Consider the following 144,179-nt stretch of genomic DNA (forward strand, 5'->3'; position numbering starts at 1 on the left):
ATAAAACACCAGTTTTAGATTACAAGTAAAATCTACATCTACTAGCCACTGTGAAGTACATGGCAGAGTGTATGTTCCACTGTACCAGACTACCAGTTATCAGGGCTTTTTCCGTTCCCTCCATGTACAGAATGCAGCAAGAATGATTACTTCAGCTCCTCTGTGCATATTGTAAACAGTTTTACCTTGTTTTCAGGATCCCTATGTGACTGACCGTAGCTGGTAGTAATACACTCATAGATTCATTGCTCAAAACTGGTTTTAAAGATTTACTAAATAGGCTTTCACAGGTACAGCTATGTTCATGCATCTGCCATTTCAGTTTTTTCAGCATCCTCGTGGCCATCTCCCATGGGTAAAACAAACCTGCAATAACTTGTGGTGCCTTTTTTTTTTATATCCCAGTAACCCCCATCAGGGCCACACACTTTAGCAAAATTCTGGGATGGGTTGCATGAATGTTGGGAGTGCAATTTACTTTGCATTTCCGTAGTATTCTATCAATGCCTATGACTGAGATTGAATGTTTCCCCCTCAAATTGTTACACACAGGCAGTGCTTGATTTGTAAAGAAAAAGATGTTCTGGTACTGCGATATTCCAGGTGTTGTTTTCTAAATTTAGACCACTTAAAATATTTTTAACGCTTTTCTCGGCATTTAAAAAGTATGAAAACATTATCTTACATTGCTACAACAGCAGCAAAAGTTATATCAAACCATATCTCAAAATCTGCAGTTCAGATTTTTTCTCATCGCATATCAAGTACAGCACCAAGGTATCTGTGCAAGTTGACAGATTCCAACTGTGACTCACCAACATTGTAGTCATAGATTACAACTTTTTTTTTGTTTTGTAAAATACACAATTTTACATTTCTGAACACTTAAAGCGAGTTGTCTATCTCTGCACCGTTTTGAAGCATTATAAAGATTTGGCTAAACATCTGCACAGTTTTTTTCAGTACTTCACTACAGATAATGGCATCACCTGCAAAAATCTGATGTTGGTAATGTCTGCAAGGTCATTAATATACAGCACTTCCCTGAGGCATGTCTGAAGTTAATTCTACATCTGTTGATGACTCTCCATCTAGGAAACACGCTGTGTCCTCCTTGCAAGAGAAAGCCCCAATTACAAATCGTACCCGATACCCCATATGATGTCTTACAATTTAGAACCTGGTTCCTAAATCTCTGACTTACCATTATATAATCTATCTGAAGCCTTCCAGTGTCTCCCGGCCTCTTCCATGTATACAGCCTTCTTTCATGATTCTTAAACCAAGTGTTAGCTACAATTAAGTTGTGCTCTGTGCAAAATTCTACCAGGTGGCTTCCTCTTTCATTTCTTACCCCCAGTCCATATTCGCCTACTACTTTTCCTTCTCTTCCTTTCCTACTATCGAATTCCAGTCTCCCATGACTCTTAAATTTTCATCTCCCGTAACTATCTGAATAATTTCTTTTATCTCATCATTTATTTCATCAAACTCTTCATCATATGCATAGATAGTTGGCATATAAACTTGTACTACAGTGGTAGGCATGGGCTTTGTGTCTATCTTGGCTACAATAATGCGTTCACTATGCTGTTCACTTTGGCTTATCTATGTTCTTATTTTTTTTATTAATTATTAAACCTACTCCTGCATTACCATTGTTTGATTTTGCATTTATAATCCTGTATTCACCTAATCAGAAGTCTTGTTCCTCCTGCCACCAAACTTCACCAATGCCCACTATATCTAACTTTAACCTATTCATTTCTCTTTTTCAATTTTCTAACCTGTCTGCACAATTAAGGGATCTGACATTACACACTCCAGTTTTGTTTCTCCTGATAACATCATCATCCTGAGTAGTCCCCGCCCAGAGACCGGAATGGGGGGCTATTTTACCTCATGAACTTTTTATCCAAGAGAACGCCATCATCAATTAACTATACAGTAAAGCAACATGCCCTCAGGAAAAATTATGGCTGTAGTTTCCCCTTCCTTTTAGCAGTTTGCAGTACCAGCATAGTAAGGCCATTTTGGTTGATGTTACATGACCAGGTCAGTCAATCATCCAGACTGTTGCCCCTGCAACTACTAAAGAGGTTGCCGCCCTTCCTCAGGAACCACATGTTTGCCTGGCCTCTCAACAGATACCCCTGCATTGTGGTTGCACCTATGGTGTGGCTATCTGTATTGCAGAGACATGCAAGCCTCCCCACCAACAGCAAGGTCCATGGTTCATGGGGACAGAGATTTAGGTATGAGGTTCTAAACTGTAAGACATTTCCAGGGCCAGATATGAGCTCTGACCACAATTGACTGGTTATGAACTGTAGATTAAAACTGAAGAAATTGCAAAAAGGTAGGAATTTAAGGCGATGAGATGTGGATAAACTGAAAGAACCAGAGGTTGTAGAGTGTTTCAGAGAGACCGTTAGGGAATGCTCGACAAGAACAGGGGAAAGAAATACAGTAGAAGAATGGGTAACTTTGGGAGATGAAATAGTGAAGGTAGCAGAGGACTGAGTAGGTAAAAAAGATGAGGGCTAGTAGAAATCCTTGGGTAACAGAAGAGATATTGAATTTAATTGATGAAAGAAGAAAATAGAAAAATATAAAAATGCGCTAAATGAAGCAGGCGCAAATGAATACAAACATCTCAAAAATGAGACTAACAGGAAGAGCAAAATAGATAAGCAGGGATGGCTAGAGGACAAATGTAAGTCTGTAGAAGCATAATCACTAGGGGGAAGATAGAAACTGCCTACAGGAATATTAAAGAGACCTTTGGAGAAAAGATAACAACCTGTATGAATATCAAGAGATCAGATGGAAAACCAATCCTAAGCAAAGAAGGAAAGCAGAAAGGTGGAAGGAGTATACAGAGGGTCTTCAAAATGGTTCAAATGGCTCTGAGCTCTATGGGACTTAACATCTGAGGTCATCAGTCCCCTAGAAATTAGAACAAATTAACCTAAGGTCATCACACACATCCTTGCCTGAAGCAGGATTCGAACCTGCAACCGTTGTGGTCGCGTGGTTCCAGACTGAAGCGCCTAGAACCACTCGGCCACAGCGACCGGCTACAGAGAGTCTATACAAGGGCAATGTACACGAGAGCAATATTACGGAAATGGAAGAGGACATAGATGAAGATGAAATGGGAAATACAATGCTGCATAAAGAATTTGACAAAACACTGAAAGACCTAAGTCGAAACAAAGCCCTTGGAGTAGACAACATTCTGTTAGATCTGCTGATAGCCTTGGGAGAGCCAGCCATAAGAAACTCTTACATCTGGTGAGCAAGATCTATGAGACAGGCGAAATACCTTCAGACTTCAACAAGAATATAATAATTCCAATCCAAAGGAAAGCAAGTGTTGAAAGGTGTGAAAATTACTGAACTACCAGTTTAATAAGTCATGGCTGCAAAATATTGACATGAATTCTTTACTGACGAACGGAAAAAATGGTAGAAGCCAACCTCAGGGGAGATCAGTTTGGATTCCGTAGAAGCTGAATGGGTTGAAAATAAATAAATTGCCAGGTCCTGATGAGATTCCAGTTTGGTTTTACAAAGAGTACTCTACTGCACTGGCTCCTTACTTAGCTTGCATTTATCGCGAATCTCTTGCCCAACGTAAAGTTCTGAGCGACTGGAAAAAGCGCAGGTGACGCCTGTATATAACAAGAGTAGAAGGACGGATCGTCAAAGTTACAGACCAATACCCTTAATGTCGGTTTGTTGCAGGATTCTCGAACATATTCTCAGTTCAAATATAATGAATTTCCTTGAGACAGAGAAGTTGCTGTCCATGCATCAGCACGGCTTTAGAAAGCATCGCTCCTGCGAAACTCAACTCGCCCTTTTTTCACAAGATATCTTGCGAACCATGGATGAAGGGTATCAGACGGATGCCATATTCCTTGACTTCCGGAAAGCATTTGACTCGGTGCCCCACTGCAGTCTCCTAAGGTAAGAGCATAAGGGATTGTTTCCCAAATATGTGAGTGGCTCGAAGACTTCTTAAGTAATAGATCCCAGTACATTGTCCTCGATAGTAAGTGTTCATCGGAGGTGAGGGTATCACCTGGAGTGCCCCAGGGAAGTGTGGTAGGTCCGCTGTTGTTTTCTATCTATATAAATGATCTTTGGGATAGGGTGGATAGCAATGTGCGGCTGTTTGCTGATGATGCTGTGGTGTACGGGAAGGTGTCGTCGTTGAGTGACTGTAGGAGGATACAAGATGACTTGGAAAGGATTTCTGATTGGTGTAAAGAATGGCAGCTAACTCTAAATATAGATAAATGTAAATTAATGCAGATGAATAGGAAAAAGAATCCCGTAATGTTTGAATACTCCATTAGTAGTGTAGTGCTTGACACAGTCATGTCGATTAAATATTTGGGCATAACATTGCAGAGCGATATGAAGTGGGACAAGCATGTAACAGCAGTTGTGGGGAAGGCGGATAGTTGTCTTCAGTTCATTGGTAGAATTTTGGGAAGATGTGGTTCATCTGTAAAGGAGACCGCTTGTAAAACACCAATACGACCTATTCTTGAGTACTGCTCGAGCGTTTGGGATCCCTATCAGGTCGGATTGAGGGAGGACATAGAAGCAATTCAGAGGCGGGCTGCTAGATTTGTTACTGGTAGGTTTGATCATCATGCGAGTGTCACGGAAATGCTTCAGGAACTTGGGTGGGAGTCTCTAGAGGAAAGGAGGCATTCTTTTCGTGAATCGCTACTGAGGAAATTTAGAGAACCAGCATTTGATGCTGACTGCAGTACAATTTTACTGCCGCCAACTTATAATTCACGGAAAGACCACAAAGATAAGATAAGAGAGATTAGGGCTCGTACAGAGGCATATAGGCAGTCATTTTTCCCTCGTTCTGTTTGGGAGTGGAACAGGGAGAGAAGATGCTAGTTGTGGTACGAGGTACCCTCTGCCACGCACCGTATGGTGGATTGCAGCGTATGTATGTAGATGTAGATATGTTGGAACACGAGAGGTAATACTGACCCTATGACTTATCTTAGAAGATAGGTTATGGAAAGACAAACCTACACATCTATCATTTGTAGACTTAGAAAAAGCTTTTGACAGTGTTGACTGATATACTCTCTTTCAAAGTCTGAAGATGGCAAGAGTAAAATACAGGGACTGAAAGGCTATTTAAAATTTGTACAGAAACCAGATGGCAGCTGTAAAAGTTGAGGGGCATGAAAGGAAATCAGTGGTTGACAAGGGAGTGAGACAGGGTTATAGCCTATCCCAGATATTATTCAATCTGTATTGAGCAAGTAGAAAAAGGAAACAAAAGAAAAATTTGGAGTAGGAATTAAAATCCATGGAGAAGAAATGAAAACTTTGAGGTTTCTGTCAGAGACAACAAAGGACCTGGAAGAGCAGCTGAACGGAATGGAGAGTGTCTTGAAAGGAGAATATAAGATGATCATCAGCGAAAGCAAAACAAGGATAATGGAATGTAGTCAAATTAAATGAGGTGATGCTGAGAGAATTAGATAAGGAAATTAGACACTGAAAGTAGTAAATGAGTTTTGCTATTTGGGGAGCAAAATAGCTGATGATGGTCAAAGTAGAGAGGATAAAAAAAGTAGAGTGGCTATGGCAAGGAAAGCATTTCTGAAGAAGAGAAATTTGTTAACATCGAGTATAAATTCAAGTGTCAGGAAGCCTTTTCTAAAAGTATTTGTATGGAGTGTAGCCATGTATGGAAGTGAATCATGGATGATAAACAATGTAGACAAGAAGAGAATAGAAAGTTTTGAAATGTGGTGCTACAAAAAGAGTGCTGCAGATTAGATGGTTAGATCACTTAACTAATGAAGAGGTACTGAATAGAGTCGGGGAGAAGAGGAATTTGTAGCACAACTTGACTAGAAGAAGGGATTGGTTGTTAGGACATGTTCTGAGGCATCAAGGGATCACCAATTTAGTATTGGAAGGAAGCGTGGAGGGTAAAAATCATAGATACAGATCATGAGATGAATACACTAAGCAGATTCAGAGGGCTGTAAGTTGCAGTAGTTATTCAGAGATGAAGACGCTTGCACAGGATAGAGTAGCATGGAGAGCTGCATCAAACCAGTCAGTGGACTGAAGACCGCAACAACATCAACCCCATATCATCATACTTTCAGTAATAAGCTTTGTTGCAGGGCCTATTGAGTCAGATGCCTTTTGGAAGCTAAGGAACACTGCATCTACCTGACTACCTTGATCCTTATAATTATATTACCTACAATAAGCATGTGTATGGTACTGAGCCAATTGCCTTTTGAAAGCTAAGAAATAATGCACCTATCTGATGGCCTTGACCCTTTGCTTTTACAATGTTATGTGAGAAAAGTGTGAATTTTCAGAATGCATGCCAGTTGGCATGGAGTAGGTCATTCTCTAGAGATACCTCAATACATTCCAGAGGATTTTTTCTAAGATTCTACAGCAAATGGATGTCATGTATATGGGATGATAGTTTTGTGGATCATTTATGTTTTTCTCCTTGTAGATGTGTGTGATCTATGCTTTTTTCCAACTACTGCACACATTTTTTTTAATCAAAGGATTTTAGGTATATTACTATTAAAAAAGAGGGCAAACTTATCTCAAAATTCGGTATAGAATCTGATAGGCGATCCATATGGTGCAAGAGCTTTGTCTGATTTCAAATATTTAAGTTCTCTCTCACTATTCCAGAGGATTTTCTGATGCCTTTTGTTACACTGTTCTTTCAAACACATTCTCCAGCAGAATGTACGTTTCAGGAAGCGTCTTCTCAATTTTTAGTTTGAAAATAGTCAGGAAATCATTGAATTTTTCATTTACATCCATTCCTGGCAATACTTTGGGCCATGTCTAGCTGGTGATCTGTATTGCAAATTTGCTCCCTTTTGATATTCACTGACTGAAAAAAAAGGTGGCGCAACCAGAAGTGGGGAGGGGGGGGGGGGGGGGGGAACCAAAATTAAACACTTCGTGGATTGAAAGGGCAAGGGCATATGTTATTGCAGTGGTTACAAAATCAAGTCAAATTTACACAGAACTTTGTAGTATTTTACATAGAATTTTGCAGTATGAGCTCAGTTGTCGGAACACATTGCACTCACTGTGCCCCAAACACATCCACTGATTAGCGATAGGCGATTATAAGGAAGACTCAATTAATTGGCTTTCACTATGTTTCTTAATTGTATCCCAATAATCAACTAATTATAATATTTTATAATGTAATGGGAAATAGGCTGTCAGAGTACTTACACAGTTGTGTTTTGGACATGAATGCTTAATTTCAAGTGATTCATCATGTCTTTTGTATTACCCATACATTTCATGGTGTTGGAAAAACAACTCACATTTATTTACAGAAACTTGGAATTAGTATTTTATTCATCTCATAACATACATTTTACAGATCATCTGATTGTGTTGTACAGGAGACATCAATTTTTGGTTTCATATACACACGAGTATGTAATTTTCTAAAACTTATTTTAGTAGCACAGGTTTATGTCAAACGCAATAATATTATTAAATTGTTTTTCTCATAATTGACTTATGCTTAGTGCGTAAAATTTGCAGAGATTATTTTATACATACAATGTTATACACAATAATGTTCAAACAATCATCTCAACATACATAAATTCTTCAACTGAGTAGTAGCATTTTTCCACTTTAGTGAACCTAGTTCCATACTCGGTACATCTCTACCTTTGAGTTTATTGTAGAATTTCATTCCATGTACTTGCTTATCTGTTGTTTTAATGAATGTGTTGGAAGCACGACATTTGGCCTGTTGTACATAAGTTTCAAGTGGTTTTCTTCAGTTAGCTTAGGGATACTGTGTAAAAAGATGATAGTCTCAAATATGTACAATGCATGGATAGGTAATATTTTTTTATTCTTGAACAGCGGGCAACAGGATTTTCTTGGAGGGGTGGTACACATTTTTATAATAATTCTTTTTTGAACTAGCAGGATTCGTGGCACGTAGCTTCAGTTCTCCCCAAAAATTGAACCATATCTAATTATGGATTCAAAGTAACTGTTGTACATCATTTTCCTGCCGTTTTTGTCTGTTATACCCAATAGCTAGGCTGTTTAATTTAGTTGCTAAAAATCTGCAGGGGCTGCCAGCTTAGATGTTTGTTCAAATTTAGTCCCACGAATTTGGTGACTAAACTTCTTTCATAACTTGATTTTTATGTACAATGGTGATGTCACTGAATTTTGATTGTTTGGTTTTAAACTGAGTAAACAGGGTCTTTGAAATATTAAGTTTACGACCATTTTGCTGAAATCGTGTATCTAGGTTGTTTAGAGTGTTTATTAAAGCATGTGGGATTTCCTACACATTTTCCTTTTCCATAAGTACTGATGTATCATCGGCAGACGTGACTGTTTGGGCAGTGATATTGAGAGGTAAACGAATTTATGTAAAAGAGAAACAAAATTGTCCCCAAGACTGAGCATTGAGGGACTCCTTGCAAAATTGTCTCCCACTGAGATGAATAATTTATGGTATTGGATGTTATAATTTCCCTTTGCATCCTGTTTGTCTGGTAAGACCTGAGCCACTGTAGAGCATTTTGTCTGATGCTGTAATTGTCTAGTTTGTGAAGCAGCATGGAGTGATTCATAGAATCGAACATCTTTTTAAGGTAGCAGAAGATACCTGCCACTTCATTGCTTTTGTCCAGTGATGTTCTTCAATGAACTCATTAATAGCATTCTTGGTGCTTTTACCTTTTTGGAACCCATGTTGATTTTTGAGAATAACACCATGTATCATGATAAAATTTGCTATCTGTACTGCAGCTATTTTTTTCATATCTGTTGGATAACACTGGGAGGATAAAGATAAGACAGTAACTTCCCATATCCTGCCTTGATCCTTTTTTTGTGTATTGGTTTCACCTCAGCGTACTTGACTGATTGATTAAAGATAGCCGGATGGTGTGGCCGTGCGGTTCTAGGCGCTTCAGTCTGGAACCGCGTGACCACTACGGTTGCAGGTTCGAATCCTGCCTCAGGCATGGATGTGCGTGATGCCCTTAGGTTAGTTAGGTTTAATTAGTTCTAAGTTCTAGGCGACTGATGACCCCAGAAGTTAAGTCGCACAGTGCTCAAAGCCATTTTTTTTTAAATTAAAGATAGTGGGTGTGCTCCTTTTATCATACACATATTTAATTACTTTGGTGGATACTTGATCCCACCCTACAGTGTTTTTGTTTTTTAAGGACAAAATAGCATTTTTTTTCATCTTTGATTAATACTTTAATAAATGTCACACGGGGGTCACTATACTGGTCAAGGCCTAAGAAATGTGCATGTTTTGATCAGTAATCACATCAACATTAGATTGTGCTATATTTACGACAAATTTATTACAGCATTGAGATATTTGAACAAGGTTCAAAATAGTGTTGTTTAATTTTTGAAATTTCCTGGTGATTAATTGTGGTATTTGGATTTAATAACAGACCATATTGCATTTTCTTGTGACCTAAAATGAATTTATCATTTGACATTCTTTTGGCAGTTTTGACAACACTTTTAAATACAACTTTGTAATGTCTCACATAGTTAATGAAGCCAGAATTTTTATTGTAGTTCACCTCTATGCAGCTCTTACTTTTTGGTGGCAGGTTCTTGGTAGGAATGATTCACTGAATACTTCTAGAAGACTTCTACGAAATTTATCAGACTGTTCAGTACTTGACACAATATCTGTGGCCATTTTACTACATTCATCTTGTAGCATTACAGGTTCAAGCAATTTATAAAATGTTTATTTTCAAGAAACCTTTCTCGACATTTGGTTGAGTTATTCCTTGTAGCTGAATACACAATGCAAAATGATCGGAAATTCCTAAGTCTAAACAGAACTTGTTTTCACTGTCAAACACGTAATTTGTTAAGATATTGTCTGTACAAGTAGCTGAATGGGCATTTTCCCTAGTGAATTCACAAAAATTTAGTTTAAAATGTGAGTTCCAAAGTAAGTCAATAAACTGGTTTGAGCTATGGTCATGACATCACATTTACATAAAAATCAGTTGCTATGATTATTTTTATTCCTTTCCTTTTTAAGTTTATCAACACTACACTAGAGTTTGGACAGGGAAGGTTTAGTTGTTGCAGTTCTTGGAATTCTGTAAACTGATTTGACTATTCTGTTCATCTGTTTTAGTTGAACACAACAGCTTTCAAAAGAGCACTCCTCATTTAAGTAATCAAACTGCCTTTATTTCACATGTTAGGCAGATATCTGGAAGTACACACCACCCTCCATGGGATCTCTCTCTCTTCTGCAAAAGCTGCATTGACATATGCAAGTTTAAAATTTTTATAGAGTCACTAGTTAATCAATGCTCATTTAAGCAGACAACTTTGATATTCTTGCTTTCTTTGAGGATGATTTGTAGTTGTTCTACTTCAGTACTACCTGTCTACAAACCATTTATATTCCAATGCATTAATTAACTTTTGTCAATGGTTTTTACCTGTCTATGTAGAACTTCTCATAGATTTCTTATCTCAGCATTTCCTCTGAACCAATTTCTATTAATCTTGCCTTCTTTCAGATGGCATGGTGGTGAAATTCTTCTCTTGTCAAGAGGAGATGCTCCCATTAGTTCTGCTGTTGTTGATGTTGCGTTTTCTGTTGTTACCTATGTTTCTGATGACGATGATTCTGATTCTGGGGATGCTGCTGTCACTGACTGCTGTCATCAGTGATGGCAGTTGTGGTTTTGCTTTTAGCTAGGATGATATTGCTTTTTTTGTTGTGCTGCTGCTTCTGATGGTATTAGTTATGTTTCAGTTGATGCTAATTTCACTGCCACTGGTGATGGTTCTGCTGAAATAGCTGATGCTCATGGGTCTACTGCTACAGTTGGCGATGGCTGCTGTGCTATTGTTTATGGTAAGCATGCTACAGTTGGCTCTGCAATCATTTAGATAAACGGTGGACTGCACATCACATAGATGTAAACTGGCCAAAAAATAGTCTCCTTTAGGAGATATCACACTAACATTGTGTAACATCACCTCTAGTCTTGATAATGGTCTCATTTGGTGAGGAAGATTGTCCCCAAGTTTCATAAGGTAGGCCATATCCAGCTGAAGTCAGTCATTTATGATTAGATCCTATGGAGATACAGGGTGACCTACAGGAAACAGACGTTTTTATATTGACAAATACACTGCTGTGAGTGGTGGAAGGGAAATAGTGCACAAGTCAATTCATTTCAGGCTGTTCCTCACAATAGTAGTAATGGAATGTAGTCTTTTCGTGTACAGTACCTTTGTCCTAAACGCCAATTTTTTTATTTTTTTTTATTTTTTTTATTTTTTTTTGTGGTTTTAGGGCGTACAACTTCAATGGTCATTAGCGCCCTGATGATTTTAAGAATGCACCGCGAGGCACAAGTTTAAAACAACAACTAAAAGGGAAAACACGATAAAAGACAGACTGACAGCCATAGGATTAAAAACAGCATCATCAAATGTCCTTAGTGAGGTTTGTCAAATTGATAAAACGAAGAACACGAGCAGCTGCTCGTGGGTCATCCGCTAAAACGGCATCTAAAGTACATGGCAGGTTAAGATCGAGACGCAGTGCGTTAAAATCCGGACACGACATTAAAATGTGGCGGACCGTCAGCAATTGCCCACATGGGCAGAACGGCGCCGGCGCCGGCGCAGCCGACAGCAGATGGCGATGGCTGAACCGGCAGTGTCCAATTCTTAACCGGGCCAAAACTACCTCCTCCCGCCGAGAAGGGCGTGAGGAGGACGTCCAAGCCACGGGAAGAGGTTTTAAGGCCCGAAGCTTGTTGGCTGTAAGGGCAGCCCAATCGGCATGACACAGCGATAAAATGCGCCGACAAATAACCCTGCTAAAATCTGACGAAGGGACACAACAAGAAGGTGTCCGAGGCTGGAGGACCGCAGCCTTGGCCGCGGCATCTGCAGCTTCGTTCCCAGGGATACCGACATGGCCAGGGACCCACATAAAGCTAACCGGAGAACCGACGTCCACCATCTGCCGAAGAGAGCGTTGGATCCGGTGCACGAAAGGGTGAACCGGATACGGATCACTGAGGCTCTGGATGGCGCTCAGGGAGTCGGAGCAGATGACATAAGCAGAATGTCGGTGGCGGCCTGTGTAAAGAACAGCCTGGTAGAGGGCAAAGAGCTCAGCTGTGAAGACCGAACAATGGCCATGGAGCCGGTATTTGAAACTTTGTGCCCCGACAATAAAGGAACACCCAACCCCGTCATTGGTCTTAGAGCCATCTGTATAAATGATAGTCATGTTGAAGAACTTCGAACGAAGTTCCAAAAAACGGGAGTGGTAGACCGAACCGGGGTAACTTCTTTTGGGAGCGAGCTGAGGTCAAGGTGAACGCGGACCTGAGCCTGGAGCCAAGGTGGCGTGTGGCTCTCGCCCACTCGAAAGGTTGCAGGGAGTGAAAAATTAAGGTAATGAAGGAGGCGACGAAAGCGAACTCCAGGGGGTAGCAGGGCAGAGACATACAACCCGTATTGACGGTCGAGAGAGTCGTCAAAAAAGGAACGATAAGACGGATGGTCGGGCATTGACAGTAGCCGACAGGCATACCGACAGCAGTATATCGCGCCGGTAGGTGAGTGGCAATTCGCCAGCGTCAGCATGAAGACTCTCCACGGGACTAGTATAAAATGCTCCGATCGCAAGTCGTAAACCCCGATGTTGTATGGAGTTGAGGCGGAGTAAGATGGATGGCCGTGCAGAGGAGTATACGAAGCTCCCATAATCCAGCTTGGAGCGGACGATTGACCGATATAGACGAAGTAGGACGGTTCGATCCGCTCCCCACGACATACCACTGAGAACACGGAGGACATTTAAAGAACGGGTACAACGGACGGCCAAATATGACACATGTGGAGACCAGCTAAGTTTCCTGTCAAATGTAAGGCCTAAAAATTTGGTTGTCTCCACGATTGGGAGAGCAACGGGACCGAGTCGTAAGGACGGTGGGAGAAACTCGTTGTAGCGCCAGAAGTTAATACAGACCATCTTCTCGGCAGAAAAACGGAAGCCATTGGCGACACTCCAGGAGTAAAGACGGTCAAGAGAACACTGAAGACAGCGCTCCAGGACACGTGTACACTGCGCGCTGCAATAGATGGTAAAATCGTCCACGAAAAGGGAGCCTGATACATCAGCTGGGAGGCAATCCATTATTGGATTGATCGCGATGGCGAAGAGAGCGACGCTCCTGGTGAAAGGTGTCGGACAGGACAGAACCCACATGTACCGTGAACTGTCGATCCATTAAAAAGGAACGAATAAAAAGAGGGAGGCGACCGCGAAGGCCCCATGTATGCGTGGTGTGGAGAATGCCCGCCCTCCAACAGGTGTCGTAAGCCTTCTCCAAATCAAAGAACACAGCCGCGGTCGAGCGCTTCCGCAAGAAGTTATTCATAATGAAGGTCGACAAGGTAACCAGATGGTCAACAGCAGAGCGGCGCCTACGAAATCCACATTGTACATTGGTAAGTAGGCGTCGAGACTCGAGCAGCCAAACCAATCGAGAGTTAACCATTCGCTCCATCACTTTACAGACACAGCTGGTAAGCGAGATAGGTCGATAACTGGAAGGCAAGTGCTTGTCCTTCCCCGGCTTAGGAATCGGGACAACAATAGACTTGCGCCAGCATGCGGGAACATGTCCCTCAATCCAGATGCGATTGTATGTACGAAGAAGAAAACCTTTACCCGCAGGAGAAAGGTTCTTCAGCATCTGAATATGAATAGAATCAGGCCCTGGAGCGGAGGACCATGATCGGCCAAGTGCGTTTTCGAGTTCCCGCATGGTGAATGGGGCATTATAACTTTCACAATTCGAGGAGCGGAAGTTAGGTGGCCTAGCCTCCTCTGCCTGTTTGCGGGGGAGGAAGGCAGGGTGGTAATGAGAGGAGCTCGAAACCTCTGCGAAAAAGCGGCCGAAGGCATTGGAGACAGCCTCAGGGGCCACAAGGACGTCATTCGCGACCTTCAAGCCAGAAACTGGTGAGTGGACCTTAGTGCCAGATAGCCGGCGCAGGCTACCCCAGACAACAGAAGAAGGAGTAAAACTGTTGAAGGTGCTTGTGAAAGCAGCCCAGCTGGCTTTCTTGCTTTCTTTAATAATACGACGACACTGAGCACGTAATTGTTTATAATTGATACAATTCGCCACTGTAGGGTGGCGTTTAAAGGTGCGTAAAGCACGTCGACGAGCACGTAAAGCGTCTCGACATGCTGTGGTCCACCAGGGGACCGGTACGCGACGTGGAGAAGAAGTAGTGTGAGGGATGGAATATTCAGCAGCAGCGAGAATGACTTCCGTGAGGTGTGCGACCTGACGATCGCAGCTTGGGAAGGTTTGATCCTGAAAGGTCACCCTGGAAGAGAAGAGCCCCCAGTCTGCCTTGGAGATAGTCCAACTAGAGGAGCACGGAGAGGGGGTATGCTGCAGGAGATGGATAACACACGGGAAGTGGTCGCTCGAATATGTATCAGAAAGCGCATACCACTCAAACCGGCGTGCAAGTTAGGGAGTACATATAGAGAGGTCTAAATGGGAATAGGTGTGAGATGTGTCCGAAAGAAAAGTAGGGGCGCCAGTATTGAGGCAGACAAGATTGAGCTGGTTGAAAAGGTCTGCTAACAAGGAGCCCCTCGGGTAGGATGCTGGAGAGCCCCAAAGGGGATGGTGGGCATTGAAGTCTCCAGTTAACAAAAATGGTGCAGGTAGCTGAGCAATAAGTTGCATCATGTCTGCCCCGGTAACGGCAGATGATGATGGAGTGTAAACGGTACAAATGGAAAACGTAAAAGTGGGGAGAGTAATGCGGATGGCAACTGCCTGCAGGCCGGTGTGCAACGTGATGGGATCGTAGTAAATATCATCCCGGACCAGCAACATAACCCCTCCATGAGCTGGGATACCTACCACAGAGGGTAGGTCAAAACGCACAGAGGTGTAGTGTGCCAAGGCAATTTGATCGCATGGGCGGAGCTTCGTTTCCTGGAGGGCTACGACGAGCGGACGGTGCCAGCGGAGCAGCAACTTCAAGTCCTCTCGGTTGGAGCGAATGCTGCGAATATTCCAGTGAATAAGTGCCATCGTAAGAAAAGGAAGATGAAAGAAGGGGTCACCTCGAAGGCCGCTGAGGGCCTGGCTTCGAGCGAGCACTGCCGCCGCTATCAGTAGGCGGACAGTCATCGTCCATTGGGTCCATAGGTTCATCAGCCATCTTGGGAGGATGGCCGGGAGGGGGAGCTTCCTCCGCCAGTGAACGGCCAGATGTTCGGCTACCAGCGGTGCGGCCAGGTGAAACGGATGACGGCCTGGGGCGGCAACCGCTGGGTGGCGCAGGAGAAGAAATGCGCCGTGGCGGAGAAGGAGAACTGTGCTTCCTATGAGCCTTTTTGGAAGGACGTTTGGTGGAAGTACCGGTCGAAGGCTGGGAGGTCGAGGTACGTAGGAAGTCTGCACGGGATGGTTCCTTCTTGAAGGCCCGTGCATCTGACTTCGGGGTCTTCGTCTTAGCAGAAGCTGATGAAGGGGCTGGTGTCTGTGGGGTGATGGGAGGAAGAGGAGACGTCGACCGCGCGATCTTAGCACTGGCCGAACGGACGACCGTGGTGCTGAAGGTCAGATCGCATGTCTGGGTTGCCACCTCCCTGGTAGTCCGAGGAGAGGCGAGGACAGTACTGTATTTCCCCACTGGGAGCAGCGCGGGCTTCCTACTAGCCAATAGCTTGCGAGCAGCCGAGGTGGACACTTTCTCTTTGACCCGAATTTCTTGGATACAGCGTTCTTCCTTATAGACAGGACAGTCGCGGGAGGATGCGGCATCGTCACCCTGACAGTTCACACAACGAGGAGACGGAGGTGGACAGTCACCCTCATGGGCATCCCTGCCACAAGTGACACATTTAGCCGCATTGGAACAAGACTGTCGAGTGTGATTGAAACGCTGACACTGGTAGCAGCGCGTAGGTGTCGGGACATAGGGGGGAACAGAAATAACCTCGTAGCCCGCCTTGATGCGCGATGGCAGCTTAACACTATCAAAGGTCAAGAAAAGTGTCCGGGTCGGTACAAGGTCATTGTTGACCTTTTTCATGACCCTATGGACAGCCGTCACGCCCTGCTCAGCGAGGAAAGATTGAATCTCCTCGTCAGTCAATCCGTCGAGGGAGCTAGTATAGACTACACCACGAGACGAATTCAAAGTTCGGTGGGCCTCCACCCGGACAGGGAACGTGTACAGGAGTGTGGCCCGAAGCAGTTTTTGTGCCTGAAAGGCACTCTCAGTTTCTAGTAATAAGGTACCGTTATGCAACCTGGTACAAGATGTGACAGATCCGGCTATGGCATCTACGCCCTTCTGGATAACGAAAGGGTTGACAGAGGAAAAATCATTTCCGTCCTCAGATCGAGAAATGACGAGGAACTGTGGGGCAGGCGGTAGTACTTTTGTCACTGATGGCTGGTCACGTTTCCGTTTTTGGGCAGAAGTCGAGAGAGATGGAGTGGAATCCATTGCGGAGGAATCCCCCATGATTGCCAGCGTCTCCGATAGCGCGCTCCTTCCTTGTGGGGACCCTCTCAGAGGGCACTCCGGCCTTAGGTGAATGTTTACACCTCAGGTCACACCTCCCGAGAAACAGACGGAGGGACCAATCGGCATGGTCAGAAGGTATCAGCTCAGGCAATCACCCCTCCCCGGGCCTTGCCTTTACCAGGGGGTACGCGCGTGCCTTACATGTCTACCCAGGGCGGGGAATTACGCGTTACCCCGTCACCGGCTACGCGTGCGAACGCGTGGGTCGGCCTTCAGGCACGCACAGGGAGGAAGGAAGAAGAGGAAAAAGAAGAGAGAGAGGGAGAAAGAGGACAGACTGTCTCAAACGCCGAGGCGGAGACCAGAGAAGGCAAGGAGAAGAAGGCAATGAGAAGGCAAGGAGAAGAAGGCAATGAGAAGGCAAGGAGAAGAAGGCAATGAGAAGGCAAGGAGAAGTCTAGGGAAAGAGTAAGGAAGACTAAGGTGGAGAAGAGCAAAGAAAGGAACCAACCAAAGGAAGGAAGAAACGAGAAGTGAAAAACCAAAAAGACCACAATTATAGGTCGTGGAACCGTCCGTCTCCGGACGCAGGCGCTAACTACCCCCGTGAGGGGGATGGACTCCTTTTAGTCGCCTCTTACGACAGGCAGGAATACCTCGGGCCTATTCTAATCCCCAGACCCGCAGGGGGGACGCCAAATCCGTTACTGCAACAGGGTGAATACTCTGTCACCATTTTAATCGTCTAGTACCAAGTTACCATACGGTCCTATGATGGATTACAATTTTCAGAACAATAGCAAATATTCTTAGGAACAAGCCACCACATCCAGATAAAAAAGTGATGACAACTGAAAACTTCCCATTGTGAGAGGCAATCAGACGTCTGAGGCAATTCATACATCAGTATAAATACTGTTTACAAATGAGCCACAGGTCAATGAGGAACCATTATCTCAGTTCTTACAATGAACAAACACTGCCTGGATCACTAATATTTTTATTATTGACTATCGTTTCTGATCTGTCCAGCAGATCATCTACAGATCTAAGCCGGGAAAAAGAAAAATAAGATAACAAAATAAATATTACACTTGCATAATTTTTTTCCTTTTGCCAAACCTGGATGTGAAAACGATGTGCTGGTCACATCGAAACCAATAATCATTAATAAAAGAAATAGTGACCTAGACAGTATTTATGTGAAAAAAAGGTTACATTTGGTTTTAAAATTAAATCTGTGTATAATGCTTGTAGTTCAGCAGATCAGAGATACATACATCCATTTCCCGTGGATCACCCAGTACAAAATTGCAAGGATGTTGGTTACTATGTTTCACCAACTGTTCCCAACAGTACCCAATTTTTTTGTCTATGGGGTTGAAATAAGGTTATTTAGCAGGCCATTCAAGCTGCAATAGGATGATCGAGTGTTGAGTAACACATTAATGTAAACTTGCAGCCATGGGAGAGTCCAAGCATACTTATTGTGAAGATGTAGAAGAAAGGGCAATACTTAGTCAACAGGAAGGTTGAAATAAATGTACTGATTTATTTTCAAGGTAACTTGAATCAGTGGGCCCAAGTATTTGTAAGAGAAACAAACCCAAAACACCAGAGGATCACAACCTTCCCTTACACCTCATTTTATGACACACCAGACATTTCTTCTTCCACTGTGTCAGCAGTGATAAGTAGTTTTTCTGTTGTACCCAGACACAGATCCTTTTAATGCATAAATTTGTTTTATTGTTTGCAACAGTTTCACGGGTATTTGCAAGGACAGTGGTCATTACTGCATACAAGGTAATGTGCGCTATCAGGTAGAGAGAATAATTGTTCATGGACGCAAAAATTACCTTCAGGTGGAATTGAGGCCTCACCTTCTGCCACTGCCTGAAGTGCTGTTCTTTACTTTCTGTTACCATTTATTTTGCTGAATGTATTTGTGGCACTCAGAAAACTGAGCATTACAGCAAGAAACACTACTGGTGACCCATTTGAACTTGTACTAAATTATGGCACTTGAGAGAACACTTGAGGTGTTGAAATATCTGAGTCCATCATTGGGACTTCAGGATAGTGAACTGTTGCAAAAGGACTTTCTTGTCACCAGCAAATGGATATTGATAAATGGAATGCTGGTGAAAGCAAAGAAGAGTCAACTAGTAACATTCACCAATAGCAGGAATACTTATCACATAGAGTTCAAGGATAACAACACAGCAGGACAACAGTGCTCAATACCTTGGGTATGCACGTAGGTGAGATAGTAAACAAAGCACTTATGTGTCTGCCCTTGATAATGAAGGTACTGAAAGGTGAAAGAGAGGGAACAGGTGTACTACTTCCTAATAAGAACGGATGTTAGTTGCCACCACAGAGATACATGCCAAAGCAGTTAAGAGTGCAACAGAAGGCAGTGAAGTATGTAATGGAAAACTACATGAAAACAAGTAGTGTCATAGAAATTATAAGGAAACTGGTCACAGAGGGGGCATATAAGGGAAGGTACAACTCATTATAAAGTATTGTTAAAGTCTGGAACAACAATGGGGTTGGGGGTGAAACACTCATGTGTTGTTAGTGGATTAAAAAAGACAAGACTATTTTATCAGGGGATATCCTCACACACTTCCAAGAAAGCATCACCTGAACTAATTACCTTCTCCACAAATGTCAAAATGACGAAGACTATTGAAATTAAATTAATTTTTAATTTAGTGAAAGTAATAAAATTAGTTATACAGTATTATTGTGAGGTGTAAAATAATACAAAGGGTACCCTTAAGTTACACTATGGATATCTTGGCAATAACCATATTTGTTAACTAACACAAAATCAATCAAAAATTTTGGAGCCAAATGTTACACACATACTATAGCCACCGTCTACTGCATTTTCTGGAGTGTCACATAGGCAAGTCAGCAAAACTGACTCATCTGAACATCCATCACGAGGGACTTAACACTGGTTCACCTACAAAGACCATGAAAGGGGTTACATGAAATTTGGCGTAATACATTAGGCAGGCCACAAATAAGCGAGTGTGCAGTTTCTTAAATCACACAATGTGCTGTCCCCTGTATGTCCTGTTGTCCTTGTTGAGACAAAGGCTGTGATGGCAGGAAGCTAAGGACTAGAAGCTCTGGTCAGTGACACAGCTTCTTCCAGGCAACAAAGAGCAGCTAATTTGTCTTCAGGTAGAGTACTGTTCTCTGTTGCATAAGCAGCCAAAGGCAAAAGATGCCTTAGTGTAAGACTATCTGTCCACCATGGTTTGAAAACTACATAGTTTTCTAATGAGAGGCAACATAAAGTAACAAATATTCCATAAGTTCATATTCATTCATTTACAGTGTTCAAAAGAAAGACTTAGCTTGGTCATCAAGTTGCTTGACCCACCAACCCTTTCCTTTTCAACCATCTTTAGACTTCTTTTTTCCTTCTACAGAATTTTCAGTAAGCCATTAATTTTATCGCTCTTTCTACATCTACTTGGATACTCTGCAAATCACACTTAAGTGGCTGGCAGCGGGTTCATCAAATGACCTTCATGATAATTCTCTACTGTTCCACTATCAAATACCACGCAGAAAAAAGGAACACCTATATCGTTTCATGCAAGCTCCGATTTCCTTTATTTTATGACGATGATCATTTCTCCCTATGTAGACCGGCATCAACAAAATATTTTTACATTCAAAGGAGAATGTTGGTGATCAAAACTTTGTGAGAAGATCTTGCCACAATGAGAAACACCATTGTTTTAGTGATGTCCACCCCCAAATCCTGTATCATGACCACGACACTTTCTCCCCTATTTCTAGATAATACAAAACATGATGCCCTTCTTTGAACTTTTTTGATGTTCTCCATTTATCATATCTGATAAGGATCCCAAACTGTGCAGCATTACTCTTACCAGTTCCCCTTTCCCACAACATTCGAATTTAAGTTGTTTGTAACTGTAATTCCTAGGTGTTTAGTTGAATTTATAACCTTTACATTTGATTGATTTACCACGTAACTGAGGTTTAACGAAATCATTTTAGCACTCATGGGCATGACCTCAGACTTTTCATTATTTAGGGTCAATTACCAATTTGCGCCCCATACAGATATTTTTTCTAAATCATTTTACAATTTGTTTTGATCTTCTGATGATTTTACTAGATGATAAACTACAGCATCATCTGCAAACGACTTAAGATGGCTGCTTAGACTGTCTCCTAAATCGTTTATATGTGTAAGGAATAACAGATGGCCTAAAACACCACCTTGGGGAACACCAGAAATCACATCTGTTTTACTTGATGCCTTTCCATCAATTACTACGAAATTAGAGCTCTCTGACAGGAAATCATGAATCCATTCACATAACCAAGACAATATTCCATAAGCACACAATTTGATTACAGGCTGCTTGTGAGATACAGTGTGGAAATCTAGAAATATGGCATCAATTTGAAATCCCTCGTTGATAGCACTCAACACTTTTTGTGAGTAAAGAGCTATTTGTGTTTCACAAGAATGATGTTATCTAAATCAGTGTCGACCATGTGCCAGTAGACCATTTTCTTATTTCATAATATTCAAACACAATATATGTTCGAAAATACTGCTGCATATTGAATTGTAATTTTGTGGATTACTCCTATTGCCTTTCTTGAATATTGGTATGACGTGTGCAACTTTGTGGTCTTTGGTGGGTCAAGAGCAAATGTCTGCACTTCCTTGCATCCGATTAAACACAACTACTCAAAACAACAAATAATGCAATGAAAGCCAGAGCTTGGACAATATTAGCTGACAAAACAAAGACATGTCACAGTACATGTCCCACCAGAAAGTTTTGAAATATTCTCTGCACCCAGATCTACAAAGCACTAGCTGCCAATTAGATTTAGTCCTCTCCAGACACCTTGTCACAAGTTATGCTGGATGGTCATAACCACTGTGCTACAAACTGCAACATCTTCACAGAATTTTATTAGGTGTTGTCTGCAGCAACACATTTTACAACTTGGCACTGCTACCACATATAGGTAGATGTCACTTCCTCTACACTTCACTTCATTATCAGTTACCCTCTCTGCAAGAGATACGTTACAATGTGCAACTGACAGCAGGGGAAGAGCACCCATCTAACAGCTCGCTTTTGCAGATGAACACCGCAGGAAAATACATTAAGAATTCTCAAGTTTTGTGGCATTCAGAGAAGAAAATGTTGCATCAATCCCCAATGCAACTGAGAATATTTTAGTTGACAACAATGTTTCATCAAAAACTGTGCAAGATGCATTCTGTAATGGTAGGCTAAAAGAAACACATCAAATCGACTGATAAAGTCTACTCTACTGGCATTTTCTACTGCTAGAAAAAGAAAGAAAATAAATTTTGTTTTTGACTATGCAAGTAAAACTATTCACGTGACTTCCCAAAGCTTGTGAAAACTCTGGCAAGACAAAAGCAAATTGTACAAACCACAACTGTACTGTCAGTGACAAGCACTAGATACTTTGTGAATATATAATCCTCACAACTGCGTCAGTGTTGTAGGTACAGCAATTACTTTAGATTGTTGCAGAACACACTGGTCAGGCTGTATCAGTAATGGGTCAGAAACTTATTTCTTGTGGCCATAATCACATAAGAAGGTACATTACATGCAGAACATGGTCACAGCCAGATGACTGGCTCTTTTGCACTGCTGCAGATACATGTCCCATTGTACTAAGATCACCATATATGTGGCTCACGATATACTGGCATTGAGCAGTTGAAACTCAGATTTGCAACAGTACTCCAATCCTGTGTATTCGTTTCTTTTGTACACTGTAAGATGGCTGCTCCAGGAAAAGGGGGAAGGGCTCGTCTCATCAGCCAATGTGCCATGAGCTGATTACAAGCTTCCATTCCCAGCATCCTCTGCTGTGTGATCAGTAGGTAGTGCTTTGACAACAGCAATTGAGCATACTGATGAAGAATTTCTTTGGTTTTCCAAGCAAAATTATCTGCTGTAAATTAAATATGTTTGTTGAGAGTTCCATTTCAGAAACGTTGCTATCTGTCAATTCACTTACTGTTTATGAAGTGAGTATTTCAATTGTGTCCACATGGACATGCTGGGCAGTAACATGGTAGAAAATGATTTTGTTTCTTTTTCAATTTTTATTTCATAAGAGGTCTCGTGGAGTCTTTACAGCCAGGTTTGACTCTGCAGGTTGTCTTAATCCTCTGAGGAAACAAATACTGCTCAGGCTAATGGAATTTACATTCCGCCCCCTGATCCAGCAGTTTCAGGGATGATGATTCAGGTGATGAAGATAGATGGGGTTACAGGGACCAAACTATGAAGTCATTGGTCCCTTAATCCTTTGTATGTCAAGCCAGGAATAGTCCAAAGAGAGGAAGGACACAAAAGACAAATCCCAATTGACTTGATTGCACCTGAGTCTGAGAACCAAGAAAACCAAGAGATGGAATCAAGCGGAAGTGAGAGGGGTTTAAAAGGGTGAAGGTGGGAGAGAGGCCCCATCAAGAAAGCATCTGGAGGCCCCCAGGGCACATAATGTGATTGGAGACACACCTCCTGCATCCGACCAGTGCTTTCATGCTCTTTCTTTACCACAAGAAAACTAGCTACATGGACAAGATAAAACCTCCGGAGAGAGAACAATGGTGACAAGTCTGAACCCCCAACAGATGTAAAAGACTAACAAGTTTTAAAAAGGTAGGAAGGGCAGGAGCCAGGCCTGACCACTGAGCAATGGCAGTTTTTGCTCGGTCAGAGCAAGTGAAAGGCCTCCCTCATGCATCCAATGAGGCTAATGTGCCCTGTGCAACGGAGAGGACTATAAACCACAAGTAAAATGTAAAATCAAATCACTTTGGCATAGTCTACCAGCACCAGAGGTGCTGTTCCAGCAAGTTTAAGGTTTCAACTTAAGTTGGCCAAATTAGGGCAGTCAAGTACGATATGGGCCACCATGAAGCAGGCACCACATCAACAATAGGTTAGACCTTCATATCAGAGGATGTGGCAATGCAAAGCTGACAGAGGACATGGATTCCCGTGAGAAGCACAAAGGGAAGAATGCTACATGGCTGTGGTCTCCTTTATGGTTCACAGTTTATTTGGAGAAACCAGAGCACACCAATACACATTCCAAGCCTCAAACAATTGTCGGCACAGAGCCAACCAAAGATCCGGTTCTGGTACCCCCATCTCCAAAGTCAGCATCCTGGCAGCCAACTTGGCTAACCAGTCAGCATGTTCATTCCCTTGGATCCCAAAGTAACTAGGGGTCCATACAAAGACAACTGATTGTCCAGCATGGTGGGCGTCATTCAGATCTTGGATAGTCACAAGCTATGGGTGTAGAGGGTAGCACTGGCCAACAGCCTGAAAACTACTCCAGGAGTCACTGCTGATTAAGGACTTACTAGTGCAAGAACGAAGGTGGCCAAGAACTCAGGCAATGGGCACAAATTCTGCAGTGAATATACTGCATCCATTTGGCAGGGAGAGTAGTTCACTATATCTTGCGTATATGTAGGCAACACCAGTTCATCAGTTGACAATAGAGTCATCATTGTATACCACGTCTGAGACTAGAAATGCATCAAGGACAACCAGGAACAGGCAGTGAAAAAATGTAGGGTCTATACACTCTCAGTCCAAAGGTAAGGTCGAGGCAGGTCTGAGGCCGAGGCACACACCACATGGGGGTGCATGCAATGTCTCCCTGACAATAGATGACATTGGGGAAGAGAGAGTTCAATGTGGAGACTCCTTATGCAAACTGCGAACATGATTCCAGCTGTTGGCCTCTGTTGGGGGGAGGTAGATTTCCCTACTAAAAAAAAAAAAAAGGACATCGTAGTTCAGATGCTCATGGGAGCAGCAAAAGTGTAGCATGGTTGAGCAGCAGTTGTTGTCATATGGTCTATATTGGAGAGACATCAACATCCGCGAGTAGTCTGTTCACAGACTGGTCCGAAAGGCACCTGTCGCAAGTCAGATCCCACAATGGTGTATAGGGTCCAGCATCTGTATTGCTGAAGGTGATGCTGAGCCATATGCCAGGCTCCCATTCAAGATGTGACCAGATCAGAGCTTTGCAGCACTGCAAAAGTGTAGAGCGGTCTACACCCCAGGTTGCGTTACTGAGACAGCATAGTGTTAAGCTGTGACCAGCATGTTTGCTTAAGTTGGCGAAGATTGGGACCAAACCCACAAAATGATAAGACTCCACCACACTGAGCATTTCATCCTCAAGGTAGAGTTCTGGTTGGGGATGGACGACATAACAGCAACAGATGTATATGACACGTATAGGCGGCAGATAACTGGAAGCCATGGGTGAGAGCCCAGGACTGCACCTGTTATGTGACACCCTGCAGTCGGCGTTCAACACCACCCACAGTTGAGAAATAGTAGATGCAAAATTCGTCAGTATACAGGGAAGGTGAAACCGTAACCCCCCCCGGCTGAAGCTAGACCATTGACAGTCACTAGAAAAAGGGGCACATTCAATACAGAGCTCTGTGGGCCCTCATTCTCTCGTACATGATAAGTACTGTGGGACGCACCCATCTGAACTTGTAAAGCATAGTGAGACAAGAAGTTCTGGACAAAAACTGGGAGTTGGTTTCAGGGACCCCACTCAAGGACGGTAGCAAGGACGTGATGATTCCTTGTTGTGTCTTAAGCCCAAGCAAGTCAAAAAAAGACAGCAATAAGATGTTGATGCCGGGCTAAAGCTGACCAAATCGCAGACTACAGGCAGACCAAATTTTCAGCAGCAGAACGGCCTCAGCAAAACTCTTCTTGGACGGAGCAAAAAGACATCAAGACCCAATGTACCAACACAGCTGTCAGCTCACTGTACATTGCAGAAAACATTAATAAGGCTAATTCGGCAATAGCTGTCCATCTTAAGGGGGTATTTATCTAGTTTCAGTACTGAGACACTCTTGCTTTCTAGCCACTGAGACGGGAACTAACCCTCACTCCACATATGGTTGAAAATAGCAAGGATGTGATGTTGACAATCCACTGATAAGTGTTTGAGCAGTGGATGCTGTCTGGCCCTGGAGCTGTGTCAGAGCCAAGGGGAAGCGCACTGAGGAATTTGCACTCACTGAATGGTGCATTGCAAGGTTCCAGGTGACGTGTAGTAAATGGTAAAGGGAGTCGCTCTGCCCGCTGTTTGAGGACATGAAATGTAGACTGATAATTTTCATGTGCAGAGGCTCGAGCGTAATGAAATCAAAATATTTGGCAAGAGTGTCTGGATTAGTGCAGACATCTCCATTCACAGAGCTACCAGGTACACCCAAATGGTACTGGTATCCACAGAGGTGTCAAACCTGCGAAGGTGCGGCACATGGTTAAGTGGTAGCATCAAATCGCTCCCAGCATTCTCATTTCTGTTGTTTTATGAGGTGGTTGACCTGGGCAAAGAGTCATTTAAAGGCAATGATGTGCTCCACTGTAGGAAGTTGCTTATGGCATTGGACAGCTTTCCTATTGTCTCTAATGGCTATAGTTTTTTGGGGGTCCACCAAGGTACTATCTTCCAGTTGGGGAGGGGGGGGGGGGTATTCAAGGACAACAGAATCACTGAGTCAATTGCTGAAAGAATGGCTGCAGATGTGCCCTGGACAACCACATCGATACCTCCATGTAGTGGGGTGTGAAGGACAACAGCAGTCATGCAAGCATCCCAATCAGCTTTGGAAAGGCAAGAGACACTGAGGGAGGGTTGAAATAATTGGAAAATGATCACTGTCACACAGGTTATTATGGAATCTCCAATGGAGGGACGGGAGAAGATACGGCGTGCAAATGGCAAGGTCAATCGCCAAATAAGACCTACATGCCAAAAGTGTTTGGGAACATCAGTATTCAAGAGGCAAAGATCAAGCTGGTGAGCAAGTTTTCGACAGCTTTACTGTAACCAGTGGTCGTTGTTGCACCCCACAAAGTGTTGCGGGCATTGAAGTCAATATTAGGAAGAGTGGAGGGAGCTGAGGAAATGGTCATTGGGAGGGAGATGCATCTTACAGATGGTAACTTCCAGAGATGTCTTCACATGAACAGCTGCAGCCTTCAAAGCTGTGTTGAGTGGCATGTGTTTGCTGTAGAAAGAACCCAGAATGTAGACCCAAACACTACCCAATGCTCTTTCATAGACACTGTGATTCTTAAGACAGCTCCAATAGCCTGGTGGGTAGGGGTACACACTGCTGGGAAAGAAATTTCCTAGAGGGCAATGCTAAAAAGGGAAAGCACACAAGAGGTGTCATAGCACAGCTATGTGGCAGAAGAAACTGCTGCAACTCCACTGGCGGATCACACTGTCTTGGATACAGAGGCATGTGGGATCTGATGGCGTAAGTCTCCCTCTTTTTGGAGGACTACTACTACTACCACCACCACCACCACCACCACCACCACCACCACCACCTATCCTCCTTGTCCTTAAATGATTTAGACTTAAGTACGGACTTGTCTGCCCCAGAGTCTGGGGCAGAGGAAGAGCATAGCCGTATAACATGCAACCTGTGGCTCATTCAGCAACCGGCTGGCACCTGATTGCAGATCAGCAGTCGTGGAAAGAGAATATCTGGAAAGGCCCCCTTCTTGGTAAGGGATGCCGGAGGAGGGCAATGATTCTTCTGGTGGGGTTGGGGGCTGACATCCCTATCAGACAGGGAGTCGACACTCTCGAAGGGGCTGTGGAGGAAGCAGGAGTAGGACCCTCCACCACCAAGGGAGTGGGTGTAATCATGCGGCCCTGAGGGTGTGATGATGATGTTGATGTTTTAGTTTGTGGGGCGCTCAACTGCGTGGTTATCAGCGCCCGTACAATTTCCCAACCTTTGCTCAGTCCAATTTCGCCACTTTCCTGGATGATGATGAAATGATGAGGACAACACAAACACCCAGTCATCTCGAGGCAGGTGAAAATCCCTGACCCCGCCGGGAATCGAACCCGGGACCCCGTGCTCGGGAAGCAAGAACGCTACCGCGAGACCACGAGCGGCGGACAGCCCTGAGGGTGAGGCATAAAAGACATGGAGGGCAGTGGAACAGTCACTACAGACAATATTGTTGTAGCAGTAGCATACGTCATTGTCATATATGTAGGATGCAAGCCATCATATTTCTTCTTGGCCTCTTGATATGTGAGGTGGTCAAGGGATTTGTAGTCCTAGATTTTCTTTCCTTGTTTGACAATGATGCAGTCTGGCGAACAAGGAGAATGGTGCTCACCACAGTTGACAGATGGGGAGAAGGGCAAAAGGAACATTCATGTGTAGCTGATGGCCACAATCCCTACAAATGGGGCTGTCGTTGCAATGTGAACGTACGTCCAAATTGCACAAATTTGTAGCACGCATAGGAGGAAGAATACACGGCTTGACATCACAGTGATACACCACCACCTTGAAACTATCAGGCACTGAGTCACCTTCAGAGGCCAAAATGAAGGCTCCAGTATCAACTCTCTTTTCTTTCAGTCACCACTGGACACAACGGTTAAACTGCACACCTCGTCACTCCAAATTAGCATACAACTTGTCATCATCTGTAAAAAGAGATCTTGGTGGAAAATGCTACCTTGTACCATATTCAGACTTTTATGGAGCATTATAGTGACAGGAGTATCACCACCTTGTCGCAAGTGAGCAGCAGCCCCCCACCACTATTGCAGTTTATAATACACACATTTGAAACAAGAAATGGTAATGGTCTTTACTTTGTCTGATTGACTTACCTGTACATAATGGAACATGAGCTAGGACTACCTCAGCTTGAATTCAGCATAGAATTTGTACAAGCTTACCTCAAGAGAAATGTATGAATCCTGTAAAAGGAGCAGGGAGGCCTTCTACCAGTCCTATATGCACTTACAAATCACATGTTCCAAGTGATGCAAGATTCAATGATCATCAAGAAAACTGAGAAAAAGATAAGGTGTGCAGGTTTGTACAGCAAATAGAAGTCTTCAGCAGTTCACACAAAATGTGGGAAATGTGACGTAGAATTGTGTCGAGAATGTTTTGAAGTATACCCTCAAAGTCAAATAATTGCAAATTAATTTGTGTTTGTTTGTTATAAATGGGTTTATAAAAATGATTTTGCCCAAATTTTCCTTATATATATTAAAATCTGCTCAACAACAACACCTGTAATTGAATTACAATGTCAGAGACAAAAATTTAAAATATGCAGGTAAATGCCCAGTACATCCACTTGGAAACATTTTACAGACCCACAAGACAGAGAAAAGTCAAATAATAGTTTGCATGCGTTATTGAGATGTATAAAATGTCAATAAACTAAAAAAAAGTAAAATATCAAATTCTGAAAAATACAGGAAATTAAGGGATAAAGGCTATCATGTATAAGTTCTGTACTTGATATTACAGAACTGTTGGTTTTAAGTATCAAAAGAATTTTTAGTTATTTACATTTTATTGTAAAGAACAACAGGACTGAATTACATAGTTTCAAATGCTCATTAAGATGAAATTCTGCTATATGTTTGGTAATATCTTTTTAGCAAATTCGTGAGGTTCCCACCATCGTCTCAGACGTGTGTGAAACACTCGTGCTTCATATTTGGAGCAGAGTATATTGTGAAAATTGGATTTTTCGATTAAGAAACATGGTGGGTTGCTAAATGCAGTATCATGAGACTGTGCTGAAGTTCTCAGGTGAACTCTCCTTGCAACATATCCTTCATTCCTGTAACACACCCTTTGTTATTCCTGTCCTCCACATGCCTCTATGTCCCTACCTATTCCCACTCCTGCCTCACGGGTGCCTTCTACCACCACCCCCTCCCATCCCCTCCCCTCCTTGCACACCTGCATAGTCCTTTCCTTTCTCTGCTTCTCTTTCCCCAGCACACCAACCCTATTCTACTCCTGGCACCAGCCCTTTCCCCAACATGTCCCTGTTCATACAACTCTTCCATGGGTAGCACTACACACCTTCCCCAATTGTGATCCACTATGCCTTACCTCCCTCCCCAACCCATGTGCGCTCAGGTTTTGCTTGTCTGAATGTGTGCATCTGCTACTCAAGAGCCTACTATGTGTGGTGAATACCAATCTTATCTTATTTCATACTGTTGTCTAAAAAAAGTTTTCATAATGGCATTATGTCATAAAACATAAAAACCGATTTCATCACTTTAATGAATGCTTAATTTGCTTTGATGTGTTCAGATAACCTGCTGTCAAGTTGGCAAAGAAGTCCACAACAATACACAAGTTTTTACAATGCATTTTCACTGCACTCTCAGGTGTTCTGTCACAATCAGGTTAACTGATTATCTCGTGCTTTTATCTGGCTGGCCTATATAGCAAGAGAAGGTGTCTGACATTTGATACAACTGTGTACCAGATTTCCTGTAGAGAAAGTCACTAATGAGTGTGCATTTAAGTTTTTTTTTTTTTTTTTTTTTTTCAAGCAACTTCACTGTAATATAAAATAAGCTATGTTAAAAAGTCAAAACAATGTACATTATTTAAACTTCCTGGCAGATCAAAACTTTTTTTGAGCTGGATCAGGTCTTGAACCTGGGACCTTTGTCTTTTGTGGGCTTGTGCTTTATCGATTGAACTACTCAAGCACGTCTCAAAACACCTGTCCTCACAGTTACACTTTCCCCATTACCTAATCTTCTACCTTCCAAACTTCTGTGAAGTTCTCCAGCAAAACCTACAGATTAGCACTCTTGGAAGGAAGGACACGAAATACAGGTGAAAGGAAAGCTGTGACAATAGGTTCTGAATCGTGCTTGGGTACAACAGTCAGTAGAACATTTACCTGCCAAAGGCAAACATCCTTGTCTCACACAGGTAGTTTCATATCAGTGCACGCTCCACTGCAGAGTGGGGGGAGAGGGGGGAACCATTCTGGAAATGCGTATTATTGCACTTTTTATAGTGATGGGTGTTAGCTACATGGGTATGTGGTGTGGAATTACAACGCGAGTGCCAATTTTGATTTATTTTCCGCAAAATTTTATGAGGGTTGTTCAATAAGTACCTGTTTACAAAGACAAATCTCATTATGAACACAAATTGGCATTACCATGTGACAATCTATAATATGATGCTAGGACATAATTAACAGTGATTCATATGTAAGTTCGGATTTGGCAGCCCCTGCTGTACTATCAGTGAGCATGCTGTCCTTGTGTAGAATGGGGAAGGTGCACGATTTATCTGAATTTGCCGAGGGCAGATTTTGATGGCCTGGAGGCTCAGCATGAGCATTTCTGAAACTGCACAACTTGTCAGATGTTTGAGGAGAGGTGTGGTGACTGTGTTCAACTGTGGCAAAACCACATCCGGGCATCATGAGGATGGGTGGCCACCCCTCATTACAGATGTTGGATGTCATAGGCTGGGCAAACTGGTAAAAGTGGACAGGTGTTGAACTGTGGGGAAACTATCATCATCAGACTTTAATGCTGGGCAGAATGCAAGTATGTGTGAACACACAGAGCACCAAACACTCCTAGCGACGGGCCTCCGCAGTGGATGACCCACGCATGTGCCAACATTAACACCAAGACATCGTCATCTATGACTGAAATGGCCACGTGACCAATGGCACTTGATGTTGGCACAGTCACAGAGTGTTGCATGGTCTGATTAATCCCGAAACCTCCATCATGCTGATGGGAGGGCCTGAATCCATCACCTTCCAGGGGGCAGCTCCTTGACACCTGTACTGTGTGATGGAGACAAGGTGATGGCAGCTCCTTTATGCTCTGGGGAGCATTCACATGGGTATCAATGGTTCCATTGGAGCTTCTGCAAGCCACCATGATGGCCAAGGAGTATCGTACACTGGTTTCAGACCACATACACCTCTTCATGACAACCATGTTTCCAGATGGCAGCGATATTTTTCAACAAGATAATGCACCATGTCGCTAGCCAGGTGTGTGATGGAGTGGTCCGAGAAACACAGTGGCAAGTTCCAATTGATGTGTTACCCCCTCTCCCTTGCCCCCTCCCAACTCAGCAGAATCTGAACCCAATCAAACACATCTGCAATGTGATTGAACATTGTGTCAGCTTGTCGACCCCCTCCTTGGAATTTATGGGAATTACGTGACTTGGGTGTGCAGATGTGGTGCCAACTCCCTCCAGCGACCTACAAAGGCCACATTTCTTCCATGCCATGATGTGCTGCCACTGTCATCTGTGCCAAAGATGGACATACCATATATTAGGCAGATGGCAACAGTGTTATGGCTGCTCAGTGTATGATTTCTGCAGAGATGGAAAAGTCACTGTCATTCCATGACTCAGTTTTTGCTGTTGGATAGGAAAACATATGCTCAGATAAAAGCAATACTGGATGCTATTTATGATTACTCTTCACTGTCTATGACAAAAATTACATATTGATTCAAAAATTTTGAAGTGACCAGCACCTGTTTTCTTTACAAGGACTGGCCAAGAAGATTTGCTTACCAAAGAAATAAGTAAAAAAGGCCACAACATGATTCTTGCTAATTTTCAAACAAAGTACCACAAGCCATAGGTAAGTTGATGCAAATGTGAATTAGAATTTTAAAGGATAAGTAGGTGATGAAAATACTTACTACGCAATGGATATCATGACTTGGAACTGGGCAAGCAAGTGCTGTACTCACATTTGAAGCTGAGCTTGGAGCAATTTAAGCAAGATATAAATGAATTTTTTTGTCGTGCTGTCATTGTTGGTGAGACCAGCAGCAACAATCCAAACAATGGAATGCTTCTGGGGAACCTACTTCAAAGAATGTGAAGACTGGCACTGGAAAAATTATAGTACCCCCATTTTGCCAAGCGCAAATGTCATTTCACGACAGAATTCACTGTCACATTCATTTAGAGTTATTGCTGCAGAATTGCACAAATTACATTACAAATTGTTGGCGTACTCCTGTGTTCACCCAACTGAATCCAGACTTGGCAGGAACAACGTGATTGTCAAGTGTCATGGTCCCTTGCTCAGATTCTGCTGGAGGATGATTGGGAGTCATGCTGGTGATCTTGGCTGTGGTAGATGAATAATTCCGCCACCATGATAAAAGCACATTACAGTTAGAAACAGTTTTCATTAGACTTGATAACTAGTGTGGAAACGGTTATTGTTGCGTAATTGATGAAATAATTTGTTTTCGTTAAGTTTTGGGAGCTTTCAGCCTTTTTTAAAGTAGAAAAAATGTTGAATGATACAATTGTGAGAGCCATGGCACTAAACCTTTCTTTATTAGGCACCCATACAGTTGACTGAGCAAATGGAACCTAAATACCATAGAGTGGCACGTAAAAATCTGCAAACATGGCCTTCTAGTCAGACAAACTGATCTGTGTGGCTAATTCAGGTGTGAGTGTGTTCAATTTTAGAGCCCTTGAAACTGCCTCTTGATCAAATCTGCCACAAATGTTGCTATAAAACTGGAGGGCATTTCTTCTCATTTCATGAACCTGGTGTTCATATAAGACCTTTATTTGCTAAATGGAACACATGTTGATCAGTTAGGCAGTAAATTTGTAAGCCACCTGTGATTCTGTAGTAAGAAACCTCTCAGTCAATTACCATACTTAGTTGAGTGGCTGTTTGGTTTTCTTAAAAAAAGAACTCCCTAATTATTCATATTACCAGGGGATTCTTACAAGGGTATCATTTCACCATATTGCTTCTTTGTAGAAACTGTGGTGGATAGTATCAATCTCATTTATGAAATGGTCTATACACAGTGTTTTGAAGTTTTATAGACGTATCCTTTCTACCAGCCTAATTTGAAAGGAAGGAAGGTTACAGTAATGTCATACTGTTGGTCTATGTCATTACAGATGAAATAAGTTCAGACTAGACAAGAATGAAGAAAAAATGAGCTATGGGCTTTTCAGGAAATATCCCAGCATTAGCTGGGAGTGAGATAGGAAGGTGAGAAAATTAACTTGGGATGGCCAAGCAGGAATCTGAACCTCACTTCTTATACTGACAAGCTGAGCCTCTCAGTCACTGTACCACACTGCTCAGTCTCAGACTGTCGTTGTACTTGTCCTGCAGTCGCCTTTATGAAAATAAAGGACACTGGAAGATTAAGGTTTCACATCCCTTAAAAAAGAAAACTGTTGAGATGTGAAGCTGAAGCTTAGATCATGGAAGGAATTCCAGTGTCCTATTCAACAGTAATGACCAGAATTCACCTTAAGCAATTTACGAAAACTATGGAAAACCTGAATCTGTGGCCAGGCATGTAGCTGAACAGCTGCCCTCCCAAATGAGGGACCAATACACCTCAACCCCTGTGCCACCACTTCACTGTGTTTACAAAACTGATGTTTGACTCACTGAACCAAATCCCATTCACTAGTCTGCTAAGTATTTCACATATCAGATGCTCATATATTTCAGTTAAAGAGGTTTTAAGACAGTGTCGGAGAGAAGTTTCAAGAAGAGCGTGTACCTTATGTTTTGAAGTAAAAAGAATTTTTTTGAAAATTTTAGTAATTATGCAATAGGGTATCAAGTGACCAGAAATTTATGCCTTGGTTGCTTTAGTGTCATAAACCAAGGCAGAGACAAGCAGGCAGTCCTGGCAACAAGCAAGAATCCTGTCATTGTTGGACAGGTGGCAAAGTTTCAAACAACATGTTACTTAGAGTAACTTAGGAGTACTTATAATGTCAAAATTAATACTGACAGAGGCGAAATGCAGAGACTAATTTAAAATTGTAAATATGGCTTATGATTTTTTTTTTCTGAACCAAGGAAAGTTACATATAACGGGCAGTCAAATGGAAATTAGACAGACAGACAATGTAACAAGCATGGTGCAGATGTTGGTAACACAGGTAGGTGTTTCTATAGAAGTGCCCTCTATTGGGAATCAGGAATGAACAGTACTAACATTCACTGCTGTGCCATTTTTCTCTCAGACGTGCTCAATATGAAGTCCCTATGGAGGCTGGGAAAGACAAACGGCGAGGTATAATGCAGTTTATGACTGAGAAAGGAGTGTCAGGAGATGACACTCATCCCCGAATGGTTGCTATGTATGGCAAACATAGTATGTCGTGTCGTGTGTGTGTGTGTGTGTGTGTGTGTGTGTGTGTGTGTGTGTGTGTGTTTTTTTTTTTTCAAGAAGGTCAGGTGTCATTCAGAGACGGTAACTGGCCAGGAGAGGCTGATCACCTCATTACCCTTTCCTCTATATCTATATATATGTGTTTACTCTGCTATTCACAAGAAAGTGCCTGGCAGAGCGTTCAATGAACCACCTTCCAGCTGTTTCTTTACCGTTCCACTCTCGAACGGTGCAGGGGAAAAATGAGCACTTAAATTTTTCTGTGTGAGCCCTGATTTCACTTATTTTATCATGATGATCATTTCTCCCTATGTAGATGGGTGCCAACAGAATGTTTCTGCAATCAGAAGAGAAAACTGGTAATTGAAATTTCATGACAATATCCCGTAATAAGGAAAACGGCCTTTGTTTTAATGATAGCCATTCCAATTCACGTATCATGTCTGTGGCACTATCTCCCCTATTTCGCGATAATACCCTTCTTTGAACTTTTTCAACTTCACCCGTCAGTCCAACCTGATGCGGATCCCACACCGCACAGCAATACTTCAGAATAGGGTGAACAAGCATGGTGTAAGCAGTCTCTCTAGTAAATGTTTTGCACCTTCAAAGTGTTCCTCCAATGTATCACAGTCTTTGGTTTGCTCTACCCACAACATTATCTATTTGATCATTCCAATTTAGGTTATTTGTAATTGTAATCCCTAAGTATTTAGTTGAATTTACGGCCTTCATATCTGTGTGACTTAGTGCGTAAGCAAAATTTAGCAGATTTCTTTTAGTACTCGTCTGAATAACTTCACACTTTTCTTTATTCAGGGTCAACTGCCACTTTTCGCACCATACAGATATCTTACCTAAATCACTTTGCAATTTGGTTTGGTCATCTGATGACTTTACAAGACAGTAAATAGCAGCATCATCTGCAAACAACCTAAGACGGCTACTCAGACTGTTTCCTATGTCATTGCTGCAGTGGATGCTGCCATTAGAAATGACCAATGGCAGACAGTGGAAGACATTCGGCTCACGTTGGGCATCAGTCACATGGTGGAACATGTTCAGCCAGAATAACATGTTTCACTTCTTCCTCGCAAGTAGATGAAAGATGTTCATGTAAAAATATTATTTACGTAGTTAGTATTTACAGAATTTCCCACCTTGCACGCACTTGGTTGACATACATACAAATTTGGAGAAAGACATGCAAGCACTGAGTGTCTCCACCTGCTGCAGAGGGGTCACTTATGCTTTGGTGACATGGCTTGGTGGTATAAGAGACAATGGACGTACATGGAATCACCCCCCACCAAAAAATCCAAAGCCAGGTATGACAGCTCTGAGAAAGTCAACAGGATCTTTTCCTTTGACAGCAAGGGGTTACTGTTCACTGAGTTTCGGCAACACGGTGCCACAATTAGCACACAGCACTACATGGACACTTTGTAACACTTTAAGCATGCCATCAATTCCAAATGCCCAGTAGTGTTGCAGGATAATGCCTGTCCACATGTAGCCCAGGTTCTTTTGACTACAATGCAGAAGTTTTGCTGGGAAGCCCTTACACATGCTCCATACAATCCCTATCTCTCACCATGCAATTTCCATATTTTTGGAGCCTTAGGAAAAAAAGAGGCATTCTTGGCCATCAATTTGCTTCAGATGAAGAGGTGCATGTCTGGGTACATTCATGGTTCCACAGGCAACCGCAAACATTTTTCCATGAAGGCACTGACCGTCTTGTCTCATAGTGGAACAAATGAATTAACAGTTATGGTGATTACTATTGAAATAATAAACAGTTTACTTACTTATTTTTCCATCTGTCTCACCTCCATTTGACTGCCCCTCATATGTCAAAGAGACAGCAGGCTGCAATAAGTAACCAATGGGACTGTCCCTTGGTGGGGAAGACTTAAAGGATGCAATGTTTTAATCATTGCTAATGACAAAACTGCTGGGGAGGCACAATGGACTGTTGACAGTGATACCTGCCTGTTACAAAGCAATCAACCAGGGGCGGCCGCGTAGGCTTCGGAGGGCTGCCACCGTGCATAGCCTTTTCTGGCAATGTGGTCCAGCAGGCCATCATTAGCCACTACCAACAGCAAAATGTCAGCTGTCAATTTGGGAGACTGGCCAGGAACATGAGAGGATACTAGCTCATGGTATACAGGCTGTACAGGTCACAGCAATATACTGTATCATAAATTCCTGTCATTGGGAAAAGGCCAGTTTCCTGTCATTGGGAAAAGTGTAGCAACTCCAGAGACTTGCCGAGACACAGTTCTTAGTTGCCAATAACAATGTAATGCATTGGTTCAGAACTGTTTCATTAAGTAAGTGCTCAGAAATGGTTTCTTGAACTGATGTCGTATTTCATCAAAGCCTTAAATATCCTAACTAAGAACTTGAATGCTTTCCTGTGGAGCTCTCCTTGGAACACAAGGTAGGAGGAGGTAGAACATAGCTTGACATCATTGCACCAAAGGCTGCACCCTCAAGCCTAAAAAAAAAGTAAGTGGACATTAACATTACCTATAACTGTAACTACATCCTTTCCCTGAGACGATTCTGTTTCTGACATGGCTTGTTCCTGGAGATGTCATTATGCAAATTAGCCTTTTTCTCAGTATTAGCAGTAGTGTAAGGGCCAGTAGAAGGTAGATTCTTGGTGGATACGTTGGCTGGACTTCTGTGGAGGCTAAATTGGTTTTCTGACATTGCTATTCTATCAACTGCATTGTGTGTTTGTGTCATGAACAAGAAGTGGGAGTTTTATATGTAAGAACTTACATGTCAAAGTTAGCAGCAACATGGGCACAGTGTTTTGACGCAGTGAAAAAGGAAGTGTGTGCTAGGAAAAGCGACTGGCAGGTATGAGCTGTGGGGTAGTGATTCCTGCCCCCCTACTTTTTTTTCCCCCCCTCAGCAGGTTACAGCGGGCAAGCAAGATCTGTGCCGGTGTTTTCATTTGCAGAGATGGCTGCTGAGAGTCGCAATACAATCAATGAATGTACCAGGATAGGAACATAAATGGAGGTTTAAAGGTCTGGAAAAAATTGGTAGTAAAAAACCAAATTAGTATGGGATGGTGACAGGATTCTTGTCAGCATATCACTGAGGACTTAGTATGAGACAAAAGAACAACTACAAAGTTTCAATGGATAAAGTGGTAGAACCCTAGCTTAACTAACAGAATGACAAAGACCCACAAGGTGTACAACTTTGCTTCTGCCATTTGACGATAGGTGGCGACAACAGTAAGTAGCGGTCAAAAGAAACAGATCGCAGATGTCAGGCAGATAGCTTGGACCTCGGTCAACGTAACCTCATTCTAACATTAGTAGATTTGTTTCTGCATCAAAGTTTTTCTTGATTGAAAATGTCAGTTTACGAGCCTAATTCTCGTCATTTGCGGGAGGTATTACTGTTTTGTTTCAATATGAAGAAAACAGCAGGTGAGTCTCATCAAATGCTCTCAAGTACGTATGGTAAGGACACTATTAGTGAAAGAACATGTGAGTGGTTTCAATGCTTCAAGAACAGTGATTTTAATGGCGTAGACCAGCATAGGGGCAGAATAGAGAATGTTTTCAAAGATGCAGAATTGGGGACACTGCTGAGTGAACACTCGCGTGAAACTCAAGAAGACTTGGCACGATTAGTGGGAGTGACACAGCAAGCTACTTCAAAACATCTCAAGGCTATGGCAATGGCAATGATTCAGAAAGAAGGAACTTGGGTCCCATGTTAGCTGAAATCAAAAGACATGGAACGGTGTTTGTGTATTTGTGAATAGTTGCTTCAGAGGCGAAAATGGAAGGGATTTCTGCACCACATTGTGACCAGGGATGAAAAATGGGTTCATTACGATAACGGTAAACGCAAAAAAATCACAGGGATATCCCGGCCATGCTTCCATGTGAACAGCCAAACCGAATATTCATGGCTCCAAGATCATGCCCTGCATTTGGTGGGACCAGCTTGGAGTCGTGTACTATGAGATATTAAAACCAAGTGAAACAATCACAGGTGCTCGTTATCTAACGCAATTAATGCATTTGAGCAGAGCATTAAAAAACAAACGGCTGCAATACAGCGATAAGCACAATAAAGTGATTTAGCAGCATGACAATGCTCGACCCCACGTTGCAAAAGAGGTCAAAACGTACTTGGAAACGTTAAAATGGGAAGTCCTACTCCACCCACCATATTCTCCAGACATTGCTCCCTCTGACTATCACCTGTTTAAACCAATGGTGCATGGCCTGGCTGACCAACACTTCTGATCTCATGAAGAAGTCACAAATCGGACTTATTTGTGGATCGCTTCAAAAGATGAACATTTTTTTTGAGGCAGGATTCATGAACTGCCCGAAAGATGGGAGAAAGTAGTGGCCAGTGATGGAAAATAATTTGAATGATACATGTAAAACCAATTTGTTTCATTAAAGCCTAAAATTCCGGGGGGGGGGGGGGGGGTAACAGTGGAAGCAAAGATGTACACCTTGTATTACAACAAAAGGAAGCTGGGGGATCCATTGCAAGCACTGAACGAGTTTGTACAACACTTGAGCCTCAAAACAGAAAATTGCAAATTGGTGACCAACGGCAGGAAGGCTTCAGCTGGAAGTCTTCTGGATGCAGTTGTTAAAAACTGATTCAGATTATACAGGAAACAAAATTATTCTCAAAGGCATTTGAAAACTAAGGGGTAATGCTGGTAGAGGTAGCAAAACAATTTTCATTCACATAGATCAAATGAAGAAATGACAAACCTTTCATTTTACCATTTTACTTTCTAATACAACAACATTGAGACTTATGAGTGTAACCAAAATCATCACTACACATTCACTCCCACTTTAATTTTCTGTTAATTGTGATGACAATTTATTACACTTTATAACAACTGAACACAAATATGACATTTGTCATGTAAATCACAGCCTCCATAAAAACAAACGTTACTTATCTTTTTATTTAACATGTAAATACTTGTCTGTGTGTCTTGCGTAGCTCACAAATTTTACAGGTCCATTTCAGATGGCAAATCACAGGCTACAGCCAGACTTCCAAAGCTGATTATACACAGAATTATCTACTTACTACCTGCGTCCTATCTTACAAGCTCTTACTTTGGCAATTGTACAGTAACATAAAACTTTTGCATGAAAAAACAGCACAGCAAGACACATCAAACCATATTACTTTCCAAGTAGTCTCTCTTTTCATCTTCTACAGATTCCAAATGCGTCTTCAAAAATTCTTCCACTGAATCGGTATTCCACTTATCAATTGCCAGTACCTGTAAAAAATTTGTAATACAATTATGTATTTGTAAGTTCTGTACAATGATTAGATAACACAGAAAGAACATGAAAAAATTAAAACTATCATAACTTCACTATTTCAACATCTAGGAACATGTGAGGTAATACTGGGCCTATGACTTGTCTTAAGAGATAGTCAAAACTTACATGTGTAGATTTGGTACATGCTTTTAACACTGACTCAAGTGCTTGCTTTAAAATTCTGATGGTTGTAGATATAAAATTCTATGAGCTAAATGCTATTCACAATTTTTTACAAAAAGCAGACTTCAGTTGTAAGAGTCAATGGATGAGAAAGAGACTCAGTAGTTGAGGGGGCAGAGAGAGTTATAGCCTCTCCCTGATGTTATTCAATCTGCACACTGTGCAAGAAATAAAGGAAATGAAGGAAATACTCAGAAAAATGCACGAAAGCTCAGGGAGAAGAAATAAAAACTGAGGTTTGCAAATAATATTACAATTCTGTCAGGGGCAGCAAGGTACTTTGAATAGCCACTGAATGAAATGGATCATGCCTTGGAAGGGACTTGCAAGATTAACACCAACAAATATAATTGAATGTAGTGGAATTAACTGAAGTGATGCATATGGAATTAGATTCAGAAATGAGACAATAGAAGCAGTAGATGAGTTTCGTTATTTGGGCAGCAAAATAACCAATGATGGCCGAAGTCGGGAGGATAAAAAATGCAAACTAGCAATAGCAAGAAAACATTCTTTAGGTATCTGTATGGAGTTCAGCCTTGTGTATAAGTGAAACATGGATGATAAGAAGTTTAAAACACATGGAAATTCATTATCACTCATTTTCAAAAACAATGTAATTCATTGTAAATGAAAATGGTGGACAATAATATCGAAAATGCATTGTTTCAAAAGTCATCAATAATTTTTAATAAGGTCCTCACACTGGGATTGGTTAATCCAGTACCTGTGGAAGTTTGTTAATTATGTTTGTTTAAAAAATATTTTAGTTTTCAAAAATTTTACAGTCATGTGACAGCACATTAGACCTGAGATACAGGGAAGATGGGCAGTGTCTGCCAGACGACCAAGAGTACATGTTAACACATAGTAAGACATTTATTACTGGACAATAGTCATAGTGTACCATCTGTTTCTTTTCTGTGTGGTGTTGTCATTGTGTGTGTTTGTTGAGTGTGTTTGTACACACTTACACACATAAATTAACACACATAGTTGCAAACATCCTAAAGAGACAGGATTTCCAAATAGCATATAAGACTGGGCAAACCCTCCAATCACACATAAGCCAAATAGCTACCCAAGGGATAAATTCCAGTGATCAAAAATATATAAACTTGAATTTCAAAGTTGTGATGCAGTATATATAGGCATAACATGCAGAAATTTTAAAACACAATACAAAGAACATATCAGCCGTTGGAAGTATGAAACAAACCATTCCACATTTTCAGAACATTTAGAACACCATAACCACCATCCCAAAACATGGAACAAGAAATGAAAATAATAAGAATAAGTAACCATGACAAACATCTTACACAAATGCAAGAAAACTTCCACATTCAGAATGCCACTGCTGAAAACAAACGTGTGACAAATGAACACACACACACACACACACACACACACACACACACACACCAGTACAGGCTCCCTACTACACTCAATAAAAGAAACTGTAATATAAAAAACATCCCTCTCACATAAGCAGGGAAAAAAACCTCCCCCCCCCCTTTGCCCTCTTCACACACACACACACACACACACACACACACACACACACACACACACACACACACACAAACACAAACACAAACACAAACACACACACACAGCAATAACATCTGACAGTCGGCAACACAAATCAAAACATTACATCAAACCAAGTGTTCCGTTCCTAGTGCTGTGAAATGTGGGGGAAAACCCCAAGTGGCATTTATAAGAAGAGGAATGGCACCAAAAATGGAACAGAAGAGTAATATGTAGAAAATCGTCCACGCAACCTCTAAGTACAGTTCAAATTATTACTACATAATAGCAAAAACCGACTGCCAGAACTGTTTATAACCTATAGGTACACTGGCCAAAATGTAAACTAAATAGTAAAAATATGTACATATTCCAGGCTACTAAAAATGCCTTGCAGAGAATAAAGGCGAAACATATATAGTACAAAATTTGTATTTTATTCAACTTTAGTCAGATGGTCCAAAAAGTAAAAATTATCAATATACCGTAATATTACATGCAACAGACGAAGACAGGACTACAAATGTTGAACATGCTAATTAATCTGCATTTACTTAGACACAAGTTGAAACAGTTGTATACGGTTACAAATATTCCACTGGACGGCACTTTGCCTTGCTAATTCTTTTCCAGGACAATGTATAGCCTGCTGGAATGCAAACAGCACACTTATTCTAAATAAATCACAGTGGCACGTAAAACACATTTCAAAATATTCATGTCTGTCAGACAATCGCAGATGTGCTTTACATTCAATATTTTTGTTTACAAATTCAAGAGGGTCCACTAAGCTACGGTAGCATCCATTTCCTACAACGCAAAGCTATAAAGTAACGAAAATATGTGGTGAACTACCTGTTTAGCCTAGACGATTCACAATTAATTCGTCTCTGTGGTTTCATCTTCATCTCAATAAAGAGAAAGAAAGTGAATGTCTAGAGAGCAATAAAATCTTTGTGATTATATTGATTTCTACACCTATGCTGGAGGTGGCAAAATAATTAGATATAACAGTGGAAAGTGAAACACTTTAATTAATAGAAAAAAATGTTTGCACTTTAAGAATGAATCTATTATTTGAGGACTATATGACAAGTTGTTTTCAAGTGCTTTCTAATTTTTAACAACTGACAGTGGAAATTAAAAAAAAAACAAAAAAAAACACACATTATAAAGCCATCAGACTGCATACTACAAATCACACTTAAAGTGATTCTGACAATCATTACAGTTTGTGAGTGATTTATGTGAGAATATAAAATTAATTCACTAACAATCATTAACAACCACAAAATTCATGAGATGCAACATGGATCAAATAAAACTGAAATTGTCTAGGCAGGCTTTCTAAATAGTTTATACCTTCAAAAACTGCAAAGTGAAGATCTTGTAGGTAATTCAAGCTATAGTGGTTAACAAGACCTGTCTAGCTTTTAATGTAAACCTTTATTACATTACAATTAACATTAAGAGCCAAAGTAAATCTGCACAAATTGCCAAGTCTTAGAGCAAAATAATGTGGTTATTAAGATGATTACATCTTAATAACCGCATTAAGATATTACACCCCGCCCCCTCCTTCCCCATGAACCATGGACCTTGCTGTTAGTGGGGAGGCTTGTGTGACTCAGTGATACAGATAGCCATACCGTAGGTGCAACTACAACGGAGGGGTATCTGTTGAGAGACCAGACAAACGTGTGGTTCCTGAAGAGGGGCAGCAGCCTTCTCAGTAGTTGCAGGGGCAACGTAAAGTCCCGAACGACTGGAAAAAAGCGCAGGTGACGCCTGTGTATAAGAAGAGTGGAAGGACGGATCCTCAAAATTACAGACCAATATCCTTAACATCGGTTTGTTGCAGGATTCTCAAACATATTCTCAGTTCAAATATAATGAATTTCCTTGAGACACAGAAGTTGCTGTCCATGCATCAGCACGGCTTTAGAAAGCATCACTCCTGGGAAACTCACCTCGCCCTTTTTTCACATGATATCTTGCGAACCATGGATGACTGGTATCAGACGGATGCCATAGTCCTTGACTTCCGGAAAGCGTCTGACTCGGTGCCCCACTGCAGACTCCTAACTAAGGTATGAGCATATGGGATTGGTTCCCAAGTATGTGAGTGGCTCGAAGACTTCTTAAGTAATAGAACCCAGTACGTTGCCCTTGATGGTGAGTGTTCATCGGAGGTGAGGGATCATCTGGAGTACCCCAAGGAAGTGTGGTGGGTCCGCTGTTGTTTTCTATCTACATAAATGATCTTTTGGACATGGTGGATAGCAATGCGCGGCTGTTTGCTGATGATGCTGTGGTGTACGGGAAGGTGTCGTCGTTTAGCAACTTTAGGAGGATACAAGATTACTTGGACAGGACTTGTGACTGGTGTAAACAATGGCAGCTAACTCTAAATATAGATAAATGTAAATTAATGCAGATGAATAGGAAAAAGAATCCTGTAATGTTTGAATACTCCATTAGTAGTGTAGCGCTTGACACAATCACATCGATTAAATATTTGGGCGTAACATTGCAGAGCGATATGAACTGGGACAAGCAAGTATTGGCAGTTGTGGGGAATTTTTTTTTTGTGGTTTTAGGGCGCACAACTACAATGGTCATTAGCGCCCAGACTAAATTAGGAATGCACCGCGAGGCACAAGGTTAAAACAGCAACGAAAAGGGACAATACTATAAAAGACAGACAGGCATAGGATTTAAAAAAACAGCATAATCAAATGTTCTTAGACAGCTTTGTCAAGTTGATAAAATGAAGAACACGAGCAGCTGCTCCTGGGTTATCCGCTAAAATGGCATCCAGAGTACATGGCAGGCCAAGATCAACGGGCAGTTTATTAAAAGTCGGACAGGACGTTAAAATGTGGCGTACCGTCAGCAATTGCCCACATGAGCAGAACGACGCCGGTGCAGCCGTCAGCAGATGGCGGTGGCTGAACCGGCAGTGTCCAATTCGTAGCTAGGCCAAAACGACCTCCTCCCACCGAGAAGGGCGTGAAGAGGTCGTCCAAGCCACGGGAAGAGGTTTCAAAGCTCGAAGCTTGTTGTCCGTAAGGGCAGCCCAATCGGCATGCCACAGCGATAAAATGCGCTGACAAATGACCCTGCTACAATCTGATGAAGGGACACAACAAGAAGCTGTCCAAGGCTGGAGGACCGCAGCCTTGGCCGCGGCATCCGCAGCTTCGATCCCAGGGATACAGACATGGCCAGGAACCCACATAAAGGTAAACGGAGAACCGTCGTCCACCAGCTGCTGAAGAGAGCGTTGGATCCGGTGCACGAAAGGGTGAACCGGATACGGATCACTGAGGCTCTGGATGGCACTCAAAGAATCGGAGCAGATGACATAAGCAGAATGTCGGTGGCGGCAGATGTAAAGAACAGCCTGGTAGAGGGCAAAGAGCTCAGCTGTGAAGCCCGAACAATGGCCATGGAGCCGGTATTTGAAACTGTGTGCCCTGGCAATAAAGGAAAACCCGACACCGTCCTTGGTCTTAGAGCCATCTGTATAAATGACGGTCATATTAATGATCTTCGAACAAAGTTCGACAAAATGGGAGCGGTATACCGAACCGGGGGTAACCTCCTTTGGGAGTGAGCGGAGGTCAAGGTGAACGCGAACCTGAGCCTGGAGCCAAGGTGGCGTTTGGCTCTCGCCCACTCAAAAGGTTGCAGGGAGTGAAAAATCACAGTGCTGAAGGAGGCGACGAAAGCGGACTCCAGGGGATAGCAGGGCAGAGACATACAACCCGTATTGACGGTCGAGAGAGTCGTCAAAAAAGGAACGATAAGACGGGTGGTCGGGCATTGACAACAGCCGACAGGCATACCGACAATGCACTGTATCGCGCCGGTAGGCTAGTGGCAATTCACCAGCTTTGGCATGAAGACTCTCGACGGGACTAGTATAAAACGCTCCGATCGCAAGATGTAAACCCCGATGTTGAATGGAGTTAAGGCAGCGTAAGACGGACGGCCGTACAGAAGAGTATACGAAGCTCCCATAATCCAGCTTTGAGCGGACGATCGATCGATATAGGCGAAATAGGACGATTCGATCCGCTCCCCACGACAAACCACTGAGAACACTGAGGACATTTAGAGAACAGGTACAACGGGCAGCCAAATATGACACATGTGGAGACCAGCTAAGTTTCCTGTCAAATGTAAGGCCTAAAAATTTGGTTGTCTCCACGATTGGGAGAGCAACGGGACCGAGTCGTAAGGACGGTGGGAGAAACTCGTTGTAGCGCCAGAAGTTAATACAGACCATCTTCTCGGCAGAAAAACGGAAGCCATTGGCGACACTCCAGGAGTAAAGACGGTCAAGAGAACACTGAAGACAGCGCTCCAGGACACGTGTACACTGCGCGCTGCAAAAGATGGTAAAATCGTCCACGAAAAGGGAGCCTGATACATCAGCTGGGAGGCAATCCATTATTGGATTGATCGCGATGGCGAAGAGAGCGATGCTCAAAACTGAGCCTTGTGGCACCCCATTTTCCTGGCGAAAGGCATCGGACAGGACAGAACCCACGCGTACCCTGAACTATCGATCCATTAAAAAGGCATGAATAAAAAGAGGGAGGCGACCGCGAAAGCCCCATGTATGCATGGTGCGGAGAATGCCCGCCCTCCAACAGGTGTTGTAAGCCTTCTCCAAGTCAAGGAACACAGCCACGGTCGGGCGCTTCCGCAAGAAGTTATTCATAATGAAGGTCGACAATGTAAACAGATGGTCAACAGCTGAGCGGCGCCTACGAAATCCACGTTGTACATCGGTAAGTAGGTGTCGAGATTCGAGCAGCCAAACCAAACGAGAGTTAACCATTTGCTCCATCACCTTACAGACACAACTGGTAAGCGAGATGGGTCGATAACTGGAAGGCAAGTGCTTGTCCTTCCCTGGCTTAGGAATCGGGACAACAAAAGACTCGTGCCAGCATGTGGGAACATGACCCTCAATCCAGATGCGATTGTATGTACGAAGAAGAAAACCTTTACCCGCAGGAGAAAGGTTCTTTAGCATCTGAATATGAATAGAATCAGGCCTTGGAGCGGAGGACCATGACCGGGCAAGTGCATTTTCCAGTTCCCGCATAATGAATGGGGCAGTACAACTTTCACGATTCGAGGAGCGGAAGTTAGTTGGCCTAGCCTCCTCTGCCTGTTTTCGGGGGACGAAGGCAGGGTGGTAATGAGCGTCCGAAGGCATTGGAGACATCCTCAGGGGCCACAAGGACATCATTCGCGACCCGCAAGCCAGAAACTGGTGAGTGGACCTTAGTGCCAGATAGCCGGTGCAGGCTACCCCAGACAACAGAAGAAGGAGTAAAACTGTTGAAGGTGCTTGTGAAAGCAGCCCAGCTGACTTTCTTGCTTTCTTTAATAACACGACGACACTGCGCATGTAATCATTTATAATTGATACAATTTGCCACCGTAGGGTGGCATTTAAAGGTGCGTAAAGCACGTCGACGAGCACGTAAAGTGTCTCTACATGCTGTGGTCCACCAGGGGACCGGTACGCGACGTGGAGAAGAAGTAGTGTGAGGGATGGAACATTCAGCAGCAGTGAGAATGACTTCCGTGAGGTGTGTGACCTGTCTATCGCAGCTTGCGAAGGTTTGATCCTGAAAGGTCGCCCTGGAAGAGAAGAGCCCCCAGTCTCCTTTGGGGACGTTCCAACTAGTTGAGCATGGAGAGGGGGTGTGATGCAGGAGATGGATAACACACGGTAAATGGTCGCTCGAATACATATCAGAAAGTGCATACCACTCAAACTGACGTGCAAGTTGGGTAGTACATATAGAGAGGTCTAAATGGGAATAGGCGTGAGATGTGTCCGAAAGAAAAGTAGGGGCGCCAGTATTGAGGCAGACAAGATTGAGTTGGTTGAAAAGGTCTGCTAACAGGGAGCCCCTCGGGCAGGATGCTGGAGAGCCCCAAAGGGGATGGTGGGCATTGAAGTCTCCAGTTAACAAAAATGGTGCAGGTAGCTGAGCAATAATTTGCATCATGTCTGCCCTGGTAAAGGCAGACAACGATGGAGTGTAAACGGTACAAATGGAAAATGTAAAAGTGGGGAGAGTAATTCGGACGGCAACTGCCTGCAGGCCGGTGTGCAATGTGATGGGATCGCAGTAAATATCATCCCGGACCAGCAACATAACCCCTCCATGAGCCGGAATACTTGCCACAGGGAATATGTCAAAACGCACAGAGGCATAGTGTGCCAAGTCAATTTGATCGCATGGGCGTAGCTTCGTTTCCTGGACGGCTACGACGAGTGGACAGTGCAAGAGTAGCAGTAACTTCAAGTCCTCTCGGTTGGAGCGAATGCCGCGAATATTCCAACGAAGAAGTGCCATCGGGAGAAGAAAAAGAAAAAGGAGAAGCAAGAAGGGGTCACCTCGAAGGCCGCTGAGGGCCTGGCTTCGAGCGAGCACTGCCGCCGCTATCAATACGCGGAGAGTCATTGTCCATTGGTTCAATAGGTTCATCGGCCATCTTGTTAAGATGGCCGGGAGGGGGAGCTTTCTCCGCCGATGAACGGCCAGATGTCCGGCTACCAGCGGTGCGGCCAGGCAATACGGACGATGGCCTAGGGCGGCAACCACTGGGTGGCGCAGGAGAAGAAACGCGCCGTGGTGGAGAAGGAGAACTTTGCTTCCTATGAGCCTTCTTGGAAGGTCGTTTAGTGGAAGAACTGATCGATGGCTGGGAGTTCGAGGTACGTAGGAAGTCTCGCACGGGACGGTTCCTTCGTGAAGGCCCGTGAATCTGACTTCTGGGTCTTCGTCTTGGCAGAAGCTGATGAAGGTGCTTGTGTCGTAGGGGTGGCAGGAGGTAGAGGAGACGTTGACCGGGTGATCTTAGCACTGGCAAAACGGACAACCGCAGTGCTGAAGGTCAGATCGCATGTCTGCGTCGCCACCTCCCTGGTAGTCCGAGGAGAGGAGAGGAGAGGCGAGGCAAGGCGAGGCGAGGACAGTACTGTATTTCTCCGCTGGGAGCAGCGTGGGCTTCCTACTAGCAAATAGCTTGTGAGCAGCCGAGGTGGACACTTTCTCTTTGACCCGAATTACCTGTATACATCGTCCTTCCTTGTAGATGGGACAGTCGCGGGAGGACACTGCATGGTCACCCTGACAGTTCACACAATGAGGAGACGGAGGTGGACAGTCACCCTCATGGGCATCCCTGCCACAAGTGACACATTTAGCCACATTAGAACAAGACTGGCGAGTGTGATTAAAACGCTGACACTGGTAGCAGCGCGTAGGTGTCGGGACATAGGGGCGAACAAAAAGAACCTCGTAGGCCGCTTTGATGCGCGGTGGCAGCTGAACACTATCAAAGGTCAAGAAAAGCGACGGGACGGTACAAGGTCATTGTTGAACTTCTTCATGACCCTATGGACAGCCGTCACGCCCTGCTCAGCAAGGAAAGACTGAATCTCCTCGTCAGTCAATCCGTCGAGTGTTCTAGTATATACCACACCACGTGACAAATTCAAAGTGCGGTGAGCCTCCACCCGGACAGGGAACGTGTACAGGAGTGTGGCCCGAAGCAGTTTTTGTGCCTGAAAGGCACTCTCAGTTTCTAGTAACAAGGTACCGTTATGCATCCAGGTACAAAACTTGACAGATCCGGCTATGGCATCTACGCCCTTCTGGATAACAAAAGGGTTCACAGATGAAAAATCCTTTCCGTCCTCAGGTCGAGCAACTACGAGGAACTTTGGGGCAGGCGGTAGTACTTTTGTCATTGGTGTCTGGTCAAGATTCCGTTTTTGAGCAGAAGTCGAGAGAGAAGAAGAAGAGAAATCCATTGCGGAGGATTCCCCCATGATTGCCAGCGTCTCCGATGGCGCGCTCCTTCCTTGTGGGGACCCTCTCAGAGGGCACTCCTGCCTTAGGTGAATGTTTACACCTCCCGAGAAACGGACGGAGGGACCAATCGGCGTGGTCGGAAGGTGTCAGCTCAGGCCACCACCCCTCCCCAGGCCTGGCCTTTACCAGGGGGTGGACAAGAAGGCAAGGAGAAGAAGGCAAGGGGAAAAGTAAGGAAGACAGTGAGAGGGAGAAGGACAAAGAAAGGAACCAAACAAAAGAAGGAACCAAAGGAAGGAAGAAACAAGAATAAGTGAAAAACCAAAATGACCACAAATAGAAGTCGTGGAATCGTCCGTCTCCGGACGCAGGCGCAAACTACCCCCTTGAGGGGGAGGCACTCCTTTTAGTCGCCTCTTACGACAGGCAGGAATAACTCGAAGCTATTCTAACCCCCGGACCCGCAGGGGGGAGTTGTGGGGAAGGCGGATAGTCGTATTCGGTTCATTGGTAGAACTTTGGGAAGATGTGGTTCATCTGTAAAGGAGACCTCTTATAAAGCACTAATACGACCTATTCTTGAGTACTGCTCGAGCGTTTGGGATCCCTATCAAGTAGGATTGAGGGAGGACATAGAAATAATTCAGAGGCCGGCTGCTAGATTTGTTACTGGTAGGTTTGATCATCACGCGAGTGTTAGGGAAATGCTTCAGGAACTCGGGTGGGTGTCTCTAGAGGAAAGGAGGCATTCTTTTCGTGAATCGCTACTGAGGAAATTTAGAGAACCAGCATTTGAGGCTGACTGCAGTACAATTTTACTGTCGCAAACTTGTATTTCGCGGAAAGACCACAAAGATACGGTAAGAGAGATTAGGGCTTGTACAGAGGCATATAGGCAGTCATTTTTCCCTTGTTCTGTTTGGGAGTGGAACAGGGAGAGAAGATGCTAGTTGTGGTACGAGGTACCCTCCGCCATGCACCGTTGGTGGATTGCGGAGTATGTATGTAGATGTAGATGACTGACTGATCTGGCCTTGTAACACTAACCAAAACGGCCTTGCTGTGCTGGTACTACGCACGGGTGAAAGCAAGGGGAAACTACAGCCGTAATTTTTCCCAAGGGCATGCAGCTTTACTGTATGGTTAAATGATGATGGCGTCCTCTTGGGTAAAATATTCCGAAGGTAAAATAGTCCCCCATTCAGATCTCCGGATGGGGACTACTCGGGAGGACGTTATCAGGAGAAAGAAAACTGGCATTCTAAGGATCGGAGCGAGGAATGTCAGATCCCTTAATCGGGCAGGTAGGTTAGAAAATTTAAAAAGGGAATTGGATAAGTTAAAGTTAGATATAGTGGGAATTAGTGAAGTTCGGTGGCAGGAAGAACAAGACTTCTTGTCAGGTTAATACAGGGTTATAAATACAAAATCAAATAGGGATAATGCAGGAGTAGGTTTAATAATGAATAGGAAAATAGGAATGCAGGTACGCTACTACAAACAGCATAGTGAATGCATTATTGTGGCCAAGATAGGTACGAAGTCCATGCCTACCACAGTCGTACAAGTTTATATGCCAACTAGCTCCGCAGATTATGAAGAGATTGATGAAATGTATGATGAGATAAAAGAAATAATTCACATAGTGAAGGGAGACAAAAATTTCATAGTCATGGGTGACTGGAACTTGATAGTAGGAAAAGGAAAAGAAAGAAATGTAGTATGTGAATATGGAATGGGAGTAAGGAATGAAAGAGGAAGCCGCCTGGTAGAATTTTGCACAGAGCATAACTTAATCACAGCTAACACTTTGTTCAAGAATGATAAAAGACTGTTGTATACATGGAAGGAGCCTGGAGATACTAAAAGGTATCAGATAGATTGTATAATGGTAAGACAGAGATGTAGGAACCAGGTTTTAAATTGTAAGACATTTCCAGGGGCAGATGTGGACTCTGACCACAATCTATTGGTTATGAACTGTAGATTACAACTGAAGAAACTGAAAAAAAGGTGGGAATTTAAGGAGACGGGACCTGGATAAACTGAATAAACCAGAGGTTTTACAGAGTTTCAGATAGAGCGTAAGGGAACAATTGACAGGAATGGGGGAAAGAAATACAGTAGAAGAAGAATGGGTAGCTTTGAGGGATGAAGTAGTGAAGGCAGCAGAGGATCAAGTAGGTAAAAAGACGAGGGGTAGTAGAAACCCTTGGGTGACAGAAGAAATATTGAATTTAATTGATGAAAGAAGAAAATATAAAAATGCAGTAAATGAAGCAGGCAAAAAGGAATACAAACGTCTCAAAAATGAGATCGACAGAGAGGCAAAATGGCTAAGCAGGGATGGCTAGAGGACAAATGTAAGGATGTAGAGGCTTATCTCACTAGGGGTAAGATAGATACTGCCTACAGGAAAATTGAAGAGACGTTTGGAGATAAGAGAACCACTTGTATGAACATAAAGAGCTCAGATGGAAACCCAGTTCTAAGCAAAGAAGGGAAAGCAGAAAGGTGGAAGGAGTATATAGAGGGTCTATACAAGGACAATGTACTTGAGGACAATATTATGGAAATGGAAGAGGATGTAGATGAAGATGAAATCGGAGATACAATACTGCGTGAAGAGTTTGACAGAGCACTGAAAGACCTGAGTCGAAACAAGGCCTCCGGAGTAGACACCATTCCATTGGAACTACTGACGACCTTGGGAGAGCCAGTCCTGACAAAACTCCATCTGGTGAGCAAGATGTATGGAACAGGTGAAATACCCTCAGACTTCAAGAAGAATATAATAATTCCAATCCCAAAGAAAGCAGGTGTTGACAGATGTGAAAATTACCGAACAATCAGTTTAATAAGCCACAGCTGCAAAATACTAACACGAATTCTTTACAGACGAATGGAAAAACTAGTAGAAGCCGACCTCGGGGAAGATCAGTTTGGATTCCGTAGAAATACTGGAACACTTGAGGCAATACTGACCTTACGACTTATCTTAGAAGAAAGATTAAGGAAAGGCAAACCTACATTTCTAGCATTTGTAGACTTAGAGAAGGCTTTTGGTAATGTTGACTGGAATACTCTCTTTCAAATTCTGAAGGTGGCAGGGGTAAAATACAGGGAGCGAAAAGCTATTTACAATTGGTACAGCAGTTATAAAAGTTGATGGCATGAAAGGGAAGAAGTGGTTGGGAAGGGAGTGAAACAGGGTTGTAACATATCCCCGATGTTATTCAATCTGTATATTGAGCAAGCAGAGAAAGGAGTAGGAATTAAAATCCTTGGAGAAGAAATAAAAAGTTTGAGGTTCGCCGATGACATTGTAATTCTGTCAGAGACAGCAAAGGACCTGGAAGAGCAGCTGAACGGAATGGACAGTGTCTTGAAAGGAGGATATAAAATGAACATCAACGAAAGCAAAATGAGGATAATGAAATGTAGTCAAATTAAATCCAGTGATGCTGCGGGAATTACATTAGGAAATGAGACGCTTAAAGTAGTAAATGAATTTTGCTATTTGGGGAGCAAAATGACGACTGATAATGGTCGAAGCAGAGAGGATATAAAATGTAGACAGGCAATGGCAAGGAAAGTGTTTCTGAAGAAGAGAAATTTGTTAACATCGAGTATAGATTTAAGTGTCAGGAAGTCATTGCTGAAAGTATCTGTATGGAGTGTAGCCACATATGGAAGTGAAACATGGACGATAAATAGTTTGGATAAGAAGAGAATAGGAGCTGATCACATAACTAATGAGGAGGTATTGAATAGAATTGTAGAGAAGAGAAATTTGTGGCACAATTTGACTAGAAGAAGGAATCGGTTGGTAGGGCATATTCTGAGGCATCAAGGGATCACCTATTTAGTATTGGAGGGCAATGTGGAGGGTAAAAATCGTAGAGGGAGACCTAGAGATGAATACACTAAGCAGATTCAGAAGGATGTAGGTTGCAGTAAGTACTGGGAGACGAAGAAGCTTGCACAGGATAGGGTTGCATGGAGAGCTGCGTCAAACCAGTCTCAGGACTGAAAACAACAACAACAACAACAACAACAACAACAAGATGATTACAGCAGCAAAACCTTTCAATTCTTTCTCAAAAACAACTAGAAAGAAGTGAACCAACATCTAAATCTCAAGCTCAGTTTGGGAAATTGTGTATTGCTACAACCTTTAATCAGGTGCTCATGTCCAACATAGCATAGACCTAGTCTTTCCACTGTAAGATCTCAGCCAAATCTCAAACTTCACTGCCCAATACGCCCCATTGTTAATTCAAGGAAAAGTTCTGTGTATTACATCTGTAAGAAACTTAAAGGCATCCTCAGCAACTTTACACATTTGAAAACAATTTTTCCACCAGAAATCCTGAAGAACTTATGACACCACTGGTCTGCACATACCAGACAATGCCAGATGTACATCACTGGACATTGTGAACCTATAAACAAATATACCAGCCAGTAACACTATTGAAATAATTAAGTGCAATTCCCCAAAAACCAAACAACTTTACAAGATACAGACATACAATCACAGAAATGTCAGAATTATTTACAGCACATAACTACTTTTTCAACAAGAAAATTTATATGCAGCCAGAGGGTCTAGCAATGGGAAGCAGTCACGCAGGCCTTTCAGCTGAAATTTGCATTAACCACTTCAAAAATACATTTTTCAGGGCCAAAACCCATTTTAAAAGTGAAATTGATTACAAAAAGAATGTTCATGACAATCATCCAGTTCAGTAAATAAGAATTTAATCATTTACATACACCATGAACAACATGCACCCGAATCTCAAATTCACTGTCTAGCATAAGACAGATGCTGGTATCAGTTTTCTTAATCTAGGCTTAATCAAAAGCATTCTTTTGAAATTGATGTGATTATAAATAATGGTCCAAGCCCCTCAACACAGCACAAAATGGCTTACTTCAGATCCACATCAAAAAGTGTACATGAAACTTCTTTTAGTACATCTGTCAAAGAGGAAGAATCAATATCATAAAAACAGAAGCTATAGCTAATGGATATAAGCCACAAATAACCGACTGTCTTTCTAATAAAATTAAATGTATAAAATTTTCTTTAGTAGATTCACAAGCACCAGTAGAAATGAAAATATTTGCATGCATTGCCTTCCTAGGCGCAGTCTCATACCAAGCTGCAAATGTTTGTTGAAGGGCAGGAATTCAAATACATTTCTGTGCCAAAACCTCCAGCCTAGGCCTTGAAAAATCAGAAATTTATGAGATTGTGACAAACAATTACCCCAACTTTCATCTTTTTTTTTGTTTTGGTTTTAGGGCGCAAAACTGCTATGGTCATTAGCGTCCGGTCTGTGGCTTAGGAAGCAGTAAAAAACCGAAAACGGAAACCAGCAGCAATGGGAACGAAAGTCATAAAATTGGAGAAACTAAAAGCAGAAGGAAGGCTTAAAAATTCACTACAGAAGGGGGTAGGTTGTCCCAAAAAAAAAAAAAAAAACTTCAAATGACTGACGTCATTTCACTGGCACAAATGAACTCTAGAACGCGATCGGCCGATCGCGTGTCATCTGCTAAAATTGACGATATATCAGGCTACAGCTGTAGACGGGTGCGTAACGGAGTAAAATAGGGGCACTCAATTAAAAGGTGTCTTACCGCCCACAACTGAGAGCAGTGGGGACAGAGTGGGGGAGGATCGCCACTTAAAAGATGTCGATGGCTAAAAAAGACAGTGCCCTATCCGGAGTCTAGTTAAAATTACCTCCTCCCGACGACGCGTTCAAGAGGAAGAGGTCCAAGCACAAGGAAGAGTTTTACGTCCCGCAATTTATTTTGGGGAAGTGTCGACCAGTGCACGTGCCATAAATGAACAACATGACGACATAAGACGCTCCGTAGATCGGCGACGGGAATCGATGGAATAGCTGGCCGAAGAAGAGAGACTGCAGCCTTGGCTGCAATATCGGCCGCCTCATTTCCGCAGATACCAACGTGTCCCGGGAGCCAGAAGAACGCCACCGAGACGCCCCCCAGGTGGAGCAAGCGTATACAATCCTGAATCCGGTGGACCAGAGGGTGCACAGGGTAAAGAGCTTGGAGACTGAGGAGAGAGCTGAGAGAATCGGAGCAGATTACGTACTGTATCCGCTGATGGCGGCGGATGTAGTGGACAGCCTGGAGAACAGCGTAAAGCTCCGCAGTATACACCGAACACTGGTCGGGAAGCCGAAAGTGATTTGGGGTGTCGCCAACAACATAGGCACTCCCTACACCTAACGATGTTTTCGAGCCGTCGGTGTAAATAAATATGGCGTCCGTCATTTGTGCACATAGAGCAGCAAATGCCCGACGATAAACAAGTGAAGAGGTACCATCCTTGGGAAATCGACAAAGGTCACGGAGCAGGCAGATCCGGGGATGGAGCCAAGGCAGTGCTGTACCCCAAGTTGTCAAGAAGGTTTTAGGAAAGCGGAAGGAAAGAGAATGTAGCAGTTGACTGAAACGGACTCCCGGTGGTAGTAGGGAGGAGGGGCGGCCTGCATACCCTACATCAAAGGAGGCGTCGAAAAATATGTCATGGGCTGGATTAGCAGGCATGGAAGACAGATGGCTGGCATAATGACTCAGAAGGACTGCTCGCCGATTGGACAGCGGAGGTTCAGCAGTCTCAGCATAAAGGCTTTCCACAGGGCTGGTGTAAAAAGCTCCAGACACTAAACGTAATCCACGGTGGTGGATAGAGTCGAGACGCCAAAGAATAGACGGCCGAGCAGAGGAGTAGACTATGCTTCCATAGTCCAATTTCGAGCGGACTAAGGCGCGATAGAGGCGGAGAAGGACCACTCGGTCTGCTCCCCAGGAGGTACCATTCAGGACACGGAGGGTGTTGAGGGATCGCAGACAGCGAGCCGAAAGATACGAAATGTGGGAGGACCAGCATAGTTTCCTGTCAAACATAAGACCCAAGAATTTAGCGACGTCTGAAAACGGAAGGTTGACAGGTCCTAGATGTAAGGAGGGTGGAAGGAACTCCTTACGTCGCCAAAAATTAACACAAACGGTCTTACTGGGAGAGAAACGGAAGCCGGTTTTGATGCTCCAAGAGTGGAGGCGATCGAGACATCCTTGAAGACGCCGTTCAAGAAGGCTGGTCCGTTGAGAGCTGTAGTAGGTCGCAAAATCGTCCACAAAGAGGGAGCCCGAGACATCAGGAAGGAGACAATCCATAATTGGATTGATGGCAATGGCAAACAGTACAACACTCAGCACGGAGCCCTGGGGTACCCCGTTGTCTTGGGAGAAAGTACGGGAGAGAGTAGTGTTCACCCGCACCCTAAATGTGCGCTCTGCCATAAATTCGCGAAGAAAAAGGGGCAGCCGACCTCGAAAGGTCCAAGAGAACAGTGTGCGGAGGATGCCCGTCCTCCAACAGGTATCGTATGCTCTCTCCAGATCAAAAAATATTGCTACTGTTTGGCGTTTCCGGAGAAAATTATTCATGATATAAGTGGAGAGAGCAACTAGATGGTCAACTGCAGAACGATGCTTTCGGAATCCGCATTGGGCAGGTGTTAAAAGACTGCGGGATTCCAGCCACCAAGCTAAACGGTAATTCACCATACGCTCCAAAACCTTACAGACACTACTCGTGAGAGAAATGGGGCGATAGCTAGAGGGGAGATGAGTGTCCTTTCCAGGTTTCGGAACAGGAACGACGACAGCTTCCCGCCATCGTCGGGGAAAAGTACTGTCGGTCCAAATTCGATTATAAAGGCGAAGGAGGTAACGCAGACTATGGGTTGATAAATGCAGCAACATTTGGACATGGATACCATCCGGTCCCGGGGCGGAGGAGCGAGAAGATGAGAGGGCATGTTGGAGTTCCCGCATGGAGAAAACAGTATTGTAGCTTTTGCGATTTGGAGAGGAGAAAGCATGAGGTCGCGCTTCCGCTGCACGTTTCTTCAGGAGAAACGCTGGCGGGTAATTGGAAGAGCTAGAAATCTCAGCAAAATGCTGACCCAATGAGTTAGAAATTGCGACGGGGTCCACTAATGTATCATGCGCAACAGTGAGCCCAGAGACCGGGGACAAACTAGGCACGCCTGAGAACCGTCGAAGCCGACTCCAAACTTCCGAGGAGGGAGGGAAGGTGTTAAATGAGCTAATAAAGAATTTCCAGCTTGCCTTCTTGCTATCGCGGATGACGCGACGGCATCGCGCACGGAGCTGCTTATAGCGGATACAGTTGGCCAAAGTAGGATGGTGACGGAAAATGCGAAGAGCACGTCGCCGCTCACGTAGTGCGTCACGGCATGCCTCGTTCCACCAAGGAACTGGGGGGCGCCGGGGCAATTTGGAGGTGCGTGGTATTGAACGTTCCGCAGCTGTAAGAATAACGTCGGTAATATGTGTGACCTCATCGTCGACGCTGGGAAAGCGATGGTCATTGAATGTCGCTAGAGACGAAAAAAGTGTCCAATCGGCTTGGGCAAACTTCCAGCGTCGCGGGCGCATATATGGCAGTTGAGGCTGCAGTCTGAGGACACATGGAAAGTGGTCACTCGAGTGTGTATCATCAAGGGCGAACCATTCGAAGCGCCGAGCTAGCGGAACAGTACCGACCGCAAGGTCCAAATGAGATAAATTTGTCGTGGAGGCAGACAAAAATGTAGGGACCCCAGTGTTGAGGCAAACTAGATCCACTTGTTGGAAGACGTCTAGCAATAGTGAGCCACGTGGACAAGGATGTGGAGATCCCCTAAGCGGGTGGTGGGCATTGAAGTCCCCAACCAGCAAATAGGGGGGTGGAAGCTGACGAAGAAGATGAAGGAGATCAGCTCGTGCCATTGGTGTGGACGATGGAATGTATACAGTAAAAAGAGAGAACGTGTAACCGGAAAGGGAAAGACGGACAGCGACAGCTTGGAAGGAAGTGTTTAAGGTGATTGGGTGATAATGGAGAGTATCATGGAGAAGAATCATGAGTCCTCCATGGGCTGGAGTGCCTTCAACAGAGGGGAGATCATATCGGACGGACTGAAAATGAGGGAGAACAAAGCGGTCATGGGGACGCAGCTTTGTTTCCTGAAGACAGAAGATGACCGGCGAGTAGGATCGTAAGAGGATCGACAATTCATCCCTATTGGCTCGAATGCCGCGGATCTTCCAGTGGATAATGGACATAGGGTGAACAGAAAATGGAGGAATGTGACCAAAGTTGCTGTCAACTCAAAGACTGCTCGGAGCTAGCGACCGACAGCATGGAATGGCAGTCAGCCGAAGGCAGAAGATCCTGATCCATAGGTTGGTCAGGAGCAGCTCCTGCCACCAGCGATCGGCCGGTTGGCCGGCCACCAGCAGTGCGCCTCGGCGACACAGAAGACGGCCGAGGGCGATTTCCGCCAGGTGGTGCTGTAGATGGGACACGCCCTGGCGGAGAAGGAGAGGAACTGGGTTTCTTTGTAGCCTTCTTAGAAGTATGATGTTTCGATGAAGGAGGAACCGATGGTTGGGAAGTTGCGGTACGTAAAAACTCTTCACGAGTATGCTCTTTTTTGGAAGGCTTGGTGTCTGACTTGTGGGCTCAAGATTTGGCAGAACCCGATGAAGGGTGAGCCATAGAGTGGGCAGGCGAAAGTGGTGAGGTTGAACGGGCGATCTTTGCGCTGGCCGATCTGACGACCATGGCACTAAAGGTGAGGTCGCAAGTCTGCGTGGCCGCCTCCTTTGTTGGCCGAGGAGAAGCAAGGACAGTGCTGTATTTTCCTGTCTGAGGCACGGTGGGCTGGCGACTGGCGAATAATTTTCGATTTTCGAGCAGCAAAGGTCGACACACTTTCCTTCACTCTGATTTCCTGGATGAGCTTTTCGTCCTTAAAAACGGGGCAATCTCGAGAGAAAGCAGCATGGTCACCCATACAGTTGATGCAGCGAGGGGATGGAGGTGGACAAGCACCCTCATGGGCATTCTTGCCACACATAACACATTTGGCCGGATTGGAACAGGACTGGCTGGTGTGACTGAACCGCTGACACCGATAGCAACGCGTAGGGTTTGGGACATAAGGGCGAACGGAAATTATCTCATAGCCTGCTTTGATTTTCGATGGGAGTTGAAATTTGTCAAATGTCAAGAAGACAGTGCGGGTTGGAATGATGTTCGTGTCAACCCTTTTCATAACTCTATGAACAGCCGTTACGCCCTGGTCAGACAGGTAGTGCTGAATTTCTTCGTCAGACAATCCATCGAGGGAGCGTGTATAAACGACCCCACACGAGGAATTTAAGGTACGGTGCGGTTCCACCCGGACAGGGAAGGTGTGGAGCAGAGAAGTACGCAGCAATTTTTGTGCCTGGAGGGTACTGACTGTTTCTAACAACAGGGTGCCATTCCGTAATCTGGAACAAGACTTTACAGGACCTGCAATTGCGTCGACACCTTTCTGAATAATGAAAGGGTTGACTGTGGAGAAGTCGTGACATTCGTCAGACCGAGAAACAACAAGGAACTGTGGCAACGATGGAAGAACTGTCTGTGGCTGAGACTCAGTGAACTTACGTTTGTGAGCAGACATAGTGGAAGGTGAGGAAACCATTGCGGAAGAATCCCCCATGATTACCAGCGTCTCCGATGGCGCGCTCCTCCCTTGTGGGGGGCCTCACTGAGGGCACTCCCGCCTTAGGTGATTGTTCACACCTCAGGTCACACCTCCCGACAAACGGACGGAGGGACCAATCGGCACTTTCGGAAGGTATCAGCTCAGGTAATCACCCCTCCCTGGGCCTGGCCGTTACCAGGGGGTACGTACGTGTCCTACCTGTCTACCCGGGGCGGGGAATTACGCGTTACCCCGTCACCGGCTACGCATGGAAGTGCGTGGGTCGGCCTTCAGACACGCACAGGGAGGAAAAAAGAGAAAGGGAAAGGAAAGAAGAGGGGTCTCAAACGCCGCAGCGGAGAAAAGTGCAGAGAGAAGCGGGAAGGAAAAGAGAAGGACAGAGGAAGGACGAAGACTTGCAAGTATAGAAAGCAAGGAATTTGTAACAGTTAAGAGCGTCCGTCTCCGGACGTAGGCACAAACCAAACTCCCAGAGGGGGAGAAAGGGAAGGAAAGAGCCAGAGGTGAGGGGGGGGGGGGGCGAAGATGGGGGAGGGGGAAGGATGAGGAAAGGGAAGGTATGCAGCCCGGAAAGGAAGGAGGGCCACATTAGCTCGGGGTCCTGTGCTCGCTACGCACATATCCACAAGAAGAGTTGTGGACCCCCTGGGGGGAACTTTCATCTTTGTCAGCCCAGCAGATGCTTTAATATAAGAAATTGTGAACACAAGGATGTATTTAGACTAAAACGTTTAAGTAAATCTGCATTCGCCATTCTCATGGATCAACATGGATACACTGTTTCTAACATTAAAGGTATTATATACCACCAACAAAGGCAATAAAATAAAACTCCTAGAAGAATTTGAAATTTGCAAACACACAATTTCCTCCACTGTGGTCTAAATGAGTAACTTGAGGTATCTAAAAAACAATTTCTATCTGAGTTCCTTGTTCAATAAATTAGACAGAGACGTCCAATAGATACAAGTCTGAAAAAGAAAACCTTGCTGCAACAGACAACACACTTGCACTACCTAGCATCATAACTACAATGCAAGAGAAAGAACACAGACCAAAACCACGACACTTAAGTAGGTACTCATAGTACCTCAATAACAAATATTTTTAATTGTTTACATTTCCTAAAACATGCCATAACTATAACCTGCATATTTTTATATTTGAAATAGTCTGTTTATGACATCAGTATAAAGTTTATTAAACCAAAGTTTTAATATTTAGCAACAGTGTTAACGTCCTCCCACCCTTCACCTTTTTAATTTTGTTCCTTCAGTTGACTTACAAACTGTGATTTGGGTCTGTCTGTGTCTATGTGTTTAAGTTATAGTATGCAGTCTGATGACTGTAATGTTTCATTACATTTCCACTGGCACTAGTTATTAAAAAAATTGAAAACAAGTTGTCCTATAGTTCTTGAATAATAAGTTAATTCTTAGAGCAAATGCATTTTTCTATTAGTCACATGTTGCACTTTTCACATATTCTGTGTTTGATAGCTTAGTGTAGGGGACCACCTGCAATGATTTTTGTGCATAACACAACTGGTACACACTATAGCGACAAAAGTTATTGTCATCAGCCATCATCTGCTGTATTGGTTTCATTTGCCAATGGAAATTGTGCATGCCATCACAGATGATGTTGCAGCAACAAGTCACTGAATGCAACTGTTCACTGTTCTGATAAATAACATTATTGTTCTACATAATTCAGTGAGTAGATAATTTACACAAAGTAACAGGCTTGGAAGATACACATCTAACAAAGTCCAACAGTCCCAATCACAGCTGTACTGACAACTAGTAACCCTGACATGATCCAAGCCTAAAGAACTACACAAGGAGATGATTACAAGAGGCAAAGAGACTCCATTCTGGCCACACAATCCCACACTATGGTTCCCTTAAGTACAGACAAGTTTTAATTATGCAGGAGTTACCATGGATTAAATGATGTTTACCTTGGTATTGAGCCAACTAGGCCATTATTATGTTGCGGAAGTTCTAAATGATAACTGCATTGCCAGTGGAAGAATCTTACAGGACACTAAAAACTGAGCTCCTCTGAAGAGTAGCTGCTTCACAAGAAGTCCACATCTGAGAAATGGTCATGCAAGAAGACAAAATAGCACGATCACATTGCCTGTTTGTTAGTGACAGGAGGTCTGGACTAAAATATTTGTTAGATACAGGTTCTGTTCAAGCACACTACCATAGACCTCTGTACATCACTCCCAGCAATGAACCACATTCTGTTTGTTGGCTGCTAACAATTCCACAATATCAACATATTGAACTCTACAGATGGAATTTGATTTGAGACTACACCAAACATTGATCCAGAACTTAACTGTCATCAATGTCTCAGAGCCAATTAACGGCATGGATTTCCTGGCATATTAACAGCTGATGCCGAATGTTATGAATTCTTGACTTGTGGACAGTTTGACTGGCTTGACTGCAATCAGGTTTGACAGCAGCATGACCACACACAGCATTAAACTGATGCAATCGAAGGACTAAGTGCATTTTTATTGAAACAACAAACAGCCCTCTAGTATATGTAGGCTGGGTAAAATCACGCAGGTTATGTCACTCATCATCTCAGATTTTCATGAAACTTTGCACATTTGCTTATACTTGTGACATTAGAACTTGTGCAAAATCTTTTTGTTCTCAGAGCAAAACCTTTTGTTTTATATTGAATTTTAAATGTAGTGATATTCTGATAACAGGGCTCTGCAAGAATGCCAATTCAAAATGGTACTTATCTACATAAATGCCCATAGCTCAGATGTTTATGGAGCTTTTGATTCGGATTTTTTTTTTCATAATTTAACAATGGCACAAAGACATGTAATTATTTAAGCAGCAAAGTTACGAAGAACAATACAAAAAATATATATATATATATATATATATATATATGTGTCACTTTCCAATTTCCGGAAAAAGTAGACACACATTGAAAAATGCTTATATCACATTTTTCCAACCTGGTGGTAGCTTATAATTGGTCTTAAATAATTCCCAACATAGTACACACTGCAATAAAAATAAAGTTGTTAATAGGTTTTCTAGAAATGGACATACAAATAAATCTGAAATCACAATACTTTGTGTTGTGGGGAAAAAAAATTCTAAGTAAGATCATCCACACCTGCCACCAACTGCTTCAGATTTTCATGAAAATTTTTCTACTTTTTACTTTCTACATGGCAATAGTCAATGCAAAATTTTAAATAGGATTCGAACTCACGGCAGATGTGCTTACTCCCTGTATAAATGGGATAAAATACCATCCCCTCAGCGTGGCTGCGGAGAAAATCAGACCATCAGCCACATTGTTGAAGAGTGTTCCAGAAAAGCCTATAATGGGAGCCCCGAAGACTTCCTGCTCGCAACTCCAGAGTCGATACATTATATTAATAGACTTGGTGTTTGTTTGTAATCCTTAAACTTTGTTATACTAGTGATGTTTGTTTGCAATTATTAATGTTTGTTATAGTAGTGATTTGTCTGTTCTTTCTTATTGTCTGTATTGCCATATGATAAATAAATAAAATTCTCCTGATGCTTCATGTAGTCTGAGGGGAAAAAATGGAAATTTTTACAAACATAAATGCTGCAACTAAACTTTGTCATTTGGATTGCGTTACTTCAGACAACAACAACAACAACAACAAAAATTGAAACATTTTCATAACATGTGTTGACTATATTTAGCATCTTTAAACAACAATTATTCTAGCCACACTAATGTTAATTTCAAATGTGCATGTTCAGCAGTGAAGATCCCTGAAACTATGAATGAAACTTCTTAAGAGCATCTCTGTTTTAATCTACTGTAACAAATTATAATCTGTTAACTACATATCTTTTTTTATTAAAGTAATACATTCTGCCTAATTGTGTTGATTTAGGCACACCAACAGCACATAAAATGTTTTCCAAAGGCACAAAACAAGAGTCTTCCTTCTCAGGCCAAAAGAATGACACTACTGGGCCAAGTGCATGGAGAAAAAGTAGTTCAACGTATCCTCCTTCACCACAGGCATTTCTGATGAAGGCAAGTACCACCTGTCATCATGTACAACTGCCACAAAAGAATTTTGTTGAGGACGAGTGCATGTCCACTGTGGGACATTTTCATTGAATGAAAATATCAAGGAAGGCTTTTCAGAAGAAGGTACTTTTCTAATCTCTAAAGAATCACGAGAAAGTAGTGTGAATGGTGAAAATTCCTGGCACCAGGTATTGAGCAGTTTGTCAAAAATCTCTTCTCAAGGTTCTCGTGTAAGAAATCTACATTGATTTTCTCTAAGAAGTGAAAAAAACATTTGTCAATATTAGCTTTGCAGAAATCGTAAACACTAGATGCAGTTGTTATTTGTGTTTCATCCACCCAGTTGAAGACTAGCTCTTCTCAATGTATATTTTATAGTTCTCCCAAACCATTGCACACAAGAGTGTGGCTAGTGGCAAAAAAGGAGTGCTCAGCCTCAACAGAAAAATCTGTTTTTATGCTCACAAAAATTTTTAAAGCTTTTTCTATTCTTATATTGAGCAGCACATCCATCAGTGAAATAATGCACTTTCTTCACTTGTGGGTAATGCTCTGCCAGCCACTTAACCATTTCTTTCTGGACGGCATTAACAAATCATATATCATGTTCCATATCATCACTTATAAAGCTGTGGTTCACAGTCACCAATTTACTTTCTTCATTTACCACACAGACACACAGGGGATGGATTGAGCCGTTACTTCTTGTCCAGTGGCAACCCTGAATTTCACTCTGGATTACAAAACTGTAGCTTTCAGTATAGTCCATTAACAGAATTGCTTTTTCCAGGGATAGATTTTCTTTCAATTTTTTTCAATTATTTTGACTGACACTTAGATATAGTAGTAATAGTAGTGTGGTATTCTGCCTTATGGCATGTCTTGTCATAGGTTAAGCCTCTTCCACTTTTGTCTGTCCATAGCCAGTCTTTTCATTTCTGAATATTTGTCTCCTTTGATATTGTCCAGCATTTGATATCTTCTTTTTCCTCTTCCCCTTTTCCCTCCACCATTCCTTTTATTCCTTCCTTCAATAAACAGTACCTCCTCAAACAATGTCCAATCCAATTCTGTTTTCTCTCTTCTCCACATCCACATCTCTAGTGCCTCCAATCTTCTTTCATCTTCCTTCCTCAATGTCCAGGTCTCCACACCATATAGTGCAATGCTCCAGAAGCAACATTTCGCAATTCTTTTCCTCAGATCTTTGTTTAGTGGTCCACAAAGTAATTTGTTTCCTCTTGAATCCTCCTTTTGCATTTGAAATTCTTTTCCTAATTTCTGTTAAGCAATACATATCATACATTAATTCACTTCCCAAGTAATTGAAGTTATTCACTTGCTCTATTTCCTCTCCCCCTATTTTCATATGGCATTTTCTCCCCTTTCCTCCAATTACCATGCTTTTCATTTTCTTCTTGTTAATCTTCATTCCACATTCTTCTAATTTTGTGTTTAGAATCATCTAACATTTGTTCCATCTCTCTTGCACACTCTGCCATCACAACCATGTCATCTGCAAATCTTATACACTCCACTCTCCGACCCCCTATACAAACTCCTCTCCCTCCACCAAAACTTTCACTAATAATTTCCTCCAGATATATACTGAACAGTGTTGGTGATAAACAACAACCTTGTCTTACACCTCTTCCCAGTTCAATTTCTTCACTCATCACACCACCTATTCCTACTCTTGCTCTGTGGTTCAAATATAAATTTCTAATTAGCCTTCTATCCCTCCAGTCGACTCACTGTTTTCTTAGAATTTCCATCAGTTTGTCCCATCTGACACAGTCAAAAGCCTTCTCAAGATCCATGAACATAATATACAACTTCCTTTTCTTCTCCATGTACCTCTCCCCTATCACTCTCAGTAGCCCAATGGCATCTCTAGTTCCCACTCCTCGCCTGAAACAAAATTGTTCATCTCCTATTACACAATTCAACTTTCCATATAACCTTCTGTTGAGTGTCCTCAGCAAGATTTTGGCTGCATGCGATATCAGGCTCACTGTTCTATGTTCCTCACACTTTTTGCTGTTCTTTTTCTTTTCCATAGGTATTAAGACACATTCTGTAAAGTTCTTTGGCCATTTTCCTGTCATGTATGTTTGATTACACAATTCAATCAGCTCCCTTTTCCCTTCTTTCTCCAATGAGTAACAGTTCCGCAGGAATCTCATCAATTCCCATTGCCTTTCCATTTTTCATCTCCTTCATAGATTCTTCAATCTCACTAGTTAGTATTGCATTTCCTTTGTCATCATCTGCAACTTTATCTTCTTCTTATATCCCGAGGTCGTCTTCACTTTGTTGGCTGTCTGCAGCGTACAGCCATTATATATATTCTTCCCATCTTCTCATTATTTCTTGGGGTTCATGCACCATTTTACTGTCTGCTGCCTCTACTTCCTTTAGTCCATTGTTGTTTCTCTTTTCAACAAAAGATATCAAAGGCAATAGTGAAAAATTAGAGAATGCATATTGTAAAATAATGATGAAAGGACAGGAAACGGAATGCACAGGAGGAAGATGGGATCATTTTAAAAACTGGATAAAAAAGACAGCTAAGGAAATGCTTGGAGTCAAGGAAAGGAAAAAAATAAAGAAAGAATGTGTAACACCAGATATGATAATCAAGATGGACGATTGCAGGAAATGGAAAACTGTAAATACTGAAGAAGGGAAGTGCAACTACAGGAGGTTAAATAACGAATTAAGAAGGGAGACAGAAAAAGAAAAGGAGAAATGGCTGACAAAAGTGCGACACGATACAGACATTAGAGAAAGAAGGAAAATATGATTTGATGTGCAGAGAAGCAATGGAGCCCTTTGATTGTGGCACCATACACAATCATTAACCTGACTCCAGGGAGGTAGGGTGCCCTTCCCTATTCCGCCACTGGGGTAATTCCTGTCTGGCGCGTCCACGTCGCGGGGGTGGGCATCCTACACTCCAGTAGGCCGGAGTGCTCGGATGGCTGAGTTCAGGCAGGGACCCAATCCCGTGGGGTATAACACGGAACCCATGCCCAGGGTTACGGGTGAAGACCTTAATGGCAGCGACGGCGGAGAAGGAAGACTTCGGAATGGCGTAGCTGGCAGATGAGGCAACCCTCCATTCTGGGGATTAAATGAGAATGGAACCACTGCCTTGTGGTGGAGGAGAAACTCCAAAGGCTAAGGGAGACAACCCCAACAGAAAATCCTTCCTTGTGTTAGGCCTAGCAAGCCAGTAGGAAAGTCCGCATATATTGCTTTCAAAACACAGACGAGCCTCGGAACGAACCACTCAGGATTTGACCCCACTGCTTCTTCAAGTACTGGTGCAAATGATGGGAGACCTGATGATATTCATCAGTACAAGAAGATGAAACCAACTGGACTAAAAAATAACCTAAATATTGGCACCCTTAATATATTAATCCTCAATGGAAAAATGGAAGAAATGACAGATGTACTGACAGAGAGGAAGTTAGATATATTGGGATTAAGCGAAACAAAGTGGAAGGGAAAAGGTGAGAAGAATTTGAGAGGAGGAGGAAAACTGTACTGGAGTGGGAATAACAGGTCTGGAAGAAATGGTGTGGCAGTGATGGTGAATAAGAATGTACAAAGCTGTATTGAAAATGTGAGATATATATCAGACAGGATCATAATCTTAAACCTGAGATTCCAAAAAGAAACACTAAAAGTAATCCAGATTTATGCACCTCAAGTGGGATGTAGCGAAGAAGAGAAGATGGACTTTGAAAATTTGTTAGAAAACCATAAAGAGAGTGCTAATATAGTGATGGGAGATTTTAATGCACAGGTAGGCAAAGACAGAAAGGGATTTGAGCAAGTATTGGGATGTTTTGGATATGGAGGTAGAAATGAAGAAGGGGAAAGACTCCTGGATTTGTGCCAGAGGAATGGAATGAAAATAGCAAACAGCTGGTTTATGAAGAGAGAAAGTCATGTTATCACCAGATACAGTTGGGATGGAAGAACGAAGAGTGTAATTGATTATATTCTAGTAGATAGGGAATGGGGAGAGAAAGTAACAAATGTGAAGGTAATTCCAAGTGTGAGTGCAGATGGAGACCATAGATTACTGGTGGGACAATGGAAAATGAATCAGTGTGTGAAAAATAGAAAACAGAAGAAAGTGATGAGGATACGGGATTGGAAATTGAAGGAGAGTGAATGTGCTGAGAAGTACAGAGAATTAATAATACAAAAATTTCCAAAAGAAGTTTTCTGCGATGTAGAAAAAGAATGGAGTTTATTCAAAGACACTTTAGTCGAAGCAGCACAAAAAGTATGTGGCAGAACATCTGGAAAGGAAAAAATAAGACAGACAAGTTGGTGGGGTGATACCACAATCCAAGCAGTTAGAAGAAAAAATGGAGCATGGAGAAAATGGTGGAAAACTAAAAATGACGAAGACCATAAAAGATATATAGAGGAAAAGAAGAAGTGCGAAGAAGTGCAAAGAAATAGTGGAAACAGCAAAGAAAAAGGCATGGGAAGAGTTTACAAAAAAACTTGAAGAAGATGTGAAGAGCAATAAGAAAATGTTCTATAAAATGATGAAAAATAAAAGGCAGGCTTCTGAAGTACCAGTAAAGATGGAAACAGAGGACGGTACCATTATTGAAGATCCAGGGAATATAAAAGATCTCTGGAAAGAACATTTTAAGAAGCTGTTAAACACTGAGGAGCAGGTACATGAGGAAACAACAAATAATGGAGAAATTGAGAGAAGTTGGGAAGCAGAATTAGGACAATTACACAGGAAGAAATGGAAAAAGCTGTGAAGAAGATGAATGGGGGGAAAGCCCTAGGACCTGATGAAGTATCAGTGGACATGATAAGAGCAGCAGGTCCAGTGGGAATGCAGTGGCTGTATAGAGTACTATCAAGCGTGTGGAGAAATAGTAAAATACCTGGCGACTGGAGAACAGGAGACATTGTTCCCATCTTCAAGAAAGGCAATAAAAGACTTTGTAAAAACTACAGAGGAATAACCCTCATGAGTCATACAGCCAAGATTTTTGAAAGAATTTTACTAAATCGAATAAGTGAAAAGATAGAAAAGGAGCTGAGTGAAGAACAGCATGGGTTTAGGAAAGGAAGGAGCACAATCGACCTGATATTTTCTATCCGTCAACTGATGGAAAAAAGTTGGGAGTATAACAAAAGGGTGATAATGGTTTTTATAGACATAGAAAAGGCATATGACTCAGTTGACAGGGAAAGACTCTGGGAAGAACTGAAGAAGATAGATATAGAAGATGGATACATTATGTTATAAAGACAATGTACAGAGGCCACAATTGTAGAATTAGAACACCATTGGGGAACTCTGAATACTTCGAAATAAGACAAGGACTTAAGCAAGGAAGTATTCTATCTCCTGCGCTTTTTAATGTTGTGATGGAGGGAATGAATAGGGCAGTTAAAGATATAGTAAAAGAAAAAGACAAAAAGATGATTTTTGCAGATGATATGGTAATATGGGGTGATAAAGAGGTAGATGTACAGTTACAGCTTGATGCGCGGAAGGAAATAATGAAAAGGTATGGATTAAAAATAAAGATAAGAGTGAAGTAATGGTATTTGGAAGAGAGAAAGGAATCAATGGAAATATTACCTTGAATGGAGAACCCCTCAAAGTGGTACAAAGTTTCACTTATTTAGGGAGTGAAATATCTAGGGATGGAAGAATAACTAACGAAATAAATAGGAGGTTACAGAAGGGAGGCAATTTCTACCAAACAATAAAACATCTGATTTGGAATAATGAAATTTCAGAAGGAGCAAAACTCCTGATGTATAAGAATTATTACTTCCCTATTGTCACCTATGGTGGAGAAACATGGACAATGAAAGAAAGGGACTGGAGCAGACTGCAAGCAGGGGAAATGAAATTTCTCAGAGCAGTTAAGGGAAAAACAAGAATGGACAGAGTAAGGAATGTAGAGATTAGAAAGGACCTCAAACAAGAAAGTATGAGAGTAGAAATTGAAAGAAAGAGATTAAGATGGTATGGGCATGTTAAGAGGATGCATGGGCAGAGACACCCCAAAATTATGGAAGAACTAAAGATGGATGGGAAAAGACTTAAAGGGCGCCCAAGAACACGGTGGAAAATGGGAGTGAGAATATCTGTTGAAAGGAGAGGTGTGACCTGGCAGCAAGTGGAGGAAGAAAAGTGGTGGGAGGACCGAGCCAAATGGAGAGGACTCGTCAGCACCCAGACCCAGCAGTAGCTGGAGCGGGATTCGGATATAGATAGATAGATAGAAGCAATGGATTTGACATTTAGGGATAAGAGACTTAGATATAAATGAGTGAGGTTTAAGTGCTTGTAATTTTGTTACCAACAAGTCTATGTATTCATCAACAGTTTTAGACTGCCTTACCAATTCCACCCTATGATCTGTGTTCATCCACTGGCTAACTCAGCATATTTGTAAGCTCATTTTCTTTTCAAAACATGATTAACTTTTCTAGCTTCTTTTTGACATCTGAAGCCTTGCTATGATTTGGAATGGAGTGAAGTTTTCAGGGAGAGCACACCAAATCATGTAAAGTTTTATTTGCATCCTCAATACTTTGATTTTTTAGTAATGATTCATGAAATGTCACCTCTGGATCATCTGCATCACTTTCATTTCTATCGCTGATGTCAGTTTCCTGTTCACAAATCTTACGACATGTTGTGCACAGTTTTTGACCTGGTTTTACAGATTCTTTTAGCACTTCATGTTTTAGACAAAGACTACCAAACTGATCTCAAAGAAAAAAGCTGTGTGTCTGTTTTTTTAAAGGATCACAACAAGTTCTTTGATGAGTTTCAAAAACTTTTAAGCAATACCACCTGTGATTTCCATATACAGTAGCACTTTCTAGATCTTGTGGAAAGCTTATATTGGATCACAGAAATATCAAATCTTGTTGGTCTTCACTTAGCTCTTATTTTTTGTAGAATTCTTACTAAGGTATACTTGTCAAATGACACTGTGTTTTTAGTAATTTTCCAACAGTGCATGAATTCACATTTTATACTGCAATTAACTGAGAACCAATTAACTTAAAACATACTTTATACAAGTGGAATGATAGGGTCGCATCACAAAGATATGACCTGTCTCACAGAAAGACAGAGAGCAACTGAGGCCAAATTGACTAACTACTGCATGCCATTTAATCTCAACAATGAATTTCATAAATTTTTGCATTTTTTCCATGCCCATAAAGGTTTCAAACAAGCTACTGCTGCCTAAAAACACTTTTTTATCACTGTGAACAGGTGACTGGCTGAACACACAACTCATATATTACAGTCTTAGAAAAATTAATGAATTAGTCAAATGAAAGGAAATAAGTTTTCACACTTAAAGTTAACTTGACTGCCTAGAATGAGTTATACTTAAATATACTAATTTGATATCCTTGCATCTGAGGCAGTGAGACAGTGACTGGATGAACTTACTTAAAATGACCCTTTTCATCACAGCAAAAAGTATTTTGATTTCAGATGTGTGTGCCAATAAGCAGAAGACCCATTAAAATTTTTTTCTTTATTAGAAAGGTTGCAATCTAGGGGCTTAAGACTAAAATCAGGTTCCTAGCAGGTTGGAGAAATGTGATATAAGCATTTTTCGACATCTTCGAAATTGACGTAAATTAACATTTAAAAAAAAAAAATTCTTTGTAACTTTACTGCTTCAATAACTCGGTGTGTGTTAACTATATGGCTTACTTAACTTCTGAAAGAAATTCCAAATCAAAAGCTTCATAACACCTGAGTTATGGGCGTTTATGTAGACAAGTTCCATTCTTGCAGAGCCCAGATATCACAGTATCAACACATTTAAAACTCGATATAAAATAAAGTTTTAGTCTGAGACAAAAAAGATTTTACTGAAGTTCCTATGTTATAAATATAAGCAAATGTGAAATGTTTTGTGAAAATCTGAGATAGGGTTACAAATCCTTGAATTATTGCATGTTTTGATGTGGAATGACCCAGCCTACATGTTTGGATCCAGATCACCTGGCATTAGCTAAGGGCGAGTTTGCTACCATGTTAAAAGAAGGTAATATCCCGCCAAGTGATCCAGTTGTCTCCGCTGCACCTGGTTCCTAAGAAGAGTGAAGTATGGCATCCATGCGCCGATTATAGAGTGCTTAATGCAAGGATTGTCCCAGACCATTACCCAGTTTCATTGCTGCAAGATTATCATGCAACGATCTTCAGTGTACTGGTGGCAGAAGAAGACACACCAAAACCAGCAATTATTACACCATTCTGGGGTTGTTCGACAGCATGTTTATGATCTCTGATTTACACAATGCAGCTCAAACCTGGCAAAGATTGATTGAGGCCTTGTGTACCTTGAAGATATCTTTACTTTTCGACCATTGAAGGAGGTCAACAACACCTCTCTGAGATGTTCAAAATGTTGGAATAGTACAGTATCATTTTGATCATAGTTACTATGTATCCAGGAAACCTGAAGTCGATTTTCTCGATCGTAATCTTCTGGCTCCCTTCCCCTACTGGAAAACGATGAAGCTATTCTATGAATACAGAAGCCAAGCACCACCATGGAGATACGTCACTTACTCAGGATGCTAAATTTTTATCAACATCATCTCCCGTGGAGCAGCACATAGCGGCATGAACCGTTAACTGCAGCACTTTCTGGATGTGGGATTAAAGGAAACTCTCTGGTGCAGTAGATTGAGGAAATGAGCTCCGCTTTGACCCTACAAAACATCACATGGTGAAAGCTCCACTTCTGGTGCATCTTAAGCTTGATGCACCCTTAGTGACTGTGGCTCATGCAAACCCAACAGCTGTAGATGCCATATTACAATAACAGCTGGAACAGCTAGCCTTTCATTCTCATAAACAGTCACCACTGCCAAAAAGGTGGAGAGCTTATGACTGAGGACTTCTCACTGTGTATGAAGCCATCATATACTTCTGACCACAGATAGAAATGAGATTTCACCATCTATACAGACCATAAACTGTTAACATGTATATTCAAACAGTCCTAGTCGCACATGCACCGACAACACCGACCCTAGTGGTGCTTTATGGACCGACTGAGGGACTGCTAGAATGCCTGCAAAATTACATTGTTACTAAATAGATGGCCAAATATCTAAACCACACTCCACAAATCACGGCGTGATTGGCTGTGGAGGGTACTTTGGTACCACTATCATTTCACCACAATCCTGTTTACATTGTGAGCACTTTGTGGCAAGAGCACTTTGTGGCAAGAACACTTTGTGGCAAGAACACTTGTCGGCAAACCTTCATACGAATGCTAATTTTTCTTCTTTTATCCAGGAATGATAATTTTGTGAGCTGTATGTTGTCAGAAGCAATACATTGCCCAACTTTTCTCACAACATACGCTCATAATTTGTGATGCACAACACATCTTGCAGCACCTACCACTGGAGTTTGACGAGTACCTTTGTAGCACTCTCGTATTCACTAAACAAGCCAATGACAACACACACTGCTCTTCTTTATATCGTCTCCATCTCTGTGTCCGTGAACCAAGTGCATCCCCTTCTATATTTGGCAGGAGTGACTTTCCCTCCTTTACAAGCTTCCTCTGAAATCTATCTTTTTTGCCCGAGGAAGGAACATGGAGAACTGAGTACTTTTCTTTCTTTCTACTTTTAAAAATTTGTATTGGCAGTGCTTGAAATTTTGACTCCTGAAGGGAAGCGATGACCAGTCATCCATCTACTTATAATTTTACAGTTTTCTGAAATTAATTTTGCTTTTGGTGTACTTGCTAGAATAAATCACTTACTTGGAGATCCCAATGAGCTCAATGACCAAAAGGAATCAAAACACTTTGTGCTGCCACTGGAGACTAAATTTAATTATCCAAAATTAAATAACAATACCTGACTCATATTTATTTGCACAGAAAACTGTTAAAGGGTACACATAAATTAACATCTTGGAACATGGACCAATCCCACAACTCAGCATTTTCCAATACAATCGGGCCTAACCCGTAGTGCAACTTGACATTTTTATGAAATAACATGTCTCATATTCAGGCTTCCATGATGATGATAGATGTTAATGACATTTTGCAGTAAGAGCCAGAATATCCCATTGTGCAAAAAATTGTTACAATATGTGCAGATAGGAGAACATATAGAACCCATCACATCTACAAGGCAAGAGATTTTTCTTCATTTCTGAACTGGTCAAATTGTGTACCTCCATTTCTTCTTGCCTCTTTCTCATGCCACAGCATGGCAAAAAGATGGGATCACTGTGTGATTGTAGATCCCTGCATTGGAATCTTGCTTTCTTCCTAACGAGACACCTATGTTGTTCCACCTTCGGTATGGGTGAAATTGATCCATTTCACTGCAGATTGCCCATCCTAATACCATTCATTCAGGTCAGATGATATCCCCACGTACACCGTCAGCCATAGCAAAGGATACCTGCCATGGCAGCAGTTTCCTGGGGTCCTGGTGCCCAGGACCAGACACATTCCTACTCATTGACATATGCGAAGGATTTGTCACTCAGGGTCCAACAGTGAGCAGCAAAACACACTGTATCACTAAAGAGGTATCTGCCTCCAGAAGTTTTCATTTTGCATATTTCCAGAAGAGTCAGCAGCTATTACTATATGTGATTTATTTGTACGTAGTTTAACTGCTTACTAAAATGTGTGTTTATGAAGAAGCAAACGCATAACAGTGTTTTGCTGATTCTTTCCTACATATACGATAATTATCCACAATACTTTTGTTTTACCAAGTAGTCATTATAGCATGAAATGTGACAGTTTCCTGCACTCAAAATAATTTTCTATTACCCGTGCCTGATTTTCTCCAGTAACAATAGGTTTACAATATCTTCTACAATTAACTTTACATGGATAATTCCAATATGTGAGCATTTGCTGAAATATATGCACATTACAATTGCACAGATTTGATTACAATTTAGTATAACAGATATAACACAATTATAAACCTACCTCTTTCACGTTTCCATCTTTATCCATTAGTTTTATTATGGGATCTAAGCCTCGAACATACTTTATCTGCAAATTCGGAAATTTTGACGGTCTCTCACTTTTGACAAAAGCTAAAATGAAAGCAGATGTGTATTATATTAGTACACAATAATTCAATAAATGTTGTAAATTAAAGTTGTACATTTGTAAAACTAAATTTTGTATTGAACAACATTAAAATTATAATTTGCTCTTTCATAAACAATATAAACAAAGGGGAACAATAAAGAAGAACGAAGCCACTGTTACATAATAGGTCATATTCTTTCACATTAGTCTGAAAATTAGAAGTCATTACTGTAATCCACTGAAACTGTGAATACTCTCTCAAGTCAGTTACGCACCTATATGGGGAACTTCTATGAATAAATAGGAACAAAGGTGAGAAAAGTGCAGGTGCGTTCACTGTTATGAAATGCAGTGACCACCTGGCAGAAGGCCCCTGCCAATTATCTGACTACTTCACCAATAAACTCTGCCAGAGTGATTCCCTCCCCAGAAGTCGAACATAACCTCCAATCCCTGCTTAAAGCCTTAGGCCCTTTCCAGAACCTCTCTCCTGCATCAGTTTCCCTCCTCACCCCTATGACACACCTCATACCCACTTTCTACCTGTTCCCCAAAATCCATAAACCCAATAACCCTGTACATCCCACTGCAGCTGGTTATTTCACCCCCACTAAAAGAATTTCAGCCCCCATTGACCAACACCTCCAAGCTATGGACCATAACCTAGCCTCCCATGTCAAAGATACCAACCACTTTTTTCACTAACACTCTACCATCCCCACCCATTTACCTCCTGGATCCCCACTCATCATTGTTGGCACCACCTCCCTACACACCAACATCTGTCATGCCCATGGTCTTACCACTACTGAACACTGTTTCCCAATGTCCTTCACACTTAAAATTCACTACATCATTCCTCATACACATCATTAAAATTTATCCTAACTCAAAGTGAAGGTATATTAACAAATGCGTGGCACAGCCATGGGTACCCACACGGCACCCCCTATGCCAACCTGTTTATGGGCCATAAGAGGAGACCTTCCTAGCCCAAAATACCAAACCACTTCTGGTTCAGATTCATTGATTATACCTTCATGAACCTGACTCTGGGCCAAGGTGCCCTATCTTCATTACTTCACAAACTCAACGCTTTCCCTCCCGTCCATTTCACCTGGTCCTCCTCAAGCCAGTATGCCACCTTCCTGGGCGTTGACTTCCTCCTTTCTGATGGCCCCATACACATCTCTGTCCACATTAAACCCACCAACAGTACCTGCATTTCCACAGCTGTCATCCCTTCCACACAAAAAACTCCCTCCTAAATAGTCTGGCCACTTGGGGATAGTGTATCTGCAGTGACAAGGACTCCTAGATTTCCCATGCCATTTCCCAACACACCCTGAACCCCACCATCCATAAGAACCTGCTACAAAGGAGTGCCCCCTTCATAACCTAATACCAACCTGGACTGGAACAACTGAACCACATCCTTCATCAGGGCTTTGATTACGTATCATCAAACCCTGAAACACGGGGCATCCTACTCATGATCCTTCCCGTTGTTTTGTTGTTGTTGTTGTTGTTGTCTTCAGTCCTGAAACTGGTTTGATGCAGCTCTCCATGCTACCCTATACTGTGCAAGCTGCTTCGTCTCCCAGTTCTTACTCAGGGTGTATACGACCCGGGACAACCGGGAATTCCGGGAAAAACCCGGGAATTTTTTCATCCGGGAGAAAACCGGGAAAAACCCGGGAATTTTTCGGAATTCCGGGAATTTTTCATTGTTTTAGCTTTCAGTTACATTTTTGTAGTTTTGACTGCAGAATTGATTCTCTAGCAAAGAATGTTATTGTATCCTGCTACTGGAGAATGATACTGCAGCAATAAAATATAAACGAGAGGGGAAAAAATAAAACTGTAGTGGCAAAGGAAATGTGCATTTTACGACAACAAAACACCGTGTACGCACAAGCGTCTACAGATAGCAAAAATATGTTAAAGGCCGTAGGGCGCAGACTGTAATTCTTCGTAACAATAAACTGCTTGCTCTGAGCATGACGTCACAACTGTTCACATTAGGTTCGTTTGACCAGTTGCCAACGGTCTGTTGCGCATGCGCATTTGACTCGCGTATAAGCAGTACCTTCTCTCGCTTCCCGCTTCTTGAAGTTTGGCTGTTAGCTGCATCGGTAGTAGCAGCAAGCAGCCAGATGCAAACGAGAAAAATTTTTCTCGCGCACCCTAGCTGCCAGATTCGCGCTTGCACAGAGTTGTCAGAGTTGTAGTGGGGAGGGGGTTAGTCTCCACGTGACCCGTGTTTACGTTAAGTGATTTCGCTGCTTCTCTTCGTGTACAGCTCCCACGTCAAATGAAAACAAAACGGATTTCTGTGGCCGGGAGCTATCAAGTGAATTAATATGCATTCACATAATTACAGAGGGCAAAAATATATTATTAATTTCAGTTTCTGATTTTATTTTCTTTCCAAGTTAGTAGCAGTCAAGCATTAATCGCTTTGCAGAAGAATGAAGTTATTTTTGCAAGTTTGCTAAAGAAATTCCGCTGAGGCAATCATTTTATTTGAAACGAAGTGTTTCATTTAACAATTTTGGGTACTTCCAACTGTTCGGTGAATTTCAAGTGCACGTTATCATCTTCTGCCATGTATGGCATTACGCCATAATAAAGAACCAAACATGAGATCGTAGAGTACTGGTACTCCAAGAAAATTTACATCCCAAAAACCACACTGAAAAGCTTAATATCAGATGGGACCTACTTCATTGTGAATCTGGAAAAAACCAATGTGCACTTCAAGCCGAATTATGCATTTTAGTATGATTCACGAAATTTTGATGCCTTTTGGAGTATCCTCTGATGCCCTGTTTCTTTTATGGTGTAGTGTAAGCTCTCTTAGTGCTTTATACACACGAACATGCGGGCTTCCTACACCACTGCAGTTGCACACGCACAATAATTCGTTTTTGGCGCTCTCTGGCAACTGGTAAATCGAACCTATAACTAACAGTATTGCGAACGGTGGTTAGAAAAGCGTTACTTTCAAAGTAAATTTCTTTTTACGCAAGATGAATTATGTTACGTGTGTGAAAGTGGGATGGATATCTAAATCACAGAGCGTTCGAAATTGAACAGTTTGAGGACCAGCCACTTCAAGAATTTCGAGCCGAGGCATTTATGTCACAATTTTAAATTTACTGGCACATTTGTGTGATGTATCTTAAAGTATATCACACCAAAAAAAGACCAATATTACACGTGAAAGCTTAGCTTTTCTTGTAGATATACGGTACTGTGTACATTAATGTAAACCGTTAACTTTTCCTCTTGTGTGTTCGCGCTATGTAACCAGTAATCTTGCTAGTGGCTGACTATAACACGTGCCCTAAGCTCTTAATAGCTGCTGTCATCGGCTGGCGAGATCTCGTGGCTTGAGATATGACTCTCTTACAAAAGGACATCACAACCTCTGTTGCAACGCTCCGGAAACTAACAAGCTGTGTTTGGTGCAATTCGAATTTGTACTTTCGTAATACGAAAATATGCTGCTGCAAATCAAAGGTCTTTCCAAAACTTCTCTGCTCCGGCTTTTCTTTTTTTTCCGGGAAGTTCTACGCGATTATATAAAACGTTAACCATTCAAAGGATTGTTAAGTTTTACAGTTCCGAGGGAACTTTTTCTGTGCTAAGTGACAGTAGGTCGCCCGGGAAAAAGCATATTTTTTAAACGGGATATCCGGGAGAAATCCGGGAATTTTTTTTCCTTGTCCCTGTATACACCCTGTTACTGCAACCTACATCCTGTTGAATGTATTGATCTCTTGGTCTCCCTATACGATTTTTACCCTCCATGCTGCCCTCCAGTGCTAAATTTGTGATCACTTGATGCCTCAGAATATGTCCTACCAACCGGTCCCTTCTTCTTGTCAAGTTGTGCCACAAACTCCTCTTCTCCCCAATTCTATTCAATACCTCCTCATTAGTTATGTGATCTACCCATCTAATGTGATCCTTCCCACCCCTTCCAAAATGGTGTTCTATTGCCTCCATAACATCCCTAGTCCATCATGTGCCATTCCCAATCCCAATCCCAATCCCTTGCCACAGGGACCATAATCCTGTGCAAGACCTGCCCAATTCATTCACCCAGCTCTTCCTTTTCCAGTCCCATCACAGGCTTATCAGAGGCCGAGTCACCTGTGAAAGCAGCCATGTCGTACAGCAGCTGTCCATCAGGATGAACAGCCACTGTACACATGGCCACAAGCAAAGGAGACCACCCTATGGTGCATCATGCAGCTGAACATAATATGCTCTATTTCAGTAGCTACTTCACTACCCGAGCAATCTGGATACTTTCCTCCACCACCATCTTTTCTGACTTGCACAGATGGGAGCTACCCTTACACAGCATTCTCAGTCTATGGCAACTTTTTGTCCCCACACCTTCCACTCAATACTTTCCACCCTATTGTTGTCCCCTCACCCTCTGTGTGCCCCCCCCCCCCCAATCAACTCAACTGTGTGTCTTTTCCCTTCCATGCCTTTCTCCTTTATTGACCCCCCCCCCCTCCTCCTCTGCACCTCCCTGCTCTACAACCTCCCAGCACTGCACCTACTGGCAGTCTAGCCCCCTGAAGCCCCACCAGGCAGCACTTTTCTCTTCCCCAATCCGTACCCTGCTATTCCTTCCCTTCTTGCTGGCCCCCACCAAATTGCTGCTTCTGTTCTTTGTGACAGTTGCATTCTGGTCTGAGCTTTGGAGATGTTGGTCATGTGTACATCAAGTGCACTTGCTTGTGTGAATGAATGTGTGTGTTTACTTTTCTGAGAAAAACTCTGGTCGAAAGCTAATGCCTAAGTGTCTTTTGTTGTGCCTGTCTGTGACTCAATGTATCATCTTTATGGCAAGTATGAATTCATCTTTTCCTATCTTTGTTGACTTTCATCTTACACCGTTGTTTCAAGACACTATCTCTTTTTTTTTTTCCTTCACTAACCTATTAAGCGCTTGGTGTTCCTTACAAAATTACAAACAAATCTTAACATTTTTATTTTTCTCCCTAAACTTTAATTCCTTTTGAAAATTTCTCCTTTGCTCCTTTTACTGTTTGCTTTGTGTAGAAATTGAATAATATGGAAGCTATGCTACAACCCTGTCTTCTCTCTTCTCAATTACTGCATCCCTTTGTATATTTTGCTTTGTAATTGCCATCTAGTTTATGGTTGATTCCCAGCTTAGAACATTCAATGTGCACAAGTTGATAATTTTGGTACTGGCATATGTAGTGTACGGCTGTAGCAGGAAACCAGCACACATGCCTAAACCAAACCATACCATACCATACCCTAGCCGGAACGGCATCTGCTCCATGTGTGGTCAACAGATGGGATAATTGGCTCTGGGTGTACAACAGAAGCAACACACTTAAACCAACTCAAGCATAAGATAATTTTATTGCAACAGCTCAATGATAATTTAACAACATAGAATACATGAAATGCAAACAGTGTTCTCCAACTTTAAGGAAGTGCTGCGGAATTTGAGGAAGATAATGCACCAATAACATTTAGAAAGAACAAGCAAACCTGCATATTACACTCACAACTAAGAAGCAACAACTGGAGCAGTGAGGGTATACAGATAAATTTAAAACGTATCCCTGTTAAGTTTTAAACAATCTCATCCCTCAATGTTCTCTAGTAGTACTTAAAATGGCTACTGCAAGTATGCTGCAAATAGTCTTTATGTTCTTTTTCTTACCTTAATTTTGAGAAAATAATGTCTCTTGCACTATTTATCATAGCACTACCTCATTTCAGCAATTAACCTAACTATAGTATTGAAATATTGTTAAGCAGGGCAAAAATCAAATGAAAGCATCACAAACATACCTGCAATCTGAGGATATGCACCAAACTTACAAGTGCAGACTTCTAATCGTGCTTGGGCATAACGTTTTACTTCGTATGTGTTCTCATCCTTCTGGCAGCACTGTGTGCAGTGTTCTCTGGAAATATGGTACAAGCTGTTTAGACACATCAAGTAAATACAAAACTGGAAATTTGATTGTTGGTTAGTTGGCTGGCTATGGGTTAAGAGTGTGTGTGTGTGTGTGTGTTACCTGCTTCAGAAGTAGTAGGCCTTTTGTGTGAAAGCTAAAATGTAAAACATTCTTTCCATTCTGCCTGTCTGCGACTCAATGTCTCCTCAGTATGGTGAGTAGCCATCTGTCCTTTTCATAATATTGTTATTCCATCCTGGACTCTCCGTTGTTTGTTTAAATTTGCACTAATCATCCAAGTTAACACATTTGTTTTGCATACAAGGGGCACTTACCCCGACACCTGTTACCAGTTGTAATGCGTTCTGAGACCCACTTTCGCGTAACCTCCTGAGAATGTACTCCCCATATTTTCCTGGACACCCAGCCTTGATTTGATTATTACCCAGACCTAGAATTAAGATCGATCTATTTCAAGGTCCTAAGGTTCCTTTCTCGTATGACCTTTTGGCATCTGTTCCTTTCAGTTCCTCAAGAGTATCAGGGTACTACTATAATTTACACTCACAGCTCTAAAACCCTGTATAGGACAGGATATGGTTTTATGGCAGAGCAGATAACCATTAACAGAGCCGTATGTTTTATTAAGCAGCCCTCCCTCAACCATGTTTTATTTTGTAGTGACTCAATGAGCAGTGTCAGGCTATTGATTGAAGTTACTCTTGTCACCCTGAGATATCTGCTACCCATGATCTCCTGTCTGACTTTAGTCATTCCGCTTGCTCAGTTATCTTTCTCTGGGTCGCAAGTAATGTGGGTATCTGAGGAATGAACTGGCTGACCGTTTGCCTAGAACAACGAATGTGTGTCCAACATTTGCTTTGATGAGCCCAGATTTCCATTTCTAATGAGAACGTGGTTTTTATTCTCAGACATAACGTTTTTAAACTACTTTTGAGGTGGGGTTGGGGTGCTTGACGTTGGGATGTCTTCTGCCACAAGCTAGATCTGGGTGATCTTCGACCCTAAATCCTTTGCCAGTTGCTTCAGTCATCCCTCTTTCACTCAGTTTTATTTGCTTTTAGATGTGGCTAGCCCATTCCTGCCACATCTTGTGTTCTGTTTTAGGGTTAGCACTCTGATGAATAGTGGGTGTTGGTCCTCTCTTAACTGCTTTGACAGTAACGGGTCAGGGGTGGAATGTCTCCTGTCACATGCAGAGGCCCAGGGGCACTAGCATGGGCCCACCCACCTGCTGACCCGATTTCTCTCACTTTATTTTAGGGTCATTCCATGTAAATGAGGAATCATTATCAAAAAATTAATTTTTCTGTGGGAATATTTTCCCGTTACATATTTAGGTTGAGCTTTGAATTTTGTTGGCAAGATTGATTTTCCCCTCCAAAACCTATTGTTTACTTGTGGGAGCCATTGTTTTGAAGACTACATTGTTGAGTTTGTTCATGCAGAAGATTTGATCAATTTTGAGGTAAGAAAAAAATCATGAAATTCATAATAATTTTTTATTGTTTATATCTCTCTTTAAAGTGCTTAACTTCTTCATTTTGATATATTTTTAGAAGCAAACAATTTAAGCATGATAAATACAAAAACATTTATATAACCTAATCCAAAATTTGTATTAAGAGTTACCAAATGTCAATTTTTCTAAGATTTTCGCAAAATACATTAAAGTATAGAAACTTATACGCCATGCTGTCCTTTGCATAAGTGTACCTTATAATTTGGTGTCTCAAATAAATTTCCTCCTGGAAGCCTTCTCCTGGTATAGGATATTTATTTCACATAAAGTGAGCTACCTTTATTTATGTAATGTGAGTTACCATATTTTTTGTAGAAATTTTGAGCAGTCAGATTGGTTCTGAATTATATACAACACAACTAACTATATATTTCAAAATATTTAATATATATTGATCTCCATATGCCACATAAAATCCCATAGGGAATAGCTATTTCTACTTAACAACAATTTACAATATTTGCAAAATGCCTTTAAGTGCAGCTGAAACAATGAGAAGAAGAAGGCAGAAATTCAAAGATGAAGGCAGATATGAAGAGTATAAAATCAAACACAAGGAAACTATGAAAACATTCAGGAAAAATGTTTGAGTAAAAGAGAACAAGAAAGGATTGCTGCAGACAGGAAACTGAATGTTAAAGAAAGAGTTGCCAAGTACAGGAGGCGGCTAAAGAAAGCATCTTCAGCTACACCAAGTAGTTCTGCCTCTTCACCATATAAAAATACGTCTTCATTGGGAAAAGCCATATCAAAAGTGAAACGTGTACTTCCAGCATCACCCAGAAAACAAAAATGTGTTATTAGAAGGTTGTATCATACATTTGTTGAACCTTAAGAAGTAGAAAGAATCTCTAGACAAAAAATATGTGATGAAATAATAAGTGCAGTGAGCAAATTCTATGAAAGGGATGACATTAGCAGGCAGGCCCCTGGACGCAATGCATTGTGACTGTAAAAGATGAGAAAGGTAAGAGTAAGTTGCAAGTATGACATTTGATGTTTTCTTTGAGAAAGTCCGTGTGATGTGGAGAAAGTGGCAAAGTGATTGGTAAAAGTAAATTCGCAGAATTAAGACCCAAACATGTCATGCCTGCCAATAAACTTACACACAACCTGCATGTCTGCAGGTATTACGAGAATTTTGTCAGTGTTATTAACTCTCTTCATAGCATAGTACTTCAAATACCTAAGTACAGAATTTTTTCTATCTGCAGAGCCTAAAGCCGATTGTTTGCTGGGAAAGTGTATGAAATGTAAAGATTTATTGGCAGTTAAACTTCTTGATTTATATAGTGGTGTAGAAGACTATGGCGTGTAATTGTATGTGTGGCAGGAGAGTGATGGCAGAATTTTGAAAGTAGAGGAAGAAAATACATTACAGAATATTCTTGATCATATTTTTACCAAGAGACCTAAATTTTTATAGCACTGCTACTTTAAGAGAGAACAATCAAAGAACTATCAAAGTGATAAGGAATCACTGCCTTCTGTGATGCTAACTGCCATGATGCAAATACATTTTTCTGAAAATTGTAGATGTGTAAGTCAAGATGAAATTTAAAGTGCACATTGGCAGCAGAATCAAATTAGTATTTTTACTGCCATGATTTGACATTCAGGTACTTCTCACCCCTACGAGTTGGTATCTCATAATCTGGACCACAAAAAACAACCTGGCATTCCTTATGTTGATATTTGCACAGGCTATAAAAGTTCTAAGTAAGAGTCATGCCAAAAGAATTACATGGAAGTACTTTGCAACATCTCATGGGAAGGGGCCAACAGATGGAATTGGTAGGGCTGTCAAACGCCAAGTTTGGTCTTGTGTGAAAAGCAGGAAATGTGTTGTAAACAATGCAACAGATTTTCTAAAAGCATTGTTGAATTATTCTTCTAATGTGATGGCAGTTCTTAAGGGTGAATAAGACTTTAGCCAAAGAAGCAAAAAGCTACATCTCTTGGCCGTAATCAAGAACTGCAAACCTTTCTTGAACATTTCTAAAATTCATCACTTGAAACTCTATAACAATGAAGTTGTAGGACACACCACTTCATCAGCTGCAGAGGAAAAACTAAAAGAACAGAAAAATCACTAGATATACAAGTAGATGACTGGTTGGTGGTAAAATATGACAATTCATATTTTCCTGGCAATGTTACTAAAATTGAAAATGGTGAGTTTAAAGTTGATGTTATGATAAAAGATGGGAAGTTTTGGAAGTGGCCTGAAATTAAAGATGAGATATACTACACTAAAGACAAGCTTGTCAGAAAAGTGAACCCTGCAAGTGTTGTAAATTTGCGTGGTTATTTCAAGTTTGACTGTGATCTGTGACAATGTAACATGAGTTACCGTATGTTGTAACGTGACTTACCCGTTCATTATGTTTTAATATTTATTTCTGGAATGCTTTCTGCAATGTCTCCTGTCACTAAGATTTTGTCATCATGGGGATGAACATTATTGTAAGTATAAAAATTAGTTTTCGAGTTTAAAGTTTCTCTGTGAATTTATGGCAGTTACAAATCTGCTGAGAAACTTACTAAAACTTTCAGATTCAGAACGACATGCCTTCTTGAAATATGACTGTAGTGTTACACATGCTGTCATAGAACTTATTTCCAGAACCTATGGAGGAGTTATATCCAATGTTGACAAAGAATAATTGGTTGTCACTGTTCCTCTTTGCGAGTATCTCCATAATATCCTCAGTGCAACCACAATGGCATGTCATTTTCTTTGTAGAACAGATAATGAGAAAAACACTGATTCCAATCCCAATGAACATATAAAGTGAAGAACGCAGCGAAACAGGACAACAACAGACAGAGTAACTGAACACAACACAAAGGCCAGAACTGTGAAACACTATATGCTTAAGCTCATAAATAGCACTCAGGCACCTGAATGGTGACATCCATACTCATCATCGCCGATCAGGGATCAGCAAGGATGCGCATGTTAGCTCATTAACAGCACTGAAGGAAAACCTAGATCTGCACTTATACTCTTCAACAGCACTTTGATAGTAACACAGCATGCTGATTTAACTTGTCAACAGGAATTAAAAGGTTAAAGAAAACAATTTACCAAAGACCACATGAATGCCTTGGTCACAATATAAGCCATAGCCAATTACTTTTAAACATTCTAGCAGGAGCATTACAAGGAAAGACAGCATGAGGAAGACCTCGATCAGTATTTTTAAAACAAGCCACAAATAATGAGGAACTCAGCAAGTATGCAAAAGTGAATAACAATAAATCCAGGTGGAGAGCTGCCAACATACTGAAAGATTTGTGAGGAAGAAAAAGAAGAAGCAGTCTCGTGAGCATGAATTATTACTGCTTATAAAGCACTAGGAATCGAGTCTAACTTCTATCAAACAAGGGTATCATGTCAACATCCGCAAGAGCCACTGCACAAGAAATCAGTCACAGTTTGCAAGAGTGACTTCCACTGCTACATTCCTCAGTCTGTATTAACTGCATATTCAGAAAAATGGTAGAAACCATTCATTTTTAAGTCACGCACAAAAAAGGGGTGAAAGAAAACTGGCCTAGGATAGCCATAAGAGGCTTTTTGAACAAATTGTTAAAAGAGTCAGAGGATAAAGGTAAAAGGTAGGGTACATGTCAGCAGGGTGTGATTGGAGGCTCACCATAGCGTATCGTGGTGGCAGGTGCACCCATGCATTCAAACAGGCTCCAAACCCACTACACCAGGTCAACAGAGTTGACAAGTTTATTATCTATGAGGAGGAGCATTAAAACACATTTTATTTTGAAAAGTGATTAAAGCTCCAGATCTGATTAAAAACTGTTGTTTATGGGGCAACTAAGTTAATTTGTCAAACGCCAGTAGTAAGAAGTGATGTAAAGTTCCGAATCAAATTTGGTAGCAACAAATTGGAAGTCGTGCATATTAAGCTCAGCAAACTTCATATTGGAACTATTGTAGCTGTAGAATCAACAAACCAGAATGGGGAGACTACATATTCCATTGCCTCTGTGGGTCTGTCAATAACCATTAAGAAGAGTGTCACACTCAGGATTGCTTAGAGAGGTACTTCTGAATGAAGGTCAGAAGGGTGTCACAGAAGCCCCATCATGTAAGGTGGCGAGGAAATGGGGGTGCCATGTCATGTCACAGACATGATAACGAGTAAAAACCACTCTGATGACAAAAATCATGCAGAGTAGTGAGCACTAACAGATCAACGTTCCCAACATCCACACTGTGAGTTAGACAAGAGGCCCTGCCACTTGAGGATACAGCACAACTCTCAGCTTACCATGTGTCTGAAACACTTGCAAAGGACATAGGGAAGACAGACTGGTCTGTAGCTATGCATTTCCTGTGGAAACTTGCCTCCTTGTTTCAAAACTGCAATACTTGTACTTTCTTCCCCACCATTGGGGGAAAGCGAAGAGGAAGGAGAACTCACCGTCAAGCCATATTCAGTCAGAAACAGCAAGGATATGGTGCTTCCCCTTTTTTAGGTAGATAGAGTAACAGTTGAATAATTTTGTATTCAGTAAGGGCCTGCAGCTGTATTTCGGCATGCTGTAAGAGTACTGACAATATCGCACTTAGAAGGAGGGATGTTTTAGGATTCCAAACATTGTGTGCTGAAAGGTGGTGACCCTATCTGCTTGACTTTTGTGGAGACAGAGGATTGGGGAAAAGGGGTGGGTGTCAATTGTCAATCACTAACGCTCAGGTAGCACTTCACCAAATAGCCAACAATAGCAGCAGGGTCAGATTTCACTACAACACGCTTACAGATGCCTGGGATGTCAGTCGCTTTTTGTTGACTACAAATGCACAGTAATTTGGCCCACATCTTTGAGGGAGGGGGGGGGGGGGTGCAGGAGGAGGAGAGAGAAGTTTGATGGCAGATACAAAACTTTTCCAGCATTCCTTCTTCCTTCTTTTTTGTAAGGTAGCCGGCTCTGACTTGGATACATTTAGAGATGATAAGAGCATGTTCCAGCACATGGCACTTACACTGTTGAAGAACTCTTCTGTGACATGTAATAGCCATAGAGATTTCCTGCAAACTACCATGGGACTGTCCTCAAACACGTGAATATTAAAGAAAATGATACCTTAGTTCTGCTGAGTGTAACATTTTGGTGGTTGTGTCGCTTTTTTTTTTTTTTTTTTTTTTTTTTTGTGGTTTTAGGGCGCAAAACTTCTATGGTCATTAGCGCCCAGCCCGTGACTTAAGACAGTAAAAAACCGAAATTGAAAACCAGCAGCAATGGGAACAAAGTCAGAAAATTGGAGAAACTAAAAATAGAAGAATGCTTAAAAATCTGCTACAGAAAGGGGGTGGTTGTCCCCAAAAAAAGCTTCAAATGACTGACGTCATTTCACTGTCACTAATAAACTGGAGAACGCGGTCGGCTGAGCGCGTGTCATCTGCTAAAATCGACGATAAATCAGGCGATAGCTGTAGACGGGAGCGTAACGGATTAAAATAGGGGCATTCAATTAAAAGGTGTCTTACCGTCCACAGCTGAGAGCAGTGGGGACAGAGTGGGGGAGGATCGCCGCTTAAAAGATGTCGATGGCTAAAACGACAGTGCCCTATCCGGAGTCTAGCGTTCGGGAGGAAGAGGTCCAAGCGCAAGGAAGGGCTTTCACTTCCCGCAATTTATTACGGGGAAGTGCCGACCAAAGCGCATGCCATAAATGAGCAACTTGGCGACATAAACCGCTCCGTATATCGGTGAAGGGAAGCAACTGAATAACTGGCAGAGGAAGAGAGACTGCAGCCTTGGCCGCTATATTGGCCGCCTCATTCCCACAGATACCAGCGTGTCCCGGGAGCCAGAGGAACGCCACCGAGACGCCCCCCAGGTGGAGCAAGCGCAGACAGTCCTGAATCCGGTGGACCAGAGGGTGCACAGGGTAAAGAGCTTGGAGACTGAGGAGAGAGCTGGGAGAATCTGAGCAGATAACGTACTGTATCCGCTGATTGCGGCGGATGAAGTGGATAGCCTGGAGAACAGCGTAAAGCTCCGCAGTATAAACCGAACATTGGTCGGGAAGCCGAAAGCGATTTGGGGTGTCGCCAACAATATAGGCACTCCCTACACCTAACGATGTTTTCGAGCCGTCGGTGTAAATAAATGTGGTGTCCGTCATTTGTGCACATAGAGCAGCAAATGCCCGACGATAAACAAGTGTAGGGGTACCATCCTTGGGAAATTGACAAAGGTCACGGAGCAGGCAGATCCGGGGACGGAGCCAAGGCGGTGCTGTACCCCAAGTTGTCAAGAAGGTTTTAGGAAAGCGGAAGGAAAGAGAATGGAGCAGTTGACGGAAGCGGACTCCCGGGGGTAGTAGGGAGGAGGAGCGGCCTGCATACCCTACATCAAAGGAGGCGTCGAAAAAAAGGTCGTGGGCTGGATTAGCAGGCATGGAAGACAGATGGCTAGCATAACGACTCAGGAGGACTGCTCGCCGATTGGACAGCGGAGGTTCAGCAGTCTCAGCATAAAGGCTTTCCACAGGGCTAGTGTAAAAAGCTCCAGACACTAAACGTAATCCACGGTGGTGGATAGAATCAAGACGCCGAAGAATAGACGGCCGAGCAGAGGAGTAGACTATGCTTCCATAATCCAATTTCGAGCGCACTAAGGCGCGATAGAGGCGGAGAAGGACCACTCTGTCCGCTCCCCAGGAGGTACCATTCAGGACACGGAGGGTGATAAGCGATCGCAGACAGCGAGCCGAAAGATAGGTTGTGTCGCTGATTGACTCTTTAGTAGACGCGTGAGTAGACCCATGAGGAGGCATATTGACAGTTTGGGAAGTGCTAAAAGTGAGCCAATCAGCATCTTAACCATCCAACATACAACGGACAGGAAAAATAATGTGTGTGAACACCTATATTTACTTGAGAATGGTTTATTAATAAGGGGTTCGACCTCCATTTGCCCATAATACAGATGTGATTCTTCTTGGAATACTACCATATAATGACTGTATAGTCTCCAGTGGAATATTAATGCCACTCTTCCATCAGAACCTCTAACTGCTGTAGTGATGAGGGAGGCAGAAATCTGCTCCAGGTCTGTGCTCCAATACTGCCCACAAGGGAATGTGCTGACCAGGGAAGAGGCTGCAGTTCAGTTCAGTTCAGCTGCATGCTCCTCATACAACGATTTGAAATATGGCATCACTGTTGGGGAACAACATTTGAATCATGGGGTGCACCTGATCCCCTGAAATGTTAACATAATCATTGGCTGTAACACGACGTTTGAAACTAATGATGGGACCAACAGAGTACCATGATATGCTGCCCACACCATCACACTTCCACCTCCATGCTTAACTGTTGAAATCAAGCAATCAGAATTGTAGGCTTCTTTGGCATTCTGAAGGTGGCAGGGGTAAAATACAGGGAGCGAAAGACTATTTACAATTTGTACAGAAAGCAGATGGCAGTTATAAGAGTCGAGGGACATGAAAGGGAAGCAGTGGTTGGGAAGGCAGTGAGACAGGGTTGTAGCCTCTCCCCGATGTTATTCAATCTGTATATTGAGCACACAGTAAAGGAAACAAAAGAAAAGTTTGGAGTAGGTATTAAAGTCCATAGAGAAGAAATAAAAACTTTGAGGTTTGCCGATGACATTGTAATTCTGTCAGAGACAGCAAAGGACTTGGAAGAGCAGTTGAACGGAATGGACAGTGTCTTGAAAGCAGGGTATAAGATGAACATCAAAGTGTCAGGAAGTAGTTTCTGAAAGTATTTGTATGGAGTGTAGCCATGTATGGAAGTGAAACATGGACGATAGATATTTTAGACAAGAAGAGAATAGAAGCTTTCGAAATGTGGTGCTACAGAAGAATGCTGAAGATTAGATGGGTAGATCACATAACTAATGAGGAGGTATTGATTACAATTGGGTAGAAGAGGAGTGTGGAACAACGTGACTAGAAGAAGGAACTGGTTGGTAGGACATGTTCTGAGGCATCAAGGGATCACCAATTTAGTACTGGAGGGCAGTGTGGAGGGTAAAAATCGTAGGGGGAGACCAAGAGATGAATACACTAAGCAGATTCAGAAGGATGTAGGCTGCAGTAGGTACTGTATCAAACCAGTCTCAGGAATGAAGACCACAACAACAACAACAACAACAACAACATTTGGCCTTCTCCAGCCGTAAATCCACCCAGATGTTGGAAATAACGAAAATGTTGACTCGAACCATATGACATGTTTCCACTGATCAGGTGTCAAGGATTTATGCTCCTGACACCAGGTTTTACACTTCTTTGCGTTGGTTGTCATCCCTCATGGTTTCGGTATAGTAGCTTGTCCGTGAATATTTGCTTTATGGAGTTCTCGGTAGATACGGGGTCTCTAAGATGGCTTTTGAAATCTGCAGTCACTTTAGCCACTATAGTCTTGTGTTTTGGCACAACACGTGTTAGCGTACAGTGATCTCTGTCATTTAGATTTGATTTGCGCCCACTATTACGTTTACACGATAATGTCTTTATGTTTTATGTAGGCTGTCATGTCTGTTGCTTTTGAGACATTCAATAAGTTAGTTGTCTTGGTTACTGATGCTCCAGCTACAGCTAATCAGGCCCCACAATCTGCCCTCTTTGGAACTCTGTTAGGTTTTTCACTGCACGTCAACCTTGGCCTCTGAATGCAAATACGAACTGTGCACTATTCATAAACAACCTGCACTGATGCCGAGTTTGTGCTGAATGTGCACAGTCCAGTGCAACACATGCCTTACCTGCATTGTTCACCGTCAAACATAACCATGCCATTACTACCACTGTTCACATTATTTTGCCTATCCCTGTAGAGGTCAATGTGAAGTATACACTGAATAAAATTATAACAACTAGGCTACAGACGATAAGATCGATGGGGGAATAGCACTGTAATACAATGGGCGGGGAGTCATTTTTTAGTATGCAAAGGTCAAGATTTAGAAAACGCTTGCTCTAACAAGTTAACACAGCATGTTAAAGTTGCTCCATTAATGGTAATGGGCATTAAAAATATTGAGTAAAAGAAAGGACAGGGACAATCAATTTGATGATTCCACAGCTCCACCAGTTGAGGGGGACGAACAGACGCTGCAAAGGATGAAGTCTGTATTCATTTGTATGCACTTGCCACCACTTCTTCATGGTATAAAGTGCTACTTAGTCTTGAGAGATGGCCTCTAGCATGAGTGAATGCACTCTACCAAAGGATCTTACAGTCAACTTTATTCTTACAGCAGGTTCAATACACAGAGGTGACAAATGTCATGGGATAGTGACATGCACATGTACAAATGGTGACAGTATCATATACACAAGGTATAAAAGGGCAGTGCATTGACAGAGGTGTCATTTGTACTCATTTGTACTCATTTTCCGACATGATTATGGCTGCATGACTGGAATTAACACACTGAATGTGGAATGGTAGTTGGAACTAGATGCACATAGACAACACAGTGGCCAACAGCCTTTACTTAACAACTGAGAGCAGTGGTGTTTGCATAGAGCTGTCAGTGCTAACAGACAAGCAACACTGTGAAATAAACACAGAAATCAATGTGGGATGTACGACGAATGTATTAGGATAGTGGGACGAAATTTGGCGTTAATGGGCTGTGGCAGCAGACGACTGATGCGAGTGTCTTTTGTAGCAGTGAGACATCGCCTGCAGCGCCTCTCCTGGGCTTGTGACCATATCGTTTGGATCTTAGATGACAGGAAAACCATGGCCTGGTCAGATGAGTCCTGATTTCAGTTTGTAAGTCAAGAGCTGATGGTAAGATTTGAGTATGGCGCAGAACAAAGCGGTGGACCCAAGTATTCAACAAGAGAACAGGAGAAATGACTTGCCAGGGCACGAGCGGATGTACTCAAGAGCACAATATATGGCCGCCAGCTCTGCAGTGAAAACACTACATCGAACTGGTAAGGAGTGCTGCTCAATATGAACATATGCGAAGCCTACGTGACTATCAGCCATTGAGCCGTCGGTGTAAAACACTTCAGAGCCCTAGAACATATCAAGAATCGAGAGGAAATGACAGCGGAGAGTGGAGGGGTTAACGGAGTCCTTAGGGCCATGAAAAAGGTCCAGACAAAGCTGCGGCCGAATCAGCGTACACCATGGAGGCGTACGTTAACGGACCGCAAGTAGAGAAGGTAAAGGGAAGGACTCCAGTTCGGAGATAAGTGACCGCACGCGAACCGCCATCATTAGCCCCGATCAGGGCCGCCGATGCGAGGGACGGAAAGCCGCGGGTGGGAAAAGGAGACAGTAATTCAGATGCGCAGGGGAACTATGAATGTGTGCTGCATAACTGGCGAGCAATTGCGCACATCTGATCTACAGTGAAGGGACACCAGCCTCCACCAGAACGCTGGTCACCGGACTCCTCGTAAAGGGTCCTGTCGCTAATCAAACCCCACAGTGGTGCACAGGGTCGAGTAAATGCAATGCTGAAGGCACTGCCGAACCATAAACCACACTCCCATAGTCAATTCGGGATTGGACAAGGGCTGTGTAAAGCTGCAGCAGCATAGAGCGACCTGCACCCCAATTGGTGTTGCTCAGGCAACAGATGGCACTGAGATGCTGCCAGCACTTCTGCTTAAGCTGACGAAGATGAGGGAGTCAAGCCAATCGAGCGTCGAAAACCTGTTCTAGGAATTGATATGTCTCCACTACAGTGAGTGGGTCAACATTTAGGTAAAGTGCTGGTTCTGGATGAACATTACACCGACAGAAGTGCATGACCCAAGACTTTGCGGCTCAAAACTGGAAGCCTTGTGGGTGGCTCCCTGGAGGTGCCGCTCAGCAACAACAGTATTGGAGCAGCAGTACGAAATGCAGAAGACATCACCATACAGAGAATGTGAGACGGAGGGCCTGACAGCTGCTGCTAGACCGTTAATGGCCACTAAAAATAGAGAGATACTCAATACAGAGCCCTGCGGGACTCCATTCTGCTGGATATGGATGGAACTATGGGAGTCACCAACTTCAACATATAAAGTACGGAGCAACAGGAAGTTTCGGATAAAAAACGGAAGCAGTCCCCGGAAACCCCACTCATACAATGTGGCAAGGATATGAAGTCACCAAGTCATGTCGTATGCTTCAAGTCAAAAAAGATGGCAATCAGGTGTTGCTGTGTGGAAAAGGCTGTTCTGATGGCAGACTCAATGGACACAAGATTATCAGTGGTAGAGCGACCCTGGCAGAAGCCGCCCTGACATGGAGCCAGCAAGCCATGTGACTCCAGGACCCAACCCAACAACCGACATACCATACGTTCCAGCAGCTTACAAAGAACATTGGTGAGGCTGATGGGCCGATAGCTATCCACATCAAGCGGGTTTTTACCAGGTTTGACAACCGGAATGATGGTGCTCTCTTTCCTGCCATTGCGACTGAAAGACGCCATCGTACCAGATCCAGTTGAAGATGACGAGAAGATGTCGCTTGTAATCAGATGAGAGATGTTTAATAATCTGGCTGTGGATGCAATCAGGCCCAGGAGCTGTATCGGGGCAATGTGCAAAGACACTGAGGAGCTCCCACTCTGTAAATGGGGCTTTATAGGATTCACTCCAGCGTGTAGTAAATGAGAGGATGGAGAGGACGTCCCCTTCCAGCCGACGTTTGATTGTGCGAAAGGCTGGGGGTAATTCTCTGACGCAGAGGCTTGAGCAAAGTGCTCGACAATCGCATTTGTGTCGGTACATAACTCGCCATTTATGGTAACAATGGGAACAGCTGTTGGAGCCTGGTACCCGAAAAGACATTTGATCTTTGCCCAGACTTGGGAAGGTGACATGTGGCACCCAATGGTAGAGACTTATCTCTCCCAATACTCCTCCTTCCGTTGTTTGATGAGGTAGGGAACACCGGCACGGAGCCGTTTAAAGGCTATGAGGTGCTCCAGGGAAGGGTGCTGCTTATGCCACTGTAGAGCTTGCCGACGCTCCTTAATTGCTTCAGTGACTTCCAGCAACTACCAAGGAACTGCTTTACGCCTTGGGCACCCTGAAGAGCAAGGGATTACATTTTCTGCTGCTAGTCACCTGCTCAATCATCACATTGATGTTATTTCAGCGGTGACAGCAGAGGTGAAAGTTCCCCACCCTCCTAGCTCAAAGCCCACCTGGGCAGGCGTCCGTGTGCCTGATGCTGGGGCAGTGACAGGAAGATGGGGAAGTGGTCACTACCACACAGGTCGTCATGTGCTCTGCAGTGGACAGATGGGAGAAGTCCTGGGCTGCAAATTGATAAATCAATCGACAAGTAACTACCATGAGCAACACATGTGTGGCAGCGTCAGTATTTAAGAGGCAGAGGTCGAATTGCGACAGTAAAGTTTCGACACCTCTCCCTCTGCCAGTAAGCATGGTATCACCCCACAAGGGGTTATGGGCATTAAAATCTCCCAGAAGTAGGAAAGGTTTAGGGAGTTGATCAATCAGTGCAGCTAATACATTCAGGGATACTGCACCATCTGGAGGAAGATAAACATTGGAGACAGTTATTTCCAGCATCGTCCTTATTCTGACAGCCATAGTTCAAGAGGGGTTTGAAGGGGCACATGTTCACTACAGACCGAGTTTAGGACAAACGCAAACTCCACCTGACACTATTATAGTCGCTACGGTTCCTGTAACATCCCGTATAGCTGCGGAGGGTAGAGGTCTGCATTGCTGGGAACCAGGTTTCCTGGAGGGCAATGCAGATAGCAGGTGTAAAGCTTAACAGTTGCCGTAGCTCAGCCAGGCGGTGGAAAAAACCGCCGCAATTCCACAACCAAGTCTCTGCCTGAAATGACTGCGGAAAATCACAAGAAACCTAAACCAGTATGTCGGAACACAGAAAAAACTCCATCCTCCTGAATGTAAGGATAGTGTCTTAACTGCACTGCCTTATTCGGCTGGTCCCTATTCTAAGAAGTGTGGGTACAAAATAATGGGATTACTACTGCAAAACGTTTTATTTTAAAAACAAACATCTTCAGTTACTGTTACCCTCAACATACTCCCCTCCTCTATGCCTACAATGCTCCATGCAAATTTTCCATTGATGGAAACAGTGATGGAAGTCATCTTCTGTGGGTGCATTGATAACATGGGCAGTTTTTTCCTTTCACTGCTTCAATGGACTTATTTTGTTCCTTTTAATGCAGAGTTGACCTTGGGTAATAGATAAAAGTCACATGGTGCTAGACCACATGAATAAAGTGGTTGTCTAACACTGGGATGCAGTACATCAGTAGAAACCTCTTAACAGATTTGTGGTGCAACCGGTGCACTGTCTTAATGCAGAACCATAAGTTGTTCTTCCGCAATTAGGGTCTTTTTTTCTTATTTTTTCAGATCATTTTCAGTGATATTCAAAGTGTTTACACAAACATGTTCATGTGTTTCTGTTTGTTCAATCGTGAGAATTTTCGGTACAAGTTTCGTGCATGCTTTTATCATGTTAAATTGGTTATATAATTTGACTTATGCATTCTTTGTCAATTCCTACACTTTCAGCAAGCGATCAAATACTCAAAAGACAGTCAAACCGAATTAAATTACCTACTTTTTCAACAATTTCGTCCATTTATGATGGTAAAGTGGGTCTTAGGCACAAGTCACCTTCAACATCTTCTCAGCCATCTTGGAAGCACTTTAACAACTCACAAACTTGCGTATGTGATAAAGTCTTCACCATACACTCCTTTTAGTAAAAGATAGCCTTCAGTAGCAGGATTTCCAAGTTTTACTTGACACTTCATAATAATTCATTGCTCCATTATTAGGCTTATCTTTTTCCAGCACTACAAAACAACAGCTCTTACACACGAAGGCCACAGCCACAATGATTGTAGCCACAACTTGCAAAATGTTCTTTTGTTCATACAAAATTTGCATAAGGTAAGTTGTAATATGAAAAATTGTTTTGCACTATTTCTTCCCATTGCTCTAGGCTGTTATTGCACACGCTATGGACACTCGCTGGTGACTCCAAGACCACAAATTTTATGTAGTCTCGTTGTCTCTGTAGAGGTGGACCATAGAAGCAAGAGGAGGATGTTGTTTGGTGGCCCATATCAACTTTCTACAACACAGGCTGTATGCATACATTAACTGTGTTCTTTATTCATAAGAACGCAAAGTTTACTTAACTCAGGATATTTGTTGTGGTACAAGCTCTTCTGTATAGTCCACATTAGCTTCACTGCTGGTGAAGTACAAAGTCCGTTATGTATACATTTTTTGGTTGCTACGTGCTGCCTGTCTCTTGTGTTAGCGGCAGAACTAACTGCTATTGTGATTCCCACTGGGCTGCGACTAATGACACTGGGACTTCCTTGGTGTGACAGTCTCAGACTCTCCCTCCGGTCCACGGAGACCGTCTTAAGTACTGATAGCCAAGAGGGCACTGGCAGCGAGTTTCATGCTAGTCTGTTGTTGGCCTCTTTCAATCTCCTCGCAACCTCTTTGCCACATGGTGTGCTGAAGCCAGCTTATTCCAGCACAACGAACATGCTGCTATGCCCTATGCACTCCTTCAGTCTGTCCAGAAAACTGACTCCTAGGCCAAAAAAATGCTGTCATGCATGCCTCCTATAATGTGACAAGGGTTTGTAGCTATACCCTTTCATTACTCACCACTACTCTGAACCCTCTACGTAGGATCTAATTTTGTAGTACGCATTAGTTATGAAGAATGTTTATATTGTGTGGAATCCGATTTCCTGAACTATAAAAGTCAATGAGTACTGCGAGAGCAAGTATCAGCTCAGTTCAGCAAGATGCTAAAGATAGCCACCAAAACGGTATTTGGTTATGACTGTGTCCAATGGCAGTGTGAAAAGAATAGATCACGTAATCACAGTTCTGTTTGGGCTATTGCCACCAGTTGGTTGTCACCTAATTGCCTGATATCGATAATGGTAGAGGGGGGACCCAAGGTAGTTGGGGATACTGAGTCCACCTTTGCCCTTTTTTTTTCCTTTCCTCCTCTTTTGAGATTTAGATTCAGTAGGAGTGTCCAGGCAAGAGTCTGGTACAGATGAGTAGTTGGTTGTTCTGTAGCCAAATGTCTGCAGGTTGTGGTGTACGAAAGTCTTTATTATGAGTCCCTAATACACATGAAGCAAGAGGAGGGTAAAGGAGGAGGACGGGGAGGGAAGCAGGAGTCCCTTCCCTTACACGGATGGATGAACTAAGGTGGCCACAAGGGCCCTGGAAAAAACAGGAGAGGGAATATTCCTCCTCATTGCAGATGATCCGTCACATTAGAGTTGTGAGCTTATACCATCTGGATATGTAAAGGCAATTTTACTTTTTCCCTTCTTCCAGATATGTTAAATTATCAAAGACCTTGAACTCTTGTATCTTACATTCCCTGCTATAAATGTAACCGGTTGGTGAACAGGGACTGAGGGTGGAGGTGGGGGGAAGGATGGGGGTTAAGAAGTGAGCCACAATTGGTGCAATAAGGCATAGCACACAAGGGACATCATCATGTACTAGATGTACACAATCTCCATAGATAGGTTAATTTGACAGACTAGATGACATGTGGATGCACTTCAGATATTCTGAAACATCTCACATCACACTGATTATTTATAATCTTAACTTTACTCAGTAATAAGTCACCTTCAATACTCAAGATACACGGTCTTTTTTTTTTTTTTTTTTTTTTTTTTGTGGTTTTAGGGCGCACAACTTCAATGGTCATTAGCGCCCTGACTACTCTAAAAATGCACCGCGAGCCACAAGTTGACAACAACAACTAAAAGGAAAAACACAATAAAAGACAGACCGACAGGCATAGGATTAAAAAATTTCATCAAATGTCCTTAGCAAGGTGTGTCAAATTGATAAAACAAAGAACACGAGCAGCTGCTCGTGGGTCATCCGCTAAAACGGCATCGAAAGTAATAGGCAGGTTAAGATCGAGGCGCAGTTGGTTAAGATCGGGACAGGACATTAAAATGTGTCTAATCGTCAGCAAGTGCCCACATGGGCAGAACGGCGCCGGCGCAGCCGTCAGCAGATGGCGATGGCTGAACCGGCAGTGTCCAATCCTTAACCTTGCTAAAACGACCTCCTCCCGCCGAGAAGGGCGTGAGGAGGACGTCCAAGCCACGGGAAGAGGTTTTAAGGCCCGAAGCTTGTTGTCGGTAAGTGCAGCCCAATCGGCATGCCACAGCGACACAACGCGCCGACAAATGACCCTGCTAAGATCGGACGAAGGGACACAACAAGAAGCTGTCCGAGGCTGGAGGACCGCAGCCTTGGCCGCGGCATCTGCAGCTTCGTTCCCAGGGATACCGACATGGCCGGGAACCCACATAAAGCTAACCGGCGGACCGACGTCCACCAGCCGCTGAAGGGAGCGTTGGATCCGGTGTACGAAAGGGTGAACCGGGTACGGATCACTGAGGCTCTGGATGGCGCTCAGGGAATCTGAGCAGATGACATAAGCAGAATGTCGGTGGCGGCAGATGTAAAGAACAGCCTGGTAGAGGGCAAAGAGCTCAGCTGTGAAGACCGAACAATGGTCATGGAGCCGGTATTGGAAACTTTGTGCCCCGACTATAAAGGAACACCCAACCCCGTCATTGGTCTTAGAGCCATCTGTATAAATGAAAGTCATGGTGATGAACTTCGAACGAAGTTCCAAAAAACGGGAGTGGTAGACCGAACTGGGGGTGACCTCTTTTGGGAGCGAGCTGAGGTCAAGGTGAACGCGGACCTGAGCCTGGAGCCAAGGTGGCGTGTGGCTCTCGCCCACTCGAAAGGTTGCAGGGAGTGAAAAATGAAGGTGTTGAAGGAGGCGACGAAAGCGAACTCCAGGGGGTAGCAGGGCAGAGACATATAACCCGTATTGACGGTCGAGAGAGTCGTCAAAAAAGGAACGATAAGACGGATGGTCGGGCATTGACAGTAGCCGACAGGCATACCGACAAAGCAGTATATCGCGCCGGTAAGTGAGCGGCAATTCGCCAGCGTCAGCATGAAGACTCTCTACGGGACTGGTATAAAATGCTCCGATCGCAAGTCGTAAACCCCGATGTTGTATGGAGTTGAGGCGGCGTAAGATGGATGGCCGTGCAGAGGAGTATACAAAGCTCCCATAATCCAGCTTGGAGCGGACGATCGACCGATATAGACGAAGTAGGACGGTTCGATCCGCTCCCCACGACATACCACTGAGAACACGGAGGACATTTAAAGAACGGGTACAACGGGCGGCCAAATATGACACATGTGGAGACCAGCTAAGTTTCCTGTCAAAGGTAAGGCCTAAAAATTTGGTTGTCTCCACAATTGGGAGAGCAACGGGACCGAGTCGTAAGGACGGTGGGAGAAACTCTTTGTAGCGCCAGAAGTTAATACAGACCGTCTTCTCGGCAGAAAAACGGAAGCCATTGGCGACACTCCAGGAGTAAAGACGGTCAAGAGAACGCTGAAGACAGCGCTCCAGGACACGTGTACGCTGCGCGCTGCAATAGATGGTAAAATCGTCCACAAAAAGGGAGCCTGATACATCAGCTGGGAGGCAATCCATTATTGGATTGATCGCGATGGCGAACAGAGCGACGCTCAAAACTGAGCCCTGTGGCACCCCATTCTCCTGGCGAAAGGTGTCGGACAGGACAGAACCCACACGTACCCTGAACTGTCGATCCATTAAAAAGGAACGAATAAAAAGAGGGAGGCGACCGCGAAGGCCCCATGTATGCATGGTGCGGAGAATGCCCGCCCTCCAACAGGTGTCGTAAGCCTTCTCCAAATCAAAGAACACAGCCGCGGTCGGGCGCTTCCGCAAGAAGTTATTCATAATGAAGGTCGACAAGGTAACCAGATGGTCAACAGCAGAGCGGCGCCTACGAAATCCACATTGTACATTTGTAAGTAGGCGTCGAGACTCAAGCAGCCAAACCAATCGAGAGTTAACCATTCGCTCCATCACTTTACAGACACAGCTGGTAAGTGAGATAGGTCGATAACTGGAAGGCAAGTGCTTGTCCTTCCCCGGCTTAGGAATCGGGACAACAATAGACTCGCGCCAGCATGCGGGAACATGTCCCTCAATCCAGATGCGATTGTATGTACGAAGAAGAAAACCTTTACCCGCAGGAGAAAGGTTCTTCAGCATCTGAATATGAATAGAATCAGGCCCTGGAGCGGAGGACCGTGACCGGCCAAGTGCGGTTTCGAGTTCCCGCATGGTGAATGGGGCATTATAACTTTCACAATTCGAGGAGCAAAAGTCAGGTGGCCTAGCCTCCTCTGCCTGTTTGCGGGGGAGGAAGGCAGGGTGGTAATGAGCGGAGCTCGAAACCTCGGCGAAAAAGCGGCCGAAGGCATTGGAGACAGCCTCAGGGGCCACAAGGACTTCATTCGCGACCTTCAAGCCAGAAACTGGGGAGTGGACCTTAGTGCCAGATAGCCGGCGCAGGCTACCCCAGACAACAGAAGAAGGAGTAAAACTGTTGAAGGTGCTTGTGAAAGCAGCCCAGCTGGCTTTCTTGCTTTCGTTAATAATACGACGACACTGAGCACGTAATCGTTTATAATTAATACAATTCGCCACTGTAGGGTGGCGTTTAAAGGTGCGTAAAGCACGTCGACGAGCACGTAAAGCGTCTCTACATGCTGCAGTCCACCAGGGGACCGGTACACGACGTGGAGAAGAAGTAGGGTGAGGGATGGAATATTCAGCAGCAGCGAGAATGACTTCCGTGAGGTGTGCGACCTGACGATCGCAGCTTGTGAAGGTTTGATCCTGAAAGGTCGCCCTGGAAGAAAAGAGCCCCCAGTCTGCCTTGGAGATGGTCCAACTAGAGGAGCACGGAGAGGGAGTATGCTGCAGGAGATGGATAACACACGGGAAGTGGTCGCTCGAATATGTATCAGCAAGTGCATACCACTCAAACCGGCGTGCAAGTTGGGGAGTACATATAGAGAGGTCTAAATGGGAATAGGTATGAGATGTGTCCGAAAGAAAAGTAGGGGCGCCAGTATTAAGGCAGACAAGATTGAGCTGGTTGAAAAGGTCTGCTAACAAGGAGCCCCTCGGGCAGGAGGCTGGAGAACCCCAAAGGGGATGGTGGGCATTGAAGTCTCCAGTTAACAAAAACGGTGCAGGTAGCTGAGCAATAAGTTGCATCATGTCTGCCCTGGTAACGGCAGATGACGATGGAGTGTAAACGGTACAAAAGGAAAACGTAAAAGTGGGGAGAGTAATGCGGATGGCAACTGCCTGCAGGCCGGTGTGCAACGTGATGGGATCGTAGTAAATATCATCCCGGACCAGCAACATAACCCCTCCATGAGCTGGGATACCTACCATAGGGGGTAGGTCAAAACGCACAGAGGTGTAGTGTGCCAAGGCAATTTGATCGCATGGGCGTAGCTTCGTTTCCTGGAGGGCTACGACGAGCGGACGATGCAAGCGGAGCAGCAACTTCAAGTCCTCTCGGTTGGAGCGAATGCTGCGAATATTCCAGTGAATAAGTGCCATCGTAAGAAAAGGAAGATGAGAGAAGGGGTCACCTCGAAGGCCGCTTAGGGCCTGGCTTCGAGCGAGCACTGCCGCCGCTATCAGTAGGCGGACAGTCATCGTCCATGGGGTCTATAGGGTCATCGGCCATCTCGGGAGGATGGCCGGGAGGGGGAGCTTCCTCCGCCGGTGAACGGCCAGATGTACGGCTACTGGCGGTGCGGCCAGGCGAAACGGATGACGGCCTGGGGCGGCAACCGCTGGGTGGCGCAGGAGAAGAGATGCGCCGTGGCGGGGAAGGAGAACTGTGCTTCCTATGCGCCTTTTTGGAAGGACGTTTGGTGGAAGTATCGGTCGAAGGCTGGGAGGTCGAGGGACGGAGGAAGTCTGCACGGGATGGTTCCTTCTTGAAGGACCGTGCATCTGACTTCGGTGTCTTCGACTTAGCAGAAGCTGAGGAAGTGGCTGGTGTCTGTGGTGTGATGGGAGGAAGAGGAGACGTCGACCGCGCGATCTTAGCACTGGCCGAACGGACGACCGTGGTGCTGAAGGTCAGATCGCATGTCTGGGTTGCGACCTCCCGGGTAGTCCGAGGAGAGGCGAGGACAGTACTATATTTCCCCGCTGGGAGCAGCGTGGGCTTCCTACTAGCCAATAGCTTGCGAGCAGCCGAGGTTGACACTTTCTCTTTGACACGAATTTCTTGGATGCAACGTTCGTCCTTATAGACAGGACAGTCGCGGGAGGATGCGGCATGGTCACCCTGACAGTTCACACAATGAGGAGACGGAGGTGGACAGTCACCCTCATGGGCATCCCTGCCACAAGTGACACATTTAGCCGCATTGGAACAAGACTGTCGAGTGTGATTGAAACGCTGACACTGGTAGCAGCGCGTAGGTGTCGGGACATAGGGGCGAACAGAAATAACCTCGTAGCCCGCCTTGATGCGCGATGGCAGCTTAACACTATCGAAGGTCAAGAAGAGTGTCCGGGTCGGTACAAGGTCGTTGTTGACCTTTTTCATGACCCGATGGACAGCCGTCACGCCCTGCTCAGCGAGGAAAGATTGAAGCTCCTCGTCAGTCAATCCGTCGAGGGAGCTAGTATACACTACACCACGAGACGAATTCAAAGTTCGGTGGGCCTCCACCCGGACAGGGAACGTGTACAGGAGGGTGGCCCGAAGCAGTTTTTGTGCCTGAAAGGCATTCTCAGTTTCTAGTAATAAGGTGCCGTTACGCAACCTGGTACAAGATTTGACAGATCCGGCTATGGCATCAACGCCCTTCTGAATAACAAAAGGGTTGACAGAGGAAAAATCCTTTCCGTCCTCAGTGCGAGAAACTACGAGGAACTGTGGGGCAGGCGGTAGTACTTTTGTCACTGTTGGCTGGTCACGTTTCCGTTTTTGGGTCGAAGTCGAAAGCGATGGAGTAGAATCCATTGCGGAGGAAGCCCCCATGATTGCCAGCGTCTCCGATGGCGCGCTCCTTCCTTGTGGGGACCCTCTCAGAGGGCACTCCCGCCTTAGGTGAATGTTTACACCTCAGGTCACACCTCCCGAGAAACAGACGGAGGGACCAATCGGCATGGTCAGAAGGTATCAGCTCAGGCAATCACCCCTCCCCGGGCCTGGCCTTTACCAGGGGGTACGCGCGTGCCTTACATGTCTACCCAGGGCGGGGACTTACGCGTTACCCCGTCACCGGCTACGCGTGCGAACGCGTGGGTCGGCCTTCAGACACGCACAGGGAGGAAGGAAGAAGAGGAAAAAGAAGAGAGAGAGGGAGAAAGAGGACAGACTGTCTCAAACGCCGAGGCGGAGACCAGAGAAGGCAAGGAGAAGAAGGCAATGAGAAGGCAAGGAGAAAAAGGCAATGAGAAGGCAAGGAGAAAAAGGCAATGAGAAGGCAAGGAGAAAAAGGCAATGAGAAGGCAAGGAGAAAAAGGCAATGAGAAGGCAAGGAGAAAAAGGCAATGAGAAGGCAAGGAGAAAAAGGCAATGAGAAGGCAAGGAGAAAAAGGCTATGAGAAGGCAAGGAGAAGTCAAGGGAAAGAGTAAGGAAGACAGTGAGGTGGAGAAGAGCAAAGAAAGGGACCAACAAAAGGAAGGAAGAAACGAGAAGTTTAAAACCAAAAGGACCACGATTATAGGTCGTGAAGATCGTCCGTCTCCGGACGCAGGCGCTAACTACCCCCGTGAGGGGGATGGACTCCTTTTAGTCGCCTCTTACGACAGGCAGGAATACCTCGGGCCTATTCTAATCCCCGGACCCGCAGGGGGGAGATACACGGTCTGGTGTCTACTCCATTATCTTCAAGTCCTTGTTGGACACAACAAAACATACACCAGGTCTTTCAAAATTTACATCCATTCAAGTTAAAGGTTTCATGGAAGGTTACACATTTAACCATATTTTTGTGTGAGTGTGTTTTGTGGGAGGTAGGGTGAAGAGTATGTGTGACTGGGATCTGGGATGTTGCCAAGTTTGCTGCAGCTGAACAGTGGCCATGACTGGGGGGAGGGGGGGGGGGACTATTCTAATCAGTATGTTTCACATTTTGTTTACTGAAGTGTCACTGCCACTCTTGTTTTCTATTTCATCAATAAAAAAATTATTGCTTATTATCTGAGAATGATCCATTATCAGTCCTGATGTAGACCAGGAATTAAGATATGTATCTCTCTGTCTTGTCCCCCCCCTGCCTCCCCCCCCCCTCCCCCATCTGACACAGTTTTCCATTTCATTTCAATTTGTATTTAAAAAAGGTAAAACAATGGAGTTAAACCCTTCTGCAATAAACTAAGCCAGCTCCTATGATGAGACTGCTGTGCAATTCTCTCTGTGAAATTACTCTGGAATGGTGTCACCAACTGACCACAGAAGGCACTCTGCATAGGCACTGACCTGTGTAAGTAACAGTGACCTGGCGCTGCAGTCATCGTCCAGATTACCAGTGTCCCAAATATTACACACACACACACACACATTCCTGGACATTCATAGGGAGGGTAACACTGTGGACACCAAAACTATGTCCCTGTGCAATAAGGAAGCTATCACGTAAGTGTACATGATGACCTCCCACTTCAATTGACTACCACACTAAGTATTGTACGACATTCACCATGCACCGCAAACCACTGAAAATTTTTGAAGATAAAAGTGGAGGTCAAACCAGACAATGGTGGCCATCTGTAAATATACTGAAACAGATGTAGGATTTAATGAAAAAAGAACTATTGAGCAACTGCAACAAGAAACCAGAGATATGGTTGAGTTGACAGGGCATTCGCTAGAGGTTAACTCAAAGGAAAATACAGAATGTAACTCTTCCAGAGAAAAGATGAATGCCACAATGGCTCGTGGACTCAAGCTTTCCACACATGTTCTCACAAGAGTTGAGCGCCATGGGGACTGGGGATGAGAGGAATCATCCACTTATTTAACAGTAATAAATAGGAATAAAATAATTAGATTATGATTGTGAGTTGCTACATAGGTATGCACGGGGAACGGGGAAAAAGGTACAAAACTATCATTAAAACTAAGGATAACAATGATAAGATTTTCTGACATATTGCTACCCTCTGTGAAACTGTACATGCCACACTGAATGGAATGAACAGTCTACTGTGCACATGATTATAAGAAATGAGAGTCACGTAAAACTTGATCCTAAAACTGGGAAACACATACTACAAAAAAATTAAGCAATTCTGCCATCTCTGAAGGAAAAATACCACATTATATATACAATTCACACACATACATCTTGCAGGTATCTGTTTAAATGTGGAATATTAACTAGTCTCACAATACATTTATTCTATTATAAGATTTCTTGTCGACAATCCACTGCAAGTTTTGGGGGTACAAAAAGAGAGATATTCACATATACTACACTGGGAAGAATATTAATCTTTACTTCCATCTAGTGAACTTACTTACCTAGTTTGGCAGAGAAAAAGAGTTAAATATATCACTATAAAACTCTGCAAGCCGCCCATGAAAATAAAACATCGGACAGACAGCAGAAGTATTTTCACATGTAGACTAAAGTAGTTTTTCCTTAAAATCTCCATCTTTATAACAGACAAATTACTGAATAGAGGTAAATAGTCAATTATAAATATGTTGTGCAATCTTTCGATCAATTCATTCATGCTACACAACAACATGTACTGCACGATCTTTTTTTGGGAGAATTCTAAGAATGAGAGGTTCACCTGTAAAGGAGACCACATATAAGATGATTGTGTGACCTATTCTTGAGTACTGCCTGAGTGTTTGGGATCCGCACCAGGTCAAATTAAAGGAAAACGTCTAAGTAATTCGGAGGTGGGCCGCTAAATTTGTTACTGGTAAGTTCGAACAACTTGTTACAGAGATGCTTCAGGAAGTCAGATGGGAATCCCTGGAGGGAAGGTGATATTCTTTTTGAGAAACATTACTGACAAAGTTTAGAGAACTGGCATCTGAAGCTGACTGTCAAATGATTCTACTGCCATCAACATACATTGCACCTAAGGGCCATGAAGATAAGAGATGAGAAATTAGGATTCATAAGGAGGCATACAGCCAGTCATTTTTCCATTGTTCTATTTGCGAGTGGAACAGGAAAGGAAATGACAAGTAGTGGCACGGTGTATCCGCTGCCATGCACTGTAGCATGGCTTGCAGAATGTCTATGTAGAAATAGAATTAAGTAATCTGATCTGTACAAGTGGGTACTCGCCCCTGCTACACTGTCTCCATTCCCAGAATGCCTGACTCTGTTTTCATAATTCCTCAGCCCACAGTACCTGTTAATTCCTCACCATCTACCTCTACCTACTGACTGGCACTAACCTGAAACTCCTGCGTTTGTTTTCAGTTCCACCCTGGCTTACTCAACTCTTACCCTCGACCTTTTACCTGACCCTGTACTATTTTCAATCAGCCATCACATTCTCACATATTCTTCACACACCTGAGCCAACATCACCACTTGCCATAGTCAGGCTGTAAAATCAAAAGTGTGTTTTTAGTGCAGTGCTAGTAAATATTGCCATAGAGATGTGATATGAGCTGAAAAGTGTTACTTCACAAATTTTATAATAGTTGCAGCCCTAAACCATTACCATGACAGAGGGGCAAATTTATGTTACTTTACCATCCAACAAATTTCGCTAAAGACACAAAATGTTGTGAATTTCTCAATATTTCAAAAATTACCTACTTGATAAGATCCAGATCGAAAGATTTCAGCTGGTCACATGACGAACACAGCAAATTGGCTTTGTTGAAGCCCAACGCCCAGCAATCCTCAGTCGTGTATTCCGCCAAAGAACAGACAACCTTGGTATAGGAAAATAAGTGCAATTGGTCACTACACAATAAAGTTACATTGAACAAAACGCTAAACTAATGTCATGCACTTCAGTGTGAAGATAGGAAATGACATTAATTTTGACTGAAAAAATAATTATTCAAAATAGTTTTCAGGCTCATTGTAATGTTATGCATCTTTTAATTATTGCACTAAACGTTCTTCCATAACCACAGAACAGGTTGAAGACCGAACTTGCCTTTACCAAGCAAGAATAAAGAAAAAAATTCAAAACACCACTTCCTCCCAGGAAATAAAACTGTACAATAAGTAACCCCTTTTGCATAATGAGATTACCGAAGTAAATTTATTTAAAATGAGTGCTTTAAACAACAAGCTATGTACAATGAAAGATAACTTATATAACATGCAGATAGGGAGTGGTAAAAAGTAACACGTAAGCAATAATGAATTGTCCTTTCACAACCCACTTTTACATTATAATTGTTTTTGATTTTTGGAAACCATTACGCCAGAACTCTATATGGTGTAATACCAACATTTTATCCTCTTTCCGAGCTCAACATCTCATGTCACTCGTTTTTTCACGCATGCCTGTGGGGAGTTCGCGTGTAAACCAAACATTGTAGCGTCCTGCTGTGTGTGTGTTATATGAATTGTATCGAATTGCGGGAGGGTAACATTCGCTTTTTAGATTATGAAATTTCTTTGAATGAATGTGTAATCAAAATCGTGTTGTATTCTGTGTGCAAAGTCTTGCTGTTAATAATAACCTGGTCGTGAGGTTAGAATCATTCAGCCGATTTTCGTTCTTAAGCTTTGAAATGTCAAATATCCTTGTCAACATGATCTATGAATGAATAAAATTAAATTAAAAACTCACCAAATTTGTGAAGAGATAAAAAGCAAATGCTCCTAAAATAAACTGCATCTTGAAGCAATGTAACACTCTTCCCTCTATTACCACTCTTTCATCCACACTATACCGACACTGACGTACCCAAAGACCTTGTAAAAAATAACTAGACTCACTGATGGCGCTGCAGTCGCGGGATAATTTGAACCTTCGGCTGGACGCCATTATAGTGGTTGTAGTCTGATGTGTTGGTGATGATGTTTGGTTTGTGGGGCGCTCAACTGCGTGGTTATCAGCGCCCGTACAATTATCCAATCTTTGCTCAGTCCAATTTCGCCACTTTCCTGGATGATGATGAAATGATGAGGACAACACAAACACCCAGTCATCTCGAGGCAGGTGAAAATCCCTGACCCCGCCGGGAATCGAACCCGGGAGCCCGTGCTCGGGAAGCGAGAACGCTACCGCGAGACCACGAGCGGCGGACTGTCGTCGTAGTCTGATGTGTTGTGTAGTACTGTTGTTTATGAAGACCCTGATTCAACGTTGTATATTTGTTGGGGCGTACATACAGTATTTGTTACTCGTAATTTTACGGTCTGTACGTTCCAATCAAAAGAAGTACAATGGTCAAGAGTTGTGCAGCGATTAATTGTACAAATAAATTCGAGAAAGGAACGAATATTACATTTCACAGGTATGTGGATATTTTAAGTTGTTTTGTATGTCAGTGCACTTGCTTAGTAAATGTTTTTGTAACACGGTATTAGCATAATGTCTGTGCATATATTTGCAGGTTTCCTTTCTCAAAACCACAGCTGTTACAAAAATGGTTACACGCTGTCAGGAGGCAAGATTTCCGACCGACAGAATACCATTTTATATGTTCCGATCATTTTGAAGAAAGTTGTTTCCTTGAAAATTATGTAAATCGCAGAAAGCTGAAAGATGATGCTGTTCCATCCATCTTTCGTTTTCCAGACCATATACAGCAGAAGATAATTTTTTTTTTCTGAACCACATTTTATTTTAACTATAAAAGTTGAGTTGCAAGCAACACGAAATTTGAGTTAGCAGGCTTTTTATCGTTATAAAATGCAACTGAATGTGTGTAATTGTAATCTGATTTCACAACTTCTCTCGATGGAACAGTTGTTGAGTTTTATTTATTATATGAAAAAACCACACATATAAACTAAAGTGTACATCTTCGAAAGTAAATATTGCGACTAATGCGATACTGGATGCCTGCCTGAAGTCTTGTTTCTTGTAGCTGGCTGATCGGTAGTGTTTTCATGGTCTAGGTTAGGTTGAAACTTGATAATTTGGTCGTGAGTTGCCAAAGCACTACGCCATATATAACGCACTTTTCGTCATAAAATCTAAAGCAAGGTAGGGTCAGAAAATATCTATTAACATAGTGGGCAAATCTTCGAGTATTTTGATGCATTTTGCGTACATCTATCGTAAATGAACTACGAAAAATGCTAGGGGTCCAGTGCATAACTTTTAACTACGGCAGATCCCATGTACTACGTAACATAATTTCATAAACAGTGACTAGTTGCTGTTTGTTCATAAATTAAAAACTATATTGTAGTAACGTATTTAAATGAGGCATTATGTTTGTGACCTAACTCTAGGGAAGGCATTTTATAACCAAAAGCGATGTATAAACATTCGAAATCCGCGCGTCAGTTTACCACTCTAATGGCCGCCGGCCAGCTATTCAATTTGTCCGCTCTTCCAAGTCGACCACTCGTGCGGTTGTGGGGGCCTGGACGTACCACAGAACAACAAGACGTCTCGCACAGACACACCAGTCCACGCGTAACAATCTCCTCCGCCAAACTCCTTGGTCTGCCTGCGCAAATTGCGCACAACCACGGAGAGAGAACTTCGGTGTCAATCATATGAAGTCCACACGATTCCTCTTTCGTCGTGCACAATCGCAGATGCACGGGAATAAAACGGAAAGAACCCATGCACGCACGGGCCTTCTCGTGTCCTCATATTGACTCATTGTGCAAGCAGTCTGCTATGATTCCGTTCCTTGTTTGGGAACTTCTGTTGCATTTCTTTTGATAAAAAGGCGACAGAAACAGAAAACACAAAATCTACTACAGGTAGAGAAGAAATAATAGAATATGAAAAATACGAAGTGATGACATCATTTTATCTTCTAATTTTAAAGGAGGCCACAACGAGATTTAATTTTTTTGCTTGGGAAACTGCAGCTCTAGGCCTGTCAATAAAATATCGTTAGCTAGTAAATGGCTACTTTTACACCAGTTTGTGATATTTATTCCTCATTTCAAAACAAAGCATTTCATGATTATTCCTGAAACTTACAAGTATTGAAGGGAGGCTCTTAAGGCCAATTCACACTGGCCGTCACGTCACGCCACATCCAGTTCTGTCAAAAGATTCTGCAATGCATTTCAAATGGCGGCATCCACAGTGGCCATCCCATCCCGTCACGTCACGTCACATCACGGCACCGTCAGGGTATCTTGGGAAGAAAGTTTTGCCGGTTGATGTCATCCATCTCGACACACGACCATGTATTAATGCAAATCTCCGGATTTCGTTTCGTTGTGGTTTTTATGGTTAATATCAATTGTTTTTGTTCGTTATTTGTTATAAATCGATTCATTTCGTTGTTTCCTTTGTTAAAATTTATAATAAATTACGAAAGAGTAATTGTAGCAGTGAGGCAGCAGTCTAAATTGTACAACATGAGCGCACTAAATTACTTGCCCTCTAATACATTTATAAAAAAAAAACAACTTGCAGTGTTTAACAAATGTTTCAGTCTATCTCTCTATGAAACAGTACAAATTCCTGACAAAAAAAAATCACCTATCAATCAAATTGGTTCTACCCACAATACATTTTTCACATCAAGTTGCAGTCATACTGCAAGGCATTTCATGCCAAAATATTAAATACCATACCAGTATATATGAAAATCCACTTTATAAATCTAGTAGCTGGCAAGTAATTTAGTATGCTCATGTCCTACAATTCACATTGCTGCCTCACTGCTTCAATTAATCTTACATCATTTATTATGAATTTAAGTAAAAGAAATAATGAAACAAGAAACAGTTTGTGACAACAAACTGATATTAACCACGAAGCCCACAACGAAATGAAATATGTAGAGCTGCGCTTGGCCATGTATCAGGAGGAAATGAGCTTAGGGGTTACATGTTCAACGATGGACAGATGACACCAGCCAACAAAACTTTCTTCCTGAGAAACCTTGACAGCGCCGTGACATGATGTGATGGGATGGACAGTGTGGATGCTACCATTTTAAATGTACTGCAGAATGTTTTGACAGAATGGGACATGACGTGATGTGATGGCCAGTGATAATTGTTCTATGAGATTAATACCTTTGATAACAAAATCAAAACAATTTGGAATATTATTACAAGGGAGGCAGGGCAACCAAGAGTACAGGATGAATGCATTACCATCAAAGCGAATGGAAACTTAACAAACAACAAGCCATAAGTCGAAAACATTTTGAATAATCATTTTTTAAATGTTGTAGAGAAAATAGGATCTAAATGTTCATTGGAAGAAGCAAGGAAGTTAATGGAAGAGGCCTTACTCACACCATCTGATACAACTGAAATTCCACCCACCCCTCCTTTTGAAATTAGGAAGATAATAATAAACTCTCTCAAGAATAAAAGCTCACATGCAATTGATGGCATTTCCAGCAGGATAATAAAAGCTTGTTCCCTAGAGATAAGTGGGATTCTTAGCCACATATGTAATAGCTATCTGAAGCAGGGTATTTTCCCAGATAGTCTGAAGTATGCCATTGTTAAGCCACTGCATAAAAAAGGGGATACGTCTGATGTCAACAATTACCGCCCAATCTCTCTTCTGACTGCCTCATCCAAAATTCTTGAAAAATCAATGTATTGTAGAGTAGCTACACACCTTTGTAAAAATAAAGTTTTAACAAAATGCCAGTTTGGTTTCCAGCAAGGTTTTTTCAAAGGAAAATGCTATATTTACTGTCACCAATGAAATATTAAATGCTCTGAGTAACTGGAAGTCAGCTGTTGGCATTTTTTATGATCTCTCAAAGTCTTATGATTGTGTAAATCATGGAATACTTCTAGATAAGCTCAAGTACTGTGGTATGAATGGGACAGCGCTCAAATGGTTTAAATCATACCTAACTGGAAGAGTGCAGAAAGTTGAAATAAGCTGTTCACATAACATGCCAAAAACTGGTGATATCTCAAACTGGGAAACAATCAAGAATGGCATACCGCAAGGTTCGGTCTTGGGTCTCCTGCTGTTCTTAATATATATTGACTTGCCATTCTATATTCACGAAGATGCAAAGCTGGTACTTTTTGCTGATGATACAACTACAGCGATCACACCCAACAGACAAGAACGAATTGATGAAATTGTAAACAATGTATTTCAGAAAATCATTAAGTGGTTCTCTGCAAATGGGCTCTCATTAAACTTTGACAAAACACAGTACATACAGTTCCACACAGTAAATGGAATGACACCATTAATAAATATAGACTTCAATCAGAAATCGGTAGCTAAGGTAAAATATTCAAAATTTCTAGGTGTGTGCATTGATGAGGGGTTGAACTGGAAAAAAACACACTGAGGATCTGCTGAAACGTTTGAGTTCAGCTACTTATGCTATTAGGGTCATTGCAAATTTTGGCGATATACATCTGAGTAAATTAGCTTACCACGCCTATTTTCATTCTCTGCTTTCGTATGGCATTATATTATGGGGGTAACTCATCATTGAGTAAAAGAGTGTTCAGTGCACAAAAGCGAGCAATCAGAATAATTGCTGGAGCTCATCCAAGATCATCCTGCAGACACTTATTTAAAGAACTAGAGATCTTCACTGTAGCCTCACAATATATATATTCACTTATGAAATTTGTTATTAATAATCCAAACGAATTCAAAAGTAATAGCAGGAGAAAGGATGATCTTCACTACTCAAGATTAAATCTAACTTTGGCTCGGAAGGGGGTAAATTATGCTGCCACAAAAGTCTTTGGTCACTTAGCTAATAGCATCAAAAGTCTGACAGATAGCCATATACCATTTAAAAGGAATTTAAAAGAATTTCTTAATGGCAACTCCTTCTACTCATTAGATGAATTTTCGACATAGTAAGTGGGTAATTTCCCCAACCCCCACAAAAAATTTAAAATATTAAGTGTCATGTAGTATTTTGTGTAATGTAATATCTTGTATAGACCCCTTTTATTAATCTGACATATTCCACATCATTACAAAGTGTCGTATTCATGATCTATGGAACAAGTACTAATCTAATCTAATCTATAATAGGAGGGTATAATGTCAGCAGTTATCGCAAATTAACCCTATTGTCTAATTTGTTAGCGACTGTAACTAAGGAAAATGTTTCAAAGAAAAGATATAGTTTGCACCAAGTTTTTCTGTTGTCATAGCTTTGGCTGTTAATCACTTCAGTTCTAAAAGGTTGCTGGTAACATTTGTAGCAAATTTCAGATCCCTAAATTTAAAAATAATCAGCGAGCTTAGTTTAAATTTATTTATTTACTGCTCTGTAAAATATTACACCAGACATAAGCCACCCCACTGTGTATGCTTGTCTCAGGCACAGGATGAGTATGTTGTTAATTGTAAGCAGCTGGGAATTGTCCTCACTTCCGTCAAGCAATTGGGAGCTGCTGCAAATGGGTGTGTTCGTAGAGCTATCGAGAGTCATGTACCTGCCGTACCAAAAGTGTCGCAAGTACTTTCCTCTCTGCTGGACACTCTCTCTTCTGAAGGAAATACAGGCTCTATCACTACTCATCCACTCAACGGTGAGAGTTGTGTCATTGGTGGATCTAGGCTTCCTGCATAGGGGAGAAAGGGACAAGGAAGAATTCAGAATGTTACACCCATTCCCCTAACAAACAAGTTTGATGTGCTGTCTTCCACTGAAACCGAAACTGAATCAGTGAAATGCACTTCATCTACTGGGAAACATGCTGAGTCTTGTGTCAAGGGGAGGCAAAAACAAAGGGTAGGTGCATACTGTACAAAATGGCCAAGTTAGGAGTGTGAGTGACAGCATAGACAGTGAATATAAGGGTAATAAAAAAATGCATAATTGACACCAAAGTGATTTATTGCCTGCAGAGGTCCCACGCAGGGGGAGGCATGACAGAAAACTTCAGTCTCTCCAAGATCAGTCAGTTGCACCATGGGGGCTACAACTGAGAGTGCGAGCAGTCTCCCATATCCATTATAGCTAAAACTCGCCTAAATTGATTGGAGAGCCTGTGAAGCACCGCACCATCAGTGCTGACTGTACAGCATCAGCAGTGACAGTACGGCATGTGGGCCCCCACTTCCCTGTCCAAGCTTTAGTGAAAGACTCGAAAATATCAAGGCTATTACAACACTTAGTAATATTTATACATAGTACAGTCCTTCCTCTTCACAAATGTCTACATGATGTGATGATTTTGCTCTAATTGACGGCTTATAACTAATAGAGGGAGGACTGAAAAAAAAGTAAAAGTTGACTAGCGTTACATTCACTATATACAATTTTCGAAGGGATGGAAACAGTAGGATTTACGTGACTGACCTTCCAATGAGAGGCGGCTGTTGTTTAGTAATTTGGCAAAAGCAGTAGGCTGGTAATGGTGGGTATGTAAAGGCAAGCTGAAACTAATATGATTTGTGTGAGCATGGTAATTGGGAATTATTCATTGTCTTCCTACAGCGAGGGCTACAAAACATTATAGCTCAAAATTTCTGTCAGATTTTAGTTGATTCAGAGAAGTTAGTAGTTAATAGTAATCGCTCTGATAACTACTTTTTTGCTTTGAGAATGAGACAATAACATATTAATACTTTAAGAATGGCACTGACAAAATCAAAGTTAAAGAATTCGTATTTCTTTCTGGGGATTGTAAAAAAATGGCATAAACAAAATCTGCTGAGTTCATCATAATATGACACATCATGTCACATAAATAGCTGCATATTCTCACTGCCTTATTAGGTTCTAAATTAATTACTTCAAACTAGTCTGATAAAATAATTGGGCACTAGGCTGATCTCTTTTACATATCTCAGAATAGGGTTAAATGTAACAGAATGATCAGACTCATCTTTACGACTTCACTGATAAAAAGAGGGAGACGTTTCCTACTACACACATCATAATAGTCTTAACATCCTTCTCTAGTTACTCATAATTGAAAGAATCAGTCAAGAGACAAAATAAGAAATACGTAGAAATTGTGTCTCCAGCAAAAAAGTGCTGTAGAGAAGCACCTAACTGCAGAAGTAAAGTGTTTAGATAGACCAAAGTTAAAGTGAACATGAAAGTAGTAGAATATTCCTAGGTGCTTCTATAAACACTGATCAGCCAGAACATTATGACCACCTACCTAATAGTTGGTATGTCTACCTTTGACACAGATAAGAGCAGCGATGGCTGATGGTATGGTAGCAATGAGGCCTTGGTAGGTTGTTGGAGGGAGTTGGCACCACATCTGCCCACACAAGTCACCTAATGCCAATGAATTCTGGGGAGGGAGGTGATGAGATCTGACACCACATTCAATCACATGTCAGATATGTTCGGAACGGTTCAGATCTGGCGAGTTGGGGGCCAGCACATCAACTGGAGTTTGCCACTGTGTTCCTCAAACCACTCTATCACATTGCTTACCTTGTGAAATGGCTCATTGTCTTGTTAAAAAATGCCAGTGCCATCGAGGAACATGATCATCACAAAAGGGTGTACATAGACTGCAACCAGTGTATGACATTCTTTGCACGAGTTCCATTGGACCCATGGATGCCCACGTGAGTGCTCCACAGAGCATAATGGAGCTGCCTCCAGCTTGTCTCTGTCCCACAGTACAAGTGTCAAGGAGCTGTTCCCCTCTCTCATTCCCTCCCCGTCGGCGTGATGAAGAAGGTATCTGAATTCATCAGACTATGGGGCACTCTGCCACTGTGCTAACATCCAGTGCCAATGGCCACATGTTGATATCATGTTGTTAACACTGCCGCATGCATAGGTCGTCGGTTGTGGAGGCCCTTCGCTAGGAGTGTTCGGTGCACTGTGTGTTCATAAACACTCGAATTCTGCCAAGCATTAAAGTCTGATGTTAGTTGCACTGCTGTTCTTTGCCTGTCCTGTTTTACTAGTCTGCGCAGCCTATGAAGTCTGACATCTGTAATGTGGGGTGGCCGCCCAACCCCACAACATCTAGTCATAGTTTCACCTTAGTTTCACCACAGTTGAGGCTATTCACTACAGCAATCTTCGAACAACCGAGTCATGCAGTTTCCGAAATGTTCATGCCACGCCTCCAGCCATCATACACTCAGATGGATCGCGTGCCATCCCTGTTCTACACGCAGACAGGAAGCTCACTGTACTGTATGCACCATGTGTTTGTCTGATTAGCAGTCATTCCTCGTCAGATGACGTTGCTATCCCCTGTATGGGTTTATGTCTGTATTAGATCGGTGGCCATCATGTTCTGAGTGCTCAGTGTAAGCATCACACAGGGTTTGAAGTTTACATGCCGTTTACGCAAAGACATTTCTAGCTACTTGTATAGTACAAGGAAAGATGATTGTGACTGAAAAATATTAAGATGGGAGTAAGTCGCGGAAGATATACTGTGTGTGGTTGTTTGTTTTCGTATATGGAGTACGAGAAATCAGCATCGTGTGAAGACAAGTAAACAGCTTCACCTGCTGGTGGTGGGGTCTTTTACATTTTGGTGTTGCAGCTCGATAGTGGCTTGACCGTCCAGGAGCAATCACACTCACCAAGGATGAAAACAAAAGACATGATGGTTTTGTGACAAATAAAATATATTGTAACCTTGGATGTCATGTTGACCCATTGAGGCATATATCATATGAAAAGTTATGTTCTACTCTAATTCACGAGTCACTCTGATGGTCTGTACACGCAGTTAAGGTAATAGATTTTTGTAAAAGGGAAGTAGTGCGTGTGCTTTTTTGTGTTGTGAGTAGAAGTTATCTTCTTTTGGTTCAATAACAGATGTAGAACATGAAGAAGTCAGGCCATTCCTCAGCTACATAGGGATATCAGAGGCATTGATTAGCAGAACTTCTACTTCGAGAGAATTAACCGGATTGAAAAAAAAGATAAAGACGTCAGATGTTACCTTTGGTGACAGATCTCATTTAAGTGTTCTGACTCAGCTTCAACTTCAAGGACCGAGCTCGCAGCCAAATGAAACCTTAAACAAACAAGAAAAATACTTCATTGGCTCCCAGTGTACAGGACTCGGAACACTGGGGCAAAAGGAAGAAAATAAAGAACTATAAGTTTACAAAAACTTGAAATTCAATGACTATTAAATTACGGCGTTGCTAAGAGTAAACAAGGATTAAACAGAAAGAAGTGAACGGACGTAACTAAATTATCAAATTCAATAACGATCCGTTAAGAAGAAATCGAAAGGAAATATCGGAAAAACTCATGAAATCTGAAGGCAAACCATACTTACACAACTGTGGTACAAGTATTATGGCAACTTCATTTAAATTTACGTCTGAAGTAAACAACGTCGACACATGAATAAAAGAATGGTTTAATGAACTACGACCGAGTAATTTCTAGGCAGGTTTGGATGAGAAGAATTTTACAGTGGCTTCGCAGAAGAATATTTCGAGCCCTGACATCGGCAGGGACGCAGTAGTAGCTGAACAACGCTGCAGGGGGCTGCTGTACGACACAATACGATCCTCCTGCCGTTGTGTTCGAGACATCGGCTGCGTCGAGTGGTGCAAATCATGACGGTACATCTCCACGTACACGCAGCTGCATCGGCTATCCGACAATGGAGTGCAGTTCATCGAAAAGGGTGTGCTGTTCAGAAAATAGAGAAATCCGCTTTGAAAACTTTTTTTCGTGTAGACAGTGACACAACGTTTCATTGTTACCACATTAAAGAAAACTGTGCAGTAACCATTTATTACCGTAATAGAGTGTACATAATAGAGAATGTTTGCGTTGTATGCATGTCGTTACTAGAAAAATGGCCACACGGGCTCCAGAATGGTTTAAAGGTTTATTACAATAAATGTCTGACGAAATGACTTCTAATTTTAAGAAGTTATCTAATAAAGTAGGTTCAGTAAATAAGAAATAGTCTCACACTAGTAATGAATGATCTGACACTAGGAAGAAATTACCTGACAAAGTATTAAGGAACTACCCCCGAAAGATGGGGAGGGAAGTTAGCTGTGCCCTTTCAAAGGAACCACCCGGAATTTGCCTGAAGCGATTTAAGAAATCACGGAAAACCTAAATCTGGATGGTCAGACGCAAGTTTGAACCGTCGTCTTCCCGAACGCGAGTCCAGTGTGCTAATCACTGCAACACCTCGCTCGGTTGTGACAAGTACTCTAAAAGTGATGAACTGTCTGTCAAGGTAGAAAATACGAAAGAAGAACTAAAATTAGAGATAACAGAACACATCGAACAGAAATTGAAGCTAAATTAACTAACATTTCAAATGCTTTGACCCAGTTGCCTCAGAAGTTGAAGGATGGGATCAGTAACTAATGCAGTTTAGTTCGCGAGGAAATAAAAGAGGAATTCAAAGAAATAAAGAAATATATGTTAAAATTAAAGAAGTAGGTCAGTTCGCCATTCGAGAGTTCAGCCAAGTTAAGGAGCAAATCTCAGAGGCGAAAGAGTCTGTAACTATTTTAGAACAATGCAAATAATTCATAGAAATAGTTAACACACCTGAAACGCTATGTAATTTGGAGGAATGATTACGTGAATTTGTAAATTCTAAATAACCATGGTACCTCCCTTGTGTAGCCGAAGAAAAACCTGAGTTCTTCACGGTCTGCAGCTGTTGCAGGAGCAAAAGAAGATAACTTCTACTCACATCACGATAATCACGATAGCCATGAGCTTAGTTAACTAATTTAACTATAAATTAACATTTCAAGGAAAGTTTTTGAGATGCATAAGCTATGAAGATAGTAAACTAAATATTCTGGAATTTAGAATAAGAATTTATTGGTTTTTGTACTTTTTTAAACTTAAAGAAAGAAGAATAGAATGGTTGAGTTTATATTTGAAATTTTGTATGGGACATTAATGATGGGTTGCGATACCACCTCTATCGAGTATTGACCGCCGAATAGACTGACCACAGAAACTATACTTGGCTATTCCATCGAATTTCGTAGGGATTTGTTAGGATTAATTTTCGGGCTGTCTGTGATGGGGAAGCTGTGGCAAGTCCATTCTGTAGGGAATGGCCGCAAAACTTCTGTCTCTGCCGCTATGGTGAAGTACCTTAGCAGAAGCAGATGGGACCCCTGGGCTGGGTGGTGAGGGGGGGTGGGGTGAGGGGTTGGTAAGGGAACCCATCTATGGGGTACTGTCTTCTTCCCTTCTTCGATCTTAAAATACCTGTCTCCCTGTTTCCATTTCTCACTTCTCCTTTAGGAGTGCCAAATCTTTCTTCCCTCTGTCCATATGTAAAGTTCCTATCACAGGATTTTTTCTTTTTACAGTCTATATGGTAGAATTTAGAATCTACAACAGTAGGACTGCACTGGCATGTATTTCGTGTATGATGAAGACAATAAACTTGAGGGAGATACTTTTTAGCACAAACTAACTGGCACATGTTAGTCACATCACACATTGTAGGGGAGAAGACTCTAGCTAGAAGATGGAATGCAAGACCAACTTGTAACGGAACTGAAATGATGGTGGGCTGACAGTAATTTGGAGCCCGCGCGTCTGAAACGGGCGCACTTGTGTGAGACTGCCAGGGAGTGCACCCTGATGCCATCTATTGGCGAAACTGGGAATTAGCGCTGCCTGTCAGACAATGCACTAAGCTCTCGGAGTCAAATGTATTCTTTTTCTTGGTAATTATAAGTTATTACTGTATAATTTAATGTTGTAAAGCGCTAGTAGTAAATTATTATGACTGGTATGAACTCCAGGGTAGTAAATATAAAGATTCTTAAATACTAAATGATTTCGGTAAAAAGGTGGTAGGGGAACGCCCCCACTCTTGGTGATACGAGCGTAGCTAGGGGTAGCTGGAGACACAGGGACTGAACAATGAGATGGCCTGGGGAGTGTTGACGTGATCGGACATGCGTAACTGTGCTCACGCAAAAGTGATTGTGCAACAGCGAAGAGGCGAATATCGTCGCCGTTTTTGGAGTAAAACGCGACGAATGGTTGTTGAAGCCGCCTCTATGCCACTGGGGCTGATTGTAAGAGTTCCTGTGCCCAGATTTTATGGCGGACGTGCAGTAGCTTATACGAGTGCTACAGCTCATAGTTCCAGCCGCCATTAAGGGCATGAGGCGTGAAGAGCTGCGTTAGCCACATGCATCTCACCACCAGCACCGACACGTCTACCCAAGGCAAGACTGCTTGCAATTGTTAAGTCGAACTTTGTATACATGTAAAAGGAGAATACCAGTTTTCTTTTATGCAAGTGCAGAGGACAGAATATAGTAATGAGTAAAATTATGACGCATGTTGTTCATTGTAAAGTGTAGTAACCTCAAACATAGTATAGTGAAATCAGACTGAGGCCACCATCGCCTCTTTCATTTACAATTCTTTTGGTTGTAGAATACTTTAGCGTATAAGAATGTTGAAAAGAGCAATGGTCACACCAGAATGAGTCGCCTATTTACAGTTACTTAAATTTTTCTGAGCAACCTTTCAAGTAAAGTCACTTAACTAATTCTGTATCAATGGTCCAAAGAGTAATATCCAAAATCATTAAATAAGTTGAAGGATAGAATTTTGTTAACCGAAGTTGCATAACCTGTCTTGGTAGTAATTACCAAGCCAACTCACAGAAATTGAGAGAGTATTTGCTTTGTAGAATCATCTAGAATGATCAGAAATAGTAATATTCAGAATTAAGTTTAAATTCAACTCAAGCCATTTCACTTTGAAACGAGCCCAAAAATTGATTTATTCTTTTGCTCCTTCAGAGCTGGCGACCGTAGTTATAAGTATTTTCAGGAGGATTCGACGGTAAGTCTGCTGCTCTCGTCGTGCTGATAGGATTATCCACTGCTGCTAGCAGTGGTGATTGGATACATAAGCTCACTACCAAGTTAAGTGGGTCAGGTAGGCAGTGTTACCGTGTGAACTGTAGGGCACTGTAGGCCGTGGATCGAACCCGTTCAATCATCACAGCTCTTAGGGAAATAGTCCGGTTAGGAGTGTACTAATCATTAGGTAAATACTGGCGAGTAACGGTCAAAAATGTATACGCAAGTGAATTTAGCAAGGTCCACGTAGCACCTAGTTAATGTGGTGCAATGGTGAGGGTAGGAGTGGAGTAAAAGTGAGCTGAGCTTGTGGCAGCTGTGCTGGATTCAAATATTAACTACGTGAATTCACTACTGCCTCTTACCATTGGGACTGAGATATTTACAGTTAAAATACGTAGCAGTAAGCGCAAAGGCGTGACAGCTACTAGTCCGTATTGGTTTTATACATACGGAATTGGGAAGTGGGTCATCCCGTCAGTGGAGGGGGTTAAAACAACCGAGTCAGTTGAGAACACACCCCATTTACTGATGGAAAGATTCAGCGGTTCGGTCGCAAACTGATGGCGTGCTAACATGCTTAGCCAAATAAGAAGCAAGATCTTAAGAATTAACAAGAGAACAAGAAGGTTTGATAACTAGTATTCCACAAAGAGTAGGTCTTTGAAGAACAAATTTTATTAACAGGAGACGAAGGGCTAACGTTGTCTTAGTGTATTCACAAGAAATACTTTGAACAAAATCTTCTGTTTTGTCTAAATCTAGTAATTATACGAAAGTCAAGGATAAGCTATATGTGTCAGTAATTAGAAGCAAGATACACAAGAGTGAGAAGTATGTGTACATAGTGACGTTATATGTATTATAAATAAGAGATAAAAAAGTTAGCAGAGAGGACTTAAGATATTTAGATAGAGAGAATTCAGATAATGTCAGCAGAAAGCAGTTATGGGACAAACGTTGTCATTTAGATTGAGAAAAGATAGTAAATGGGGGCTAGTAACTGCGTTTACTGTTGAAGCTAAGATGGGGCATACCAGTATAGCTGATGTGGTGTAGGACAGGAAAGGGGTAGGCAGATCTGTAGGACGAATGGCCTATACCTTGGTCAGGTGAATCCTTGGGAGGATTACATGTACCATTTAATGTAGGTAGGAGAGATGCAAGGTTAGACGGACCCATAGAAGGGTTGGTCTATACCTCAACCAGGTGAATCCATTGAGGAAATGACCTGTACCATATTATTTTAGGAAAATAATGGTACACCCACATCTATAATTGTATAGAGGTTTGACACAATGACTGCCCTTGGAAGGAGTGTAACTGCAGTAAATATAGAAGTATGAAGCTGTATAATGACATGGTCACAAAATGAAAGTTTTCTCCAAACTAGTTGCATAATTGAATAGACTTACCTGATAGTAGAGATGAAAATGGTTGGAGCAAGAATGTTCCACACTTGTTGACTAGAGCCTGTACTTATATTTGACTGAATAATAGGCATATACCTAACAACCAACTCCTCAGGTAATACTAATGAGAGAAAGAGAAAAAGGTGACTAACTATATACATATATAAGAAGTAAACAAGAAATTCTCGAGTATACTGGCTTGAAGGTAATGCAATGTTAAATAAATAAATTCATATAAAAACCATAATTAGTTGAAGAAGTTTGTTTACCATACGTTGGATCATGATACACATATACATTAAAGAATATCTTGCTATATAGAAAGACTGGCCATTGCAGGACAATTTCTTGCATCACATGGGATGTGAAGGAAATAAGATGGACAAACCCAAAGTAGACTTACACTGTTTAGCACAATTTACCTGAAATAAGACAACAAAATTGAAAAGACTTGTTATTAAAATGAAGTTTTCTTCCTTCTTAAAGAAGGAAAACATATCAAGTATTTGTAGTTTGTTTATAGTTGTATGTTAATGAGAAATCAATTTTTTTGAGGTCCTGACATCTTTCCTTTAAGTTGGGGAATATGAAGTGTTACATGCTGTTTAGGCAAACTACATTTCACACTCCTATTGTAATGCAAGGAAAGATGATCATGACAGAATATTATTAAGCAGGGAATAAGTCACACAACATATACCGTGTGTGGATGTTAGTGTTTGTATGTGCAGACATTAAAAGGAAGGTGCAGAATTCCAGAAAACAGCAAGGTGTGATGACAAGTAAACAGCTTCACCTGTTTCCAGAATTAAATTTTCACTCTGCAGCGGAGTGTGCACTGATATGAAACTTGCTGGCAGATTAAAACTGTGTGCCGGACCGAGACTCGAACTCGGGACCCTTGCCTTTCGCGGGCAAGTGCTCTACCAACTTTTTTTAATTTTTTATTTTTTTAAATAATGGCAGATTAAAACTGTGTGCCGGACCTAGACTCGAACTCGGGACCTTTGCCTTTTGCGGGCAAGTGCTCTACCAACTTTTTTTTTTTAATAAAATGGACCTACAAAAAAAAGAAGAAACTAAGTGCCACCACCACTTTTCATCCTACAACAAAAAAAAATCTGGTCCACTTCAGGCGTTGGCTCCTGACTAAGCCTACCCCAGAGAGCTGCCTATATACCAAGGGAAATATGGGATATCAAGGTTAGGGCCATCCTTACAAACAAACAAAATATTCCTTTTTCTGAATTTTATTTTTATTTTTATTTTTTTTGTTTATTTTTGTTGACTAATGGGTCAGAGGCCTTCTGTGGCCCGCTGGTAATATGTTGAGTCACATCTTCTCGAAATTGATGTGTTCCGTTCAATTGTTCAAAAATGTTCATTGGTTCAAACAGGAAACCTTCTTCTCTCTTGGCTTAACACATTTCAGCTGCGAGGCGGGTCGTGGAAAGCATTCCAAAGGAAGTTCGAGAAAAATTGTCTGTATTTTGGGTGATGGACAACGACATAATGACGGGCATTGAGGTATGTCCAAAAACCGAGTACAGAGTCTACAGTTTGTCTAAATAGGTAGTGAATGGCATGTCCGCGAATCCAATTCACAGCATTGGTCTTTGTCCGATGAAAATAGTCACGTACCGGAAATAATAATGAAAGGGGAGTAATCTGATCCAGAATGGCCCACGTTAGAAAAGCCACAATACGACGAATCAATTGCCAGACCTCCGCCGCCAGTCCGCAAACAAACCGATGTTCGTCATAGTCTGGCACTCCACACATGGAACATAGAGGTAATTGGGCGAGGTGGATACGATGAAGGCGAAATTGGTTGATTTGCTTACCACTGACAGTTAGGTCACATTCGTGTCAAGGTAACAGGCGAACACCGTGCGCCATACATGACGCCAGTCAACCTGGGGGAACTTTTGTTCAATCGGGTTAGGTGGACGACCTAATTGGAGGACATTGTATACTGCTTTTGTCTTGAGTAAAAGCTGTCTTGGTAAGGTGAGGCGTAGATAACTGAGTTCAAGAAAGAAGTATCTTATATAATGGAACTGGTCCGGAACATCCGAGATCACCACTGGGGCTGACAGTGAGACCGGCGTATGTGCCGACAGGAGGAGACCATTGAGGCTCATTGGGCAACATGTCCATACAGTCATCTGGGAGCTGACAAATAGGGCGCGAGCTCTATCCGGCACATGAAACAGACCTATCCCACCTCGTTCACAGGGAAGAGTAAGGGTTGCGTAGTTAATTTTGAACAACAGCCCAGAGCTGACGAAAGATGCCATCGGTGCCAACATGCGACGTGCCACAGTAAGCGGGAAAGGTAGAACTTGTGCTACATGGGGAACTCGGGATGCGATATATTTATTGACATATCGAGCTCGTTGGAGAATATCTAGGGATCGAAGGCGATGGTCCATAAGACCTGCTCTGATCATTAAAAGGAGGCGTCGACAGTTTATTGTGGCTGAACGCCGTAGATTAGATGAAAAATCTATTCCCAAACAGCGAATGGTATCAACAGTGGTGAGAGGTGTAACGCACTCCACGGGAAGTCCCGTGCCAATGAACATAACTTGTGACTTACGTACATTTAAAGAACTACCCGACGCCTCACCACAAGTCGCTACCCACGTCAAAACAGTTCGAACATCGTCGGCATTACGTAAACAGATACTACATCGTCAGCATAGGCCGTGCAACAGAATCGGTAGCGATCTATGGACAACCCTACCAAACGTTGTCTTAGTCCACATAGCAAGGATTCCAAGGAAAAGGCGTACAAAATCGCTGATAGAGGGCAACCTTGACGTACGGATCGACCTATTTTTATTGGAGGAGTGAGTCTGCCATTGTATATAACCCTGGATGAGGCACCCTGCAGAAGGCGCATCACTACCGTGATAACGGCGACTGAGAAACCCATATGGTGGAGAACAGCCGTAAGGAACAAATGGTCAACGCTATCAAAAGCTTGACTAAAGTCCAAAGACGCAAGTGTCCCAGAGAGGCGTTGTGCCTGGGTAATGGCGATCATATCCCTGTAGCAGCATAAAGCCGTGCGGATATTATTATCCCCTCCCAAAGATGCTTGGTCTGGCGACACAACACATCGGGCAACGTTTTTCAGTCGTGCCGCCAAAAGGCCAGTGAAGATTTTCATATCACTGTTAAGGAGGGTGATGGGCCGATAATCACTGATATTGTTGCCACCATGCGGTTTATGTACAGGAATAATAATTCCTTCCATGAAAGCGTCCGGCACAGGTACTTCCGCAGACATCAGTTCCCGGCAGATGGAGGTGAAGGTGGACTCTAACAAATCACGGAAGGTGCGATAAAATTCGAGGGGAAGACCGTCGGGTCCTAGGGAGCGATTGATGGTTCCTGCCCGGATCGCATCGCGGACTTCATCATCAGTCACCTCTGACATCAAGTCAATCGGCGCATCTCCTGGGATACCACCGAAGTTGAGCTGTGAGACTTCCTCTATCAACTCTGGGGAATGTGGTATTGCGGCGTGGAGCTGCTGGTAGTGGGCGTGAAGCACATTCCCTATTGCAGATTGGGTTACGTAGCGACGCCCTTCTTGGTCTGTTAGGATGTGAATCGATTTTCAGCGTCGATTTTGGCGTTCTTGGATGATATGGTACATCGACGGATGTTCATGAGGCATGCGATCAGCAGTGCGAGATCGTACTATCGCTCCTTCCGAATGCCTTCGCATGAGATTGGAGATTTGGGCCTTAGCATGGTTCATCCTTGTATGGCGCTCAGGGGAGGCTGGCATCGTGGAGCAATCTAGTAGTATCCTGTAGTAAAAGTCCATAGTGCTCTTCCTCCAGGCGTCAACATCTTTGCCATACTGGATCAAAGTTTTTAGAAGAGCAGGTTTTGCACACTGGATCCACTAGGATATGGTAGACGGATACGTGGGACGGCGTCTATTACATGTGATCCAAGTGTCTTCTATTAGAAGTCGACAGTCAGGTGAATTAAGAAGTGCCGTGTTCAGTTTCCATAAACCACGTCCATGCCATACTGCCTGTCTTGTGAGAACAACATCACAGAAGTAAGCCGCATGATCTGAGAAAGCAACAGGCCAGATTTCAGCCTGTCGAGTGTGTTGAATTAGAGGTCGCGAGATGTAGATGCGATCCAGTCGGCTAGAGGAGTGCGCAGTGTAGTACGTAAAGCCCAAAAGATCACCGTGAACGTGTCTCCACGTGTCGACAAATTGACGTCGCGTGACGACTGTTTCCAGAGCTGCGCATGGTGAGTGACGTGGCAATTGATCCTGAGGTCGCTGGGTGCAGTTGAAGTCTCCACCCATGACCCAGTCATCGTGTGGTCCCATAAAAGGGGTTGTAACTTCATTCGCGAAGAAGGCATTGCGTTCACGACGGTGGCTGGAGCCCGACGGCGTATAAATATTGACGATGCGTACACCAAAGAGAGTAAGGGCCATACCTCTGCGGTTGGGGAGGTATAGGACATCTTCGGCAGGAAGACCTTCTCGTAAGATGATGGCAACACCACTACTGGTGTCCGAAGCGGGAGAAAGATGCGCCGTGAAGCCATGTGGTGGTGAAAAATCGACGACATGTACTTCCTGAAAAAGCGCAATATCAATGTCCGCATCATAAATCATATCGTGGAGAAGCGCTATATTGTGGGGCGCACGAATGGTCGCGAGGTTAATTGTTGCTACATGATAATGCTGGTGTTGGAGTCCCACAGACACAGGTGGGGCTCCTTCTTCAGGAGCGAGAGGTCGTCGATCTTGCCGGTCCGCTGAAGAGGCTGCTATTGTGGAGAGTTTGCGGGTGTGGGCGCAACCGATGGGGGCGCCCCATCATCAGCACCGTCCACCCCAGTCCATTCGATGTCCACGTCGTCTGCCCAGGAGACAGGTACTGCGGTAGGTCATCGGCTGTGCACGTCATCCACGTGGAGAAGAGAGGTAGTTTACGGCTCAGCGGATAGGCTCTCTTCAACGTCGACCTCTGGGGGCGACGGCGCCTGTAAGGAGGGGTGTTCGTTGCCAATGGTCGCCTGTGGCGGGTCGTTCGCATCCGACTTTTGGTCATCAAAGACTGGTTTGTCGTCCATCTTCGGGTCTGCATCCCTGGTGTCTATCCGTAGAATTGACTCATCAGGGGGCGTACGGCTACGTTTCTTTCTCTTTCGTGTCGATCCTTGTTTTCGAACATGTCGTTCAGAGTCCGATTGCGGGTGGCTTTCGTCTGACTCCGGACCAGTCTGAAGGAAAGCAGAAGTAGGTACCACTCCCGGATCAACGTCCATCTCAGTAGCATTTTCAGTCACTGTGCTGCGAAGATTCGGCAGGTCAGGATCTGGCTTCTGTGGCACCTCAGAAGGAATCTCAAAATGGTTCAAATGGCTCTGAGCACTATGGGACTCAACTGCTGTGGTCATAAGTCCCCTAGAACTTAGAACTGCTTAAACCTAACTAACCTAAGGACAGCACACTACACCCAGCCATCACGAGGCAGAGAAAATCCCTGACCCCGCCGGGAATCGAACCCGAGAACCCGGGCGTGGGAAGCGAGAACGCTACCGCACGACCACGAGATGCGGGCAGGAATCTCAGTAGCGGTTGCATCTACCTGATCAGACGACGTCAACGGAGCAGGAAGACCCTGTGTAGAGGTGCTACCTTCCTGGGCAACCTTTGCATAAGTGACAGGGATCTGAGTGATCACCGATGGGGACGCTTCCTCGCCGACCGGCGTCTGAATCAGGCGGCGTCGCGTGCAGGCGGATCTGACGTGGCCTTCTTGTCCACAACCCGCACATGTTCGGGGTTGGCCGTCGTACATGACAATGGCTTGCACCCCGCCAATTGTCAGGTATGATGATGTATGTTTTTTCAGTTCAATTTTGACCTGACACACACCATGAAGGACATGGTAGGTCGTGAAGGTTTGACATTTTTCCTCTTCGTAACCGATGACGTTACCGTCTGGTTGTAACGCACAGACAACGTCGTCCTTCGGCACTTCAAAAGGTAGTCCAAACAGCCTAATTGTGCGTTGACCGTACTCTGCGAGTTCAAGTGTTACAGCTCCGACGTGACCATCAGAGTATTTGAACTTAAGTCCATTGGCATGTCGGCGAATAACATCTTCACACACCTCGGTGTTTGTCATTTTAATATAAACGACACTTCTCGTGATCGAAAAATAGATTCCGAGAACGTGGTTAGGATCTAAACGAACTTCTTCACGCAGGAATGTTTCAACTTCATGTGCACGTGGTCGCGCATGATCAGCTGTGAAGGAATCTTTAGGAGTCGCACAGTGGTAAGCGCTCGACATGTTGTTCACAGTGGACGGACACAAGCCTTAAAGCTACGACGCGGAAGTAAACAAACCCCGGCAGCGGAGCACTGGCCGGCGCGTGGGGCCGTCCGCACGCTGCCACGGCTGAGAGCCGACTTACCAACTGAGCTACCCAAGCACGACTCATGCCCCGTCCTCACAGCTTTACTTCCGCCAGTACTTCGCCTCCTACCTTCCAAATTTTACAGAAGCTCTCCTGCGAACCTTGCAGAACTAGCACTTCTGAAAGAAAGGATATTGCGGAGACATGGATTAGCCACAGCCTGGGGGTTGTTTCAAGAATGAAATTTTCACTCTACAGCGGAGTGTGCGCTGATATGAAACTTCCTGGCAGATTAAAACTGTGTGCCGGACCGAGACTCGAACTCTGGACCTTTGCCTTTCGTGGGCAAGTGCTCTACCAACTGAGCTGCCCAAGCTCGACTCACGCCCCGTCCTCACAGCTTTAATTCCACCAGTACCTCGCCTCCTACCTTCCAAACTTCACAGAGGCTCTCCTGCAAACCTTGCAGAGTTCGAATCTCGGTCCGGCACACAATCTGCCAGGAAGCTTCACAGCCATTTCCAGTCAACGATCAGTTTCTTCCTCACCCCTTTCCCACTGCCTCCTGCCCTCTCTCTGTCAATCTCGGCCTCCCCCTTCTCTCTCTATCTGCACATCTCTCTCCTTTTTGTCCATCAACTCTTCCTCCATTGTCTCTCTCTGTCCATTTCCCCCTCCCCTTTTATTTTTGTCCACCTTGTCCTCACCTGCTCCCTGCACATCTCCTTCTGCCTCCTCTCTCTACACCCTCTCCTCTCTACTTCAGCCTGTTCATCTACTCTGTCCTTCTCCCTATCAATCTCCTCTGCCCACTCTCTCTCATCCGTCCTTTCTTCATCCTACTCTCCTTATCCTCTCTTTTGCCACCCTCTCTGCTCTTATCTCCTTTTCTCCTCCCTCTGTTCACACACTTCTACTCCCTCTTTGCTCCTCTCTCATGTCCCGTCTTTGTCCATCCCCTCAATCCCTGCCCATCGCCTCCAGTCCCCTCTCCATGTCGCCCACCCCTCCTCTATGCATCTAAAACTTTCCCCAGGCTTCTCCATCCAAACATACAATGCTCCAATATAACACATCAGTCATGCAGAGCAACCTAAACATCAGGGGCTAGAAAAACGTTCCTTGCCATTGACATATAAGCTGCACTGTAAAGCAGGTCAATAAGATGGATCGATATTGTTCCCATACAACATGCTAATTGTGGTGGGCGGCCTATATGCTAGGAGCTGGAAAAAACACATTATTGCCTCTATCTCTGGTCCTATTGCAGCTGTGAGGTTATAGAGCTCACAGTCTGCTACTCCGAAGGTCTCCTGTTTCTGTGTCACATTTGGTTGAAATCGATCCAGGGATTTGGGAGAAGATCCTGGATATATACACATACATACACTCGCTTCACACACAAGATGATTATAATTAAACTTCCGCTACTTGATCCAATGCAGGTGGAAAACTATTCACTATATGTGTACATAACTTTATAGGAAGGTTGTTTCAACTGTGCATTACAGAATTTGTGTTATTAGTGTCATGACTTGCCATTAAGTGCTGGTATTGGTAAGGTGGTGTAAGGATGAAAAAGGTACATTATTGTGCATTACAGTTACAGTCAATATGGGTCTGGACAAGGTGAGCAGGGCTTTACTCGTAAAGCTGTTCTATCAAGACAACAGCAATAGTGGTGCTGCTCTTCATGAGTATCAGCATATTAAAAAATATTGAGAGGTCTTCCTTCTGCACCAGCCTCAAAGAACATGATTTTGGATGTTGAAATTAGCTGGCGATTTGGAATTTTGCTCTGGAAGAGGCCGACAGCCAATGGAACCACACATTGTTGAAGGAGTTTCTGTTGCTATAGCTGATGATGTTGAACGCAGTGTGCAATCTTCAAGCAGCACACGAGCTATGTCGTGACAGCTGAATATTCTATAATCCACTGTTGCTTGGGGCAGCAGCAGAGTATTCTCTAGTGTGGTTCCAGACTATCATTGATGCAGATGGTCATCACATGCAGCAATGTTTGTCACGTGGAACATAAATATGGTACACATTTAACGAATGTGACCCTCTTAATTAGAAATTAAACTATGTTTCTTCCAATGGTTTATTCGTTATTTCTCTCCTGCTGTACAAATGTTTCCACAAAGTTTCATCGTCCTCTGCTCGCTCGTTTTTCATGGTGGCCCTGAATATTACAATTCCCTATTAAGTAATTACTGTAGGCAGTATCATAAAGCTGTTGGGTAGCTCTTTATGTTAATCAACGTATCAGAGAAAAAAAAGTTATTTCTTGAACAGTAGTGCAGACTGTGGTCACTTAAACAAACTATCACTGTGATACATTACGAAATCTTCATGAACAGCGCAATGAAACACAAAGTGGTGGGTGTCTATCACTCACCAAATGGAGAGTTGGATCATTTTATCAACAGCCTCAGTTAATTATTTGGTCAAGTTTGGCCTATTAACCTCACAATACTGGATGATTTAAATATTGTTGAAAATTATTGTAATATTAGTAATTCAAAATTATCAGATTTATTGAATGCATATTATGCTATAAATGTGGCACCATTAACTTCAGACACTAAAGTAACAGATTTAACCTCTGGTAAGACAGACTGCAATAATTAGAGAATATGATGAATATAGTATTAAGTTCAGCAACATGGAATTCCACTACTGTGATTATTATTTCCAGGAAATTGATCTCTTAAATGTGGATCCTCCAGAAATTGCAAAAATAATTAAGCAGAAACGAACTCTAATATCATGAACATAACCAGATACAAAAATTAGAGGGATCAAGTAATAAATGGGATGAATTCTATTCAATTCTATTCAGTTTTGTTTCTTTTTGTCCAAGTAAAACAAAAACAATTGTCAATCAGTGGGGAAAAAGAGTTAAATTCATAGTATCAGCAAGATTAGGGAAGGTTAAGCATAATATCCATGACCTCTATATACTGTACAAATCATCTGAGCTGCACATTTCCAAAGAAAAATATACCAGTGAGAAGCAAAGCTTAAAAATAGAACTTCTAAATCCTAGGAAACAAGTCCATAGTGAAGCAACAGCACTGTCGGCAAATGTAAGCCACGCCTCCTGGAACCTCATGAATAAATACCATAAAAGAAGCACAAACACAGAAGGGAAAGCAATAAATATCAGACATGAAGCTCCAATGATGAAAGACCAAAACCTGTTTGTAATATTCTTAACAAACCATTTATTTCCCCAGCTCGCACCCTAAATCCAGACACAGATCCAGTAAACATCCCAATACACTGCTACACAACAGATAAGGACTTTGAATTTGAGGAAGGGAAGAACAAGAAATAAGTACAATAATTTTACACTAAAATGGTCAGGATGATCTTTCTAGCACAATAATTTAAAAATGTACAAATTTTGTCGTCAAGCCAATTCCATATCTCACGAATTGTAACCTCAAAAAAGGTATGTTTCCTAATGCATAGAAAAGGAGCATTGTCAGATCAATACATAAAAAGGAACACAGGAGAACGCATCAACTACAGACCGATATATCTGATTCCTACATTTAGTAAGACTTTTGAATCAGTGATACTGGCACAGTCCTTGCAGAAGCCCAGTGTGGATTTCAAAAAGGTCATGGCACCGCAACAGCTACCACAGAATCTTAGCATCAAGTCTATAGTTATCTAGATGAAGGAAAGCATGCTGTTTGCATATTTTCAGATCTCATAAAGGTTTTTGACCTGGTTATCCATGGACTTCTCTTGTAGAAACTGAGGGCATGCAATATCATGCATACATGTCTTGAATTTCTATCTAATTTCCTAAAAATCATAAACAGTACACAAACATAAATTACCGAAATGGGGCCAGAAAAATCAACATTCTGTCTGCAACTGAAATAGTTATGCAGGGTGTGCAAACAGGAATAGTATCAATATTGGTACTATTTCTTTTCCTTGTGTATGTAAATGATAATATACATCCTTCTAATTCCCATATAATTACGTAGGCTGATGACAGCTATCTACTGTTTTATGCTGAGAATGAGGAGAATGTAACATATTTTTAACACACAGTGTATCTGAGGTGCCTAAATATTTTAGTAATCGAGAGCTAAAAGTAAATACCACAAAGTCACAGTTACTAGAGTTCAAACTAGCCAACTCATGCATAAATGTGTAGGAGTTAGTTGTGTAATATTATGCAGGCATTGAAGACTGTAAATTTCTTGGTCAGCAAATGGATGGCAATCTTTCGTGGGAAAACCATGTTAACTATGTATGGAAGAAAATAAGTAGTGCACTGTATTTGCTAAACCAAATGTAAAAAATTATGAGTAATAAAACACTAAAATCAATGTAATATGGAGTAGTTTTTCGATTTGTAGGTGATGGGATAGAGCTGTGGGGGTGTGCTGCTAATGTGCATTTGAGCAGAATTCTGAACAATGGAAAATCTAGGCTGGAATGAAACAATATCATGAAACCGATAGTTGCTACTCACCGTATAGTGGAGATGCTGAGTCGCAGATAGGCACCATAAAAAGACTGCCAAAGTGAGCTTTCAGCCAACAAGGCCTTGATTGGAAACAGACAACATACACACACACTCATGCAAATGCAACTCACACAAGCATCTCACCTATATGGTGAGTAGCAACTATCCTTCTCAGAATACTGAACATAATACTGGTGCCACAAAAGAGGTTTATACTGATACATGGTCTGTGGTACAGGGAAACATGTCATGTTGCCCTTAGCAAAAATAATTATCTCATTGTACAGTCATCATATATATATATATATATATATATATATTTTAAGCCATTGGGGTGACACACCCAAATGCTATAAATGCTATGTTGTACATAATCACAACACAAGAAATAAGAACAGATGTTACAGACAAAGAACAAAATTAAATGTAACAGGCCACAGTCCACATATCAGTAGCTCAGTGCGGTACAACTAGTTCCCAGAATCAGTAAGATATGTACTGGGGATCTATTTAAAACAAAAATTAAAAACTTTTCTTGTAAATAATTTTGTCTGTATTCACCAAAGAGTTCTAAGCTGTGTATATTAAGTATGAACCTTTGTAACTATATGTGTTTTGTATAAACCTTTTTACAGCAATATAACGTGTACTACAACTTTGTAACAATGAACGCAAAACGAAATATAAATAAATAAAAAAGTCATAATTCTGTAACATCAGATGAGGTTAAATACTATGAGTTATCTCCCTCAGTGCTGAACTATCTACAATAACATCTCAAAAATAATCATTACTATCACAGCTGTATGCACTGAGGACCAGAGAAATTAAATTGAAATTCTCAAAATGATACGAGGAAGTGACCAGAATCATAGTATGATCAATTCTGAAAGGATTTGGGTTTACAGTTTTGTACTTGAGGGGTCACTGGTTCGACCCACATTGTCTAGTTGGAAAATTTCCCTGCACCATCACAAGTATGTGACTGAAGGAACAGAATTCCATCGACGATAATGCTGTTAGTTTGCTTGAACAGTGTTAAAATGACAGATAGAGAACATGTGAAAAGAAAAGAAGAATTGGTGGATGCTAGTGGTAGCAGAACAGTGTGTAAAAATGGGAAAGCAGAGTTGGAAAGAGGTGCAGTGGCATCACAGTGACACACAACAATTGTGTGGATAGAAGTCAACGTGTGCAGTCAGCTAATTTGCGTGGCAGCAGCAAGTTTATAGATCTGCAAAGCTCTCTTGTAAGAGTGGCTTAAATAGAGCAGACGTATTCAAGATTGAAAATTCATATAAGAAACAGCTTCTACAAATTACCAGTGATTTATGCCATCTGATACATTTGTCTTCTGCTTTTCAGTAGAAAACAAGGAAATATCCTGCAGAACAATAATTAATAGTGCTATTATTGCATAGTCAGAAAGTTTCATATGATAGTGGTTCAATTATTCTGACTGTAGGTCTGTCATTCATGTAGAAATCTGATGTGACCAATAAAATATTAATGTTGAAACTGTGGATTTTGATTTCCAATGCATATACAGAATTGTGATAGACTTGGACAATAATCTCACTGGCCAATCAGGCTATTTTCCTGTTATCGTGAATATGATATTACGCTGTAGTGGAAAGCTGATATACGTCTACAGAGTCTCATGTTATGTGTTTATTCTTTTCTGTGTTTTCCAAATAGTACATTTCTTAAATTTGGTGCATATTTCTCTGTTTAAGAGGGCTAATCTCGTGGTTTTGAAAGTGTAAATTTATTGTCTATAGCTCAACAGTTGCTCACTGAACAGCCAGCTACATAGCTCTTTAACGCATCAGTGTCCATTGGTGAAACTTTAGGAGTGTAGGACGCACATATCTAGGATTGTCTGCTTTTATAGTTCATTTAGTCTTGGCAGGATCGATAGGAAGTGTGCATGCTGTGTGTAGACACAGGCTGCTGGCTGCTGGCTGCAGTTTCCAAACAGCAGTGTGTGCTGTTGGCTATGGCAGCCACTTTTAGGCTGCTGCCCCAGGGTGTAGCAGTTGCAGAGAATGCCTGCATCTCGTGGTCGTGCGGTAGCGTTCTCGCTTCCCACGCCCGGGTTCCCGTGTTCGATTCCCGGCGGGGCCAGGGATTTTCTCTGCCTCGTGATGGCTGGGTGTTGTGTGCTGTCCTTAGGTTAGTTAGGTTTAAGTAGTTCTAAGTTCTAGGGGACTTATGACCACAGCAGTTGAGTCCCATAGTGCTCAGAGCCATTTTTTGAAGTTGCAGAGAATCTGGTGCGTTGCATGGGACACCTCATGTGTCACTTGTTTTGCCCATGGGCTCTGCTTCCAAGGCACCACCTAGTGCACCCAGTGCATTAGATCCACCCTCATTGCACAGTGACTGGCGGGTGGTGACATGTTCACGTTACTCGAGGTGGAGGGTCAGTGTGGAGACTGGCTACTTTGCCTCGCCCATTCACCCTGTGAGTGGACAGGTGGCCGCACCTTCAGCAGGATCCGAGCAGGCGCATGGGGAAGGGGGGAGGGGAGGGATTTACTAGTTATTGAGAGCACCAATGTTAGGGGCATTATGCATCCCCTTAGGTAGATAGCTTTCAGAGCTGGAACGAAAGCCAATGAGTCTTCTGGGGGGGGGGGGCTCATCTGAGATATGGAAGTGTTCTTGCCTGTGGCTATCGTGCGTCTGCATGTTGCGGCTCATGTTGGCACCAACGACACCTGTCGGATGGGTTCTGAGGTGACCCTCAGTTCGTACAGGCGGCTAGTGGAGATAGTGAAGACTACTGGCCTCGTGCCAGGGGTGCAAGCAGAACTCGCAATTTGCAGCATCATTCCCAGAGCTGATTGGGGTCTTTTGGTATGTAGCCTAATGGAGGGCCTCAACCGAAGTCTTTGTCGACTCTGTGACAGTCTTGGCTGCAAATCTCTATACTTGCATATGGAATGGGGATTTGCAGGACTCCCCTTGATAGGTCAGGAGTGTACTACACAAAGGAGGCAGTTACTCAAGTAGTAGACAACTTGTGGAATGCACATGAGGGTTTTTTAGGCTAGACAGTAGTTTGAGGTTCTCTGATGAACACTCGCCAGTCGATATGCAGCAAGGGAAATTAAATGGCGTTTAGTATAAAGACACTTCGACTGTCACAATTTTATCAGTAAACTGTCGAAGTATTCGCAGTTAAGTGAAACGTATATTGGAAAGACAGATTAGTGGCCATAGGAGGGGAAATCGTCATTCCAGTTGACAAAAATATTGTCTCTACTGAGGTCGAAGTTGAGTGTGACAGTGCAGTCATTTGGTGGCGTATAAGAGGTATTGGCGAAACTAAGTTAATGGGAAATGGAAATTCCGTGTGGCTAGGGCCTCCCGTCGGGTAGACCGTTCTCCTGGTGCAAGTCTTTCGAGTTGACGCCACTTCGGCGACTTGCGTGTCGATGGGGATGAAATGATGATGATAAGGACAACACAACACCCAGTCCCTGAGCGGAGGATATTTCCGACCCAGCCAGGAATCGGACTCAGGCCGTTAGGTATGACATGCTGTCGCGCTGCCCACTCAGATACCAGGGGCGGACACTAAGTTATTTAATGGATGTTTTTACTGGCCACCCGATTCTACTGAGACAGTTCTACAGTCATTCAAAGAGAGTCTACGGTCAATAGCGCTTAAGTACCCAGATCATGCAAAACTAATTGGAGCCACTTTAACCTGCCAAGTAAAGACTGGGATGTCTATGGATTCATTGTGGCGGATACAGCCAAGCGAAATACTTTTGAACATGTTTTCTGAAAACTGTCTAGAGCAGCTAGCTCGGCAGCCCACACGCAATGGAAATGTCTTAAACCTTCTAGTTACAAATAGGCCAGACCTTATTGACGGTGTCAGTATGAAAACACGGATTAGCCGTCATTATGTCATCATAGCAACTATGATTACGAAAGTTAATTAATCACTGAAGAAGTTTAGGAGAGCGTTGCTGCTAGATAGAGCAGATAAGCAGTTATTAATATTTCAATTAGCCAGTGAACTGACATCACTTTTCCAGTAATTTTGATGTAGAGGAATTGTGGGCAGAGTTTAAGCAGATTGTAAATCATGGTCAAAGTTAAATGCCTAGTAAGTGTATAAAGGATGGAAAAGATCCACCATGGTTTAATAACGAAATTCGGCGAATCCTGAGGAAGCAGAGGCTGTTGCACTCTCGGTTCAAAAGGGAACGCAAAAATGACGACAAGCGAAGGTTAGTACAGATTCGTGCGTCTGTGAAAAGATCTACGCGCGAAGCATATAACGACCACCACCGTCACCCCTTAGCAAAAGATCTGGCAGAGAACTCGAGAAAATTCTGGTCATGTGTAACATCGCTAAGTGGATCTAAGGCTTCGATTCATTTCCTTGTTGACCAGTCTGGTGTGGCAGTTGAAGATAGAACGAAAGCCGGACTTTTAAATTTCACGTTCAAGAAATCGTTCACACAGAAGAACCGTACAAACATACCATCATTTGACCATCAGATAGACTCTCGTATGGACAACATAGTAATAAGCACCCGTGGCATAGAGAAACAACTGAAAGATTTGAAAGCAAATAAATCACCAGGTCCAGATGGAATCTCAGCTCGATCTTATAAAGAGGACTCTACTGCGTTGGTCCATTACCTAGCATTCATTTATCGAGAAACTCTCGCCCAACACAAAGACCCAAGCGACTGGAAAAAAGCGCAGGTGACTCCAGTATATAAGAGAGGCAAAAGAACAGACCAATATTCCCAACTTCTGTTTGCCGTAGAATCCTTGAACATTTTCTCAGTTCGAATATAATCAACTTCCCTGAGACTGAGATGCTTATGTCCATGAATCAGCATGGTTTTAGAAAGCATCGTTCGTGCGAAATTCAGTTTGCCCTTTTCTCACATGATATACTGAGAACTATGGGTGAAGGGGAACATGCAGATTCCAAATTTCTAGATTTTCGGAAATCATTTGACATGGTGCCCCATTGCAGGCTGTTAACGAAGATAGGAGCATATGGAAGTTCACAGATATGTGAGTTGCTCAAAGACTTCTTAAATAATAGAACCCAATCTGCTGTCCTCGACGGCGAGTGTTCGTCAGAACAAGCGTTTCGTCAGGAGTGCCCCATGGAAGTGTGATAGGACTGCTCTTGTTCTCTATATACATAAATGATTTGGTGGACATGTTGGATAGCAATCTGCGGTGTTTGCTGATGATGCCGTGGTGTACGTTAAGGTGCCAAAGTTGAGTGACTGTAGGAAGATACAAAACGACTTAGACAAAATTTCCAGTTGGTGTGATGAATGGCAGCTAGCCCAAAATGTGGAGAAATGTAAGTTAGTGTGGATGAGTAGGAAGATCAAACCTATCATGTTCGGACACAGTATTACACTCCTGGAAATGGAAAAAAGAACACATTGACATCGGTGTGTCAGACCCACCATACTTGCTCCGGACACTGCGAGAGGGCTGTACAAGCAATGATCACACGCACGGCACAGCGGACACACCAGGAACCGCGGTGTTGGCCGTCGAATGGCGCTAGCTGCGCAGCATTTGTGCACCGCCGCCGTCAGTGTCAGCCAGTTTGCCGTGGCATACGGAGCTCCATCGCAGTCTTTAACACTGGTAGCATGCCGCGACAGCGTGGACGTGAACCGTATGTGCAGTTGACGGACTTTGAGCGAGGGCGTATAGTGGGCATGCGGGAGGCCGGGTGGACGTACCGCCGAATTGCTCAACACGTGGGGCGTGAGGTCTCCACAGTACATCGATGTTGTCGCCAGTGGTCGGCGGAAGGTGCACGTGCCCGTCGACCTGGGACCGGACCGCAGCGACGCACGGATGCACGCCAAGACCGTAGGATCCTACGCAGTGCCGTAGGGGACCGCACCGCCACTTCCCAGCAAATTAGGGACACTGTTGCTCCTGGGGTATCGGCGAGGACCATTCGCAACCGTCTCCATGAAGCTGGGCTACGGTCCCGCACACCGTTAGGCCGTCATCCGCTTACGCCCCAACATCGTGCAGCCCGCCTCCAGTGGTGTCGCGACAGGCGTGAATGGAGGGACGAATGGAGACGTGTCGTCTTCAGCGATGAGAGTCGCTTCTGCCTTGGTGCCAATGATGGTCGTATGCGTGTTTGGCGCCGTGCAGGTGAGCGCCACAATCAGGACTGCATACGACTGAGGCACACAGGGCCAACACCCGGCATCATGGTGTGGGGAGCGATCTCCTACACTGGCCGTACACCACTGGTGATCGTCGAGGGGACACTGAATAGTGCACGGTACATCCAAACCGTCATCGAACCCATCGTTCTACCATTCCTAGACCGGCAAGGGAACTTGCTGTTCCAACAGGACAATGCACGTCCGCATGTATCCCGTGCCACCCAACGTGCTCTAGAAGGTGTAAGTCAACTACCCTGGCCAGCAAGATCTCCGGATCTGTCCCCCATTGAGCATGTTTGGGACTGGATGAAGCGTCGTCTCACGCGGTCTGCACGTCCAGTACGAACGCTGGTCCAACCGAGGCGCCAGGTGGAAATGGCATGGCAAGCCGTTCCACAGGACTACATCCAGCATCTCTACGATCGTCTCCATGGGAGAATAGCAGCCTGCATTGCTGCGAAAGATGGATATACACTGTACTAGTGCCGACATTGTGCATGCTCTGTTGCCTGTGTCTATGTGCCTGTGGTTCTGTCAGTGTGATCATGTGATGTATCTGACCCCAGGAATGTGTCAATAAAGTTTCCCCTTCCTGGGACAATGAATTCACGGTGTTCTTATTTCAATTTCCAGGAGTGTATTACTGTCGTGCTTGACACAGTCAAGTCGTTTAAAAATCTGAGCATAACCGTGCAAAGCAATATGAGGTGGAACGAGCATTTGAGAACTGTGTTAGGGAAAGGGAAATGGTCGACTGCGGTTTATTGGGAGAATTTTGGGAAAGAGTGGTTCACCTGTGAAGGAGACCATAGATAGGATACTGGTGCGACCTGTTCCTAAGTGCTGCTCAAGTGTTTGTGGTCTGTAGCAGGAGGGACTGAAGGACGACGAGCTGCTCTATTTGTTACTGGTAGTTTCGAACAACATGTAAATGTTACAGAGATGATTCTGGAACTCAAAGGGGAATCCCTGAAGGGGAGGTGACTTTCTTTTCGAGAAACACTATTGAGAAAAATTAGAGAACTAGCGTTTGAAGCTGACTGTCGAACGATTCTACTGCCACCAATATACACTGCTAGTCAGGACCAGGAAGATAAGATACGAGAAATTAGGACTCATACGGAGGCATACAGAGAATCGTTTTTCCCTCGGTGTATTTGCGAGTGGAACAGGAGGGGCACAGGGTACCTTCCGCCATGCACAGTACAGTGGCTTGCGGAGTATCTATGTAGATGTAGATGAAGAAAGCAATTATCTGAGTATAACGCGTAATGAGGAGTCAAGGTTCAACGCCAAGGAGCTCATGGATCTAGGCTGTTTTATTATATCTGTAGGGTGTTGGCACCATTCTGAAAACCCATGGCAATCCATGTAAATTTTTAGAGGAAGTGGAAAGATATGGATAGACTGGAAACTACTCTAAAACACAAGGTTTTATCTAAGAAAGTATGTGCATGTAGAAATCGTAAGACTACAAAAAAAGGCTGTAATATTGTCCTCCTCATGGTAGATTACAACTGTTACACATCAAATATGATTTTATTTATTCAGGTGTTGCATGACTTTCCATTCGTCTGCCAGCATATCCACTGACATGCCTCTGTTTCCACATGGCTATACTGAGTGCTGTTGAAGCCTATGCTAGCACCTATGCTAAGGTTAAGGGCGTTCTTTATATCAGCCATTATGTGCCAACATCATAATTACTGATCTCACTAATTTTAGGTAGCAGACATAAATGGAGCATATTCATCAAACATAAAATATTAGAACACGTTACCATATTTAACTTATTTCTGTCGTTGAACAAGGCTAACAACCACATCTGAAGCTATTGATTCAACATACATAAAACAGGGACAAAGTGAAGAGAGTGTGGATATCATTTTAATCAGTAATTAAATAACATTGAAATGACAGCTGTACCATCAGTTAACAATAACTGTCTTAATCAAACTGATCTCAAACTTGACAGCTGCTCGGTCCTTGGAATGAAGTTCATACAGAGGTTCTGACTGTACGCGTAGATTACACTGTGGCTTTATGATAGGCTGCTATCTAGGGCATGGTTCAGGGAAATGCGGCTGGCTCTTATGCGTCTTTGGTGTTGTGTGTGCTGATTTCTGCAACCTCTGCGATGTTGTCCCTAGTAAAGCTGCAATCGGTGAAAGTGAACCATGACTACTCAGTCTGGCAGCTGCATTTACCGTTGAGATAAATTATGTTACGTTGTAGGGGAGGGGGGGGAGGAGGAGGGGGGAGGGGGGCGGGGGGTTTTGAGGTGTGAAATTTTTAGTCTGTCCCCTTTTGTAGTCGGTTTCCTAAACAGTAGCAATTGTTGAAGGTTTATAATCTAGAATTCTCGCATTCTTTTGTCTTCGTTTAAGTTGCCTAGCGACAGCAGCGGCTTTGCTTGTGTGTACCTGTTTCCAGACAGTTCGCAACTGTTTTACTACTGCAGCATCAATAACTGGGGGAAATTTATTTAGTTCGCATGGTGAACTCATTTTGGCTGTATATAATCTTGAAAGCAGTGCAGCCAATACGTCCATTCTCTCTCGCAGTGTATGAAAACACAATGTAAGGGAGCAGTCTGTCCAAGGCTTTGTGGCTCTGAGTCACATAATATGATAGCGTTTTGAGAATAGACATGTGGACACGCCCTAAACAGCTATTACTTTTTGGATGGAAAAATGTAGTTTGCTAATTCTATATTTTTAATACCTTACAAAGCTGTGTGAAGAGAGATGATAAGAAATTACTGTCTTAACTGTTAAAGTGGCTTCAGAGTTTCCAAATTGCGAAATAACATGCATTACAAAAGCTTTGGCGAGTGTTTCTGCAGTCGTATCCACCAGTGGAACCGCAATTAAATAATAGGAAAAGTGAACGATAACTGATGAAACATATTATTTTAAATTGAAATTGCGGATGGTAAAACCACATCAAGGGCAACCAAGTCAAAAAGTTGAGTAAAAGTTTTGGTTTTATACAGTGTGCTCATTGTGCACATGATCAGCAAGACCATACATAACTTTCATTGTCAAGCTTATGAATAGGTCATCAGTACTGTGAGGCTTTTTGCGCATTGGTTGCCTTCTTATCATTGTGGCTAGGTTGTATACTATCATGTGACTGCTGCAAAACTTTTTATCTCAGGAATTTCAGAATAGTCAGCCAATTGTTTTGGGTTGTTTTACAATAAAGTATTATATTAGTGACCATGAAGTTTGGGCGATGCTGCAGATCTCTTGCGTTCTTCATCCTCATCTGTTGTTTCTCTAGTTCAGCAACAAGGACGTCACCAGCCTGTACATACCGAAATTTCTGACCCAAGGCATCACCATTTTCATGGAGCTTCCCTAGCTTGTGTCTTATTGAGTAGCCATATACAGGTGACTTAAGGACCCATATAGTTATTCTATTACTTTGGTTCTTGAGGCTTAATAACCACGTTAATGTGACATGGTACTAACAAAATTATACTTTCTTCCACATAAGTAGCATTGGATATACACTCTGAGACAACAAGAAACGACGCGCCATGAACGAATCATCCTAACGGGGCCGAAATTGGTAGCTGTAACGTACATATACAGACAAACAAAGGATTACAATTTCAGAAAAACTAGACGATTTACTCAAGAGAAAGGTCTTCACAAAGTGAGCAAGTCAATAATGCATTGCTTCACCTCTGACCGTTATGCAAGCAGTTATTCAGCTTGGAATTGACTGATAGAGTTGTTATATGTCC

General features: G+C 42.9%; 1 protein-coding gene across 1 annotated transcript; it reads right to left on the reverse strand.

Moving 5' to 3' along the window:
• Positions 1–39,555: 39,555 nt before the first annotated feature.
• LOC126187548 (selenoprotein F) lies at positions 39,556–108,912 on the reverse strand. Its single transcript, XM_049928699.1, has 5 exons — positions 108,801–108,912; positions 107,807–107,925; positions 81,396–81,511; positions 75,429–75,538; positions 39,556–40,084 (listed from the first exon to the last, which is right to left on the reverse strand). The coding sequence occupies exons 1-5, from the start codon at positions 108,846–108,848 to the stop codon at positions 39,974–39,976; spliced, it is 504 nt and encodes a 167-aa protein (XP_049784656.1). The 5' UTR covers positions 108,849–108,912; the 3' UTR covers positions 39,556–39,973.
• Between the last annotated feature and the right edge of the window lie 35,267 nt (positions 108,913–144,179).

Source organism: Schistocerca cancellata, chromosome 5 (assembly GCF_023864275.1).
Source record: "Schistocerca cancellata isolate TAMUIC-IGC-003103 chromosome 5, iqSchCanc2.1, whole genome shotgun sequence".
Classification (NCBI taxonomy): domain Eukaryota; kingdom Metazoa; phylum Arthropoda; class Insecta; order Orthoptera; family Acrididae; genus Schistocerca; species Schistocerca cancellata.

Excerpts from the sequence above, each read along its gene's own strand:
- LOC126187548 (XM_049928699.1), bottom strand. The coding sequence starts at position 108,848 with ATGCAGTTTATTTTAGGAGCATTTGCTTTTTATCTCTTCACAAATTTG. Across the intron at positions 81,512-107,806 it reads TTCGATCTGGATCTTATCAA|AGAACACTGCACACAGTGCT; the intron begins GTAGGTAATTTT and ends CCATATTTCCAG. Across the intron at positions 75,539-81,395 it reads TGCATATCCTCAGATTGCAG|CTTTTGTCAAAAGTGAGAGA; the intron begins GTATGTTTGTGA and ends CTTTCATTTTAG.